Source organism: Asterias rubens, chromosome 2 (genome assembly GCF_902459465.1).
Source record: "Asterias rubens chromosome 2, eAstRub1.3, whole genome shotgun sequence".
NCBI classification, from domain to species: Eukaryota; Metazoa; Echinodermata; class Asteroidea; order Forcipulatida; family Asteriidae; genus Asterias; species Asterias rubens.
Window position 1 is genome coordinate 14,892,879 of NC_047063.1, and position 128,225 is coordinate 15,021,103.

Below are 128,225 nucleotides of genomic sequence, written 5' to 3' on the forward strand. Positions count from 1 at the left end.
AATGCAGCGTTTTCCAAAAACTTACTTCAACAAAAGTGTTGGGCTGCATGCTCTCTACTCCAAAAAAATCCACACAATTCCAAAAGTTTTTTTCCAAACAGTCTCTGTTGAGTTGCATGTTTTGTTTTATTTGTAATGCTTTTTCTTACCTGGCAAGAATTAAGAATTCAGCTCAGATCTGACATTAATGTTTTTGAAGATTTTTTTGTAATGAGTAGTCTAGTAGGCCTATAGTAGTTTTTATGCAAAAAATAACATGGTAAATAGCAAATGGTAAATAGAACTCGACTCTCTGTCATGAATAGGCCTATGAGGTATAGTAAAATAGGGTAGTACTAGTTTAGTTTTCAGTATAGTACAAGTAGATAAGTAGCAGTATGTAGAAGTAGGATAGTAGTAGGATAGTTTATCAGTAATCATCAGAAGTAGAAGTGTAGACTAGCTGCAGTATAGTTTTCAGTATAGTTCAAGTAGATAAGTAGCAGTATGTAGAAGTAGGATAGTAGCATAGTTTATCAGTAATCATCAGAAGTAGAAGTTTAGATTAGCTTCAGTATGAATAGTAGTAACAGTAGGATACTTTATAAGAATCTTCAAGAACATTTTTGTAAAATCTGATCTCTCCTTACCAGGTGAGAGAAAAAGCTAGAAAAGTAAAACAAAATAATGTCGCAACAATGTCACAACATAAACATGTCACAGATGTTTTCTAATCAGTTTTTTGAAAGCTACGGAACTAAACTCCAAAGCTGGCCCTTGTTTTTGTTCAGTATTCAGTTAACTAAACTCTAAACCTACATAAAAAACATGTTAAAACTAAAGTTGCATTTAAATTTGATTCCTAAACAGCTCATTCACTTCTTATCAGGAAATGCTACAGCAGTCATTTTCATGGCTGTACTAACTGAGAATTATGCGCTGAAGTCCCATAGATTTTTAAAATTGACACTTCTTTGTGATTAACAATTAACATTGACTTTGAAGAAAGCATTTTTAAATCTGTTTTCGATCCAGTTATAATTTAGTTAGAGTGTCTATTTGTTTGTTTGATTGTTTGATTGTTCATTTTGTTCGTTTGTTTGTTTGTTCTTTTGTGTGTTTGTTCGTTTGCTCGTTTGTTCGTTTGTTCGCTTGTTCGTTTGTTCGCTTGTTTGCTTGTTCGCTTGTTCGCTTGTTCGCTTGTTCGCTTGTTCGCTTGTTTGTTTATTCGTTTGATCGTTTGATCGTTTGATCGTTTGATCATTTGATCGTTTGATCGTTTGTTAGTTTGTTTGTTTGTTTGTTTGTTTGTTTTGTTGTGTGTTTGTTCGTTTGTTCATTTGTTCGCTTGTTCGTTTGTTCGCTTGTTTGCTTGTTCGCTTGTTCGCTTGTTCGCTTGTTCGCTTGTTCGTTTGTTTGTTTGATCGTTTGATCGTTGGATCGTTTGATCGTTTGATCGTTTGTTTGTTTGTTTGTTCGTTTGTTCGTTTGTTCGTTTGTTCGTTTGTTCGTTCGTTCGTTCGTTCGTTCGTTCGTTCGTTTGTCCGTTTGTTCGTTTGTCTGTTTGTCCGTTTGTCCGTTTGTCCGTTTGTCCGTTTGTCCGTTTGTCCGTTTGTCCGTTTGTTCGTTTGTTCGTTTGTTCGTTTGTTCGTTTGTTCGTTTGTTCGTTTGTTCGTTTGTTCGTTTGTTCGTTTGTTCGTTTGTTCGTTTGTTCGTTTGTTCGTTTGTTCGTTTGTTCGTTTGTTCGTTTGTTCGTTTGTTCGTTTGTTCGTTTGTGCGTTTGTTCGTTTGTTCGTTTGTTCGTTTGTTCGTTTGTTCGTTTGTTCGTTTGTTCGTTTGTTCGTTTGTTCGTTTGTTCGTTTGTTCGTTTGTTCGTTTGTTCGTTTGTTCGTTTGTTCGTTTGTTCGTTTGTTCGTTTGTTCGTTTGTTCGTTTGTTCGTTTGTTCGTTTGTTCGTTTTAGTGTCTGTTTTCAGTCTAGTTAGAGTTTGTTTGTTTGTTGTTGGAGTTTCTGTGAGCTTGTTTTAGTCTTTGTTTTCAGTCCGATTAGTTTTTGTATCTGTGTGCTTTGTTTTGTGTTCATTGTTTTGTGTTCATTGTCTAAAGTTTGTTTTTGTATAGGCCTAAAATGTGTGTGCTTGCTAAAGTATTTGTTTACAGGCTATAGTTAATAATACATGTCTGTTCTTGTACAATGTGTCTTTATGTTTTTGTTTTAAGTTTAGTAATTGTCTGAAGTTTAATTGAAAGTTGTTTAAATTTATCACAAATTACTTTGATTTGTTTATATCAATATAGTTTGTTACTGTAAAAGATTGTTTTTAGAGCTGTTTTAATTTTGTATGGAAAATAAATAAACATAAAGATACAAACTGTGTAACTGTGCTTTATTGACTGAGTCCATGGGTAGGGAACAATCATGCATCCATTTATTATAGGAATATGATGCTTAAATTTGTCAAAACATTTCCATCCATTTTCTTCTGAAAAGAAAACTGATTGATAGAGCTAACTAAACACTAATTCATAATTCTCAGTGGCTTTTTAAGGCTTGATGAACTTTCCTCACAATTGGGCGTCAATTGAATTAAATTAAACTACACTACTACACACTGCAATACACTGCACGCACTACACTAACCGCACTACACTGCACTAAACTTCAGTCACTAGTAAACTATTAAACTAACTACATTGCACTTAAAAACGTAATTAAATTAAATTATATTAAATTACATTAAACTCAACTAATTGAACTAAACTAAGCTAAAGTTAGCTAAGCTACTAAACTAAACTAAACTAAACTAAACTAAACTAAACTAAACTAAACTAAACTTAACTTAACTTATAATAATAATAATAATATCTAGTTGTTATTAATTATTACTAGTAATTAAACTTAACTTAACTAAACTAAACTAAACTAAACTAACAAGCTAAGTTAAATTGTGTTGTTTTAACTCAAAATGAGGGTAATAATTAATATTTTAGGGGGACACAATGGTTGCAAACATTTGTTTTTCCACAGGGGCACTCGTTTTTGCAATGGGAAAACTTATAGCTGTTCATTAATTGTGGTCTCATGAGTCTTATAAATTGTGACTACTATAGACTATTTATGCAACTTTTTTAATTCGACCACTGAGCTCGGTCATAGATAAGTTCTTGCAGAGTTGATAAAGCCATATAATTAAACAAATCATTAAATTTAGAAAGGAGGGGGACCATCAAGAGGGAGTCCATTTTGATGTGCACGTTTTGACACACTAAAATGGCGGACATGAGATGATTATGCGAGTTGTGCCTCTAGGGCCTATAGAGGGCGCTGCTGAAAAAATGTAGTTCCGATCCAGGCATGTGAAAAGTGTTTTTCTACATGTATAACGTATATTATGTGTTGAATACCGAACGAGTAACTAGTACTCGTTTGACATTCGAGTGTTGAAAACGAGAAACCTACTATATAATTTCAATGTTTTGTTTTGAATAAAACATTAATACTATCGCTATATTATATTACATCAAATTGCACTAAAATGGTACAAAAGTATAATCTGTTAGCTGAGGGATTTTACTGTTTAACATTACCCCCCCCCCTATAAAAATGACCTGTTGATATATATCATTCCGCCAGCGGATGTGTATCAATATGTGGGTGTTGCAGGGCACATCCGTTTCATATCCCACACACGGTCACAGGCAGTGGTCAGGAAAATTTTTATTTTTGATGAATTATGAGCTGATTGATAATATTTTGTTTCCAGGGGACGATGCTCTGTTGGATATATTAATTTTGTAACGTGTGCGTGCTATTTTTGTTTATGATTGTCATGTGTGTCTTCTGAAGCTGCAAGTCATTTTATTCAGCCACCCGCTAGCCAGGCAAGCACTAAGTACAGTACACGAATTCAGGCAGCTACCCATACAGGCAGGCTACACAAACCGGAAGTATTGCATTGCAGGTGGATGTATACGGTGTCGTGTATAAAAAGGTAAGACCTAAACAATACAATAACATTAACAATAATAATAATATATGCAGAATCGTTCATCACCTTCCTACATCTTCTTATCTTATTAATTTTAGACTGCGTGGTGGTGCAGAAACCTGCCTAGCCCATCTTGTGACCTTGTTGAGCTGTAAACAGCTCTCTTTATTATATTTTAAATGAACACGTTGCCTTGATCTGGATCGGTTGAGTTGGTCTATCGAAAAGCGTTTGAAATCGTTTGTTTTGATATGCAAGGTGGGCCAAAAACTGCATTGTTTTGTTCATTGCATTGGTTTAGGTGCACACAAGGGCAGCAGGTGCAGACTAAACTGGAAAAAGGATTCTCAGTATGTCACTGTGCAATATTAATAATTACTATTAGATAAATAAAAGCAGTTTGTGAATATTATTATTCATGGTTTATTTATTAGAACACTGCAATACATAGTTGCGATAAGTAACCCTCCTCCCGACCGGCCGTTAGGAGGAGGCTTACGTTATTGCAACTATGCAATACAGGGGCTAAAACGGGAATGTACAGTTTACAAAACAGTAATGAAAAACATCACTATTGTATAAAATAAAATAAAAAAGGAAATATCAAATCTATAAACACACAAACAAATTTGTGACAGAAAAACATTAGAGAAACACGCTGCCCCGGATCGGTCGAGCTGATCACCGAAAAGCGCCCGAAACCGTCCGCTATTTTAAACTGCATGAGGCTGGATAGATAATTCGAAAGTAGAGCAGAATAATCAACACAAACGCCCCCCGAAACTGCACGGTCCTCCCCCTATGTCGCGAACAAACGCGGTCGGCCATTCCGTGATTTTGACTCCACCAAATGGCAGACCACGCCAGCTCACGACGCATAAAGAAAAACCATACAACCCCGAGGCATGCCTGCACGGACCACCATAATCCACTTCCAAACTATCAACTGCAAACTGCAATGCATTCCATAGGCTAACAAACGGGTCTCAAACGCCCACCTAACTAAGACCAACCCGCTCGATCCAAGGCAATGCATCCCATTTAAAAGAGCACAAAAACCATTTTGATAAGAATGATTAAAAAACCAACCATTGCTCATTTAGAAAATATCAGAATTTGTGTCGGTGTATGTGTGTGAGTTTTTAAATTTCTCTATATATGTTTAACGCTTTATGTTATCACCAAGTGCCGTACCTGCTGGCACCAGCCTACTAGAGAGCCGAGCTGCATCCAAGTCGACTAAACTATTCTGTAAAAGGGTGTTACAAGGCTGTGCGGCAGTGCGTGTGCACTGTCCGTTTACAATGCCTATAGCAGACATTGTATAGCAGACGTGAACTGCCTTGTTGCACCCCTTTCACAGTTTAGTGCAACTCGGCCAGGGCTCCGCAGTTCATCAATCAAATAAAATAGAGCCACTTGTACCCACGGTTCAGCGCTTGGTGACCAAAACATAAAGCGTTGAACATATTGAGAAGTAAACAAACATACGATGCGACAGAAAAACTGAGTCGAAAATTGCATTTGAACTGCCCTAGGATTCGAACTATCTCTATAGCTACCAGGCAATCTCGGTGGTCTAGTTGGTAACACTGCTCTAGAATTGCATAGGTCCTTGGTTTGAATCCCACTTGGGTAATACGCCTGTGATTTTGTTTGCAGAACTCGCTTACTCATAAATAACATCGGTGTTTACCCCCCCCCCCCCCCTAAAAAAAAGGTTTTATTTCTTAATTGTCCAGTTGTTGTGACTATTGTTGTAGTAGGCCTAGTTGTGGCAGCACAAGAGTAGTCTAAAATGGTAGTCGCTTCTTTGAATAAGCAATCGTTAGTCCCGACTAAAACACAAGTCATCACATTAACTGTATGGCTTCTTTCCTTATTGAAATAGTTTAAAATAATTTGATTTCTCTCATGCTGTACAATGACATACCTCTTGAGGTGTTGATTTGTGATGCAATTAACATTTCCAATGCCTGAACTATATATTCATTCAATGTGTGCAGTATGCATTACTCTAAATGCAATGTAAGGCACTCTCCTGTTTGCAAACACTTTCATTTTTTTCCCTCTATTTGCTTTGGGGATTTTACCTCCACTAAACCATATACATGTACATATTTGCATTCAATATATTTTTAATGCGATGTACAAATCATCGCTTTAAAAATATAACAGCTAGTGGTGAACTTCAACCTTAACAATGTTCCTTGTTCCTTTTTCAGGGCATTTAACTTTGCAATGTTACCATTGCGGTTGCATTGAATGTTAAGGTTGAAGTGCAACACCAGCCATGAGTGAGATGTCAGCAAGTTTTCTACATTTTGGAGACATAGTGTCTCTGTATGCTGAGGGGAGTGTCAATGGATTCATCAGTACTTTGGGGTAAGTTGTTTGTTTGTTAATTGTTTTGCTAGGATGATTGTCCCGTCGAGGGAACTCGACAGACTGCCACAAGGGGATGTAAATGACACGAGATGTAAACATCAAGCTGGCAACAATTTATCTCTTTCATTCAAACATTGGTGTAACATCATTGATTATGAATTGCACAAATCAAAAATGTGTGATTCACTAACTAAAAATTTGTCATTTTTGATTTGTGCATTTCATAATCAATGATGTTACACCGTTGTTTGAATGAAAGAGATAAATTATGACAATACTTGTCATTGTAAAATCAGGCTCAGTACTTTAGTTTGGTAGAATTTGAACCCATTATTTTAAAATATAATGTAAGTACACATTGCTTAATCCAATCAAATGTCCCACAAGACCACAGGGTTTTGTAGAGCTTTTGTACTCTCAATGTTCACCAAACAATAATCAGTTCTTAATTTTTCTCTTTATTTGCCACTTGCAAGTCAATAAATCAAGTTTATAAAGCTTTGTTTTATAAAGAAAATCATTAAATCACTTAACTTGTTGGATTTTACGCAATTATTGACACAAGGCTAGACTTGTGGACAAGTCGTTAGTGGTTTGCTGCGGTGAGATAATCAAGTTGTGCAGTGCTCTTGCGAGATTACTGCTCTCGCGCAAACTGCTGGTTGCAGACTTCTACTCCACATTTAATGGGACCAAAGTCGTGGGAGCAGTAGTCTCGGGGGGCCAGCAGTCTCACAAGAATACCGTGGGAATTTGGTGAGATTTTAACAGAGTCGGAACGCTATCACCGCGACAGACATTTAACGACTTCTCCACAAGTCTATACACAATGCTTGATTGGACAAGGCCAAGTGGTTCAGTGAGCACTGGGCATGATTATCACACCGGACCCAACTTTAAGTTACGCTCATTTTATTTTTAATAATCAACTCGAAAAAATACCCATGCCCCGCATAGTTACTGTACTTGACTAGTATCATTTGTTGACCTATAGTCACTGTTCACCTCGGTACTTTATTGCGCAGCCATGACCCTGCAATTTTAAATGGTCTTTTGGTATTATTATAATCTTGTCGCCCCACTTTTGTTTCCTTAGTAAACTATCCAGGTTTTTTGACAATTAAAATGTTGATTTGAAGAATAGAATATTTGATAATTTACGAATGAAATGTCCATTTTCTTTCAGTTTGGTTGATGACAGATGTGTGGTCCAGCCTGATGTGGGGGACCTTAACAACCCACCAAAGAAGTTCAGAGGTCAGTCAACCATGCTATTAAATTTGTATTATACATAGTCTATCCGCAGGTCACTAAATTTCCTTTCCTTTTATCTGCAAATTATTAATTGTTTTTCGTGCGAGACCTCTGTGTGAATATTTAATTAGTCAAAAGGGCTTCTGGGATTCGGTCATTTTCAGCCTTTTCTGAAAAGTCTCAACCTAAATAATGTATCAGTAATTTGAAACGAAGAGCATATTTATTGTTTGTATGTAAAAATTGATGAACTGAAATTTTAAAAAGAGAAAATTGTACGTAAAAATTGGCTTAAAAAAGAAAAGAAAACAAGTCACAAAAACACAGCAAATTTTCCCGTTATGAATGTCGGCAACAGTCCCCAGTTAGTATATTGGATAGATTATTTCATACTCTTTCCAGAAATGTTAAAAGCAAGACCAGATTGTAGCTAGTCCAGTCAGGATACAGCGATTTCCACCAGTAGTCCAAAACTCCCGTTACAAAAAAATCAACCATTAGACACCATGGAAAAAATCAACCATTAGACATCATGGTTTTCCTGCACGGTGATTGGCCGACATCGATTGATATTGCAGCTTGCTGTTTTTCGTTGGTATGGTGCCCCGACCGCAATGACAGCGTTAGTCAATAACAAAAGAGCCTGTCTGGCATAAGCTGACCCCCCCTTGATTTAGCTCAAAGGAAAGGCCCTTTTTTTGTTTTGCTAGCTAATTCATGGGGTTCAGCTTATTACCGCATGGGCTGCTGACAGACTGAAACGAACGAGTAACACAGTTTCTCTCTGTATTTAAAGGATTGGGGTACTTTTTGTAACACAAAACACAATGTCCACAGCTTTACATTTAACTTAAAGTTTGAAGATAATGAAGTTCTCTGTTGTGTTGGTTGAGTTGGCTGGGTGCCTAAGGCACCCTTGCATGCCTGCTGCTCGAACACGTTGTACAGCCGTGTCCTTCCAAATTCATTTTCTCTACTAGAAGCATAAAGGATGAATAGCCTCCCAAATTATTACTATTATTATTATTACTATTGCCATTAAATGTTCTCTAGATTTTATGCCAGATGTGCACACTGTTTTGTATTTTGTGTGCAAATATTGTTTACTATGTAAATTGGAATAGCCCTCAATGTGCCTGTGCCTGTTTTTAGTCGGTCGTACCATAATTGTAAATTTGAAACGCTTGGTTTTATGCACTAGTGACTATGCAAAGAGTTATGTATTTATTTTCCAGATAATGACTAATTTCATCAGACCATGTCTAATGACTTGGGGAAATTAGATTAAGGCATCGTTTTAATACACTACATGAAGGCCTACCTGTACATGTACAAAATAGTACTTTATTTTACACTGTAAAGATTACCATATTAATACACCAAACACCTTCCACATCACAATAAAGAGACCACTAATTATAACAATACAAGATGTATATTTTAAAAAAACTAAAGGGGATTTGAACATTGCAGAGATGGCAGATCTAGAGGCCAGCTATGCGTGAGATCTTTCAAAGCTGAATCTACTGGCAGAGCAAAAGCGTGCGCAATCTGCAAATTTGCGCTCTGTACGGCAGCTAAAGTTTATAGTTATAAAAAACTGCCTGCAATCTAAAGACTACATGTATGCCAACTTTGTAGATTGCCTTTTTTTTGACATACGTGCGCATATATGGCAATGCATTGTCTTTACTTTTTTTTACCTTCTCTGTCTGGCCTCAATGTGTGAGAGAATGGTTGCGGTGCGTGAGAGCGTGAGACAGACCCCTAATGCGTGAGTCTCACGCCTAATGCGTGAGACTTAGTACATGTAATGTAGGTCTGAAGTTGTACATTGTTTGCATTACTGTAAAGTAGAGCCTGGCTTGTAGAGCAGAATGCACTACACATTGCATGTACTAAGCAGTTATGTTCTAGTACCCGGCTCAAGGGTACAATATTGTCATGAATGGGAATCGAACCCACACTCTGCTGCTGACAACACCAGAGTTTTGTTCTAGTGAACCACGACCTAATCAAATTTTGGCTGATATCCACAACATCAAAACTAACAACAACAACAACAACAACAACAACAACAACAACAACAACTTAACAACATCAAGAGAAATCTATAGAATGCTCCACATTTGGGGATTGAAAACCAAGTCCAAGTATAAAACCTGAAGACCTTTATTTAATTTAGCGTTCTTCTGCCAAACATAAACAAAAATTGGTTCCTTTGAGATGATAAACAATTTGCTGTTCTCTGTTTACATTTTTTTGCTCCCAGATGTAATTTGCTTTTCATAATTTTCTTGCAGACTGTCTTTTTAAGATTTGTCCGATGAATCGCTACACTGCCCAGAAGCAGTTTTGGAAGTCGGCCAAGCCAAACATCTCATCAGCTACTGATGCTGTCCTTCTCAAGAAGCTGCAGGTAAATACCCTGAATTCTTTCTTTGTTTTCACAGGGAAAAAACAAGTCATTTTTATAGAGTGATGAGGCATCTTTTCACAAATAAGAGACCTTATGCATAATATGTACTGTAGGCCTATCTCTGGGTATTGTTCATTGAACGTGTTTAAAGACGGTGGACGCTATTGTTAATTGTCAAAAACTAGCCTTCATAGTTGGTGCGTGCATAAAATGAAAAACCTGTGACAATTTGAGCTCGATCGGTCACCGTTGTGAGATATTAATGAAAGAAAAAACAACCTTGTCGCACCATGGTCACACTAATTTGTGTGCTTTCAGATGCTTGATTTTGAGACCTCAAATTCTAAACTTGAGGTCTCGAAATCAAATTTGTTGAAAATTACTTCTTTCTCGAAAACTATGTCACTTCAGAGGGAGCTGTTTCTCACAATGTTTTATACTATCAACCTCTCCACATTACTCGTAATCAAGAAAGGTTTTATGATAATAATTATTTTGAGTAATTACCAATAGTGTCCACTGCCTTTAAGCAGTTGGTATTTGATGATATCGGTCATGCAAAAAGCGTTATTAGTCGTATAATTCTAACTGCTAGAGGCCTGTTGTGTGTGTACATGTAGTGTTCTTATTGTGCAAAAAATAGTTACCGGCCTGTGTCCAGTTTCATAGAGCTGCTTGAGCACAAACAGTAACCAAGAAAAAACAAATTATGCTTACCAGAATAAGATTACCAGCTACATGTACACTACTATGTCAAATGTACAATTTTGGACTTGCTGGTATCCTGCTCATTTCTGCTTAGTAGACAATTGTTAAGCAATATTATCTGCTTAAGCAGCTATGAAATTGAGCCCTGGCGTTTCACGCTAGCAGAGTCTTTCTCAAAGGCTTTCTGGTGTTCTTATTGTGTACCAGGCATGCATTAATAACTGGTATTAACTGGCTACTTAGTGTTGCATTGTATTTCTTCTAGATTTAGGAAACATCATGACATAATAACTAGTCCTTTACAATTGTTAGTGCACAGTTCAATACAGACAAGAATCAACAAAAATGCACAACATGTTTATAATGTTTGTTTTGTACTTTGCACTGTAGTTGAGGTCAGTTGATCCCACAATTGTTCTCTCTGCATGAGAGGCTAGATTCTGATCTCGTTTCGGGACTCAGTGTGATTGACAGGTCGCTACAAGTAATTTCAGCTTGTTTCCTTGTTTTCTTTTGTTATTTGTGTTGCCCTTTTGTTGTTTTTATCCTGGGGAAATTTATTTGATAACCTTGCCAAAAAACATAAACCTGCTGTATGCGTGTCAAATTAGATATGAGGAAGTGTGAACAAATATAAAAGCATAGTCTCTAGGGAAAGAGGAACAAATCACTCAAGCTACCCCCCCCCCCCAAGATTCAGCGTCTTTTGAGACTGAGGTGACTGCAATTCTTGACAGTAGAAACAGGAAAACCAGAGTAGAGACAACCCACTGTACATGTATGAAGGAACAAAAAAGTGGCACCAAGCAATATTTGTTATTAAAAAATGTTAAACATTTTGATGTTTACAATGTAACTCTAGTAAACACTTCAAGAGAGAATAGGAATGTCAGTAAAAAATGGTCTGCTTTTATTTGACTGCATTTTATGCACTCAATGTTAACCCATTTTGCTTGGTGATAGATAAGTACACATATACCACCACTTTAGAAAGGTTATTGTGAAATTTGAATAGAATCAATTCTGAAGTAAAATCAAGATGAGTGGGGTTAGGCATATTATAGGGGCAAAGAGCTTGGCGACACAAGCGGATCTGTGTGAAGGTTCATGAAGTAGTATACGGTAGTCATGGTGCTTCTACATGTACATAATGTAGCATTAAGGTACTGTACAGTGTACATAGTGTACATAATACACGTGTACTGTACAGGTACATGATGGTGACGTTTCTTATGGTTAGCATACATTGTGTAGAGCAGAAAATTAAGAGCCATGTGTGCAAGTGAAGGATTTTCATTAATTTTAGCCACTGCATTCTGATGTCTTCTGAGTTCAAATTTAGAATGAAGCGATAGTTTCCAATAGAGTCTCTGGTTAAGGTACATGCACAGCAATATAATGTACATAAACTGTACAAAGAATACGGTGAGATTGAATCGGGGGGGTATATTTTTTAACCCCACACAATGACACTCACATAGAGTCTTGTTCCTACTATTAAAGCTAGATCATTTCTGTTAGGATTCTAGGGCAAATATGCTGGAATCTGATACTTGTTTTTGAATATTTGCTCCTTACTGGGCGGATTATTTTACTTGATGTTCAGCCAACGACGTACAATGACATTTAGGCTCATGGGATGTTCGGGACGTCTCATTTGTGCTTTGTTTTGTTACACTGCAACCTGAGAATATAGTAGGAAGCGCCACAGTTTTTTTTCCCGCCGATGTATACATGTCAATTGCTAGGCTTTTTTTACAGAAATTAGTTGTTGTTTAGTCCGCGCTTAGTCCATCAGATTATGGATAGGCCTATAACCTTAAAGGCATTGGACACTATTGGTAATTACTCAAAATAATTATTAGCATAAAACCTTTCTTGATGACGAGTATTGGGGACAGGTTGATGGTATAAAACATTGTGAGAAACGACTCCATCTGAAGTGCCATAGTTATCGAGGAAGAAGTAATTTTCCACGAATTTGATTTCGAGACCTCAGATTTAGAACTTGAAGTCTCGAAATCAACCATCTAAACGCACACAACTTCGTGTGACAAGGGCGTTTTTTTATTTCATTATTATCTCGCATGACCGATTGAGTTTGATGACCGATTGAGCTCAAATTTTTACAGGTTTGTTATTTTATGCATATGTTGAGGTACACCAACTGTGAAGACTTATCTTTGACAATTACCAATAGCGTCCACTGTCTTTAAAAAAAAAAATGTAACCAAAAATAGCACAAATAAAACCGCCCAGAAACAAACACACAGTGCATCATCGACATATTAACTCTTAGTCTTGTATTTTAAGAGCTTGTTTCCTCATTGCTAAGAACTGTGGATTTACACTGTGCTCAGTCTGCAAGAAAGCTTAGTGTGTTGTGTCATCGAGGATGGATCTCTCCATGTAATTCTGAATATAATTGATTGATTTTAGTCATAACAAGCATTGACATTGAATGTCGATGAACTTGATAATCGCTGTAATCCAAGGCTATGTGTGTATACTCAAATCATGTTAGTGTCATCTGCACCAGATTAAAATTTGATTAAGTGATTGGTTATTGTGGACATACATTGCACCATGCAGTATATTATGAATCAACTGGAGCTTGTACAAAGATAGTTATTTAACAGGTGTAAAAACAATAGTATACGTTACAAAAACTTACAAGAAACACAAAAGGCAAAAGATACATAAATAAACAGCAGTGTACATATTATATACATTTCAAATACAGGACAATGGAACACCTCCAAAGGATTGCAAAATCGTTAACTTTTATTTAGTCTAATTTTCATGTCTCGGTACAGTACATGTACATGTAGACATTCAAAAGATCCTTTATTTACACAAATGTAACTCAAAAAAGCTTTAAAGGCAGTGTACACTATTGGTAATTGTCAAAGACTAGCCTTCACAATTGGTGTTTCTCAACATTATATATGCATAAAATAACAAACCTGTGAAAATTTGAGCTCAAAGAAAAAACACCCTTGTCACACGAAGTTGTGTGCGTTTAGATGGTTGATTTCGAGACCTCAAGTTCTAAACTTGAGGTCTCAAAATCAAATTCGTGGAAAATTACTTCTTTCTCGAAAACTATGGCACTTCAGAGGGAGCTGTTTCTCACAATGTTTTATACCATCAACCTCTCCCCATTACTCGTCACCAAGAAAGGTTTTATGCTAATAATTATTTTTAGTAATTACCAATAGTGTCCACTGCCTTTAAAGCTTTAGACAGCCTACATGTACATGTATTGTATGTAGTGTGTCACAAAAGCAAAAAGCTGTATGCTGGTCAGGACTTGCCCTGGTGCCCCATAAAATATTTTATTTAAACAATTCCTCATTATCATAGAGATACCCAGCACCATACATGGTACACTAAATCATGGAGCCATGCTGACATTGTACATTAGGTGCTATAGAAATGCAGATTATTGATATTGTTATATTATGTTTATTATTAATATGCTCTGCCACGCTTTATTTTGTTTTTCAGTATTTATTTTATTGACGAATGTACCTGTAGGCTTTAGATGCTGTCTTATGTAGGGATTTTATTAGGTTTTGTTCAGTTATTGTATTTTGATGTACATTTTATTGTAATTTGCACCTTGGAATCTGGATAAGAGAGGTCACTCTACAGATATAACTATGGTTGTGATTATCAAATAATTTTGGGTTGAAACAAGCCATACTGACGAGAGCCTGATTTCAACCAATGACCTTGAGACCATGGGGATCTACCAACTGATCCATCTATCCCTTGTTGTGGTTTCCCTGTTGTCAATATCTTTGTGCCGATTTGCTGCCAAGAAGCCATTGATCACACCCAAATGTATGGTACTGCCTGTATATTAATACAACAATCTGTGAGGTTCAATTTGTTGTTGTTAGAGCGCTTGCACATCAAACTGGAGGTCATTGGTTCAAATCCCGCTCACATCAATTTTGCTCATGATCAGGCCCAAAGTTATTTTTATAATTTTCCCAGACAGTTTTCCTTGCTGTTTATAACTTTGTTATGAGCCAGCAGCTTGAACGCATTGTACATGTAGTTGTGTCCTTCCCAATTAAGCTCCTCAGCTGCAAGTTAGGATGATTAGTCGGCTAGGCGCCCTAATTATTACTATTATCATAATTTAATATCATAATTTGTATTATCTTTAAGGTACTGGGAAAGTGCAACATTAGTAGATTCACTTCCATCCTAGTAGTAGTAGATTCACTTCCATCCTAGTAGTAGTAGATTCACTTCCATCCTAGTAGTAGTAGATTCACTTCCATCCTAGTAGTAGTAGATTCACTTCCATCCTAGTAGTAGTAGATTCACTTCCATCCTAGTAGTAGTAGATTCACTTCCATCCTAGTAGTAGTAGATTCACTTCCATCCTAGTAGTAGTAGATTCACTTCCATCCTAGTAGTAGTAGATTCACTTCCATCCTAGTAGTAGTAGATTCACTTCCATCCTAGTAGTAGTAGATTCACTTCCATCCTAGTAGTAGTAGATTCACTTCCATCCTAGTAGTAGTAGATTCACTTCCATCCTAGTAGTAGTAGATTCACTTCCATCCTAGTAGTAGTAGATTCACTTCCATCCTAGTAGTAGTAGATTCACTTCCATCCTAGTAGTAGTAGATTCACTTCCATCCTAGTAGTAGTAGATTCACTTCCATCCTAGTAGTAGTAGATTCACTTCCATCCTAGTAGTAGTAGATTCACTTCCATCCTAGTAGTAGTAGATTCACTTCCATCCTAGTAGTAGTAGATTCACTTCCATCCTAGTAGTAGTAGATTCACTTCCATCCTAGTAGTAGTAGATTCACTTCCATCCTAGTAGTAGTAGATTCACTTCCATCCTATAGTATCCAATTATTTCACCATCAGACAAACACTCAAAGTGTCATTAAAAAACTATGTACAGGAGATACTGTACTTTGAACTATGTCATTCCAATAATACCTATATTGTATATTTTTCCTCAACGAAACAGGTAAAGTGTCTTCATTCAGTAACTTGATTTATTGTATTATAATTCCTTTTGTTTTTTTGTTGGCACACACAGCATGCAGCTGAGATGGAGAAGAAGCAGAATGAATCAGAGAATAAGAAGCTAGTGGGGAGTGTCATCGTCTACGGAAATGTCATTCAGGTAAACATAATAATAATTGGAGTAATAATAATATGAAAAGAACCAATCCAGTGCTCATGGAAACCAACCTATACACCTGTTCAGACCATGCAAAACAGAATTTGCCCCCCCCCCCCAACAAAGTTGTTTACCCACAAAAACCCCTTCTGCTTACACCCCGCCGTACCCCGTTACATTAGTCAATTTTTCACATGACAAAAGGCAGGCTATTGGATATGTTGAGGTAAGTTAATTCTCAAGTTTTCACTCACAGTTTTTTGGGAAAAAAGTAGATGAACTCAACAAATTCACAGTTTACCTTGTTTTTTTCACAGTTACTTCACATAAAGAGCAACAAATATCTGACAGTCAACAAGAGACTGCCAGCTCTACTGGAGAAGAATGCAATGAGAGTGACTTTAGATTCATCCGGTAATGAAGGCTCCTGGTTCTACATTGTACCATTCTATAAACTCAGATCTGCTGGAGATAATGTAAGTTGCTTTTAGTTGGAGTTCTAATAAATGTTCATCACTGCAATGTGTTTACATACGGTACATTTGCTGTACAGTATAGACTCATTGCAAAACGCTCATGGCGTATACTATGCACGTCTCTTGTCCGCCACTTTGGGGGTCAAAATATGCACAAAATCATAATAATAGACCGTTTTTATATAGCGCTTTTCACGCCTGAGGGGTGTCTCAAAGCGCTTCCGGTATTATTACCCCATGTCACTGGGCCTTAAATTATTCCATAAACCATCTCAGCTCCCTGGGGAGTGTACAGCCATGGGCAATGTATGCGCTACTCGGCTAAACCAATCACAAGAACCATCTCTGCCCTCACAGGTACCCATTCACCCCTGGGTGGAGAGAAGCAATTATAGTTAAGTGTCTTGCTCAGGGACACAAGTGTCATGACCAGGATTCGAACCCACACTATCTATGGTTCAGACCCTGTACCTGTTCATAGTGCCCCGGGCCCTATGGTTAGTGACATGGTATTTTGGCTGGTTAATCTATTTTGGTGAGCATATTTTTGTTGTGCTTTGTAGCTCTACCTTTAGCTCCATGAAATTTGGCTCTTCGTACAGTAGGGTACATTGAGGATTTTGACATGGCACTTGAACTGTCAAAAACACTCATTGGAGTTTATTTTAAGGTCATAACTGTTATCAACAAACTCTATTTCACAATGAAGCTTCATTGTTTTAAGACCACAGATAGTGACAAACATGATAACATAATCAATAACATATTTACAATTTAGCTATTGATTTGCTACGTATGGTCAAGTCCCTGTCAATACAGTGTGAACACAATGTCTGATATGATAAAATGGATTGTAGTGTGTACAATCGGAAAGGGCCAACAAGTTGATGTAGACCCTTTGCATATATGATTCATATGATCTCAACTGTGCACTGCATGTTTAACCATAGTTTTTGGTAATCTGACTACAAAAAGGGTGCAAGTTTTATCATGTGTCTGGTAAATTTGGTAATTCCATGAAAATAGGTTGTGAGGTACATGTGTACACATTGTGTTAATACTGACCCTACTTTTGACCTCTTGTGGGCGCTTTCAATCGCTGAGCCATTAATTGAGAGGATTGTGCCAACTTGCTATAAGAAGTCGTTTGGCTTCCAAAGTAAATGCACAGGCTAATTCAGGATATCAGACTAGTAAATGCACAGGCTAATTCAGGATATCAGACTAGACCACGCATTTTTGGTTGTGCAACATTTGGACTGAAAATGGCGTCCAGCAACCATGTGACATAAGAAAACCGGTCTCTCCATGTCGCAACTCTCTCAATACACATCTCTTCTAATTCCCTTGCATCACAATCACAGTTTTGTCTCAGTGTGTATTGACTGCCTACATCATTGTGTCAAATGCAAATATAGTAATAATAAAAATAGTGATGGTGGAAAAATCCAGTTTATTTTACTTGTTCTGCATCAGGTAAAGTAAATTCTGTTTGTAGACATCCTGAGCACATGTATGTTCAAACATACTGTGAACTGCATGCATTAATAAACATCCAGTAGCAGTTTTTTAAAAACAAAGTAAAATTCTTAAAGTTAATCACTTCAGAAGCTCATGACATTTTAATTTTTTGAATCTGCAGGTTGTAGTTGGTGATAAGGTTGTGCTGAACCCCGTCAATGCTGGTCAACCCCTGCATGCTAGTAACTATGAGCTTATTGATAACCCGGGCTGTAAAGAGGTAGGTTCATTTATATTATCCAAAATAATACACATTGTATGTAAAGATTGTAAACTAAACCCAGTTCGGTCCAGACATGCACACAATGAATAACCATGGTACAGTAGTAATTAATCAACAGACGTGTTTTATAGTACCACAAATGGCTGGCTGGGGACTAAATAAGGTCGTTAGTGCAGTTTAAATGGATTTATTCCAATTGCTTAATTGCATTTTTGGAGCTCCTGGTGAATTGAGCTTATAGATCACTTACCAAGCCAACGATATGGAAGTTTTTGCATAATTAAAACAAGCCAACGATATGGTAGTTTTTCTATACATTGTAATTCAAACAAGGCACCTGGTGTTTGTACATTAGCATTTTGAGTGTATAAACAAGTCTTACTAGAAAGAAAAAACTGCCTTGTTTAGAATTAGATCCATAAAAACATCTTGTGTACCTAAAACTCAAAACAACTTTATAATGCCCACAAAGTGTGCCTGGGAAGAAAAGCCAAGTGATAAAAAAAAGTAAATAAATAAACCAAAAGGAAAACTGATTGGGTAAATTTAAACTCAATTTTGGGTTGAATAAAGACAAATTTACTAGAGCAGGATTTGTATCTAGGTCCTGCCGTTTAAAGCCATTGGACCCTTTCGGTTCAGAAAAAAAAAAAATAATTCACAGATTTACAAATAACTTACAGGGTTTACAGAAGGCAATGGTGAAAGACTTCTCTTGAAATATTATTCCATGAAATGCTTTACTTTTTGAGAAACACATGTCATGACATGGCGAGACGCGCGGAAACAAGGGTGGGTTTTTCCGTTGTTTTCTCCCGACTCCGATGACCGATTGAGCCTAAATTTTCACAGGTTTGTTATTTGATATAGAAGTTGTGATACACGAAGTGTGGGCCTTGGACATTACAGTTTACCGAAAGGGTCCAATGGCTTTAACATGCTGGTGCTCTACCAACTGTCTGAGCTACACGTATCTACATAGCCCTAATTTGGGGGGGGGGGTTTCCCCTACATGCCTTGCACTTAAGTTTTTGTAAAGTAGCCCAACGGGCTTAAAAAACTGCATTTAACTTGCCCCATCAAGTTTTAGTAGCCCAGATGAAAAACATTTATTGTAATAAATTTAGGTTTTTGATGGAAGCGATAGCAACCAGTTACATGTAAATAGTCTAATAAATATTGCCCCCAAAAATTTGCACAATTTTAGAGAGATGTACTGTTCACATCTAAAAAGTAATATTTTTGAGCAATATAAAGTAGATATATGTATGAATATTCTCCACCATCCAGGTAATAAAATAGTGGTATTATTGGAATCAAGAGAATATAAAATGTAGGTTGCACAGTTGTAGGCAGCCTACTGGGCAGACTGAGAAATGGTGTTTACTAGCCCGTAGCAGTGGTTACTAGACGACATGTACGTATGAGCATTAAAGGGTCGATGTACTTTTTGTAGGACAAAAAACACAGTGTCCACAGATTTACACTAAGCTTACACAGTTTGAAGATAATGATAATAGAAAGCTTCCCTGAAAATATTACGTGCTGAGGTCCTGTATTTTTTGAGAAATTAGTAAAACAATGTCATACAAATAATGTTTGTCTCAGTGATCATGAGACGGAAATTATTTGAGCCTGTAAAAACTATTTACATTTATAAAAAACTACAGCACCTTAGCAACTATCATTTTAAGGTAAGCTTTTTACTATCATTATCTTCAAACGTTGTGAGTTTAATGTAAATCTGTGGACAATGTGTTTTGTGTTACAAAAAGTACCCAAATCCTTTATAAGGGTGAGCCCTGCCCTATTTTTTTTTCCATCTTTGTTCAGGGGTGACAGTCACAAGCCATTCAGGCATGATATTATTCCCACTTCGTTCTGACTTTTGGAATTTGTTTTTGCTCTTGGAAATTTGAAAAATGCCGAAATGTCTATTAAAGCCTACACAATGTGTACATGTAGGTCAGCCCATGTACTCAAACAATTTTCCTTATAAATTGACTCCTTGCACGCGCATCACATGCGGCGACTGATGCCACGCTCACCATTTTGGTGGTCAATAGGTTTACGTGTAAATGCTGTGTCGCCTAAACTGCGCACTTCACTGAAACACACGTTGACATTGACCACCAAAATGGTGCATCCAAGATTATTCTGATGATGATGATGTCAGGTGAATTGGGTTAATAGGATATTTTTGTCCGAGGACCAAATATCCTGCTTGAAACATTTACTGTTCAGTATACGTACTGTACAATTGTATACATACTGTACATATTTTGCCTGTTTGAAGCCGTTGTTGAAAGGGTATGAATACTCAATGGAGCCAAAGCTGTGGTTTCAATAAAAGCTGATTTCTCTTTGGCGTGTTTTAAGAGGAAGCAATTGAAAGCAATCTTCCATTATCCAATATAAGTTGTAAAGGAAGACAAATTGCTTCCATTAAACAACGCTCCTAAAGACTTTCTCTTCTGTGTGGAGAGTGTGCATTTGAACATCAGTGTTCTTGCTTGTCTGTCGTGCATGTTGTTTGATAAGTTTAAAGGGACTAGTAGATACTGATGTTTAGATGGTCTTGTGTTGGGTGGGTACTTGTTAATTGTAGGCAAGTACAGTTGGTACATTTAGTTTGTTGTTTTTAAACGTTATCAAATTTTATGAACAATGTTTGACCCAACCATAAACGGCTTCAGACTTCAAAAAAACAAAATATCAACAATCTTTTCCTAAAATTTAAAGGTGGGTGTGGAGCTGCCACAAACATGGCCATCTTCACTGATTGGCTAGAAATGTTATTTGCGTAGTGTCTGTCAATTTGAAATAAATAAAACCGTTTAATTTTTTCTAAAAAATTGCTTCCCACATATTCTGAAAAATGGTCAAAGTTTATGTGTCATAAGACTGAAAAGCCTTGTCAGTATTGCTTCTCAGGTTGTTTATTCCTATTTGGGATTATTCTTCCAGCATGGACATATGTGACCATCCACCACCAATAGGCTGTAAAGTCGCACTTGTACATTGCAGAGCCTATTAAATTGTTTGGGTTTTCAAGAAATCTTGGAGAAATCTGAATAAAAAAGTAGGTGGCTTTGAGAAATCATAACTTCGTCAAGAAAAGTCTGATTTAAATGTGGATGGTATCATTTTGAAGCTGATTACACACTCTCTCCAAAAATGCATTGAGCCCATAACAGTAAAAGTGTCAACTTTACAGCCCATTGGTGGTGGATGGTCACATATTTGTTCCAGATTTTGGGCGATATATTAAGATTTCACTTCACAAGGTGTCCATGTGTTTGAGATAATGTGCATGTACATTATCTCAAAAACATGGACACCTTGTGAAGTGAAATCTTCACATGTTAGTTTTATCGTCTACATTATATGGTTCAAACAATTGAAGGGTTATAAGAAGAAACTATAAATCACCAGTAAACTTGCGGGTTCAACCATGTGTAAATCTTTAGGGTGAGTGTTGGTTCTGAAAAGAGCCGGTTGGGTCTCGACGTTTCGAACAGTATACTCTGCTCGTCCATTCTCCTGAAGACGAGCAAAGTATACTGTTCGAAACGTTGAGACCCAACCGGCTCTTTTCCCACAAGTTTACTATTTATTTATAGTTTCTTCTTATGTCTCCACACCATGCAATGCAAAGCTTCAAACAATACTTAATTGAAGGGTTAACAAACAAAAAGTATTATTTTAAAGCCTTGATGTCACTGACAGCGAAACTGTGATGATATCAATATTGTGCTAGAGGTGTTACATTAGCTATCCCTACAGCGCAAATGAAAACAATCTCAACCATTGTACAATATCTACAATGGTATATTGTAGCTTGAAGACATTTTTGGTGGGGGAAAGATGTAATCCACAAATTTCCTTGGGCGTTTTGCTTCACCAATGACATTCACTGAGCTCTGGAATGACCTTGGAAGAAAAAAAAATCAAGAGTTGAATTAATGTTTTTTTAAAACTTTTATTTCCATTGTTTTATTTTTATATTTGTGTATTTAGGCCTATACTATTATCTTCATTACCTGATCATACTGTGGAGGAGTTGAGAAGCTTGTTTATTATGTTAGCTAAACCTGCATACAATTTTCTTCATACCACTTTTTTGTTGTCTCTGCCGTGAATGGCCAATCCACATTTCTGTTTTGTTTTTTTTACATCCAACAATGATCATCAAGCATATATCTTGATGACATTTTTGGTCAGGGGAAGATTTTATCTTCAACAGTCCTGTGAGACTTCTGCTTTTTTATTTTCCCATTTTGCGTTTTTTCTTACGGGGTCCACTTTTTTGTTGTCTCTGCCGTGAATGTCCAATCCACATTTCTGGTTTTTTTTTTACATCCAACAACGATCATCAAGCATGTATCTTGATGACATTTTTGGTCAGGGGAAGATTTTATCTTCAACAGTCCTGTGAGACTTCTGCTTTTTTATTTTCCCATTTTGCGTTTTTTCTTACGGGGTCCACTTTTTTGTTGTCTCTGCCGTGAATGGCCAGTCCACATTTCTGTTTTTTTACATCCAACAACGATCATCAAGCAGCAAGTACATGGCATCAGAAAGCAGTTTAATTGTGATATTGTATCACATGAGTCGGGATCTAGACCCGGTAGAATGCTTCGCGTTAGTCTTTAATTAAAGCCATTGTTGTTAATTTTTAGTTAAGAGCAATGTCCCATTATTTATGTCGTCGTCCTGTTCCACTAAAAGAGGGCGCTATATGAAAAGCTGTATTAAAAAGCCAACACATTGAGCCAAGACAAGGCGCATGCTGTCTTCTTTCACTAAACATTGTGTGTGGTCATTTGCAACAAGGAAACTAAATTGTTATGGCAGTCCAGGGCGCTTGTGACAACACCTGTTGATCAAAGCAAAAAAGTATCTAAAAAAAGACGAAGAACAACACATTGTCACTTTATACTTTACTTAAATCCATCGTTGCTTGTAGGGCGTGCCTGTTCATCGATCGAGGGGTAGTCATGTGCATCATTCTGTCAAATCATAGATTTGGTCATTTGAATTAGTCTGTTTATGCCATTTGTTGATCTCCTTCGGAGTCAAATAATGATGGTCCAGTCTGTTTTTGAAGGACTTTACAGATGGAGCAGAAACCACTTATTCTGGTAGCTCACTCCATGAATCTACCCTCTCTGTTAGAGAAGAAGAATTTCCTCACGTCCAGTTGTGCATACATCTTGTTTGCCTGTAGGTTTTTTTCATAGGACTCTGGAAAGTATGGAGTATGTTACTATTTCCTTGACGGGTAAAGACAAATTATATTCTTGATTCACAATGCCAAAGTATCATCTTGAAAAAGGTAACTCGTTATTGTTTGTTTAATTATTTTTTCCCAGGTAAACTCAGTTAATTGCAATACTTGCTGGAAAGTCTCGCTGTTTATGGAGCACAAGGAGAACCTGGATGAAGTTTTAAAAGGGGTAAGATTCCTACAATGCAGTACTAGTGAGATTTGTAATTCATGTTATTCAGTCCAACCTATCAGTCCAGATTTGAAACTCAGAAAGCAAACACACAAAATATGATACTGTACATGTGTATGATGTGTGACCTAGGGTCAATTTCGTAGTGCCGCTCAATGGCAAGCAAATTGCTGTGCTAACTATAGCAGAATAATTTGCTTACAAAGTTTAAGTGTATTTCACAGGTTAGCAGGAAAACCAAGTAGCCAGCTTGCGCATCCACCACCATAGATTTGCATTGTCATTCATTTTCATACATAAGCACTGCATGCTTACCTTCCAGTGCACTGGAAGGTAAGCATGTCTTTTTGGGTGCTTGCGGTTAGCAGCAATATGAAATGGCAGTTTGCTCAGTTGTACACTCTGCTTTAAGAAGCTCTAAGAAATGGGGACCTGCATGACCCTTTAAAAGGTGTGGACACTTTTTTTAGAAACACAAAACACAATGTCCACAGATTTACATTAAACTTACACAGTTGAAGATAATGATTGTAGAAAGCTTTCCTTGATAAAAATTACTTGCTGAGTTGCTGTAGTTTTTCGAAAAATGAGTAAAACAAATCACGAACATTAAGATTGGATTGATAGGCTTTCGAGTCACAGTGGTTAGATTCTCTTTTATTAATCCTGGCCATCTTAGAATGGGCTTGTCCTGTCTGTTTTTGTAATTGTCTTGCTTGATTGCCAGTGCTCTGTCTCATTCAATCATTGGTTTACAATTGTTCTAGGTGCCATAAGTTTACATTCATTGTTTCTTATACTGTTCTTTTGTACGGTAATACTGTATCTTGTACTGTTTGTTGAAATCTTGACCGAATAAATAATAATAATAATGATAATAATAATAGTAATAATAATAATAATAATAATTTTAGTATGTGAACGTATTTCCGTGACATTGTTTTACTCATTTCTCAAAAACTACAGCACCTCAGCAAGCAACATTTTAAGGGAAGCCTTCTTATATCATTATCTTCAAATTGTTTAAGTTTAATGTGAATCTAAAAGTACCCCAATCCTTAAAGCATAACAAGTAGCTCAGCACAACAAAATTATCCTTACCAAAATAAGGTTACCATCCAAAATAGCGTGTCACAATCTGTGACTGGTTTCCTGCTTATTTTTTGGCTAAACAGAACAATTTTGAGCACTATTTTCTGCTTTAAAGCAGCTCTATGAGATTTGGCCCTGGTGTTCCAGAAACCCCTCCGTTGACTTTCTGAATTTCTACGGCTAAACTGTTTTCTTTTCAGGGAGATGTTGTCAGACTCTTTCATGCTGAGCAAGAGAAGTTTCTGACATGTGATGAATACAAGAAGAAAAGCTATGTCTTCCTGCGGACAACGGGACGCGTTTCTGCAACTGCTGCTACGAGCTCCAAAGCACTATGGGAAAGCGAGGTCAGAGTTCACTTTCTTATTTTATATTACTAATATTAATAACAACAAAGAGATTTGTCAAAACAGCCTCAAAACACTGTGTACTTAGACAAAGCAAGATAAAAGTCAATAGCAGAAAAATTGTTACAAAAATACTGCATTACATATTACCAATTACAGGGGAATATACAGTAATAAGTGTCACAAACTCTTATTTATGTACAAGGGGTAAAATACTGGAAAGGAAGGCAACAGACAATAGCAAACAAAATTGTTTAAATTTAAAACCTCAACACAGAGACTAGAAAAATAAGCATCGCTCACTAGTCCTGCCCGCCTCTGGCAATTATACAAATTAAAAATATTAAAGAGCAACATCAATTACTGCATCTTGTACCACAGATCAAAACATGTAGCTTATGTTGCAGATCTTCTTCTACTCTGAACTTATGGCTCTTCATTTACCCGGCTTGATTTCACAAAGAGCTAACATTGATCGTAACTGTGAATCACTCTATGCAAAAGAAAAGTGTGATGTCACAATACAAATTGCTATGGTGATACTGACAACTCATCTTAAGATGAATCTTTGTGCATTGTGAATTGTGCCCCAGGGACCTATATTCCCCTTGGTCAATAGATAATATGCAGCAGCGCCTAGATATGATAAAAACCTACTCCATTTGATGGTCGAATCCTCTCCGTCTGTCACAATACTCCAAGGAACAAAATCACAATTGTACGAACAAGTTGTCTCACACAACCCAGTAGTGCAAGTCCTCCCTCTGTGCCATGAGCATGGATTTTAGGCAGATATGGTTGACTTTATTGGCTGCAGCCACCTTATGGAATTTATTCCCGTCTGATGTGCATCTTTTACTGTCTTAGCCTAGTTTCAGGAAAAGCTTAAAAACACTCTTTTTAAGGATGCTTTTGTACTGTTTTTATGAACTTGCACTCTGATTTGCTTTGCATTTTCGTTTTTCAATGCGGTTGCTAATTAGTAGAACACCCTGATCATTATTGAGCCGACGGCTACCGGGTTATGCAAAGTTACTCTTTTTTTAAAAGGATAATTATGACTAATATATAATTATTATTGTTCTTTTTATTTAGAATCACTACTGATTCTTGGTATGACTGTGATTAATAAATTTGATAACGAGCTTTGCTTACATGTCATGCATGTAATTGCTTCACGACAGCATTTCAGTCTGAATTGTATAGTCGGCCGGCAAAGCACCCTAATGGAAACATCAAACCAATTTTTTTGTAGAGAAGACAATGAAGAACTTTCAGTTTTAGAGTGGGAGGAAAACCCCATAGGGAAAACCCGCGCAGCCAGGTAGAAAAACCAAATCCACATTCAAGGCTCTGGTGCAAGCTCCATCTGGGGTCCACAGATGTAAACATGGTGAAAGGCATGGAGAGAAAGCACTGAGCCAACCTGACTAGTAAATTAGCATAATTTAGCCAATTAGCATAATTTAGCCAATTAGCATCATTAACATTATTACTGTAGAATGATTCATTAAATATAAACTCTGTACCATCCTGTAACGAGGTCAGATATGCAAATGATTTACTGATGAATCTACTCCAGCCATCCCGAGGAAGGATGGGAGAGGGAAATCAGCGTGTTGGATTGTTGAAGTCAAGGTTATTCCCCTCTGGTTTAATGCAATTATTGTTATTATTGGTTTATTAAAAACATTCAAACATCGCAGCCATGGCTGAATTGTGTTAAAATTACAGAGATTCAAACAAAATAGATTATTTAGAAATTACAGAAAGACATTTAGAAATACATTTAAAATTAATACATATTAAAAGTACATTCACATGGGCCAATGACCATAATAAATCAAACTACCGGTATTGCACGTACATACATGTACATGTAAAAGAACAAGGAATAGGGATGGGAACAAAAAGACTAGAACCAAATCAATTAACAAAATAATTAATTGATTTAAAGTGGTACAGTTTCAAGTGATTAAGCAATCATATAGTTACCAATGTGTAAGCATCGTTGAAGCTGCAAGAAACAATGATAATAATAATGAACATTTTGTAATAAGCGATATCTGTCAGAATGACACTCCTGGCGCGTAGAAAAAGAACTCTGCAAATGATGGAAAATAAGGCCTAGATTGAACAAGTGAGTTTTCAGGCTGGTTTTGAAGTTGGAGTGTCTACTAGTCTGAGGTTCAGTGGGAGAGCATTCCAATGAGATGGTCCAGCTTGTGAATAAGAACTGTCTCCCCAAGCATGTTTGGATCAGAGGGATGTTGAGGAGCATGGATAATGAATAAATTCCATGCTAATACCATGGATTTATAAAGTAGGATGATGTTAAGATAAACATACTAGTAGTTTCAGTCTGATACAGGAAGAGAGTTAGATATAATGCACATGGGCTTATTAAACCTTGGGGAAGACTGCTGAGGAGGTGATAAGAATAATACACATACATGTACATGTAGATTTGGCTTAAAGGGAAAGCACAAAAATAATTTCTCATTCAAATATAAATGGAAAATGCACCGTCACCTCGGATAACATTCTTACGTCACTCATTTGCTAACAGTAAATGCTAGAAGGTTGGTAAGCCTTTTCCCATGCTTGCAGTCAGCAACGATATGAAATGAAAATCTCACAGTAAGCACAAAATCCTCTGTAAAGCCGCTTAATACAACTAGCCCAGACTATCATCAGGGACCTCGCATAACCGATCTTGCAAATTATCTTTATTAATTAGCAGGACGACGAAATCAGAAGAGTATAGACATTAGGTTCACCTCATCCTTAGTAGAACCATAGAGTAAGGGTAGAACTATCCATTCTTCATCATACAAAACCTTAATCCCTTCATTCATATGTAGTCTTTCGTTTCAATCTATTTATCAACATGTCACAAATTACAAATGGAAATTATTATTAGGTTCAATCAAGGATTGGCACACAGCTGGGCCCAATTTCATGGCTCTGCTTACCGCCGAATTCTGCGCTTACGATCACGATTCCCTGCTTACGTGCAAGCGCCGAATTTCTGCGCTAGCCTCGTAAGCCTAGAATGCCTAGTAACGAGGAGTCATACGCGCAGAAGCCAAAATTCGCCGCTAACCCGTGAAATACGCTTGCCGTAAGCACAGAATTCCCTGCTTCCGTAAGCGCCGATTCCGTGCTTACGGTAAGCAGAGCCATGAAATTGGGCCCTGTACTGACCAGAAGATTAATCCGAGATTGTGTACTTGAATCGTGAAATAATTAAATTAGAAATCCGCCAGAAATTATACAAGCCGTGAGGTTTACTTGAAGGTAATTCGGTTTAGATTTCATGCCGCTGGTTAGACTCGCACTTTGGACTGAACATCTGTTTCTTGTTAGTTCGGTGGATTGTAAGACATATCATGGCTGGCTGATAGGAGCGTTTTTCTTTATTTGGTCATTGACAAAGACTAGTATTCTCACTTGGTGGTATCCAAACAAAGGTGTACAGTGTACGCACAAAATTAAATAACAAATCTGTAAAAGTTAGGACTCAATTGGTTATCAAAGTTGCAAAGGAAGAACGAAAGAAAAAACACCCTTGATGCACAAATTTGTATGCTTTCAGATGAATAATAAAAGGCTTTAGGCCTGACAGAATAAAATACAAAATTTGTTAGCCCTTTCGATACCATTCATTTCTGTATTTTTTCATCACAAAACACCCAGTTTCCCTAGTGATTATCCAATGAAGTAACATTTTTAAAAGTCTTTTAAAATGACTGAACCACGTAGTAGACCTAGTTGTCGTTATCAACTTCTCCCAGGAATGACAACTTGAATACAAAGTCTCCCCAAGGATTTGATAGACTTGTCTTGAAGATGGTGCCCTTTGATACAGAGAATTAGGCGTAAAGCCTGGTGCATGCTTCTTGCGAAAGCGAATGCGTAACAAAAATTTACGTCACAGCAGAGCTGCCATTTCTCCCTGATGCTACAGAAAGTTTCCTGAAAATGCACCAATCTTTTCTTGCTCTGATGAACAAATTTTACAATCTCCCTGATTATGGACACCTTTTTCCCTTTTTTTTTAAACGTAGTTCTTAATATAATAATAATAATAAACTACAGCATTTATAAGGCGCACTTTACTGAAAAGGAGAAACATTCAAAGGCGCCGGTCAAGTTTTGTCAAGATGTTGGAAAGCAAGCAAGAATAAGTGTGTTTTGAGTTTCTGCTGGAAGAGAGTGATGTTGTGTATTTGTCTGAGGTAATCCGGAAGTGAGTTCCAGAGTCTTGGTGCTATGTTGGAGTAAGCCCTGTCCCCATAACTGACCAGTCGAGTTCGAGGAACATGGAGCGTATTTCTGATAGATCTTAGACATGATGCAAATGTTGGCAACTCTGTCACACAGCCCTTTTTGCTGCGAATGTTTCACAGGAGTTGAGCACTTTTCAATTATTTGTTGCAAAATTTGTGATGTCAAAATTTGTATCGCATTCTCATTCAAGTATGAGCCAGGCGTTTGGCAGGCCATCAACACTAAGTAACTTTGCAGGACATTAACCTTTCTGCCTGGGTTTCCATGTAGGCCCTACAGTCAGTCCCTCGATCATTATCTCTCTCATCATTCGTAGAACCTGGATCCATTCCCATGTGTTTCCTTTCGATCTATGTTCAGTTTTTGCATTTCTTCCTGTGTGACATTACAACATGTTGGGAAACAAACGCTCCGTGGGGAATTAGGCAAAGCAAGAAACGATGCACATTGATGTGGTTTAAAGTAAAATGTATTTAAATGCGCTCCAAGGAACTTGCATTCTCCAGAGGTATACATAACATGAATTTTAATATCTGTGTTTTTTTTTTTTTTTAACATACACTGTAAAACACAAAGCAAGGATTTGTTGAAGGTTACACTGTACTTTGTGATTGTTGATATATAAGGACGATTTCTTTTTCTAAATCAAAAAGCGTAAAACCTTTTTAGATTAGGTGGAAATTAGTTGGATGCACCCACTTATGTACACTGGGATGATGCGATCTAATACTGGTTAGCAACATTTTGTTGTGCTTAGCCACTTTATGTGTTTCAGCAGCTGTATGCAATTGGTCCCAGGTCTCAATTTTGGAAAACTTGCAGGCTCGTACAGTCTTTTAGAATTAAGCTAGCTGTGTGTGGCTAGATAAGATGATGGTATCGCTGGCATGACTGGGCCCTGTGGGTAGAGAGTCCTCAGCACCCCCTACAGCATATCAGTCATTCACTGACTAACATTGGCATATCTCTCTTTGGTATCTTCCTACATTGTCTCCTCATTCTATATACGTGATGAGTGACTTATAATGAAAAAATTGTAGCAGTGCTACAGTGAAGGACATGTTGAGTACTCAGAATGTATCATATGTTTGGCACATGTAATGATTGGTGTTATGCTCTGATAACAAAAACACAGTTGGATGCATTAAAAGGAAGATATTCATTAGTTATCATGCTGCTTTACATGTTCACTAACTTGGTTTGATGAAAGTAATATTAAAGGCACTGGATCAACACGTTTGGGGATAGTCAAATACCAGTAGTCTCACTTGGTGTATCCCAACATGCATAAAATAACAAGCCTGTGAAACTTTTGACTTGATTGGTCATCAAAGTTGCAAGGGAAAGATGAAAGAAAAACACCCTCGTTGCACAATTGTGTGTGCTTTCATATGCATTGTAAAAGGCTTCAGCAGAAGTCTTTTGTTATTTGAGTGACAAATAACCTCTTTCTCAAAAGCTCTGTTACTTCAGAGGGGAGCCGTTTCTCACAATGTTTTATACTATCAACAGCTCTCCATCGCTCATGACTAAGTAAGTTTTTATGCGAACAATTATTTAGTGTCCAGTGTCTTTAAAGGCAGTGGACACTTTTGATAATTACTCAAAATAATTATTGGCATAAAACCTTACTTGGTAACGAGTAATGGGGAGAGGTTGATGATACAAAACATTGTGAGAAACAGCTCCCTCTGAAGTGCCATAGTTTTCGAGAAAGAAGTAATTTTCCGCGAATTTGATTTCGAGACCTCAGATTTAGAACTTGAGGTCTCGAAATCAACCAATTAAACGCACACATTTTCGTGTGACGAGGGTTGTTTTTCTTTCATTATTATCTTGCAACTTCGATGACCGATTGAGCTCAAATTTTCACAGGTTTGTTATTTAATGCATATGTTGAGATACACCAACTGTGACGGCTAGTCTTTGACAATTACCAATAGTGTCCACTGCCTTTAATAAGAATGCTTAGTTAATAATGTGCTAGTCAATGATCTAACATTTGATGTTGCCTGTACTGAACATCTGGCTGTGGAAAAGCAGCATTGCTCAGTCTCTATTTCTCACGGACTGTTTATTTTCATTAAAGTTCCTCTGGGGCAAGGATATTATCAGAATGAAATAAGTGTTGATGTCTGACATTTCCATTTTATGAAAGATGACATTATTAGAGAGAGCCATGTTTATACTTCTAAAATACGCAGAATTCCAGCCGAGTGTGGAAAACAAGATTCCTGTCTACGCTTTCAAGCACTTCATGTGGTCCCAAAATATCCACGGAAATGAACCCGCTACTGTCAGCTTCAAGACTTTTAGGATAATCAATAGTAGTTTCCTCCGATAAATCTCTCCGTTGAGACATAGCGCAACTCTCTCCTGTGCCAAAATGCTTGCTTGAAATGCCAGAGACTCTTGAATGACGTACATTGCTGTAGTAAACACTTGTGCTTTTAGCCTATAAAATAAGGGCTTGCTTCCTGTGTGCTGCTCTAGGTAGTTAGATACAACCCCTCGGGTTATAAAGTTTCACCTCATTTTGACGGGGTGGAAGAGTGCCCTGGAAGGGGGGGGGGGTTTAAGTACAGCCGCAGAATTTGGATACACTGCATGCAAGGAAGAGGAAGTTTCCTTCTGGGACATGATATCCAGTGCACAGTGAGAAAGATACAGAGAGAAAGATACAGGTGATATTTTCAGCTCACTTCTTTAAGCCCGGTTCCTACTTCCTGCGAATGCAAATTCGATACGAGTTTTGACGTCACAAATTTGCAACAAATATTTCGCAATTGTTGAACAGTGTTTGACTCCTGCGAAACATTTACTGAGAAAACAGCCATGTGACTGAAAAAATTGCTTTGCATTTGCAGGAAGTATGAACCAGGCTTTCGGCTTTGCTGTGGGGCCATGATTAGAAATTATCTTTAAGGTTTGGCAAATCCTAGGTGCCTAAAGAAAACTCTAATTGGCACATGTCCGCTAGCTGTTGGACTGCCAGAATGTTCCGCTAGGCTACATCAATGTGTCGAAGTACGGGGGCAAACACACCTGAGTGAATGTGCGCATTAGTATTTTGAACAAAGTGCATACGTGTACACAGCAGCCAATTTCACAAAACTATTTACACCAAGTCCACTTGGGCAACATTTATGGCGTAAGTTTTGCCACAAAGTTAGGAATAGATTTCAATAAAGTTTTACTACACTTCATAAAGTGGCGCAAGTCTGAAAGTTCTGCACTAGTAATAGGCCCTACGCACTAGACTTTGACATTAACCATTGTTGTTTTCAGGCTGTAAGTCATCAAGGAAGAAAAACAAATAGTATAGATACACCTTGATGACACATGAATTAATTCTCTTTGATAGAAACAGCTGACTTCTAATTAAGAAGCCCTCAGGCAAGTAGTCTGACAGCTTGATGGAGCAACTTGTTTATTATTATGAATAAAATGGACGTAGACCGGTGATGGATGTTAGGTGTAGAGAGATAATGATTCCCTCAAGGCAATCCAATGCCCCGAATCCATTTATTTGTTTACGTGTGCATACATGTCAGTGGTAGTTTATGTGAAGGCCCTTGGGTTAACAGACTTTATCTTATATTAAGTTAACTGTTTCATTTCCTGGAATATGCCAACCTGACTTTTGTTCTTGTTTTAAGTGTCTTGCTTAAGGACACAGGTTTCACGACCGGGACTCGAACCCAAGCTCTGCTAATCAGAAACAGAAACGCCAAAGCTTGAGTCCATATCTGTTCTTATCTGCTCAGCCATTACACATCAATAGAAACATGTATTAACATTCAATTAATTAAAGACAAGTTTGTGAGTATACAGGCACTTGCTAACACACGGTGTATACAGGTAAAAATCAAAATGAATATTCTTTATCCCCGATGCAAATTTAACATCTATTGCAATTAAAAAGTTAATTGCCTGACGTTTCGACCCCAGCATAGTCTTTCTCAAAGTCTAAAACGAAAGCAAAGTTTGTGTAACTATTTGTGTTTACTATTTTCAAAATCATTAAGACAATTTGTATGTGTGCGTTCACCAGTTTGGCATCATTGTGTCACTCGGAAAATGCTGGCAAGTTAGTGTGGCTTAACAGACTACTATGTACTGTGCACAGGGGTGAGTTTCACAAAGAGTTAGGACTAGTCTTATCTTGAGTTAGGACCAGTTACTCGTCCTAACTTAGGACTATCCATGCAATTTGTATATCTCCTAGGACTAGTCCTAACTTGGGTTAGGACTAGTCCTAACTCTTTGTGAAATTTACCCCAGATTATGCAGCATTATGACATTGAAACTAACTAAGAGCCACTTCAAAGCAGGAAATGCCTGCTTATACTTTACTGGTTTTATGAAATTGGCCCCAGCTTGCCACCGGCAGCTTGTACATGTAGGTACATGTACGATGTCAGGTGATGATGTCATCTGACAAAACATTGTATTTCAGAATCTTTGGTCAGAATGCCCTTTTCACTCTTTAAAATGTTGGTGTTAGTTCAGTCGATACTTCTGTTTTATGATGTATTTTTTTAGGACAAGGGATGCTTGCAGTACATTTTACTGGCCTTGCCATAAACTCTCATTCTTAACATTCTAGGATAAAAGATTGTTTTTTAATAATAAACTTTTCAATAATTTATTAGAGAGTTGATGTCTGTGGTGTGTCGCTGGGTAGTGTCACATCATTAGAACTAGAAAATACACTTCAGGATAAAGTATTTTCAAATAAGGGAATCAATGTGTGGTGAAGAGGTTTTAAAGCCATTGGAACCTTTTGGTACAGAAAAAACAAAAAAAGTTCACAGATTTACAAATAATTTACAGGGTTTACAGAAGGTAATAGTGAAATATTGAAATATTAGTCCATAAAATGCTTTACTTTTTGAGAAAACGGTAAAACAATATAAATTCTCGTTAGCCAGAATTACGGATTTATTTTAAACACATGTGATGACACAGCGAAACGCGCGGAAACAAGAGTGGGTTTTCCCGTTTTTTTCTCCCGACTCCGATGACCGATTGAGCCTAAACTTTCACAGGTTTGTTGTTTTATATATAAGTTGTGATACACGAAGTGTGGGACTTGGACAATACTGTTTACCGAAAGTGTATAATGGCTTTAAACTAGTGGTTTAAACCCACCGAAGCCTGGTTCTTGATAATTTTAACGAGACGAAGTCGAGGTAAATTATGGTGAAAACTCCTTATTAGGAAATTGAGGTGCGCGTCACGCGTATCGCGTGATGTGGCACAGGTGTTCCAGCAATTGCTCTCGACCAATAGGAATGAATAAACTGTCTTGTAAGCTCACGTGTCACGCCCATATTTAAACATTTTTTACTGGTGTTATATCATCCGTTTAAACACCCCCATGTGAGGCCCTCTCGACCAATTAGAATGGATAAAGTATTTTAGGTATTTATGAATAATAATTTTTCACTTCTAAGACTTAGACGTATACATGTATGCCGCAAAAAATTATCTTACCATTAAAACAAAATTGTGTATATAGAAAAGTTTGCGGTAACACCATGTAATAACAATCTCTCAATGAGTTGGGGTGGTTCTGAAAAGAACCGTTGGATTAACTCGACGTTTCGATCAGTATGCTCTGATCGTCTTCTGGAGAATGCTGGACTCTGATGCTGTATGCTGCTTAAGTACTGGGCGGTGGATCAGCGGTGATGCATGAAGGCGGGAAATAGAGGCGGGAAGTGAACTCGATGATGCGTGGTGAAACCTGTTGTGGAGCCTAGGGTGGTGTGTGGGGGGTGTGTGCTCACTGAACCGTGTCAGTAGGAACAAGCACAGGGGATAGTGAGGGTGTGGGGCCTAGGTGACTGAGGGTATAGATGACCCAAAGCAGTCTAATGGTTGGGGCCTAGGGGGGTGACCGTGGATATAGAAGATCCATTGGTCGGGAGAAGGGGGAGCCAGATGTCGCTGATGTGGAAGCCGATGTCTTGGGGTACGGTGTCATGCTTGTGGATCTCTATGGCCTCTCTGATGCGTCTAGGGTGCCACGCCTGGATTGGAGCGATGATTTCTGCTGCTTCCCAGTTCACTCGGTGGTCAGTGATGTGGGAATGCTTGACGATGGCGGATTTATCGAAGTCCCCCCTCCTTCCGTTTGCTCGGTGTTCCTTAAGTCTAGTGGGAAGGTTACGCGTATGTGTTAAGAGATGCTATTTACTGTCTGACTCTAATTAGCACCTGAGGTTTAGGGACTGAATGCCATTTCCACAGATTGATTTACTAAAATATAATGGGCAATTCTAACTCCTGTGACACAAACATGTTTTGTTTGACTTGGAGAGTAGTGGTGATGTGTAAATGACATGAACGCTACACGGACCCCTGGGAAAAAGCCTGGTTGCCTTCTACATGTATTGTTAATTGGAACTATCTGTCAACCTCCTTCCTTCATAAGGCCACATAAGTTAAAAATATTGTTGATCATCCTTTTTTTTTGGCGGATGGGGGAGGGAGGTTTTTATTTTTTATTTTTTATATTTTTTATAAAGTTTTGTTGACATGACAAATATGAAATCAAGAATAAAGAAATCATCACAATAACTGTATGTGTTTTTGATGTTTTCAAAAGTTTAGTAAAAAACAAATTTAACTCCTAGATGACATTTTCTGTACACTTTTTCAAACAACTAAGCACAGTGTAGCCCAAGTAAATATTTGAAGAATTGTTCTTGCTTTGCCAACATGAATAAAAACCTTATTTAAACATCTTTTCAAACCTGTACATTTAAAAAAAAATATCAGCTGAAAGGTTGTTTTTTATGATTTAAAAAAAAAAATAAATAAATAAAAATGGGGTCGGGGGGTTTTGAACGGTCGGCGGGGACGATCAACAATTTTAGAACTACTGCCTACGTGTAGCATGCACAAGCTAGCAGATCAGGCTGATACGTGCGAATTGCGTGCGGTTATGGTTTAATTTCGGCCGATATATGTATTTTTTTTCCTGTCATAAGTCACATCAAGAGAAAGCCATAAAGAATGCTAATGCACAGTAGAGGTTTTTAAACCAAGATGAACACAAAGTAGAAAACACTCTGAAGACCCTTTTGTCAGTTCAGTTAATCAATCATATCAGACCTATTGCTGTCATTGACAAGTCAATGAGTTCTGTAGTTGTTCTATTACATCACAAGGTTGTTATTATTAGCTGCCATCCTGTCAAGCAGGACTTTTGGTGATGTAATGTAATATTATGCTTCTCGGACCCTCTCTACAGATTCCCTTCTCTTACAAGCTAGCCGCTGATTTCACAATTGAGTTACTGAATCACAACTACTGTACATGTACCTGACTTATGCAATTCATAATCATAGAGATGTTAAATCAATGTTATTATTATTATTATTTATTTGACTAATACAAACGAACCAAAGTTACAATAGCACAAGAAAGAACATTGACGGAAAAACAGTTGCAAACATAGGGCCACTGATTTTCCGCGATCGCGGAAAACGGACGGAATTCGCGGAATCCGCCCTTTGAAACGGAAAACGGGATTTCAGAAAATTTGATTTTTTTTTTTTTTTTTTTTTTTTCTTGACGCCAAAACTATTGAAATTGCATTCTTTATTAAGATTCTTTTTGTTAAACTAAAAAGGCATCAAAAATCAGACCATTAAAAAGTACGAGATCGTAACCGTGGATCATTCTGTTCTACTTCACACCATCCTCAATGTTTACACACATGATGTACACACGTTGTTAACATGGTTAAGCGAAGGGCATTATTCGCGGCACGTTTTAAACATTTTTTGTTCACCCAAATTGCATTTTCTCCCTCTCTTTTACCAACAATAATACACAAACTAGCTTACCTATGATCTATAAGAACACATACAATGTTTTTTCATCTCGGAAAGGTCTAAAATAAAACCGTAAACTGTCAACATTCTGTCGCCAAAGCGAAAACAAAATGGCTGACATTTTGTTTGTGGATGGAGAATGGTCACGTCCATAGACTTGTTCCCAAGTCTTTGATCATGCTGAGACAGCGACCTCTTGTGGATACACTCCTGTCATTAGCCTACAATGTGGCTGATGCAGATAATCAACTGCAGTTTTAGACTTGGAATCAAGTCTATCACATCATGTGCATTGATACTGCAGTCACAGTGCAACCTTTTTAGAACAGCAGTATACAAAATAATCCACAAATATAAAAAAAAGAATTTTTTTGAAATTTGTCAGTTCAAATGAACATTTTACGAAGTGTGTCCCTGGGTATCAAACAACCTTTTATCTAATTAAAAAAACATGAAACGGAATTTTTTGTGCCTGAAACGGAATTCATGTTTTTGCCAAACGGAATTTGCACTTTTCTGAAACGGAAAATCAGTGGCCCTACAAACAAAACCAAGACATTAATAAATTAAATACAAAATTACATAAATTAATAAATTAAATTAAACAATTAAATTAACTGAATAAGAAAGCAAAAACAAGAAAAATAATAATAAATAAGAAAGGCTGAGGGCGGAGCATGCAGGAGGGGTATGTTTATCGGTCTGATATGTGGGAAGCGGGTTATTTATTATTTATTATTCATAAATACCTCGGACAGTTTCTCTACTCCTATTGGTGGAGAGCGCGTCACGTGGGGGTGTTTAAACCTTTGATAATGACCAGTGTTTATAATCGGCTGGCTTCCGCGTGTCAGGCGCGCAAGATTATCACGCGGAATGCAATTCATAGCTATTAGAAACGGCGCGTAGTCTACTTCTAAGCGCTCGCGCGTAATCTATTTTTTAAGCTCTTCACAAAGTTTTGAAAATAATATTTCAAACCTCGAATTTTCAACTGTCAAAATGTCTGTAATTGTGACCCTGCCGGCTTTAAACGTACGTTGAAAAACTCGTCTCTACCCTTTTATTCCCTTATTAATTAGCCTTTAAAAGTCTACTCATTCCTCCCTCAGCCGTCGATTTCACAAAACTCTTCCTAACTTAAGATTAATCTTAGGACTTAGGACGAGTCCCAACCCTGCGCTGTAGCATGCAGACCTTAAGAATAATCCTAAGTTAGGACGAGTTACTCGTCCTAACTTGAGATATGACGAGTCCTAACTGTTTGTGAAATCGACGTACTTTGTTCAAAGGGACCAAATATCATAAAGGCATTGTGTGATTTACAAATTTCAATCGACATGGGCCTGTACATAAACATTGCCTTTTGCCGGCATTCAAGCAATCAACCTCAGCAATCAATTCAAGTATTAATGGATGTCATATTTAATGGATTCTGTCACTTAAGTGTGTTTCATCTGTATATTGTCAATTTTGAACTTGGATATGGCATAAGTATTGTAGGTGCAATTGTGGCACAAACATTTACGCACACTGTTCATCCTTAAGAGACCATTCATTTCTATACTCCTTCATCATACATGTACATGTACTGTACGTCCAGACATTGCTCATCTTGTTCAAAAAAAATATCAGAAAAAATAATAAGAAACAGAAACACATCGTTTTGTTTTCCGAGTTGTACATTCTTTGTTAACATGCGAAACATTGGAAATGTAAATTTGGTCTAACACATGTATGTTTTCTTTTACCCTATAGTTCGAGCAAAAGTTTAGAAAATATTGCTGCCATTTTTCGGCCGCCCTGGGCATTGGTACAAGCGGCTTGCCGCCGATATGGTCTCTAAAGGGTTAAATGGCCAGTAAACTACATTAAACATGTACAGTGTATGATACAGGTCACCATGACAACTGAAGGGACCGATTGTGCACATTTAATTTGATTGAGTTCTCCCTTCTTTCACTGTTAGAGCCTGTCCAGTTCCTAATCCATTCAACTGAGGTTGATCAGACAACAATTACTTCAATTAAAAACAAGAAGATCAATGTGCTGTTTTCCTGTTTATAGATTGTGCAAGTCTCACATTCTCAAAAACAAATCGAATGAAGACTGTATTTTCATGTGAAATAATTGTTCTTATTTTGTGTTCTATTAATTCTTGGATATAAAAAGACCCAAAGAAATACAATTTCATATTATTTTTAATTTGTTGAAATTAGCAGTGAAACAAAGCATTAACTTGGGACATGAGTTTACAGGAAAAGCCGAACAGAAAAAGCACAGGGCACCACGGCAATTGCTGTGGGTGCCGTGGGTTATTTTGACCCCTGCTACTATTGGGTTGGAATTGTATAAAACCTAACTTTATGATGTGTTTGTTGTGATTGATATACCAGGTTGTACAACACGATCCCTGCCGTGGTGGCGCCGGTCACTGGAATAGCCTCTTCAGGTTCAAGCATCTTGCAACTGGACAATACCTGGCTGCAGAGGTAAACACTTATTGTTCAAAGTGAATATTTCATTTTAAATTCCAATTTGGAAAAGGGTCAGTAACGGTTCATGGTTATATAGACCGTATTGAATAACCCCCTTTGTTGCAATGAAAGTCGCCATCTTGTAGGTCAAACCGAATGCGCGTCCAAACGCGTACATCAATGAAGCACGTGTCACGCAGCATTCCCCGTTTGATTTCTACGGCATATGCACGCACACACCCACGCACACGCAAGCAGTCGCCATCTTGTAGGGCAGATATTTGAGCGGTCTATTGCAGTTACAGGTTGAATACTTTCTGACTGGCACCTTCAAACAAAGATTTTGTCAACATTTTATTTACAAGACTAGAATCAAAATGAGAAGAGACTAGAATCAAAATGAGAAGAGACTAGAATCAAAATGAGAAGAGACTAGAATCAAAATGAGAAGAGACTAGAATCAAAATGAGAAGAGACTAGAATCAAAATGAGAAGAGACTAGAATCAAAATGAGAAGAGACTAGAATCAAAATGAGAAGAGACTAGAATCAAAATGAGAACTGTTTTATTTTTAAACAAGGTTACTAAGAGAAGATTTATCTCTTCTATTTTATGGGTGAAACTCGGCAGGATTGAAACAAAGATGTTGAATTACGAAAGAAAAAACAAACAAGATCACCGGACTTGTCTTGTCTTGAGTTTACTGGCCCGACACCAAAATCACTGGCCTCGGGCGGGTGGTCCGGTGTGAAGATCAAGCCCTGTATTGTTCAAGATGTTTCTAAGGGCGTCCTATAAAATATACTTTATAGAGTGGTTTTATCTAAATCTCCCACAATGATTCTTTCCATATCTTAGGCTGACAATGATTCAGCTAAAGACACTACACGAGAGAAGCTTCGTGGACCCCATGGTGGCACTGTATACCAAGTGGTGCCCATTAACCATGGCAATGATATCGCTTCCATATTTGAGCTGGATCCAACGACTCTGCAGGGAGGTGACTCAATGGTGCCACGGTGTGTAGCATGATAAGATTCCTATCTTAAGCTGTCATGTATTTCACTGACATAAAGTGTGGTTTGCATGTGGTTTCCTGACAACATTGTCATCTGTCTGGCAATCGTAGTGTGGGCCTTTTGAGGCACTAGGTTGGTAGCAGACTTACTAGGTACAGCCATTGTTTTCATTAATGTGCGCATGCTCAGACCTACGTAAACAATGGAAAATCTGGTAAGTCTGCTGTCACCTAGCCCTCCAAAGTCACCCATGGGAACAATCACTGTTTTACATTACTAATGGGAAGCACTTCCACAGATTTATATATTTTTTAATTTTTTATTTCATTTCAATATCACCAACCATTAGGGGGAAACAGTTTTGAATGATAGATATAAATATGTAATATATACAAACATTAACAATTCACGAAACAGTTATAATTTTTATTTTATTTTAGTATGTACAAAAATGTTGTGCACAAAATAAGGTTTTTACAAATTTTGACTGTTCCTGAGGTGTTTTAAAGGCAATGGACACTATTGGTAATCACTCAAAATATTGACTAGCATAACGTGTAATGGGGAGAGGTTGATAGTATAAAACATTGTGAGAAACGGCTCCCTTTGAAGTGGAGTAGTTTTCACGAAAGAAGTAATTTTCCACAAATTTGATTTCGATACCTCAGATTTAGAATTTGAGGTCTCGAAATCAAGCACCTAAACGCACCTGGCAGACCACTGTTAAGGGAGAATGCCACACACCTTTTCCCCCTAATTCTTACATGTATTTCTTATGATGGGTCTACTGAATCAACTTATATCGTAGTCATTATTTGTCATGATTCTTAAAACTCTTTTCTTTTTGTACAGGAGTTCTTATGTTCGCCTGCGTCACCTTTGTACTAATACTTGGGTGCATAGTACATCCATTCCATTGGACAAGGGAGAGGATAAACCTGTTATGCTTAAGGTATGTTCTGCCTCTGATAAAGGCAGTTTGTGTGAGTACAAATGTAGGTATACACATTCAAACCGGGGACAATTAACAAAAGAGGACAATAGAGTCCACGGTTCGGGAAAGGTCCACAGTTGGAAAATATGTACAAAACCAATGGGAGCTGTTGCCAAAAAGTAAGATTTTAACTCAAGAGGGACAATATGAGGTCCACGGTTGCAGGCGCATATTGTGTGTGACAGACATTCAAAACCAGTAACATTAAAACAAAAAAATACATACAGGTGTTGCAAAAGTACCTGTGGTATAAAATGCAATAAATGGTTTGAGAAGAGTCTTGTTTGATGTGTAGACGGACCTTGTTCCACCATTTTTGGTGCAGGGAATTGAAAACTATGTTCACAATATGTTTTGGTTGCGATTAGGGATTACAGGGGTGTGTTTCTTTGGTGTATATTATTTGTTTTAGCACTCTTGAGTTTGTTTTCATTTATTTCAGCACTCTAAAAACTGTGTATTTTCTCAATTCTGATGTGATTGTTCTCCAGGTTGGTACTGCACAGATACGTGAAGATCGTGAGGCTTTTGCAATTATCCCTGTACCTCCTGCTGAAGTCAGGGATCTAGACTTTGCTAATGATGCAAACAAGGTGCTGTCAGCAATCGCTTCCAAGCTAGAGAAGAGCTCTATTACACAGAATGAAAGAAGGTTAGTTAGTCAGGCTTCTTGGAGGGCTTAAAAAAAGAAGAAGAGATTCTCGATAAACAGGGGCCAATTTCATAGTGCTGCTTCACGGTAAACAGATACTTGTGTTAACTACAGAATAATAATTTGCTTGAGTGTAAGCGTATTTCTCAGTTTAGCAAAAGAATTAGGCAGCCAGCATGCACATTCACGATAGATTTGCATTTTTCTGTCATTTTCATTCAGTAAGCACCAATTTCACAAAGCCTGCAGGCACAAAAAAACTTGCGCAGATATAGGTTACCAGTGAAAATACCATATATTTACCATTTCTGTGACTGGTACCCCACCCATTTCTTGTTTAGCAAAGGAATGTGCAAAGCAGAATTTTCTGCGAACCGGCTTTATGAAATTGGGCCAAAGTCTTGACCTACATTGGACCTGACCCGATTATCAGTTTGATGTAATTATTTTCTGATTGAGATTGACATTCCAATAGCTACATCCTGTTTAATAAGGCTTTAAGTACAGTGCTCGAAACGTATCCTTGATTCCTCTGCCAGACCTACTCTCTGACCTTCAACTCTGATATTTATGTTTCCATTAGTGTATCTGTATTTAAATCTTGAACTTGATTACAAATGAAATAAAGGGCACATGAAGTTTGGCTGAAGGTTGCTGGATTGCGACAACGTCTTCAGGATGTTTTTCTCTTGATGTTTTTTTTTTAAATAAAAAATAAATAACAAGTTAAAATATTTTGTGCACATCAGCACGCAAACTGCACATATTTGCCTAATACTCCAGCTTGTGAATGGGAGAACCCTAACATTACCTGTCAAACCTTTGTGTAAACAATGTTCTACATCCATACAGCCTAACACACTCTAGTCTATTCTCTTGATATGCCCTTTGATGTTCATCAATGAACTAAATTTCTGTTTTGTGGTTTTAAAATATCATTACAAACATTTGTGTTACCCTTTGACATTTTAGTTCATTATGGGCTTGTATTGACCTCATGATAGAAGCGTTTACTCAGAACAAGAAAATTATTTGTTTAAATCTGAAAGCTCAGTTATCGTACCAGTTCTCAAGACAAATATTTCAATCGGAAAGCTCACTGATTCTAAGTTCCTTACAAGAACCAAATTTCAAGAGAAATGTTTCCATCTGAAGGCTCACTGATTCTTAAGTTCATACCAGTACCAATCCTCAAAAGAAATATTTCCATTTGAAAGCTCTCTGATTCTAAATATCATACCTGTGACCAACCTCCAGAGAACAATGTCATCTCAAGTTCGGCAATTAGAAATTTCTAAACACTCAAATAACTGTTTGTTAATATTTTTGCAATTATTAGTCAAAATAATAAAATAAAAAAACTTAACATTTTTACTATTTTTTAAAAATGTTTAAACTGTTATTATACAGCGAATGACATATTCAGAGCTTAGCTCATTGAAATAACCAATGATATACCTTTAAAGGCACTGTTCACTTTTGGTACTTGTCAAAGACCATTGTTCTCACTTGGTGTATCCCATCATAAGCATAAATCAACAAGCCTGTACAAATCTGGGCCTAATTGGTCATCGAAGTTGCGAGAAAATTATGAAAGAAAAACACTTTTGGAGGACGAATTTGTGTGCTTTCAGATTGGAATAAAAGACTTCTAGCTAGAAGTCTTTTATTATTTTAGTGAGAAATTACCCCTTTCTCAAAAACTATGTTACTTCAGAGGGAGTCGTTTCCCACAATGTTTTATGCTATCAACAGCTCTCCAATGCTCGGTATTAAGTCGGTTTTTAAGTTAATATTTGTTTTGAGTAATTACCAAATGTGTACCTTCCCTTTAATTGATGTATTTCACTTCACCTTTTGTATAGGTTTGTGACTCAGCTGTTGACAGACTTGGTGTATTTTGTTTCCATGTTGCCTAATAATGGAGGTGATGCATTGTGTGTAGTGGTTCAGAACCCTGATAGAGACAGACAGAAACTCATGAGAGAACAAGATATCCTAAAACAGGTAAAGCAAATTCATTACTGCAGTAAGCTACCTCTGTCAAATTTTGACCCCTTGCACGCACGTCACACGCGGCGACTGCCACGCTCACCATTTTGGTTGGCAATTAGGTTTACGAGTACACGCCGCGTCGCCTAAAATGCTTACTTCACTGAATAACCCACAGTTACATTGCCCACCAGTATGGCGGTTCCAAGATATTTCTGATGATGATGCAGGTGAATTGGGTCAATAGGGGGAAAACTGCTGTTGCAGGAGTACATGCTATTTTGTGTTCTGGCCGAGCAGTCTTGTTCACCCGACTCGAGCTCTGGTGTTGTCAGCAGCAGAGTATGGGTTTGATTTCCCGCTCATGACACTTGAGCAAGGAACTTTACCATAATTGCTTCAAAGTTAGTGCTCTCCGCTCTACCAGCCAGGTTCCTAGTGGATGATACCAATGCCTACATCATTATGGGCTGTGAAGGAGGTAACCCTGTTACAGCCCCAGGAGTAGCTGGCAACGTGCCCTAGGTGGCAGTTGATTTGGGTTGATAGCCCAAATCAGTTAAATATAGCCCCTCACCTTGAACTGGCCATCTGTCCTTGTAATGTTAGGTGATCTCTCATATCAAACTTTTTACAAAAGTGTTGTATTATTGTAAACATTGTTAACCAAATAATGTTTAGTCCCTTGTCTTTTTATTTGGTGAATAAAACCAAAAAAGGAAAAGACAAAAGAAACATAAGCTGTTGCAGGTGTACATGTATGTTAACACCAATAACTTTTACTGTCAGTGTAATACAATTGTACAATGGTACAAAAATGAAATTACCTTTGAGTGATGTTTTACTTGTTTGCATTGTGTAGAAAATTAGAACTAATTATAATCAGTGAACTTGCTGGTACAACCATGTATTCATCTCTTTTAGAGCCACACTGTTGCCAACAGAGATTCACACATGGTTGTATCCGTAACTTTATTAGTAAGGGTTACTTCGTATGTACATGCTTTTTAGTTTCTTGTTATTTCTTTCGTCAGATCTTCAAGATTCTAAAAGCTCCCTTCACTGATAACGGAGATGGAGCGATGTTGAAGATGGAGGAGTTAGCCGATCCAAGACACGCTCCGTATCGTCACATCTGCCGTATCTCCTATCGCATCCTAAGATTGTCTCAGCAAGCCTACAGGAAGAATCAGGTTAAGATCAAGATCCTCTTTATTCACTAGACATAAGGGTGCACCCCAATTGTAGCCCTTAAAAATAATCTAGAATAATGAAAGAAAATCACCCTTGTTGAACAAATTTGTGTGCTTTCAGATGCCTACGAAAAGCTTCAGGCCTGTTATTATTAGATAAAGAAACAACCTCTTTTTCAAAAACTATGTTACTTCAGAGACAGACGTTTCTCAATTTGTTTTATAATAATAATAATGATAGTAAAGAGAAATTCACCTCAAGGCGCTGGAAAAGCACAACAATAAAAGTCTGGACCAGACAAAATTTATACAAACAAAGGATTACACAGTAAATTAATTTAAGGAAATCTAGATACATAAAGCTGGCAAAAAAATAGTTAAACAACCATTTTAAAAGATGAGATTTACACAAGTTAATAAAAACAATGTCAACGTCTTAAATACTGATCAATAATATACTATCAACAGCTCTCCATTGCTTGTTACCAAGTGAGTTATTATGCTAATAATTTTTTTTTAGTAACTACCAACAAAGTCCAGTGCCTTTAGTGTAACTACTTTTAAACCTCTCTACTCTCATCCCTGAACTAGAAGATAAACAACATAGTTTGTTTGTCTTGACAGGAATACATCGCTAAGCAGTTTGGCTTCATGCAGAAGCAGATTGGTTATGATGTTCTTGCTGAAGACACCATTACCGCTCTGCTACACAACAATCGTAAACTCCTTGAGAAGCACATCACAGCTACTGAGATTGAGACATTCGTCAATCTAGTACGCAAGAATGGAGAGTGCAGGTTAGTCTAACAGTTTGTGATGATTCAGGGATGTGATTTATCCATTTTTAACCGATAATTACCTTTTTTTGTAATCCCCCCCCCCCCAAAAAAAAAAAGAAAATAATAATAATAATAATAATAATTAGGTTAAACAAAATATTCAAAAACGTTTTAATATTCAAAAACATTTTTTTATATATAAATATTTTATCACTAAGATCAAATTACTAAGAAAATGCACAAACAAAATCTTGCGGCAAACCCCAGATTGCAGAGCAGGGCTTTTAAAACCAAAGATAAATGTACTTAAGCAGGCTTTGCACTCGGAAGCTTTCACGCTCACAAGCTTTCACTCTTTGCACTCATCACAGTTCAGGTTTTTCTTGACAGCTTATCACATCCCATCAAAAAAAGCCTGAAGACGGAGAGGATGAAAGCATACTGATCGAAATATTGAGTTGGCACTTTTCAGAACATGGTGTTACCGCACACCTCTCTGAGTTAGCCATAGAGTTATATATAAGAACTAAAGGGTGCACTGGCCAATACACGCGGCCCGACATGCGGCCATTTTCTAAGTTGACAAAACAGCATCGCGCAGCATTCAATAAACACAAACTCCACGAAAACTTCATATTGAACGCGCGTGCAGAATGGGGCGGAGCAGAATGGGGCGTGCAGAATGGAGTTAGCCTGTTCCAATTTATAAAACAATGATGTGGTTGTGGGTCAAAGTATATGGGTCTGACAAAGGAGGGATAGGTTGCTTAAAATTGATTAGCTTTTTCTTGAGTAATTATGAGTAGTGGTAGTTAGTTGCATTATTAGAATTATTATACATTTCTGGTGATTAACTTGCACGCCTGAGGAAACCTGTAAATAAGAATGCTCGCTATTTCTGGCAAAAACATAATGAAATATAGTTTAGTTTGTCATAAAAAATTATCGGAATCCAAAAAAAAGGCAAAAAGACTATAAAAAAAAATAAAAAATTTGCAATAAAACATATACTACAATAAAGTGCAGTTTTGCATGCAATAAAACAAATTAATTACAAAATTCAAAAGCAATAAAAAATTAATTAAGATAAACCAATAAAAGGCGATACAATGAGCAATTAAATTCAATGTACTGTCTGGCATGAAATACAATAAACTTAATAATAAATAAAAAGCAAATTAATTATAAACTGAACTAAACTACACTGAAATGGAATTAAATTCCTTAAAAATACATTACAAAAAAAAGTGCAGTGTTGCATTAAACAAAATCAGACTGGTGTATGTTTGAATAAATAAAACGTTAAGACTAAGTGTCTGTTTGATTAGGAATGAACTACACGTACCCTCTTCTGCAACTCTGGCGACCCTTCTAAATGGCAAATATACTGCTGTTTAAATAGTGGAAAATGTTTGGACATTCTTCTCACAAAATTATCCAAGGATGCTCCCTAATAATAAACAGGGAGAAAACAGAGAAAACAGAGGTTGCTAGATCTTCTCTCTGGAACCAACATTTCCAATGTTCACAAGTTAAAAAATTCCCACAAAACTCACCTTTTCAAGATGTAATTCTTAAATGCATAGGTTTGTTGCTTTCTATTGTTAATTTTTGTATGTTTTCCATAATTTATTGCATATTGATTTTTAATATTATGCTTTAGTGTGTGTCCGGTATCGCTTGGCTTGGCCTGCACGTTCTCGTTATAGTGAGATCGGCTTTGGTGGGTCTTTGATTTGCTCAATGCTGCAGGCCTGGGCGTGGTTTCCCTCATGTTTTTGTTCTAATTATCGTTCACTGGTTTTGTTCATATTCATTATTGTTTTGTTTACATTGTCTCTGCTGTGCCATGAACATCTTTTTAGATTGATTTGGCGCATTAAAAATACATAGTATTATTATTTATTTTATTATTATTGACATTTAACTTGATGTCCTGAAGATTTTCACATTTGCAGAGTGGTGTGGGCCATGTTTTCGAGAAATTTATTTCCCTGGGTCAACCGTGGAAAATAGAATAGTATGAAAAGGGCGTATGAAGATAAAACACAACCATCATCATACCCAGTGATATCCCAAATCTTATTTGATGGTTTTTGTTTTGTGTACTTTATTTCCTCAGGTTCTTGGAGTATCTTTCCGATCTTTGTGTATCGAATAACCAGGCTATTCCTGTCACTCAGGAACTCATCTGTAAATCAGTACTCAATGACAGAAACTCCGATATACTCATCGAAACAAAGTAAGATTTGTAGAAGTTTTTTTTTGTTCATCCAGTAGGCCTGACATGAACTATTGTGTTTGGTGACGAATTAATTGAAATATTGAAAGTCAACTTTAAAGGCATGGTACACGTTTGGTAATTGTCAAAGACCAGTGTTCTCACTTGGTGTATCCCATCATAAGCATAAAATAATAAGCCTGTGAAAATTTTGGCTCAATCGGTCATTTAAGTTGCGAGAAAATGATGAAAGAAAAAACACCCTTGTTGGATGAATTTGTGTGCATTCAGATAGGAATAAAAGACTTCTAGCTAGAAGTCTTTTGTTATTTTAGTGAGAAATTACTTCTTTCTCAAAAACTACTCTACTTCAGAGAGAGTCTTTTCCCACAATGTTTAATGTTATAACATCCCTTACCAATATTCTACCTTTTCATTGGTTTAGAGCGTGTCACATGATATGTCTTAATTTTGCTAGACCACGGCCGTGTGATAGTGCATCGGTTTGCCGTGCGCTAGTCCGAAAGACTAGCACACGGCGGGCAGTACCCAGACGTCCGTTGTGTGTACGAGGATGATAAATTAATAGTCTGTAATCATTTCGGATTACATGGCACTACATTAGTAAAAGTTTTCGCAGTCTGTATTCGCGCCGTCTGTGGATTGTAGCATTCAGGTCTGTAACTTAATAGTTCAGTATTTAGAAATGTTTGGGGTGTTATAAAACAAATATTGGCTGCTTTTACTCGTGCAGTGGTTTAAACTATGACTCCCTCGGTGATCCCCGGAGCGTTTTGTTTTCCCTCGGCTTCGCCTCGGGAAAATAGAACGATCCAGGGATCACCTCGGGAGTCATAGTTTTAACCATAGCACTCGAAGCAGTCAATATTTGTATACTATCAACAGCTCTCCAATGCTCGTGACCAAGTCAGTTTTTAAGTTATTATTGTTTTTGAGTAATTACCAAACGTGAACCTTCCCTTTAAGTTATTGACCCTCTTACTGTCTGACCATTCTATATCATCCACTGTGGTTATTGACCCTCTTACTGTCTGACCATTCTATATCATCCACTGTGGTTATTGACCCTCTTACTGTCTGACCATTCTATATCATCCACTGCGGTTATATCATGTGGAGAATGCATCTAACCTTATGCATGTAGTACTGTGAAAGTTCTGTATATGATTTTCCCAATGTTTGGGTATCTTACTGGCAAATGTTATGTAAAATAAAAATGGGTATGTATACACACTTCATTTGACCACTTAACTTAATAATAATAACAAATTCTTATATAGCGCATTTCACAATAAACCGTATCAAAGCGCTTTACATTAGTCCCCTGGTCATTGGGCCAATAAACATCCCTTTAATCTTTCTCAGCTCCCATTAGGGAGTATACAGCCCCGAGCTGCCGTGGCGCTCCGAAAGCTTGTCATTCACAATATCAACCTCTACCCTCGCAGGTACCCATTTATACCCCTGGGTGAAGAGAAGCAATTATAGTAAAGTATCTTGCTCAAGGACACAAGTGTCACGACCGGGATTCGAACCCACACTCCGGTGAATTAGCACCAGAACTTGAATTCGATGCTCTTAACCACTGGGCCGTGACACTCGGCCGTAACTTGATTGGATCAAACTCCATCTTAACTGTAGCTTTCTTATATTGCACTTAGACCAGTCAAAATGCTTAATATTCAACCACTTCATGGAAAACGTGTTACATGGAAAAATGTTTGTAGTACGTTTGGAAAGAAGAAATGGCAAAAATGTTTTTAAAGGATTATGTTGAGGTCTCGCTTTTTTTATGAGAAACCCCCTTCAATCATAAAGTGCTTACTTCCTGTCATCCAGGTTGGTAAGAACCCAGATGGAAGTTGAGATGGAGGTGGAAGCAGACGATGGTAGCACAGAGCCAGTCTATACCATAGAAGAGGAGGAGGAGGTTGTCTTATTCTGGAAGAATAACAGCAAGTCTAAGAGTATCCGAGAGTTAGCGATGGGAGCTGCTGAGAATGTCAAGGAGGATTCTAACATCTTGAAGTATTACAGGTTAGGAATTTAAACCATGGTGTTGTGACACATGGCTAAATTACCCTTTCAGCAAACTTTTTAAAATCCTTGTTAACTTTTAAATCTTAAGCCATAGTCGCATTGGACTACTAAAACTTGCAGATTTGTTTAGCTTCATGGAACACAAAAGGTCTTATTAGGTGAAGTGTTTTGGTGAAGTGTTTTACAACTGTCAACTATTAGAATCAAATCTTAATTTTTTTATTTTCACTGCAATTTGGTTAATTATTTGTTCACCCTCAGTTCAAAATACCATTTTATTCTTACATACATAAGTACATGTACTGAGTGAAGGAATTCACAGCCCCAGGAGCAGTGATATCTCCCTGTCACAGACAGGAAACATTTATTTCTTACAGACTCGGCAAAAAGAAATACATACATTGTAGAAAAGGCAAATACAAAGCAGATGGCAACGTGCCCCTGGTGACAGTTGATTTGGGTCAAAAGCCCAAATCAGTTAAATGAAGCCCAAATCGTAAAATGGCCATCCGGCCTTGTGATGTTACACGATTTGTCATATAAAAAAACAGTTTAGAAATAAAAAAAACTCCTTCATGTGTTATTTATTACAGATACCAGTTAGATCTATTCTCCCAGATGTGTTTAGATCGTCAGTACCTGGCTATCAATCAGATTGGTCCGCAGTTAGACATAGATCTGATCCTGCGCTGTATGTCTGATGAGACATTACCCTATGACCTCCGAGCTTCATTCACGAGACTCATGCTTCATATGCACGTCGATCGAGACCCACAAGAACAGGTTACACCCGTCAAATATGCAAGACTGTGGTCTGAGATCCCTACACAGATTACTATAGATGAGTAAGTGAATCTGCATGAATATTCATTCAATAACAGGAATATTCATTTCAAGCTAGAGTGGTTTTGAGATCCCTACACAGATTACTATAGATGAGTAAGTGATGCTATATGAATGTTCATTCAATAACAGGAATATTCATTTCAAGCTAGAGTGGTTTTGAGATCCCTACACAGGTTACTATAGATGAGTAAGTCAATCTACATGATTATTCATTCAAAACATAAATATTAATTGAAAACATGAATATTCATTTCGGGCAAGAATGTGGTTTGAGATCCCTACACAGATCACTGTAAATGAGTGAGTGAATGTATAGTGTATGCATGTTAGGATTTGAGGCACTGTTTGGTGAGGTATCAACATATTATTTGGTTTGCGGTAACACCATGTGTGTATCTACCTGCAAGGTAGAGTTCTTTAAGAGAACTGTCTTTCTTTATTCTTCTACCGCGGAGTAGATTTATCGGATTTTCGGGAGACTTCTCAGTTCTGAAAAGAACTGTCCTGCTTTTAACTACTACCCGGGCGGAAGGTGTAGGAAATTGGCATGGACTGCTACTTTAGTTTATAGAATCATAATTAACTGCACTAACGCGGAGTCGGTTCTTGAATTGATCTCAACATTTCGACTATAGCTTGCTTTAGTCATTGTTGCTCTGATGTAGATACCTAATGTAATTGATAACATTGATTTTGATGTAACACAGTTACGACAGTTCCAACAACATCAGCCACACTGGTAAGGAGGACACCCAGCATAAGTTTGCTCAGACCATCAAGTTTGTTGAGGACTATCTGTGCAACGTAGTGTCCGCTTCATGGTCTTTCACTGATAAGGAGCAGAATAAACTCACCTTTGAGGTAGGTTGGCTAATCTAGTGCCAATGTTAAAGAGCTGTAGAATAGAAAATGTGGCAAAGGAAATTTTTCTGCTAATCAAATTCAAGCAGGGCACCAGTCACAAACAATGTAGGCATACATGACGGTGCATTTTGGCTGGTAACCTTATTCTGCTAAGTGTGCTTAGCCATATATTATTTGCTTCTGGTTATAACGTTACATTCATAATTAAGCACTGATCAAGCCCAAGTTCATGGCACTGCTTACTTCAAAATTCTGCGTTGAGAAATGTGAATATTTTACAAAGCACAGCAAGTATAGAATTCTGCTGCTATAAACAGATCCATGAAATTGAACCCAAGCATAGTTTGTCCCAATACGATTCAGTAATTAACAAAGGTAAGAATAATATCAAAGTCTATATAGCGCACTTATCTACCAACAAGGTACTCAAGGCGCTTAATACATTTTTACAGAAGGATAGGTTAGTGAAGTTATGAATTCTGAGACCCAAATATATATAGCACCTATACACGGTGCTACGGCACATTCAGCAGCCAAAGCCAGGAACACCGGGGCGACCACCTTCTCTTAGCGATAAGTGCACTGGGTTCTTTTACGTGCTATATACTTTAATATTTTTGATCTCTGCATTTGAGGGAAGCCCAATGAATTTTTGGTTAACAGTTAAACAGGCTATAATTGTCGCAGTAAACTGTGTGTTCTGATTCTAAGAATGAATTTACGCATTACAACAAATGCTGATGTATTGAACAATTGAACATCTTCAGGTGGTGAACCTTGCCAAGCACCTGATCTACTTTGGTTTCTACAGCTTCAGCGAGCTCCTTCGACTGACCAAGACGTTATTGTCCATTCTAGACTGTACTCCAGCCACTGGACTGCCTCTGGGTAAACTGGACCCGAAGGCAGATATAGGTCAGTATTATGCTCAAACTTTTGTTTCACACACTGCATTTTGTTTGTGTTACATTGTGTATAATGCAGCAAGTATTTTGAAGGTAGGATGAGAGACATTTACACAGCTCATAAAAATAACAAGTAAATGATGTTTGACATGAAAAGAAAAATATTAAGTTTGTATTTTACCCATGACACCGATGTGTTGTTAGCACTGTATACATGACTTTGAAGACTTTTCAATGAAATGTATACAGTTGGAGAACAGAGCTCAATTTTATAAAGCTGTTAAGCAGAAAATACTGTTTCACAAATTTCTTTGCTGAGCAGAAAATGAATGGGGCACCACACTGCAAAAACTGGGGTGTTAAATTGATTCTTCCTGGTATCTATATGTGACAACACCGACATGGTGTTGTTTATCCACATTACTATATCGTTGGTGAAATTAACACCGTGTCGATGTTGTCATATTAGAATACCAAAAGAATCAATTTAACATCCCAGTTGTTTGCAGTGCAGCCACAACAATGCAAGTTTCGGCTAGTAACCTGTTTCCTCTAAGCAATGCTATTTTGTGCTTAGCAAATTTTGTGGTTACAGGCTTTATGAAATTGGGTCCAGCTGTTGCTTCTATGGTGGATATCTGATTGGATAATCGGAGCAGTTTACTGTCTTACCCCGACCCTAAAAATACCTGCTGCACTTAACACTGATTTTGAAGGGTACTTTCTTTTGTTATGTGAGATGCAAAGTTGTGTGATGTGTAAAAGTGTTTTATCCACACCGTTTTTTCAGGTTAGAAATCAGAAGTTGAATATGAAAGTACAACATGTGTTTTGGTTTTTTTTCCTTCTCAAAAACTGAATGGAATTAAAGTTTGAGGTGTTTGCATGGTGAAGATATAGTTTGTTCTTTCTTCTTGGTAAAAGATGTAATACTCTCTATTTGAAAAAACTTGTGGTTTTCAAATTGCAAACTCAGAAAACGAACCAACATATTCAATTATATCTTTCAAGAAAAGAGTCATAGCTGCTAATTGGGTTCTTGTTAAAATTAATAAAAACACAAATCTGATAGATCCCTTGTCTTTGGAATTTATTCACCTATGAGTAATAGGTATGCATGTATTGGATAAAGTAAGTTACATTAATTTGCATAAAACGTATTCTCTCAAAACTGTCCCAATTTTCAAAAGAGTTCATTCTATAAAAAAAACACATTGTTGTACCTTCTGTTGGCAGAGACTAGTTCACCATGCACTGTTTGTGGTTTTGGATAGATTAAATTATAATGGAAATCCCTCTCATGCAATACAAACCGCTAATTAATTGTAAATAATCTTCCTTTTGTTAATAAAACACTTTTGGTTGTTGGTTCAAAATACTACCGCTACATTTAAAATAATCAGATCAGTTGCATGTAAACAAGGTGAAATAATAATTATTGTTTGCTGGCAGTGCTCCATGATTTGTTCAAAATGCATGAAAGCAAACTGAGCAAGCCTGAAAACTAGTATCATTAAATCAAATTTGCATGTTGCTGATGAAATCTTATACATTTGCTTTCTTGGTAAAAAAAAAACCAAAACTGCTTCATGACTAGTTTCCATGCTCCGTTCATGCGTTTAAAACTGTTTCATTGATCATCGAAAAATGTGAAAATAGAACTAGCTGTTCCAAACTGCTTACCAACCCAAAGGACCTGTGGTCTAAATGCAAAACATAGGTAGTGACCTGAAGTTTCTACCTTAGCAGAGTCTTTCTCGAAGGCTAAATGACAACACAACAAACATGAACAGGTTATAGTTTAGTTACCCGTTCATGTTTGTTGTGTTATTTAGCCCTGTAGAAAGACTCTGCTAGGATAGAAACAACAGGCCACTAACTGTTTTTTGCAAATAATTCTCACAAAAGATGTTCAAATGTCGTGCACATTAAGATCCAATGTTTTATTCATGTGTGACTGTGTATGTAAATGAATGCAGTTAGAATCATCTTTACAGCAATGAATTTTTGAAGCCATTAGATTGAATCAAAACATTTGTTTCAATGCAATATTTATAGCTCACATGATGAAATGCCGATAGATGTTAGAGTGATGTCATTGTGATGTCATTGTGATGTCATTACCGATAATAGCAATATGATACAATAGAGCTGCCTTTGTGATGGAATTTGACAAATCCAGGCATGTCTAGAAGCTTTTGAAGCACAATAATATTTGACTTTTCTGTTTATAAACTAACACCAAAAAGAGTTTAAAACTGGAATTGGGTTAATCGTCTCAAATTTAAAAGCTGGTGATTGATTTATTAATCTTTAATCTGGGAACCCCCCCCCCACCCCCCTCCACTCTTATTCTTGCAGATATGTTAATCACAAAATGTAAAATACCTTGAATTAAAAGTAAATACGATGAAAACATGAAAATAATGACAAAATGAATCCAGTGAAAGAAAAAGATAGAGCTCACTACTGGAGAATTCGACATGGTTCTACATTTTCTAAGTACATTATCAATCTGTCCTTTTTATTTGGTGAAGTGTTCATCAAGTTAAATTGGGGATGAGGTTGAGTTTGGGAACCTTAATAAGCAAAGCTGGTTTTAAATTAGATCAAAAGCCTTTGTTCTCTCCTAATTTGGTTTTTTAAAATGAATATCTTTGCTGTTTAATGACAAACAGTTATTGAACTGTAATATATTCTTGTGTAACTGGTTGTTACTAACGGAACTGCATTTTTGAAGAAATTAAAAAAAGTATTAAATCCTACATGTAGATGGATGACTATGTGTTGTGACCAAAGTGCATCCAACAAAACCAAATCTTCCTTTTTAACTTTGTCGAAATAAAGACAACAACAATGTTCATAATAAATTACTAATATTCACCGTAAGCGGCATACTGTTTTATATCTAAAACAAAATCCAGTCTTTAAGGTTCAAGATTTGTCCCGGTGGTTGTCAAATTCCTTCACAATGGCCCCCACCCCCGTACCTCTCCTTAACTATTGAATAAATAAACTGCCTTCTAACCAGCACCCTAATATTCCATTCTCATTCTCACTTCACTCTTCTATCCGACAGAGCCTCCTAAACAAGGTATGAAACACGGTTCGCATCCCCCTACTACCTCTCCTTCTATTGTTGGTCTATTTGTTTGCCCTCACCCTAATAGAGTCATTGCATGCTACCCCCATACTGCATGGTTGTTGTGGTAGAGTTGACCGCTGCCATCGTGTTGCAGTCTGTTGTATATAACCAGGTTGGTATTGCAGGTAATATATAGATGCTCTCACCAAAGTTAACTTGCCATTTTCATTTTTACCATGCTGGTTTTTGTTTTTCTGATTGTAAAATTGTCAAGGGTATCCAGTACCTTGGATGAGTGAAGGACTAAATGTTTTAAGAAAGATATTTGTTTGAAAAAACTTGGGGGGTTGAACAATAAAAGTTGACTAGAGTGGGATTTGGACCTGCGACCTCTGGATTAATACACCAATTCACTAAGCTCCGCCCCATAGCGTATTGACCAATCACAACTCAACGAAGGTCCAACAAATAAGGTCCGACATGCGTGCGCGTATCTTGGCGCGCGCAGCAGAGTTGTGCAGAAAGGTATTGGAGAGCCCCATGTGTTCTTGCTCACACATGCGTCGTGGGCGGAGCCTACTGGATCGGTCTATTGGGGGGCTATTTAGCCCTAATGTTGGTGGTCTCCTTTTGTTGTCATTATCCTTGTTCACTGGTGTGTTTGAAAAGCATATGAATAGGAAACAAAAGTGTGAAACTTGAGCTCATAAATATGGGATCTATTGCACACACTATTTTTACTCGAGGAGTGGACAATCCTCGAGTGTGTCTTGATACACACTAAATGCCCCGTCCTCTCGGTCAGCAGACTGTGCAAGTCTAACTCAAACATACTTAAGTGTATGGTTTTGTTTTCTACACATGTTAAAGTAAATGTTTTTGAATAAGAATTGCATTGTCTATGGATAACCCCTCATTGCCAACAGATTAACTATAATAACTCATGAGCAACCATCATGTGTTTTTCCGACTATACCATGTAGCACATAACTAAACAGAATCAATATTGTGTTTGACTAAGCCCCAAGGTGTCTAAACTTCAATTAATCTTACTCAAAACTTGTGTGGTAATATAACTGTAACTTTATTTCCCATCAATAATCACCATTTACTAACAATCTTATTTGTTATCGCTGAATGAATATTTTGTGTGTATGGTGGTAGTGGTAATTATCAACTGATTTTTATGCGATGTTGAATAGGTTTTCTCGGCCAACTTTAATTCCATCAGTTTAGCATTGGTCAGATGAGATCATGTGTTCAATTTCATTAGGCTGCAGTGGGCGGTGATTAATATATTGATAGCTAAAAAGAAACACTAGTTTCAGGGGAAAATGTGTGAATTTGAATTTGTTAAAACAAAATCAAATTATTATTTTTGCTGAAATTGGCCGTGAAAACTTACGTAGAAGTACTCCAGGCATGTACTGTAGCTGATGTATACAATCTTTGATTGCCGTTCCACTATTTTCATTGTTTCTATTTCTCTACTTTCCTGTCATGTTTCTTACTTTTCTACTTTTCTTTCGCTATTTCTCTATCAATATTTCATCATTCTGATTTGAAAAAATTGTGAAATGTTATGATGGTGTAAATTAAGAATTTCTTTGAATGGGTATTGAACTTATCAGTTTATTGATAAGTGTCTTTATGTAACCTGATAAACACCCAAGAGATTGGTTCTAATTAACCAAGTTTTAATTCCAAGATAACACTGTTTTTCTCGTAAATTATATTTTGGTTAGCCTCACTTAAAGCCATTGGACACTTTCGGTAAACAGTATTGTCCAAGGCCCACACTTTGTGTATCACAACTTCTATATAAAATAACAAACCTGTGAAAATTTTGGCTCAATCGGTCATCGGAGTCGGGAGAAAATAACGGGAAAACCCACCCTTGTTTCCGCACGTTTCCTCGTGTCATGACATGTGTTCAAAATAAATTTGTAATTCTCGCTATCGAGAATTGATATTGTTTTAATGTTTTCTCAAAAAGTGAAGCATTTCATGGAATAATATTTCAAGAGAAGTCTTTCACCATTACCTTCTGTAAACCCTGTAAGTTATTTGTAAATCTGTGATTTTTTTTAATTTTATTGTACCGAAAGTGTATAATGGCTTTAAAGCCACTGGACCCTTTCGGTAAACAGTATTGTCAAAGGCCCACATTTCGTGTATCACAACTTATATATCAAATAACAAACCTGTGAAAATGTTGGCTCAATCGGTCATTGGAGTCGGGAGAAAATAACGGGAAAACCCATCCTTGTATCAGCGCGTTTCGCCATGTCATGACATGTGTTTAAAATAAATCCGTAATTCTCGCTATCGAGAATTTATATTGTTTTACTGTTTTCTCAAAAAGTAAAGCATTTCATGGAAATATATTTCAAGAGAAGTCTTTCACCACTACCTTCTGTAAACCCTGTAAGTTATTTGTAAATCTGTGAACTTTTATTTATTTTTCTGTACCGAAAGGGTCCAATGGCTTTAAGTTTTGTTTTTCGCGATTGTTGAGGAAGAAACATATTGTTTGTCTTGCTTTTGAGAACGTTTTAGACTTAGGGATTCATTGTTTCCTCTCTCAAATGACTTTCCATATACTATTCAAAGCAAAAATTATATTAAATTTTGCAGAGTCCATGTTGCCCCTGGTCTTGGCCTTGGTGCCTCTTGAAAAGTTACCGATAGACTCTAAAACTTTGCTATGGAAGTGCCCTTTGCAAATGAGAGTGGCCGTGCCCTCTTAAAGTAAGGACAACTGGGGGGGGGATAGAAAAAAAACTTTTTTTATTCACTTTTTTTTTTTTTTTAATAGTGTTGACATTTTTGTGGGCTTGCTTTTTGTTTTTATGATATTTGGGTGTGACGATGATTTGAATAATAACAAATATCACTTTCATCTTATTGTTTTACCCTCTAATATATTATTTATACGCAGAAGTTAAATCAGTTCTTGGTAAGAAATTTATTTGTTATCAAGCAGTTTGTTTGGTGGAATGCCAGTAGCTTTGTGTCAATCTGCAAGCATGTGAGCGGGATATTTTTGTTGGAGAAAATGATTTTGTGGTTCAACATGCGCTAAGCATGAATGAATGGCACGATCTGTGTATGTGTGGAGTAGAGTTGTCTGCAACATTTTTAAAAACGACATTTGTACCTCATTTTGTCAGATTGTGTATTTCTATAAGGGATTATTCTTCTTGCGTGGACATATTCACTCAAAATGTTTGAATGGAGCACCTTTTGAAATGCAATTTTCAGATCATTGTAAACATCTACATGTTTATAGGATTAAAACAATCGAACGGTTCCACATACCAAAGGTATACGTTGCCGTTAAAGACTAACTGGCATGGTTGGCTTGTACGTAAAGCGCTCCCCCCTCACCAAGGTGACCCCGGTTCGATTCCAGGCCAGGGCCATTTGTGAATTTGAGTTGTGCGTTGGTTCTCTGCTGTGCTACGAGGGTTTTCCAGACCATCCGGTTTTCCTCCCTCGTGAAAAATCAAACACTTTTGATCTTGGCTGTGCTCCGTGGTCATATTGGGTTGATGTGGCTGGCAGTCAAAGGCGCCCTTGCAGGCCTGCTTCTCAAACACGTCATAGCCGCGTCCTTCGCAATTCAGCTCTTAGCTGGGTGATTAGCATGAGGGAAAGTGTTGCAAGTTCGGACTGTTACAATCCCCTGCAGTTGTATGTCGTATTAGGTCCAAAGATGTCTAAAAGAATGCATGGCCAAACTGCTGACCGTATTGGATTTTATTGCTGTTTGCAAAACAGTATAAATGTCTGCTCAAGTGAAATGTTGTTTCATGTGAACTGCCAATCAAAGCACATTATGCATCAATTTAGACTAACAAGATTTGTGGAATTTAATGTAATAAGAAGCAGTAAAAAGTAAGCTGGATTTACTTTTTTGTTTGTTGGCATGTGTGTGTGTGTTGATGAAATAGATGTGTAATTTCAATGCGAGAGGAAGTCGTGTCTTGCTTTATGAAAAAAGAAGTCGATCAGAGCATATCGATCAAAACATTGAGTCGTCAACCACCTTTTCTTTTTAGAAACAACACTTATCAAAAGAAATTTACATATGGTGCTACCTCAAACCTTCACCCAATGATACCCCAACGATGCAAATGTTCAAATCCTACCCCCAAAAAAACTTGTTTCTGGTTTGTGCATTCGGTACCTGAGACTCGGATTTATAAAAAGTATGACTTACATCCGGTATATTATACCCGAAAGTCATCACATTGTTGTGTGCCGGAAGAGGATTGTAAGGCTCTACGCCCTTCTTCCAGGCAACAGAGGGTTGTCAGCAGTAAAATGGCTGCTGACAAATAAAAATATGATATTACTTTTACATTTTGTTGCTAGAATTACCCCCACAAAGATGTTTGGCCATTCCCCTGCAGATCTTTATACACCTTCCCATGATGACTAATGAATGACTGAAAAAACATTCAAACTTTCACATTTGGTTGTTTTGAAAAAACAATTTTGCACATTAATTGCCTAGGCTCATTCTCTGGTAACTCTTCCTTAATGTCCTGTTTTCACACAAATGACGACATAAATTATTAGGTGACTGAATTATAGACTCTTTTGAATAACATACATTCTTCCAAGTTTAAACTTCATAAAAACAAATGTAACTGTTGGGGTTGTAATGGCATCAGACAGATCCACTATTCAGACCTTTTTTTCCAGTGAAAACAAACTCTCACCCCTGTCAGATAAAATTAAGCAGCAGAGCTTTTTCAAACATTCTGTTTGCTGTATGTAACAAAATTTGTCTGCCAGAATGAGGTTACCAGCCAAACTGCCATTCCAGATGTACAACCTGTGGCTGGGATTCTGCTTATTTTTGCTTGGCAGAAAACTGTTAAGCAACATTTACTTTTGAAGCAATCCTATGAAATTGGTCCCAGAACTTTTGATTTGATAATAGGAATGGTTGAGCAAAAAACAGTGTGTAAAGGCTTAGGAATTATAAGCATGTATCATGTACACAAGTATGGGTTATTTTGTTGGTGTCAGTGTTAAGGATTTTTGTTTAGATACATTTATCTTGTCATAAGTAATAGTGTTTGTTATTTGCATAATTAATCATTGGAGATTGGGTTTTTTAAACTTTCAGAAGTGTAACTTTTTTTATTTTATTGCAACACAAATTGTTGATATTTGAACCAAGTAAGTATTTGAGTATAATTTGTTTTGTTTCTTGACTCTCCTCCTATCGGTACATGTAGGGAAGGGCGGTGTGTTCCGTTCTATTCATGGAGTAGGTGCAGTGATGACCAACATGGTCCTAGGTAGTGGTTTACCTCATTCACCGCTCACTCACCATACCCAGGGAGCTAGTGCAGCGAGTACTGCAGGAGGACTGGACAACCAGAACAAGGAAGACGAGCTTGTCATGGAGACCAAACTGAAAATCATACAAATCCTGCAGGTTAATCTCTCTTCTTCTCTTTCTTTTAATTTACTCATGAGATATCACCTAACTCACAAGGCCGGACGGCCATTTTAAGGTGAGGGCTACACTCACCTGATTTGGACCAAGTATCATGCCTGAAATCAATAAAAGGCATATAGTCCTTTCATGTTTAATTTGTTTGTAAATGGCGACCCTCCCCTCCCCCCCCCCCCCCCCAAAAAAGGTAAAAGAAGCACCCTCACGAGTCCTCTTTCCAATTCTGAAAACTGTGTGGTGTTAAAATGTTTTCTTTCCGAAGAGTGTTAAACTTGGTCCCTAGTGACTGGTCTTCACCTGAAAGAGTTAAACAAACTAAAACCATGACGAAGGCCAAGACATTGATCTACATGTATTCTTACTTTTGAAAACCTTTTTTCCTTTTTGTCTCCTTATCAAACATCTTTCAAAATCGAAAGAACTCCGTGGACTTTTATTTAAAAAACCCCCAGATAATTCCAAGCTGCTTTTCATCCTTTTCTTATTCTCAGTTTATTCTGAATGTTCGTCTTGACTACCGCATCTCCTGCCTCCTCTCCATCTTCAAGAGGGACTTTGATGAGACTAAAGATGTGCCCGACCTACCTCCATCTCGACAGAGTGTAGATGTCAATGAGAGCCCTGGCATCAATCTAGAAGCCATAGGTTTGTAACCTTGAAATATTTAGAGAGGTCTCACAAGTCTACTGATACACATACAATATACATGTACCTTGTTGGTGTTTCCCTGGTCTGTTTGATGTGGGTTTCGGTGTACTATTTTTGTCTACTTGTAATAATGTTTTTATCAGTATTGTGTAATTTTTAGTGTTACATATTGTTATATTTATATTCATATTTATATTTATAGATAGTTTTTTAACGATTCCTGTAAGTGGCGGCTTTCCGCTGTTGGATGTCAATAAACAAAAATTAAAAAATACTGATACCGATAGATTGACACTTTGTGTATTCATGTGACGCATATCCGCGATTAGCATATTTTTCACACACGATAGCTACGGATACAGGAGCCCATTCACGTTGTAGAAAAGCTGATTCTGTTTTGCAGACTTTTAGTTGTCTGTTTGTCCCAGATCAAAAACATTTCCCACTGAATTGCTTTCATTGGTATCGTGCATTTGCAAGCAAAACAATGAGAAAATGCAGTCAAGTGACAAATACCTATATTTTGCGAAACAAAATCCAACACGCTGCTGTGGTGACGGATATGTTTATCATATCTGTATCTGTCTTTGTTTACAAATTATTTGTATACATGTACACATTTCAGTTAACAATTTCATTTAGTTTTTCAAGACCTAGTTTGTAATGGTTTCGTAATTCCTTTTACTTCGCGAACTAACATAGTCAGCCATTTTATGGAGTCAAAATTTTGACTCCACAAAATGGTCAACCATGTTTCTTCTCGACGTAAAAGGATAATCGTGCAATTTCGCGGCATGTTTGTGGAGATCATTATATTCTACTTTTAAATTATCTGCATAATCATTTGCATCTTATAACGCACGGTTTCAAAGGTTTTTCAAAGACGAACTCGACCGATCCAATGGCAACACATTTCCTAATCATTGACAGACCTTTGCAGATAGCGTAGTCAGCTTTATTTTCGTCATAAAGAAATGAATTAAAAATAGTCACCAGACTCTGATGAACAGAAACACTAGAGCTTGAGTCTGGTGCTCTTATGTATTATTTGATTGAGATTTCCTTACTTGTCTATTTACAGGTGATCAAGCAGAGGGTATATTTGAAGGTCAGACAGATGGCATTGATCTTGATCTTGATTCTCAAGGAGGTCGGACGTTCCTACGTGTTCTGCTTCATCTGACTATGCATGACTATCCACCGTTGGTATCAGGGGCCTTACAGCTTCTCTTTAGACACTTCAGTCAGAGACAGGAGGTGCTTCAAGCATTCAAACAGGTACAGTAGGACTGTATGGACCTCTTGAGGGCCTACTTTCATGGCTCTGCTTACCACCAAATTCTGCACTTCGATTACCATGTGCTGCTTACTGTGCAAGCGCAGAATTTCTGCACTAGCTGTGAAGTATGCATGGAGTATGCATGCTAACGCTAAGTACGCTTGACCTAAACACAGAATTCCCTGCTTCCGTAAGCGCCAATTCTTTGCTTGCAGTAAGCAGAGCCATGAAATTGGGCCCAGTTCTGTTTACTCAGTTTGTTGGTCTAGGTTGTTTTCATGATATTTCTGATTTTTATATTCAATTTAAAGAGAAACTACTGAGTTCTACTAAGATGTTTTGACATTATTCAGTCATGCTTTCTTGAGGTTAATGTAATACAATTGATGCATTAATACTTAATGCTGCATTGGTTAAAGGGAAGGTACACGTTTGGTAATTACTCAAAACAAATATTTACTTAAAAACCGACTTGGTAATGAGCATTGGAGAGCTGTAGATAGTATAACACATTGTGGGAAACGGCTCCCTCTGAAGTAACGTAGTTTTTGAGGAGGAGGTCTTTTCTCACTAAAACAATAAAAGACTTCTATCTGAAAGCACACAAATTCGTCCAACAAGGGTGTTTTTTCTTTCATCATTTTCTCGCAACTTCGATGACCGATTGAGCCCAAATTTTCACAGGCTTGCTATTTTATGCTTATGATGGGATACACCAAGTGAGAACACGGGTCTTTGACAATTCCCAAACGTGTACCTTCCCTTTAAGACATTGCCATTAATGGTATCAATTGACATGATTTATATCTTGTTACTGTATTTAATTTGATGAAAAACTTTCCACAAAATGTGTCAATAAACGTACAAATTAGGAGCTATAACAAAACTTGTGCGTGGCTGTGTGTTTAATTAAAAATGTAAAAAAAACAGTAAAGATAAAATTACATTGATATTTTTCTCATTAATTTTTGTCAAGGTCCAACTTCTTGTGACAACCAGCGATGTTGATAACTACAAACAGATCAAGACAGATCTGGATGCTTTAAGACTCTTGGTAGAGAAGTCTGAACTGTGGGTCTATAAGAGCAAGTATGATGCAAAGTGTAAAGATGGAGAAAAGTCCAAGAGCAAAGGCAAAGGAAAAGGATCAAAGAAAGTAAGTTGATCACATCCTACAGACAGTCAATACGAAAATAATAAGCTTGACATAAGTGCAGATTCTTTACAAATATTGTGTACTACGAATTTTCTCTTTATTTAGTTGTACCCAATCTATGCAGTCATACCATTGGCTTTGCAATGGATTTCATGTGTTGTTTATATAATGTAACTTGTGGTTTATTATTTGTTGAAATCTTTTTAACCGCTACACTAACATACATTTCTTAATCCTGACTGGTTCCCAACCTACCAGTTACATTTATACCCAACAAGGACAGGAATATCAACACTGAGTAACATACACCTGGGTACAATCTTTGAGTACACTAACTCCCAGCAGGTTGGTTACCAGCTTTGATTCGCTCACCCTAGAAATCTATGGTTCAGATCATTGTTATTTTGGGAATTCCTTTCTTTCACTGGCACTGGTGATGAAATATTCAAGTTGATAGTTTTAGTCCTCTGTCTGATGAGCATACAGAGAAGTTGAATTGGTGTCCTTTGAAGTAGCTCAAATATTCAACTAGATTTCTATGGTGACTGGTTGGTATTTGGTGAAATGATTGGTATTATTTATTTATTTTTTTTTAAATACCTTTCCTCGACGGGTGATATATTCCTCGATAGATATATTATGGGTGCGTTCGATTAGCTTCCCTGGGTCGACCCCGGTGTGGGGCGTTTTCTTTTTCCAGGACGAATGTGTGCAGATAATTACCCACGTTCGTCCTGGCAAAAAAAACCACCACACACCGGGGTCGACCCAGGGAAGCTAAACGAACGCACCCACTGTAAATAGTTTAAGTCTACTGAATGATGAAAATATGGAGAAGTTGAATTGGTGTCCTTTGAAGTAGTTCAGTATTCAACTAGGTTTCTTTGGTGACTGGTTGTTATTTGGTAAAATGATTTGTATTTGGTTAAATGATTGGTATTATTCATTGTTATTTGGGGAATTTCTTTTTGGGACTGGTGATGGATTTATCCAAGCTGGAAGTTTCAGTTCACTGTGTAATGAACATACGGAGAAGTTGAATTGGTGTCCTTCGTAGTAGTTCAATATTTATGCAGTGTTGGCGTCTGACCAGTTTATCTAGATTTCTATTGTTATTTGGTGAAATGATTGGTTTTTAGTGACATGATTGATATTTGGTGAAATGATCAGTCATTGGTGAAAGGGTCTTTACGCTTTGATTCTAATAAGCTTAGGTATTCTGCAAGAGAGTTTGTTTCTGGGCTGACGGGGAAGGTGCATACATGTCTATCTCATTCAATGCAGATTGTGTACACTTTTTTCTTTCAGACACTTATCATTAGTTTTTTTATGAAAAATGTCTGTTTCTGAGGTTTAAAACAAGGGGTCAATTTCATAAAACATGTCGTTTCTATTTCATAAAGCTGTTTACCAAAAGCAAGGATAAATGCTCGCTAACCCGCGGTTAGCGCACAAGTGACATAACAATGCAATTTCATGGTGAATGTGCATGCACGTCGATTTTTCTGTTAACGTGTGAATTCATGGTGCTACAGTTAGCACTAAAATTTGCTTACTGGTAAACAGATTAATAAAGTTGGACCTTGTTCACCATCTATAAATGATGTGTTCGTCAACAGTCATAACTCTCATTTGGTTACTTGCAATGACAGCAGTTTTGATGGAAATAATGCTTACTTGTTTTATTGGCCCATTGGCCATAAAGACTGAACTATTCAGTTGTCAAGGGAGTGTACAATTGCAGTGGCTACAGCTGTGGCGATTGGCTGCAGAAGTGTCAGATTTGTTAAGGATTGATTATGACTGATGTGGATTATGTAAAATGCTGATAAGGAATAGGCCTGATTTGTATTTGTCCATTTTATCATCTCCACAGTTCCAAAGCTCCTTGAGTGCTGCTGAAGGTTCCTCTATTGATCTTGACCTTGGACCTCCATTAGATCCACCCAGTGCTAACAACTACAAAAATATCCAACTGGTAAGGACACCATCTCATTCTCAACCCTATCAATGTGGTTCCAATAGTACAGAGGCAAAGCCCTTCTCTTAACGCTAAGTGCACTGGGTTCTTTTATGTGCATGTGGGTTGGAATCCCGGTCATGTCACTTGTGTCATTGATGCTTTACTATAGTTTTCACCAAGGGGTATAAATTGGAGCCTGCGAGGGTAGAGGTTAAGATTGTGTATGAAAAAGCTTTTGCAACGTCGCAACAACCTGGAGCTGTATACTCCCCAGGGAGACGAGAAAGATTACTTGAATGTTATTAGCCCAATGACCAGGGTGTAGCTAGTTTGCTTAGCTGCCTATTGCACCATAGCACATTTTGAACCATTTCATGGTGCTATAAGCGAATAGGTCTCATACTTTGAAAACATATTCATAAATACCCCAGACAGTTTCTCTACTCCTATTGGTGGAGAGCATGTCACGTGGGTGTGCATAAACCTTTTGTTAATGACCGGTAAAAAGTGTTAATTCATGGATGTGACACGCGACCTTGCACCTGTTCTTATAAGACAGTTTCTTCATTCCTATTGGTCGAGAGCAACGGCTGAAACAGTTGTGCCACAGCACCCGATACGCACGACGCCCACAGCATTCCCTTATAAGGAGTTGTTTACGCGAGGGCAGCGGAGGGCTCTACCATTTCATAGCTGGAGGGGTGTTGTGTTGAAAGAAATCATTTAACAATTATTTTGTTTGCATTTATTTTACTTTTTGACCAACAAGTGATGATGTTTTTGACCGAAAAGGTATTTATGAATGGGAATCAAAGTGTGTTGAATCGGTTTTCAACTAGTGGTTAAAACCCACTGAGGCCTGGTTCCTTATAATTTACGGCAACTACATCTCGATAAAATTATCAAGAACCAGGCCTCGTTGGGATTAAACCACTAGTTGAAAACCTCTTCACCACACAATGATTCCCTTAGCTACACATATCTTGCAAGAGTGATAAAGCTATATTACAACCAAGTATTATTATGTTTGTCGTTTAACCCTTGTGGCTTTGTTCTACTTTTACTTATCCAGATCTTAATTCGTTTGAGTAAGCTGTGTGTATCTGATGGTAACGGCGGTCGCAAGAATCGTAAACATGAGCAAAGACTCCTTAGGAATATGGGTGCTCATGCAGTGGTCTTGGAATTACTACAAATCCCATATGAGAAGGTATGACACAGAAGCAATCTTATAGATTGTACATTGGTATTTATTTATCCTAGTATAGCAAATAAGACTCATCTTCATGGTTAATACAATGTTGGTAAGTGTTCAGCTTAAACCCTGTCACTCTTTTTAACATTTACAGGCATGCTATTTTTCGTACTTAACTCTGATTTTTATGCCCTAAGAAAATGAAGAAGAACTAGCAAAGTACATTTATATCCAGTCAGCTGTGGATTTCGTCAATTTTATCATGTATTTTGTAATTTTTGTTATTCTTTACTCTTCCACAGAGCACTGATACGCGTATGAATGAGCTGATGCGATTGGCTCACGAGTTCTTGCAGAACTTCTGCTGGGGAAATCCATCCAATCAGGTCTTACTTCACAAACACATTGACCTGTTCCTCACACCAGGAGTAAGTACATGTACTTAAACAACCAGAGAAGTTAACAAATTCTTTTTGGAAGGAAACAATCAATCTAAGACACGTTTTTTTAAAGAAAATCTCGTTTTTTAATTGCATCAGGGATAGAGAATGTTCATTTTGGTTTATACACATCGGTGTATATGGGTCAAACCAAAATAAACATTTTATTATTGTTGAACACCATTTCTTGTATATTTAAGCATGTATAAGTTGGTGCAATGCATAAATAGAATGATTCTTCTGAGTGATCTGGGCTCTATTTCATAAAGCTGTTGAGCAGAAAATACTGCTTGACAAATTTCTTTTCTAGGCGGAATGACATCAAGATTATTTCTGAAGTGAATGTCCAATACATGCCTGAATAAAGTTATAGTTGTCCTCTTTCTTCAAACTTTGGCTGCACTTTTCTTTTAAATCCAAATGTAGATTCAATGAAATGACAAACTGGGCATAAATGAAGCCTTATTGGTGATTTATCCTAGTTTTAGTATATATCCTAACTTTGATACTTTTTTATGTTTTAGTGTACCGGTAACTGTCTGTAATAACATTTGGACTGTATATGTTGTTTCATGGATGGACGCTATATAAATTGTCATTATTATTTATGGTTATTTACTTCTCTATGCACAGTTGTTGGAAGCACAGACAATGTGTCACATCTACATGGACAATGTACAGCTATGCAGTGAAGTCAATGAGCAGGTGGCACAGCATTTTGTGCATTGTATAGCCACCCATGGAAGACATGTACAGTACTTGAAGTTCCTACAAACCATCGTTAAGGCTGATGGGCAATACATCAGGAAAACACAGGATATGGTCATGGCTGAGGTAGATTGATCAGAGCTGCTCACCTTTTCAATTCTGGAGGCACTCGCAATTTTATAATTCTCTTTCTCTCATTTATTATTTTCCAATAGGAAATGGTTTTCCTTTAAGATAATTTCATGGCTCTGTTTGGTGCGTAACTCTGCGTTTACTGTGGCGATTCTCTGCTTTCAAGGTTTTCCGTAAGGTTTACACTGCATGTACATGTAGCTATGTAAAGCAAGCAAAGTTTAGTAAGGTAAAAATACCAATCGCTCAAGCAATGCATAATGTTAAGCAAGAGTTGATCTGCTACTCTAAACACCATTTTGGGGCTCTGGATAATCACCACCAACATTTCCTAGTATATGTTTCTACAACAAAACCCAAATGTGTGTTTCATATTATTTTCCACACAGTTGTGTCAAAAACTCAACAATGTAGCCAATGGTGATGATTATACATAACACCACTGGTCTCTAAAGAGTTAATTATAATGTCACATATTTATTGTTCTGTGCCTCCACAGCTTGTGAATGCAGGAGAAGATGTCCTCCTATTCTACACCGATAAGTCGTCCTTCCAGTCGTTTATTGAGATGATGCGGACTGAGAGAGAGAGGATCGATGCTTCCAGTCCCTCTCAATATCATATTAATCTTGTCCATCTACTTGCATGCTGTACTGAAGGCAAGAACGTCTACACAGAGATCAAATGTCATTCATTACTACCATTGGATGATATAGTTAGAGTTGCTACACATGAGGATTGCTTACCAGAGGTAGGTCATCATTCAGGTTGGCTCAGTAGTTTCCGTCCCTGCCTTTCACATGGACCCTGGGGCCAATTTCATAGAGCTGCTTAAGCAAAAAAAATTGCTTAAGCACAAAAATAGCTCGCTTATTTTACACATGTTACTGGCCCAAATTTCATGCCATTATACTATGCTTGTATTTAGCTGTTGTTTGCTTAGCATAACAACTGAGTGGAGTCTTGGCCGGTAATCTGATTTTACTAAGCAACTAAGCAAGGATTCTTTTGCTTAAGCAAAATTGTGTGCGTAAGCAGCTCTATGCAATTGGGCCCTGGTTTGAATCCCGGACCCTGGCATGTGGAGTGGGTGTTCAGTCACTACCTGATTGCATGGGTTTTCCCTGTCTGGGGTTTATCTCCCACATCTAAAACTGAACATATCTTCACCATACAAACCTTTAGAAGGTGCTTCACAAATGGGTTTCATAATTCATAAAAACTTCAAAAACCTGTCCAAAGAGTTGTTACTGGTGTAAGCGTTTATACGCTTTCAAATGTTAACAATTCATTGGAGGATTGGTACTGGTATGAACTTAAGAATCGGAAAGCTTTCAGATGGAAATATTTCTTTAGAGAATTGGTACTGGTATGAACTTAAGAATCGGAAAGCTTTCAGATGGAAATATTTCTTTGTAGGAATGGTTCTGGTATGAACTTTAGAATCTGTGAGCTTTCAAATGGAAATATTTTTCTGGAGAATTAGCTCCGGTATGAACTTTATAATCAGCTAGCTTTCATGTTGAACTACTTCTTAGGAGGATTGGTATTGGTACAAACTTTATAATCAATGATATTTTGATTTAAACTTGTTATTGAATAATGTAAGTATTTATTAATAAGATCTTGTGATTGTCTAATGATTCATTTATAATGTTCCTATCCACAGGTGAAGAATGCTTACATTAACTTCTTGAATCACTGCTACGTTGATACTGAGGTGGAAATGAAGGAAATCTACACCAGCAACCACGTCTGGAATCTCTTTGAGAACTTCCTCATTGATATGGCCATGGTAAGTTTAATTCATGCTTAGGATTTGAAACTTTGCATGTTGGGAGTACAATCAGGTGAGGTTTGTGTTGACATCACGTTTAAATCTCTTTAGGAGTATTGGCTGTTCTGAGAAGAGTCATGAAAAGTCTTCAAACCACAAGTTCTTCCCAGAGTCGTCAAACCACTGGTTCTTCGCAGAGTCATCAGACCACCCCTTTTTCTCAGAACCACGTCTACTCAACGAGATCTTACGAATGATGTCATTGCTAACCTCATCTGAATTTATGACTAGTTTAGTGTCTTTTACACTAGAAACTACATGTAACATCTGAATAAAGTCCTCTGAGAATGAACAGCTCAAGATTTTGTTAATGTGCAACGGATGGAAGAATGTGTACACAAGATTATAGAGCGCCAAAAGTGGAAGATGTGGAACTGGGGCTCTTTTTATTGTTAGAACACGAACTTTTAACCCTTTCAGCAATTTGTTTGCATCTGTATCATTGACTGCATTGGTTATTGTCTGCACTTATCTATTGTTGATCTAGTTCAATGAGTTTTTTCCCCAATCACCCGTCGTTGAATCGCAAAGATGTCAAAGCAAAGAAATTCTATAAAACTGTTCATCAAATCATGAGTACATACACATGAAAAAAGTTGCTGACGAAAATAAAATTGAGGGCAGAAATTGGGCAGCATGTCCAACATGCAATTTTGCTAACTTTGCTGTGGTGTTTTGTTTTGTTTCCGATGCGTTATCAATTTTGTGTCCACATGCATTGTGACCTAGTGAACAAATTAAATATCTTGCCAAGATTGGAGATTGCCAAGAGCTGTTTGCCCGAAATTGCTCCCTATTACACACACATGTACATGGACATCTCCTGTTGTTTCTCTATGTAGGTGTGTAATGCTACACATGATCGGAAGCATGCAGACCACATGCTAGAGAAGTATGTTACTGAGACTATTATGAACATCATAACAACCTTCTTCAGTTCTCCGTTTGCGGAACAGAGTACCACCGTCCAGGTAAGTTTTAACCCATCGCTAAGGGGAAAGTACATTAGTGGGGTTTTTTTTGGAAGAGAGAAATAGATTCTATCCTTGATTTTTCAATGAGTTTATTATCCCACTAGCCTGTAAAACTGTTGTCAATTCATTGGTTCATGATACAATCTACTGCCTCACATGTTGTCTTGTAAACTTAAGTGTGATCACGGCACTTACATGTAATGCCACCCCGAACAAAGATATGGGCAAATTAGGGAGACCACCAACATAGGGCTAGCCCAGTTGGTAGAGTGCCAGTTATCCAGAGGCGGTTGGATCAAATCCCTCTCTATTTCTTTTTGTTCAACATCCAAATCATTTTATTTATGAATATATGTAAATGGCATTTTGATGCAACTTATCTCATTGGTTAGCTTTACCATTTAAAGGCAGTGGACACTATTGGTAAGTGTCAAAGACTAGCCTTCACACTTAAACTTATGCATAAAATAAACCTGTGAAAATTTGACCGCAATTCGGTCATCGAACTTGTGAGATAATAATGAAAGAAAAAAAAAAACCCTTGTCACACGAAGTTGTGTGCGTTTAGAGGGTTGATTTCGAGACCTCAAGTTCTAAATCTGAGGTCTCAAAATCAAATTTGTGGAAAATTACTTCTTTCTCGAAAACTATGGCACTTCAGAGGGAGCTGTTTCGCACAATGTTTTATACCATCAACCTCTCCCCATTACTTGTCATCAAGAAAGGTTTTATGTTAATAATGATTTTGAGTAATTACCAATAGTGTCCACTGCCTTTAAAGTCATTTAATTAATAGAAAAACAAAATCCACTAAAGGATAGAAAATATGGAGTATATGGGCAAGAAGTAGAAATTATCGCTGTTCCAACGTAAATGTATTTTAGTATATTTTCTTTTGTGGTAGACCCGTCAGCCAGTGTTTGTGAGGCTTCTTCAGGGAGCATTCCGTGTGTCTCAGTGTGATTGGCTGTCTGGACAGCAGAAGTACCATGTGGAAAATTGTATCAAAACACTCACCGATATCGGTAAGTAATTTTTTTTTTTTTTTTTGAAGAACAAGTCGCCAGACACACAAGGCCTGAAGGTCACTTCAGGGAGTGGGCTACAACTATTTTTTTCCATAGGCCAATGCCACCTACTCCTAGGGCTGAAACAGGGTTACCCCTTTTACAGTCATTATGGATGTAGGCTTGGGTATCATCAATCCGAAGTAATATCAATATTCATTAAGATTGAAATCATACTAGTTGTTCCATATAATGTTTGAATGCTTGAAATATAGTTACATGTATGTCCTTTTCCCATCAGGAAGTGTATAGTCACCCAAAAGTGTCTTTATAGTTGATAACCTTCTTGCTTATAACATACATGGTTAGCCTGTAGACATTTATTTTACATTCCTTATAGGCAAAGTTTGGCTTTGGCTTTTGGAACTGATGTGGGAAATTTTCATTTCGTGTTTTTGAGGTACCAAGGAAAATCCGGAGCGAGTATGTCCGCGTAGGAAGAATAATCCCACATAAATTAGGGGGCATAAAAACAGATAATTCTTTAAATAACAATTTTTTTTTAAGTGAATCGATTTCAAATTAATTTTAAGAGTGATTATTAAATGAATACGTTTCCTTTAACCATGACGGCATTTGATGTTGTTTTACAGCCAAGAATCGAGGCATTGCTATTCCAGTGGATCTGGATAGTCAAGTCAATACACTCTTCTCCAAGTCACAGATGGTAATGAAGCACACACGGTTCTGGCTCAGTCATAATCCCAATAGAAGACGAGACTCAATGGTGGCCATATCCAGGGATTATCGGAGTATCATTGAAGGATTACAGGTGAGAAAACATTTGACCGGCAGTAACTTATGAATTTATTATTATGCTAAAGGTTCATGTTCTTGTTTTGTTTTTATACATGTTTGTCTTGTCTCTAATTTGTAGTGTGTCTATCTAGGCTGTCTTCGACAATCTTGGCTTAATTTGACAGCCTCATTCTCTCTTTATGTTGGTACACACAGATTAAATAGTGTCCTCCATCCTCTGTGCTTATTATTTTACTTTTATATTTGTGAAATTGTCTATATATATGTTTTATCTTTGGAAGAGTAGTAGGAGATAAGTGTTGACTTTTATTTTATTACTCGTTTGATTACTTGTCTTACAACCAGATGTGGGGAGGCAGGTCTATGGACCACAGTAATTATTTTGCTTTTGTTTCTCCTAGCCCATCTGGAAGTATTTTTTGTATTGCCATGTATTGTTGAAATGGCTGAATAAATAAAAATAATAATAATAATAATAATAATAATAATAATAATAATAATAATAATAATAATAATAATAATAATAATAATAATAATAATAATAATAATAATAATAATAATAATAATAATAATAATAATAATAATAATAATAATAATAATAATAATAATAATAATAATAATAATAATAATAATAATAATAATAATAATAATAATAATAACTTGATTTGCATTGAATTTGAAGAAATGTAGACTAAATGGGTGGTTTAAGTCTAAGTATATACATTTATATTTAGAATAATTTTATTTCTCAGGCAGCCATAAACAAAGTACCTTCACAATACATTTATTTTGGTAATATTAGAGGATGACTTTGGTGGTTGGTGAACCACATGTAGTGTCTCCAAGCTCTATTTTCTTGACTTGTACCATATTCCAGATTGAAGTATTAATTTACTTGTCTTTAAACTTGGTTCTTTTGGCACACCAAATAAAGGGTAAAGCCATCCATTGCCAACAAAACATTTGGTAATAAAGTAAGGTTTGCAGTGACACCGTGTACAATCTCATTGTGAGTAGAAGAGCCGGTCTGTACTGCTCAATATTCAGTCACTAACAAATATTTGGTGTTGTTATTATAAAGATGAATGGGCGTTGAAAGATAAACTTTTTCTTTTGAAATTTTTTGATTATTTAAGGACATAGTGTCGTTATTGGAGGACCAACTGAGGCCATTAGTACAAGCTGAACTGTCTGTCCTAGTCGATGTACTCCACAGACCAGAGCTTCTTTTCCCTCCAGGCACTGAGGCAAGACAGAAATGTGAGAGTGGTGGCTTCATCAGCAAGTAAGATTTTTATTCAATAATTGTAATATAGGATTTGCTGTCGCAGCGTTTAATATCCTGCTAGAAAAGTTAAAAATTTAGAGATGCATGTGGGACTGCACGTCAACAGCCACAACCTCGGTAGTCTATAGTTGGTAAGACACTGCTCTAGAATTGTAAGGGTCGTGGGTTTAAATCCCACCCGAGTTACATGCCTGTGATATTTTTTCACAGGTCTCGGGAAAGTACTGAGTATACAGTGCTAACACACATCGGTGTATGGGTACAAACCAAAATTAATACTCTTTATCCCTGATTCAAATTTAACATCTCTTAAACTCGCCAGGTTGATCAAGCACACAGAGAAGCTTCTTGAGGAGAAAGAGGAGAAGCTTTGCATTAAAGTGTTGCAGACTCTGAAGGAGATGATGACAGTGGATATAGACTACTCTGAGAAGGTAATAATAAACCAGTGTAAACTGCTGTGTCCTCCGTAGCATGAGTCTAGATGACTGTCCCTTAGCTCTCAACCCATTAATAACATCTATCTAGAGTTGATGAGAAGAGGGAGGGTTAACTAAGAGAGACCAAATAACTAGGGAAAAGAATTAAACTGATGAACTAAATAACACTAACTCCACAGTCAGTTATTTCTTTTTCATTTTCTATTAAAAAACAATGCAAATATCATTTTTATTAAATTAAGTTGGATTCTACTCAATTTTTTGCTCAAAACAAAAATTACCTGAAGAAAGAGAGTGAACAAAAAAATTGCCAATATGTAACAAAACATCAAATGCAACATTTTGATGTTTATATCGGCAAATGCTGGCAGAAAACAGTTCATGTACAACACAAACCCATATTCGCACTTCGTTCAACGGTTCAAATTTCAAAGATAACTACAATCGTAAGACCATTTATACATCATCTTGAAGAATTCAAAAACTTATTCTTGTGACGGCAATTTTTCTAATTTTGCAAAAATCTCTCTTTAGATTCACCTGCATATAAAAACTGAAGAAAAAGAAACAACCAAAGTTCACTTCTTTGTATAATGTTTTGGGGTATTTTTTATTTATTTGTCTATTTTGTTGTTGACAAACAGTTCAAAAAGGTTTAATTGCCTTCTATCTAAAGCTTATTGTTGGTTTTGGGTTATTATTATTTTAACCTTGATCTCTTGCATCGACATCACACACATTTCTATTGTCAGCCATTTCGGGACATCTATTGCATGTAAAGATATGGTCCGACAACCATACTCAAGTTGCCTGTTATGCTCACTGCAGAGTAACGCAGGCAATTTCAATCTCAAGAAGGCGAACCAATATTGGATGGTGATGTCGGGTGTACTGGGTCAATAAGGGATACTAACTTCTTCACGTGACACTTTCCACACTAAACCTAGGCCCAGTTAATTTCCTTTAATACCCAGTTGAATCCCTGCAAGGTTCTGTACAATATTGGTTGTGATATGAGTTCAGAATTATTGGAGTATCATTATAAAAGCTTTCTTAGTGATAGAGTTATTATATGCGCCAATCATTCCAACCAAAACATGCATTGACCTCATTGCAGACGTGGAACGCACCTACAGAATGCGCACAATTTCCACCATTTTGGGACTCTATTCCTCTATACATTTTGATTCATAAAATCGTGGGCAATATAGGCGTGGTGTTAGTGCGCTGCCCATCCTGCAAAGGGTCAATTCACATTTTATAAGAACATGCTGGCTGGCTGTTTGATTTTCAAACCATTCATAAAAAAAAGTAGTTTTTGCCAAGGTGGTCAAATACACGTATTAAGTATTAGAGATGAAAACTACTATTGTACTCAACCTTCAATGTAATGAACTTCATGCTTGCTATCATATTAATCCCATTTACCCTTTGGATGAGGGGGGTTTAAATTCTTTATAATCATGGCTGGATAGTTGGGCTCAATGGAAGAGCAAGTTGCAAGTGAAGCTTTGGAAAGCAATGATCTAGTGTGTAAAAACACTGTTTACTCTGAACTCCAACCTTGGCTTGGCACGCACACACGACGACTGTGCCACGTTCACCATTTTGGTGGGCAACAGGTTTACGTGTAAACGCTGCGCCACCTAAAATGCCCACTTTACTTTATTACGCACTCACAGTGACATTGCCCATCAAATGGCGCATCCAAGATTATTATGATGATGACGTCAGGTGCAATATGTGATTCCGTCAATGAGATATCAGTTAATGATTTGGTCAAGGGGTCTATGGCATTCAAACCACTTGATATCTAACAAGCAAAAAGAATGACGTTTTGTTATTATTATCACCAGTGGTTTAACTGTTCAGCCGATCAGAATGTCAAAGCTAATTTACTGAGCTCTCTATCCAGTCAGTATTATATAATAGAGTTGAGTTTATCGGTGCTTATAGGTATCCTTGTTATTACCATTTCCTTCTACTCTTTAACAACACTGCATGCCTACTTGCTTCTCCATCTACCCCCTACCATTGATTCATTCATTAATTCATCCGCCCACCTCCCTCCCCCTCCCCCCCTTCCTCCTTACATCAATCTTGCCTGCTCATCACCATCTTCATCAGGCCAAGGAGATCAACCTGCAGAACATGACAAAGAAACAAATGGAGGATTCTAATAGGGTAAGATTAGCCGTCCCCAAGCATGCAGTTGGTGGTTCCCAGCATGCTAAGGGAACAGTTTTCATGCAACTACTACCAAGCACTATCTCTCGCTTCTCTAGTTTATTGCACTGTGTGGTTGAAGTATTTTTATGGCAAGTTGTACGGTATGGTATGAAGCATTTGTAAAATTGTAGTAATAATATTGGTGGTTTCTTTTATAGCGCTTAAATTTGTCACTCAGTGGCGCCGGGCCATTTTATTCATTCCTCAAACCACCTTCCCTCCCTGGGGAATATGCAGCCGGTGCTGCCAAATAAGTAGTGCACAAAGCTATTTCAACCTCACTGGAAACAGTGAAGAATCAAATGTCGTGTTGTTGACCAGTTGATGGTACATGGATGTGTGTGGTCTTGAACTCTGAAGACAACTTCTGCCTTCTAGGCTGATGTATTTGTTGGCAGATGGAAACTAATTTGATTACCAATGCTGTATCATACCCACTACGTCTTTTAATCCTCTGTGGCTAACCGCTTTGTCAAGTTTTGCTTTCCCTTAATACTATCTCATTGAGTTGAACTGTTTTTCATCAAGATTTGTATAAAGAAACTGTTTTGAAAAGGGGTGGGGTTGCGATCTTTGAAAATTAGTAAACATTACTTTGATGTGAATTAATGAGCACTGAAAGCGGCTTGCTAACTTGCTGAACATTATCACTAACTTACATACGATGGAGCAGAAACTGTGGCGAAAGTGCATGCGCTACAACAATTGTCAAAGCCCATTAATTATGATCATTTCATCTTTTTAAGAAAGGAACAACTCTGCTTTTGAATAAGAAATCTTAAAGGGAGGCTATACCTTTGATAATTGTTTAAAAAAATCTTATGACTGAAAATACATACTTGGTAAGAAGCGCTGTAAACATGTGCAGCATTTTGATTACGTTCTAAGGGATAAATCATAAAGCAGGACTTTGCTTTCTTTGTGCAAATACGGAGGGTTGTTTCATATACTCGTTAAATAACTGGAACAATGGCTGGGGAGGGAGGAGTAATTAAAATTGGAGAAGTGGTTTTTGTGATCGTCTGGAGGCTACAATCAAGTGCAAAAGTTATTAAATTGACCAAGGATAGTTGCTAAATCCATGTCAATTGATGTGTCAGTATGTTTTTGTTTTTTGTCCTTTTGGCATATTTTGCTGATGTTCTGTCTGTGCTTTTCATGGAATACATATATACATTTATTTGTTTTTTTTGTGTTGTTTTTTTCATTTTGTGAGGCAGGTATGTGTACAGATTTGCTTGTTCTGTTTCTTTTCACTATTCTTTGCTGTCAAAGACAAAGTACCTACATGTAAAAGGCAATTTTGTATTATTAGTGGTGTTTTTTTTAGCTGAAAGCTCAATTCTTGTTATTGTGTGTATACATAGTAATTAACAAGACGGGTAGTATTATTAGTTTTTTTATAGTTGGTATAATTTGAATTACTGTGCATCCCTTAATGTAAAATTGATTGCCAACTTCCACATTGCAGAGGTTACTGGTATAAAAGTGCAGCATTTGGGAAGAGGGCTGATAGATTGTCTTTTAAGTAACCCAATCCAGGTTTTTCGATGTGAATTGTGATTGTTAATGGTTTGGTTATTTACTGAGTATGTGAAGTACTTATGTAAACATGCACCTGTTTATGCACACCTGTTTTAAACACATGGAATTGTATGATTGACTTTAAGAGTATTTTGTTAATTTGGTGTCCAGTGATGTGGCATGACACAAGTTTATTGTTGAACCTTCATAACTCATTGACTACAAGGTTCAAACGGAATAGTCTTCAGTCCAACACCATTCAGTAACTCAACACCCAAACTGTTAAAGGCAGTGGACACTATTGGTAATTACTCAAAATTATTTTTAGCATAAAACCTTTCTTTGTGATGAGTAATGGGGAGAGGATGATTGTATAAAACATTGTGAGAAACGGCTCCCTCTGAAGTGCCATAGTTTTCGAGAAAGAAGTATTTTTCCACAAATTTGATTTCGAGACCTCAGATTTAGAACTTGAGGTCTCGAAATCAACCATCTAAACGCACACAACTTCGTGTGACCATGGTGCGACAAGGGTGTTTTTTTCTTTCATTATTATCGCGCAAGTTCGATGACCGATTGAGCTCAAATTTTCACAGGTTTGTTATTTTATGCATATAATGAGATACACCAACTGTGAAGGCTAGTCTTTGACAATTACCAATAGTGTCCACTGCCTTTAAACTCTGATTTTGGTGTTGCATTTATGTATCATCAGCCCATGTAAAGCATAGTCACTTACTAGTGTACATGTAGTCCTCAGTCCAACACCATTCAATAGCGTAGTCAATGAACTACATGTAGTAACCTCCTTAATCATACAAAAGTTAAGTGATTGCATTTTGAGTGGTCATTAGTGATTAGTATGAGCGCTTTTTTAAACACTGAAATTTACCATTGGTGTCTCAATTACTTGGTCATCAGTCTCATGCATTCTTCATAACTTATCACTTACCAATAGGCTCCATATGTATGCACATCAGGGTTGCAGGGGAAAGCTGTTGTACTCAGTGACACACTACGTAATTTGGCCAACAGACCTCAAATTGAAATAGAAACTAACTTAATGTTTTTGTACAATATTTAGAATAATGGTAAAAGGTATTCTTTCCATTTACCACCTGTACGTCATTTTGTTTCCACTGTTGTATGCCATGTCAGTGAAAAACACACATCAAAAGAAGTTCATTGATTATGTGTTAATGTCTCAGTCGATTTTAGCTTAGGTCTCCCCCCCAAAAAGGACAATTTTAGCTTAGGTCCCCCCCAAAAAGGTTTTAATAACTATGTTTCTATCGCTCGCTTGTGCTCTATTTTTCTTCTCTATTTTGGCTGTTGTTGATGGACTGTGCTTGAGTATGCTGTATTTGTGTCGGTCTTTGAACAATACAAAAAAATGTTCTAAAAAACCCAGTCGATTGACTGGAGGATTAGCATTTGCTGATGCTTTGCGGGAAAGTCAGGAGAAAATAATTGAAAAGAACTGTAAAAATGGTTTCCATTCATCACCAAATGATCTCATTTAAAGGCACTGTACACGTTTGGTAATTGTCAAAGACCAGTGTTCTCACTTGGTGTATCCCATCATAGCATAAAATTACAAGCCTGTGAAAATTTGGTCTCAATTGGTCATCGAAGTTGCGAGCAAATGATCAAAGAAAAAAATACCCTTGTTGGACGAATTTGTGTGCTTTCAGATAGGAATAAAAGACTTCTAGCTCGAAGTCTTTTATTATTTTAGTGAGAAATTACCTCTTTCTCAAAAACTACGTTACTTCAGAGGGAGTTGTTTCCCACAATGTTTAATACTATCAACAGCTCTCCAATGCTCGTTACCAAGTCAGTTTTTAAGTTAATATTTGTTTGGAGTAATAACCAAACGTGTACCTTCCCTTTAAGAGGGTGTTGTTGTAGAGAGTAAGAAACCTGCTCATTATTACTATGAAGAGACTTTCTATTCACCAATCACTTCAATCAGTGAGAACTAAATGTGCGTTGAACTCTGGTGGAATCTGAACAACATTGTAAAGAGATTTTGAAATTCTTTCACAATCTACTCATAGCTCAGAGACTTGATGTTAAAATGGTTTCAATATATCGCCAAATGATCTCATTTGTGATGAGTTACCGGTAATGTGTTAGTGTGAGAGTAAGAAACCTGCTCATTATTACTATGAAGAGACTTTCTATTCACCAATCACTTCAATCAGTGAGAACTAAATGTGCGTTGAACTCTGGCGGAATCTGAACAACATTGTAAAGAGATTTTGAAATTCTTTCACAATCTACTCATAGCTCAGAGACTTGATGTTAAAATGGTTTCAATATATCGCCAAATGATCTCATTTTGTGACGAGTTAATGTGTTAGTGTGAGAGTAAGAAACCTGCTCATTGTTACTATGAAGAGACTTTCTATTCACCAATCACTTCAATCAGTGAGAACTAAATGTGCGTTGAACTCTGGTGGAATCTGAACAACATTGTAAAGAGATTTTGAAATTCTTTCACAATCTACTCATAGTTCAGAGACTTGATGTTAAAATGGTTTCAATATATCGCCAAATGATCTCATTTGTGACGAGTCAATGTGTTAGTGTGAGAGTAAGAAACCTGCTCATTGTTACTATGAAGAGACTTTATCAATGAGAAATAAATGTTCATTCGTTGAATTCTGATGATTTTTGAACACTACGTAGTAACTGATTTATTTGTTTGTGTGTGTGTTAGGGAGAGGAGCTGCGCCAAGGGTTGTTGCTGCGCTACTATGGCAAGTCCTATCTTCGTCTGAAGCATGAAGTAACATCTCATCAAGGCTCAAGAAACCAAGCAAGCATGACCATCTCTGGACCAGGCTCAGTGGTGCTAAGTAGAGCAGAGATGACTCTATCAGAGGTAAGATCCTTGAATTATCTTCAGCCAGGGTCTCGTCCGACCCCGGTAGGCGTAGCGCACACATAATAATTTTCATATGTGGCATTTTTGTCTATGTTGGCAAATTCTACATGTGTCTTATCACCTGCATCCGGTCCACATAGAAAATGCACTCTAGGATGCTCTTGTGGAATCGCCATCTCTTCTCCAGAAATAAAACAGACTGATGAAATCCTGTTCTGTAGCTTACATACCCAAGTATTACCCAAGTATTACCCAAGTACCCACACATGCCCACCAACGCACCAGCCTTGCAGTAGCCACGACAAGTCACCGCAGACCAAAAATTGTGCATGTTCATTTTTGTTTCCACTTAGGAAAATGAAGGCTATGGGAGGTTAGTTAGCTTTTATGACATGTTTGGCATCACGCCCTGGTTCAGCAGTCACCTGTGAGAACTTAAAACCGGATGTCATTGTTTTTATCTTGTCCACGCAGCATGCTTAAAGATAAAACTGAATTGGCTTAGTCTTAAACCACTCTCGTCGACCGATTTGACTAATTATATTTCAACTCGATTCATTCAAGTTTTAAGAGCGTTTGAACATACAAAGTTCAAGAGGAATAGTTCAAACTGCTTGAAACCGACTTTAGATGTGTCTGAACAACCCCTAAGACCCTCTCTTTAAAGGCAGTGGACACTATTGGTAATTACTCAAAATAATTATTATCATAAAATCTTTCTTAATTGCCAGTAATGGGGAGAGGTTGATAATATAAAACATTGTGAGAAACGGCTCCCTCTAAAGTGACGTATTTCGAAAAAGAATTAATTTTCCACGAATTTGATTTCGAGACCTCATATTTAGAATTTGGGGTCTCGAAATCAAGCATCTGAAAGCACACAACTTTGTGTGACCATGGTGCGACAAGGGTGTTTTTTTCTTTCATTAATATCTTGCAACTTTGATGACCGATTGAGCTCAAATTTTCACAGGTTTGTTATTTTATACATATGTTGAGATACACTAACTGTGAAGACTAGTCTTTGACCATTACCAACAGTGTCCACTGTCTTATAATGAAATTATATGATAATGGAATTGAGCATGTTATTTCTCTTGATACGCAGGTTCAATGTCAGTTGGATAAGGAAGGAGCATCCTCTTTGGTGATTGATCTTGTCATTAAGAATAGCAGTAACCGTGTATTCCTGGAGAGTGTGGAACTTGGTATTGCTCTACTAGAAGGAGGAAATACTAACATACAAGTGAGTATTGTTTATGGTTGGGACAGACAATTGCGGATAGCTGCATCAGACCTTCATACACAACTGCCTCAATCCTTCAAACACTCTTTCAGTATTCAGGCTTTTTTTGCATTTTGAACCTAAAATTTCCAGCTTTTTGAGATTTTTTGAAATTTGTATTAAGAAAAGTGGCTGACTGGATTTTTTTAGGCTTACCAAGTTCAATAAAAAATGATTTTGTTTGTTTGTCTGTTTGTTTACTTTTATGTTGAGATGATCTTCCTGTCAAGGCAAACTCCCACATGGGGACCCAAGCTGGCACCAGCCAATCTCTATCATTCTATCATACAAAAATTTGTTTAACGTTTATGATTATGAAATGTACAAGTAAAGAAATTGTTATTCAATATCTGGATGACAATACTTATTCTAGTCATTGTGAAATCATCGGTTAGCTTTGGAGATTCAAATCTGCAACCTTGACCAACTTGATCAATGTAGTCCTCTTCCACAACATTTTTGGGATACGCAGTTCATTGATAATCTTAATGTCTCAAACTATTTCAGAGATCAATCATCAGTTGTCTGATGTCGGACAAGAATTCTGAGAAATTTTTCAAGGTGTTCTTTGATCGGATGAGGGAAGCTCAAGCAGAGATCAAGGCTACAGTGACTGTGAATACTGGTGAAGGTATGAGTAACAAAGCAGCAGAAGAAGGAGTGACACCAGCTAAAGATATCACCAATGTCGGCCGTACAAGGAGAGGTGTGTTTTTTAGACATAAGAAATGTGAAACTGAATGAATTTTTTACGTTTTAATTAGGGAATTAAAGGGTAGCGACGAGTTCTTAAACGTCTGTTAAAAGCCAGCAGGGTCATTCCTATTCATAAATGCCCTTTTGAAAATTTGAGGTTGAAGTATTTTTTTCAAAAACTTTGTCAAGTGTGTTTTTGATGCGCGTGGGTTGTGTGTTTGGGCGCGCGCTTAGAAATAGATTACGCCTGCGCGCTTAGAAATAGATTACGCGCCGTTACTGATAGCTATGAATTGTGCGTTCCGCGTGATAATATTGGCATACGCGCGCACCCGACTCGCGGAAGCCAGCCGATTATAACCAGCTCCAGCTGGTCATTATCATCGTTTAGCGACCCCCACGTGACGCGCTTTCCACCAATAGGAGTAGCGAAACTGTCTGGGGCATTTCAAATTGCATTGGGGATAAAGAATACTATTTGTTTTTAACCTTACACCAATGTGTGTAAGCACTGTATACTCAGTACTTTCCCGAGATCTGTGAAAAGACATCTGCTCTAGATTTGCATAAGTCATGGGTTCAGATCACAGCTGAGTAGTATGTCTTTGATTTACAGTTGTAGGATGACTGTAAACTTTTCAAAACAGATTTTACTTGTGAAATCTGGATGTTATCTCAATGACTGTTGACATCTTAGATCACCAACATTCTGGTAAGGTTATAGCTTATGTCAACACCAAGTGTGCTTTTCTTATTGTAGTTGGACAAGTCCCGAATGGTTCCATCAGTGATGATCTTAAGGACCAACTAGCCGATGCAGCCTTACACACCAGCAAGGCCTTTGCAGCTGTGCGTAAAGGCCGCGATGATGACCCATCTGCCATCCTACCAGGGTTTGATGTTCTCGGTGGAGGAGAGAAGTCCAAAGAGGAGGAGAAAGCGATGAGTCCGGAGATTGCCATCATGCAACCTATCCTCCGCTTCTTACAGTTGCTGTGTGAGAATCACAATAGAGAGTTACAGGTGGGTGTTAGTCACATGTACATCACATGTCTAGCTTGTGGCTCTGCTCAGACGCGGGCCCAATTTCATGGCTCTGCCTCCCGCCGAATTATGTGATTACAATCACCATTCTCCGCTTGCACAGCAAGCGCCGAATTTCTGCGCCAGTCTTGTACAAGTAAGCGTAGAATGCTTAGCGCTGTGGAGCACCCAAGAGCTCTGATTCGTAAGCGCTGATTATTTGCTTATAGAAATTGGGCCCTGATCACATATGCATCACATCTCTAGCTTGTTCAGATATGATCATATGCATGTCACATGCCTGGCATGAAGTCAAGTTCACATGTTTACATTTTGTTCGAAACTGCCGTCATCTGTCAGGTGTACTGTTGTGAATGATATGAATCCCATTTAAGACAGGTTGTTGTTTTCGTTTGTGGTTTTGTATTCTAGAAGCCAATATTCTTTTCTAGAATATATATCAGCCAATGAAATAAAGACTCAGAAGTGTAAACATGTAGTACCCGTGACAAACAAAGATAATCCAGTGTGTTTTAAATGTTGAACAATCTTTTTGATGACATGTTTAGGTGTGGACAGTTAGGATGATTTTTTAGCTGCCTTCATGTCTAGTTTACTTTCCAATAATTCCCGCTCCTGTGAGTAGTGTGTTATCACAAATGTCAGTTTATGGCTCCAGATTTCCAGTTATAATGACATCCGTTATCAAGCACCCAGACCCCTTATAAACCAAGTACAAAATTAAAGGGCGAGCTGGTCTATAAAAAAGTGTTTGAAACAGTTTGTTATGAAATCGATATGGTCAGAACGATGTAGTACATACACACCTCTCAGTGTTAGGGTAAAACCAAACGATATGGTCCCTAAATATCTAAAATATGCGTGAGACCCTGCTAAGTCTTTTAAATTAAAGTGTAGGAATGAACGTACTTTGCCCACAGCAAGGTGGTACTAATAGCTTGAATGTAGCAGCCACTCTTAGGCTTGAATAGGAATCAGCAATGTTTCATCTCGCGAGTCAATCAATTGTTTCAACTCTTATTAAAGGAACACGTTGCCTTGGAAGGGACGAGTTGGTCTATAAAAAGCGTTTGAAACCGTTCGTTATGAAATGCATATGGTTAGAAAGATGTTTTAAAAGTAGAATATAATGATCCACACAAGTATCACTCAAAACTGCACGGTTTTCCTTTTACGTCGCGAACTAACACGGTCGGCCATTTATGGGAGTCAAAAATTTGACTCCCATAAATGGCCGACCGTGTTGGTCGATAAGGTAAAACGAAAACCACGCAATTTCGAGGCATATTTGTGTAGATCATTGTATTCTACTTTTACAAAATCTTTCTACCCATATGCATTTTATACCAAACGGTTACAGAACGCTTTTCAAAGACCAACTCGACCGATCCAAGGCAACGTGTTCCTTTAACAGCCTTGTTACCAGCAGTTTACATCCGCATGTTACCCGTAAGTTATTTGGCTATGAATTACCAAGTAGTAAACTCAAATTTCCTGGAATGCGCCATGAAGTGTAATTCATGTACATGTATACATGATACAGTACTACATGTACATATTGTTCTAGACTAACATGTAGCTGTACTGCCAAAATGATTTGAAAGGTAGGTTAAAAAGTTGATGTAGCGTCTGTGCTATGGTTTATAACTGCCTGCAAAAACAACTTGATGGTAGATATAGATTGGTAGCCATTAGTTATTGATAAAACTATTGATACAATACCTAGGAATGGACCTCTATTCAGATTGACATAGCCTAGGTTTTAGACAGGGTCTGGCAGTCTGGTGTGTAAGATGAAAATGTGTACTACTCGGCTCATTTTAGATACCTTACGGAGACCAAGGACAAAATGAAAAACGAGGGTGGGGGGGGGGGGGGATTCTACTTGGAAATTCTTAAGACCTGGGTGCCCGAGCCTCCTGTGTGATGAGATGATGATGTGTAGACCTGCAACTGAATGCACTGTTGAGTGTGTGAAGTTACAATGTCTACTGTGCACAGATCATTGGTACATGTAAAATAACCCTTCCCACACATTGCCCTCATTGTGTACCCTTACAGAATTGGTTACGTCAGCAACAACACGTGGTTGTCAAGACATCAGGCAGTTCGGTTTGTTAAATAACTTATCATTCTATATTCCCCCCCACCTTCTTCCTTTACCATGCTCTGTATATATAGCTTTAGATTTACCCATGCTCCTTTGATGTATACCCACGACCTATGACCCCCTTCATTCATCAGTGCACGTAGTTTATTAATGTCAATCTCTCAAAGGTTCTTTCATTTAGCACAGTTGTGTCAAAAGCACAGACATGGAGCGGGTGATACCTCATATTTCAATTGCAGGTACATGTATGGAAGATTGCATCTGTACATATACACATGTACATCTACATGAAAGATTATTTCTGATTTGGTCAAATCATTTTCCCCCAAGGTATTCATGTTATATGACAGGTCTGGCCACAATTATTGAAGTACTGTTGAATAATGACACCGACTATAGAAACTTTAGCTAAAACATGATTCAGGACTGCAATGTTTTCCCCCGTCTTACATGTCGGTTTTATTTGCACTTTGTGAAGATAGGCGTGGTGATAAGTTGACCTTCCTTGTCATGAATGTCTCTAAGAATTATAGGATGATGAAAACATACCCACTAAGAACCAAGCTTTGATTTGATAATGATTAATCAGCAGTTCTGATTAATCATCTGGGCCCAATTTCATAGCGCTGCTAACCCAAAAAAATTTGCTTAGCATGAAATTTCTCCCTTGATAAAAACAGAATTGCCAACCAAATGTCCACGTGATTTTCAGGACAAGCAAACAACAGCTGAATACCAGTAAGAAGCAACCTGCAACAAATGGGGTTTGTTTGGTAATCCTGTTTTTATCAAGGATGAAATTTCATGTTAAGGAAAACTAATGTGCTTAGCAGCGCTATGAAATGTGGCCCAGTTCTGGCAACGATGCAGTTGAATAAAGAGAAATATACATTACAAAAAATAAAAAATAAAAACTCAGAAGTACTCAAAGGGGTTGAACCTTGACATGATTTATGAAACTATCCCATTGGCATTCCTTTTCCAAATTTCTCACTGTTAGTATATTTGTTCATGATGATACTTAGTGATTCTGTTGAAGCAGTTACTAATTCAGCCTAACATTGGTCTGTTTCTCAAGAATTATTACTATGTGTTACTATTTGTAAACCATTGTACCTTTTCACGTACAACAGTTTAGGTCCTACACATTTTCCAAGTCATCGTTCAAGTACTATAATTAGTCATTAGAATTAAACCATTTATTTATATCTGGCATCGTCATTGATATTAGACTAACAAATTCAATATCCAATTGTACTTAACACATTAAAAAATCCACTTCAGTGTTGTCTTGTGTTAAATGCCCAGTTGGAGTCTATCGGTGAAATGTTTCTTTTACTTTTAGTTTGTAGTGGTGTCTTGTTTATTGTACACCCTTTGTGCGTAGCTGGCCGTGTCTTTGTATCAATGGTGCAACCTCCAAAAAAGTTGTCAATTGTTGTATGCAGTCTTGTTGGATGTTATTGTACATTTATTGTGTAACTACATGTAACAGTTAGATTCGTTAATACTTAAAACATTTTCACACTATTTTACCAATAATCAGGGTTTTGGAACCTGTGACAATTTAGTTTCTGGGTGTCTCGTCACCCAGTCATAAAAAGTTTCCCTCTGTGCGCACTCACAAGGTTGGAATCACTTGGTTAAATGAGAATTGAAGGTTTGCACGGTGAAAAGACAATATACATAAGAACAATTGTGGTGACACCATGTAGATAGATCTCTTTCCAGTGATTGGCGATTCTGAGAAGAATGGAGGAGAACTCAACATTTCTGTCTCCTTAAGAAGGACAGAACAAATTTTTACAAAAACGATGAGCCCTCGTTGCCTCTCAGAACCACCACCACTCAAAAGAGATCCATCTACATGGTGTCACCACAAAGTTTCTGATGTACAGTGCACGTATTTCTCGGTTATCTGACATAGCAGTTTGATACGGTTATCGGATATGGATACCTTATACGGATGGATAGACGCTTCTTAACTAGTAACCTAGCACAGAAAGTACGGTATCACAGAAAGCACAACACAACTTGGGTAGGCAGGCTACGAGTATGTTCCTTTAATAATTTCCCACACAGTTGCCCTTTAAAGTAAGTACTTGTCAGGATGTTCCGTGATTTTTCGTTGATCTCCCTATATCACGAAATTGGAAAAATAGCAGAGATGAAGGACTCTGCCCATGTCAAAACAAAATCTTCAAATGTCTAGATGACATTATGTAGAGTACATAAACCTCTAAAATGTTACCACCTTGGCCTGTGAGCTCAAAAACTTGCTTAGCACAAAATAATCTTGCTTAGCTAAAGTGTACATTGATGCCGCTGGTGTATTTTTGCTTTAATAGCAAAAACTTGTGCTAAGCAGCATTTTCTTTCAAATGGCTCATTGAAATTGGTCTGTCCCAGGCATTTTATCTCCACACCAAGAGAAACGGTTTTCTCCATTTTCCAGGATTTTTCATGAATAAACAATGACACCCCTGTGAGTGGTGAGGACAGTTCGGAGAGTGAAAATTACATCCTTTGCATCTACACCAGTAGTATGGTTAAATAAGGGAGCTACACGTATTACTCAGTTTTTTAATAACTTGTTCACTTTAACCCAACCGCATTCATGGTGAAAACAAGTGTTTTAGAATACACATTAAATACAAAGGGAAAGAGTTATGAAAAAATACAAAACATCCGATAAAACACTCTTCGGCACACCTGAAAAATAAGCGTCACAACAACATGTACATGAAATATTTATGCCATATAGACCCCCCCCCCACCCCCCCCCCAAAAAAAATAATAAACAACCAAAAACAGTCCAAAAACCACAAAATATGTTTTGACATTAACCACAATGCTTTGTTTTTGTAGGTACTTTGTTGGCTGTGTTGAAGGAGGGATGTAAATTCAATGTTGCAACAATACTTTCAAATAATGTTCTTGTAATGTAAACTCACTGTATTGATGATAAAATTATGAATTTTCTCATTTCAGCGTGATCTTTGCGTGATCTTTGATTCTAAATGTTTTCACCTCATGTTCCAATGTGCTTATAATGCCATCACTGTCTTTCTGCCATACTACCCTACATGTAGAAAAGTAAAATTCTTTCAGCTTATCATAGTGTGCCAAAGTTTCAAACAGAGGTCAAAGAAAGACCTATCCATGGCTGAGAGTTGTGTGCTGCACGTAGATACATGCTTCTGACGTTGACCTCAGTGATTGTGTACCCTATGAAAGGGGTTATAAACTGAACTGATTTAAGACTGTTTTGACTTCAACTAATTTTTAGGATCAGGGCTTGATTTCACAAAGCACACAGATTCTGTCTCCTGACGATGACTAGAGCAAGCTCGTCGAAACGTTGAGACCAACCCAAGAACTGACTCCGCGGTAGTCCAGTTAATTACGATCCCATAGGCTAAAGTAGTAGTCCCAGCCTATTTCTTTACCATCTGCCCAGGTAATAGTTAATAAGCAGGACAGTTCTTTTCAGAACTGAGAAGTCTCCCGAACACCCGAACAATCTACTCCGCGGTAGTAGAATTAAGCAAGATAGTTTTCTAAGAACAAACTCTACCTGGCAAGTAGATACACACATGGTGTTACCGCAAACGATTCATCTTATGATGAGTTGTCAGAGTTCACCTGAGTGCATTGAGAAATATTGTTATATATTGTTCAATGGTTGCTCGATTCGGCCAGGGACCTCCATGGTTTAATTAATATTATTTTTTTTACTCTCAATTTATGTTATGGGCAACCATTGCCTTCAAGCTTTGCTTCTTAAATGGATCCATATACTGTGGAATTACTGTGGCATTTTGAAATAAAACAATTATTCAAAAGTTGTGACTTAAGATCAACCTTGTGAAAACGAACCCTGAGCTGCTTTTATCAAGTAACGATATCTTCTGTATTTTTATCTCTCATTTTCTCAACAATCATTATTGTTATTTCAAACTGTATCTTTTTCTATTGTGGAACCATCACACGGCCAAGAAGGATTTGGGACTTAATCCACTACTCTTTATTCCATTACTCTTTGCTTCTATCCCAAATTGTTGTATCTCCTTTATTCCTGTGTTTGAACCGCAGACAAAAGTAGTGATCATTTTGATGTACTGTACACCCTGTGAAGCCTTTGCTAGTTAAAGTGTGTCTAACCCTTTGCAACTCATTTCTATTTATATGTGATTTATCATCTAAATTACCCTAATTGTGGGTGATTTCTCTTAAACATAACAGTTTTCTCAGTGATATACTTGTCAATGTCAGTGAATATTTGACATCAAGTAGGTCAAGGAATATCATATATCATTCTTGGTGACACTAGCATCTTTGACTTTGAATATCTCTTGTCAATTAAAATAATCGGAAAATAGGATTTCTTGACTAAAAGGTATCGGAACTAAACAAAAATTAATAAAGAAGTGCATCAAGAACACAATGTGGGCTGTTAATGCTTCATCCGTCACAGGATTCTTCTTCAGAATTGATAAAGAAGCTGTGAAATAGAAACCAGCCCTGCATCTTGAAGATCGTGTTTATTGTTGTTTAGATGATCCTCCGGTCAATGGAACTAATGGCCAATCCCTCTCATACAAACAATGGTGTAGAGTCTATGATTATGAATTGCACACATTCTGATTCAGTAACTAGACAGCAATACTTATTCTAGTCATTGTGAAATCAGCGGTTAGTTTGGTAGGATACGAACCCACAACCTTGTGATTGCAAGTCATGCAGTGGTTGCAAGTCATGCTGTCTAACCACTGGACCACGATGACATCATCCGTCGTCATTCTAACCTTATCCCAATGTCATTCTTTACATCCAGAGCTACCTGAGACATCAGAACAATAAGACAAACTACAACCTGGTGTGTGAGACACTACAGTTCCTGGACTGCATCTGTGGTAGCACTACCGGCGGGCTCGGCTTACTTGGCTTGTACATCCATGAGACTAACGTACTGCTGATTAATCAGACGCTGGAGAGTTTGACTGAATACTGCCAGGGACCTTGCCATGAGAACCAGGTTAGAACCATTTATTCAGTCATTTATGTATTGATCAAAGGCAGGTTATACTTTGGGTAAATGTCAAAGACCAGACCCCAATTTCATAGAGCTTCGTAAGCACAAAAATAAGCTAATAAGCAAAACAAAATTATGTTTACCAGAATAAGGTTACCAACCAAAATACCATGTCATATGTACAATCTGTGACTGGTATCCTGCACATTAATGATAATCAGGGATTTTAAGCATTATTTTCTGCTTAAGCAGCTCTATGAAATTGGGCCACGTATCCTGACAGAAAACAGCCTCCTTGCATAGAATTGTTTGCTTTCAGATTTTAAGATTCAAACTGTCAAGTGAAAATATACCTCCTTCTCTAAAGCTAATGTATAATACTTCGAAGAGGGTTGTTTCTAATAACATTGTTTTATAGTTTTATAAAACTTGGTAAGGTGGGCTAAAACCATCAATGAAATGTACTTATTATATCAATTGAAACTCATTTTTATTGTTGATGTTCTTCTAGAATTCTATAGCCAACCATGAATCGAACGGATTAGACATCATCACAGCATTGATACTCAATGACATTAATCCACTTGGTAAGAACAGAATGGACCTGGTGCTAGAACTCAAGGTGAGTGTCACAAATGAGTTATAATAATCAATGTGGCGGGTGTCGATCAAAGTTTTTTTTGCAGAAAGCCTGTTTTGTACTTTTTGATAGTGACTGAATTTCCAACTTTGTATTATATTCTTTTGTACTATAAGTCTAAAAGTATTTGTTAATTGCATGTCTTATTGTTCCCCGTTTATACTCTTTTTTATTTAAATCTGCGCTTGGGTCCTTGCAATGTTTTTATTTATTTTTATAGTCACAGGCCCACTTGTAATGGCTCGGTTATTTTTTATATCTTTTTCATTGTTCTTTTTTATCTATTTTTATGTAACTCTTGTTGGTTTTTAAAATTCAAATTAGCCTTTAGCTGCGATGTTTGAATGTTTTTATTAAACAAGTAATAATGATGTTGAAGAATGGGATTGGTCAAAACTGTCAATTTGGGGACAGCCTTTGATTCTAATACCTCAACAATGACACTGCTATTTCATTGTTTGCTATTCATTAGAACAATGCATCCAAGTTACTACTAGCCATAATGGAGAGCAGACATGACAGCGAGAATGCAGAGAGAATCTTACTCAACATGAGCCCAAAGCAACTGGTAGGAACACTCTTAACGTGTTTTGCTCTTCTCAAAACAATGATCTTCTTTTCTCCCTCAAGCATTCATGTCGGTCATTTTGTACAAACATTTGATGCAAATCTGTGCATTGTCGCAGAATATTTTCTGAACATTGGAATGTGAATGGATTCACTTCTTGGAGATTGCCTGAAACTGGTTGCCTGTAAATTGACTCTAAGAACACTGAGCCTATGAAGGCTGCCCTGAGACATCAGTGGGAAGACTATTCCAGATGTTAACAGCAACTACAGTCAACTCTTGTTGATACGAGGTCTGCTGGACTGGCCGGTTTTCCTCCTTATTTAACCCTCATCTTAAACAAAGTACACTTATAATGAAAATATCGTCATAAGTGCATGCATGCACTCAGAGAGCAGAGCAGTTTTAAAACCTTGTACAAACCGTTGACTCAAATCTGTCGAGCTCCTATTAACGAGAGTCAACTGTAATAGGAAACTCCTATCATAATCCAGCATTGTCTGGGTTGTTTCTGAACTCTTGTATGATTGTCTTCTGTAGGTTGATGTTATCAAGCAGGCTTATCAACAAGAGGATGTAGAACGAGAAGATGATGATGAGCTCCTTGGTGATGAGGAGGATGAAGCAATCTCTCCAAGAGAGGTCGGACATAACATCTATATCCTCGGTCATCAGGTAAGGACCAATCCCTAACCTTCATTCCCCCACCACACCCCTATTAACCAACCCCACCCCTAACCAACCCCACCACACCCCTAGCCCAACCCCTCCAACCTTAGGTCGGACATAACATCTATATCCTCGGTCATCAGGTTAGTACCAACCCCTAACCCTCATTCCCCCACCACACCCCTAACCAACCCCACCACACCCCTAGCCCAACCCCATTAACCTTAGGTCGGACATAACATCTATATCCTCGGTGCTCAGGTAAGTACCAACCCCTAACCCTCATTCCCCCACCACACCCCTAACCAACCCCACCACACCCCTAGCCCAACCCCATTAACCTTAGGTCGGACATAACATCTATATCCTCGGTGCTCAGGTAAGTACCAACCCCTAACCCTCATTCCCCCACCACACCCCTAACCAACCCCACCACACCCTTACGCCACCCGTCCAACCCTGAGGTGGGATGTAACATCTATATCCTCGGTCATCAGATAAGTACCACTTTGTTTAGGATTTCAGATTTGTTTAGCCTTTTGAAACAAATCTGAAATACTATGAATTAATTGCCTGAAAAGCCAATTAAATCCATTACCACATGTACATGTAGGTCAGACCTTGTACGGGACACAACCGCCTACTTTTCCCAAGGACCAAATTTCATGGCTGCACTTAGCAAGGGACTGATTTCATGTATGGTGGACGTGATAGGAGTATACTGTTTGGTTTGGGTGTGTACAGACAAATTTACCCAAACCTTTATAGTGTTGCAGCATTGTGTCTGCCATATCTCAAAAAGGCTTATCATTTGGCTAGTGGACCACTGTCAAGGGAGAACATTGCATGATACCCAAACACCCACCTCCCTTAGGTCGAATTCAACATATTTAATTTTTTGTCTACAGTTCTGATAATGTTAAGCTTGTCCCATCATGCATTCTATTGTGAGAGTGATTTTGCTCTTACGTTATTTTTGTCTTGGTGTCTGTCCTAGCTTGCCCATCACAACAAGGAGCTAGCATCCCTCTTGAAGCCGACAGGACCCAACTCTGAGTATACTGAAAGAGCCTTAGAGTACTACTCTAAACACACTGCACAGATAGAGGTAAGTGACCATGGATAAATTAAGAACGCGGCCGCCCGCGGTCAGACTCGTTCTAGAACGAGTCCGTCCCAAAATTGTCACGCGCCCGTCCCAAGATTGATTAAGCGCTTCACTGATTTTTAAGGTCCCTCATTATCGAACTCTATTGTTGGTGCCTTTTGTTGTTCAGATTACATGGACAAGGCAGCTTGCAAGTAAGCCACGAAGGGGTGAAGGATTAGTGTTTGCGGTCTAGCTCAGGTATACACCAGACAATGGGTTGGAGATGTCCATGTACATGTACAGCCAACCCTCAAGTTTGCCAAAGCCAATACAATAATATGCTACTGCCATAACAAGTTGAAGTGGTGACTATTATTCTTAAATTTGAAATCACCACCAACTTATTTTGTATCTACATCTAATTGTTACATTAGGACCCGTGTTTACAGAGATGATTACACTTACAAGATTCGTTCGTAAAGGTACCGCGAAATCATGCTGACCGGCTCGCAATCACACAAAACACAACGCAAAATTACATCGTAGTACACAAACACTCCATCTAGCTACACACTCACACACAGTGTTTTCAATATTCAGGCCTAGTAGTCTTGTTATTTTGCGTGCAACAAACTATAATGCAAGAAACATTGAACGCTAGAGGGCTTTCCTAAACAATGTGATAGCGGGAGAGCCGTCCTCCGTTGGAAAAATTGCGCAACAGCTTACGAAATTAGTTTCAACCGCCTTGAGATTAAGACTTTCGGGAGAATCTGGTGTCCGAAAATAGCAATACTAACCAGCGTTGGTGCCCGAGCTAAACTCATACAACATTGGCGCCGTCGCTGGTACCTTGGGCAACGTGGTGAATTTTCAGCAGTTCCTTGGGAAATATTAAGCGTGTTTAAGAAAAACTTCATAACGTGTTGGCTTCATTGTTCAAACATGAAACATTTTGGACACCTTGGATGTACAAAAAAAGGGTATAGTTTGACTGTTTAATGTTAGATGTTTTTCCTATTGACTTTGTTTTACTTTGGGGGATTATTTTGCATGGCGGTCGTGCAAAGACGTAGTATTTTTTATTTTTTAATCTGCGGTTGTGTTTTGACTTATTGTGTGAAAAGGGCTACAACTTGGGTTTATCTACCCAGATAAGCCGATTATAACTACACAGTGGTTTTCGGCCTACACCATTGTTCCTTTGTTATACAGTGGCTCTTCCTCGAGACCCGGTTGTTGAGGAGAACGCGTTCCACTCCATAGTTTTTCTTTTGTTCGTTTTGTCACGCGAAGGAACGCGTCGCGACGCGGTCGTTCCCGTGACATAATTTATCCATGGTCCCTAAGGCGGAAGCCAGACTCCAATTTCATACAGCCTTTAAGCACAAAAAACTTGCTAAACACAAAATAGTATTTCTTAGCAGTATAAGGTTACCGGCCTCGATTACATTAAGTTTGCATTGTTGTGGCTGCTGCTTAGCAAAGAAATTGGTCAAGCAGTATTTTCTTCTTTTAAAACAGCTTTATGAAGTTGGGCCCTGGACTCATGATGCTTCAAGGGTCACTGTGTGATTTTCTGGTAGCAACCTCCAGGGCCAATTTCATAACACTGTTTTAAAAGAAGAAAATAGTACTTGGCAAATGGTTAGCTTTTTTTGGTCTAACTATAGCAGAAAATTTTGCTCAAGCATTTGCAAATTTCACATGTTAGCAAGAAAAATAGGCTGCCAGCTTGAGCGTTCACTATGGACTTGCATTTTGACATCACTCATTTTCGTTTTAATCGGTCAGAAGGTTAAAGAGATTGGAACATTATTGATTTTGTCTTGTTGCTAAAAGCCGTACTAGATTACAAATGATTGTAATTCTTCTCCATCTTAGATTGTTAGACAAGATCGTACCATGGAGCAGATAGTCTTCCCAGTGCCTCAGATCTGTGAGTATCTGACTGCAGAGACCAAGATCAAGGTATTCCAGACGGCAGAGAGGGACGACCAGGGCAGCAAGGTGGCTGACTTCTTTGAGAAGACAGAAGATATGTTCATGGAGATGAAATGGCAGAAGAAACTCAGAGGTGTGTTTGTGGATCTCAGACAAAATGTTGTCGCAAATGCTGTTTTGGGGCACCTGGGATAAAGAATATTATTTGGTTCTACCCTTATTCAGATGTGTGTAAATGAATAACCCCCTTTTTGCTATGAAAGTCGCCATCTTGTAGGTCAAACCGTATGCGTGTCCAAACGCGTACATCAACGTGTCACGCAGCATTCCCGGTTTGATTTCTATGGTACATACACGCGCACAGACGCCATCTTGTAGGGTAGATATTTTAACAGTGATGTCATATTCAATTATGGTAAAACACACATATTATTCAGTGTAATATGCTTTGTTAAACTTCAGGGAACTTTTCTACTGCCTAGGTATGTTTCCGTTTTTTTCAGTGAGTTGAATTTTGTTTGCAAACAAAATGGTGTGGAACTTTAACATAAAATTGATGTTGTTTTCTACTTGTTGTTTGTGTGCAGCTCAACCGATCCTGTTTTTGGCCAGTAGTAATATGAGTAAATGGAGCATTGTGTGTTTTAACCTGGCTGTCTTCATCAACATGCTGGTTGCCTTCTTCTATCCATTCAATGTGGGTACCAAAGGTTAGTAATCTGTGAGGTTGCACTCTGTGCCAATTTTATTTTGGTTTTGGGTTTTTTTTTAGTCCATGGTTTTTTATTTTTTATTGTTGTCCCTTCCTCTTATCGCTGCGGTGTTTTGTTGTGGGTGTAGTCTTTTTGTTTTCAATAGTCTGGTTTTGCTTGTGTTTTAATGTTTTCTTTTGTGTGATTTTTAAATTATTCAGTGCAATCACCTTTTTATATAGTATAATTATATTTTTATCGTTGGCAGGGGTCTGGTTTTACACATCTTTTGATGACAGTTTTATACTTTTGTTTTAACCTTGACAGCCCCTGTACAACTTGTAACTATTGTGTATGTCTAAAGATTTAAAATAAATAAATAAATAATACATCAGTATTAACAAAAAATTGTTGTAGTTTTCACAAAGTGTCATATTGGACCAAACAGGTAAAACCACTTTTTCAAGATATTTTGAATTACGGTTGGTTAAGTTTTAAACTAACAATTTAAATTGTATTCATTGTTGAAAATCAAAAATGTTTACATTTACATTGAAATTGATGATAAAACTGCAATTAATAGATGTTAACTGCAATTGTAATGCAGAGAAATTAGCCCTCATGAGGTCAAACATTCTCTTAGCAGCTGTTAAATGTCAATTATACACAATGTAGATACTGATTGAGGAATGAGGGGTTTCATCAATTACAAGGAAGTGTCCCTGCATACATGATAATTACAAACAAACATACTGTTTGAGGACTATACTGTTATGATTTTCATCTTTACATTTCAGAGCTGGACCATGGGTTGTCCATGCTGGTGTGGTTTCTGATGTTAGCATCTCTGGTTGCCATAGTGACGTTACGGAGGCCCTCTGGAATCAGACCTCTGGTAGTCTCCACCATTCTCAGAATGATATTCTCTGTTGGTGTGGAGCCGACGTTACTATTTCTCGCTGTAACTAATGTGAGTTATACTTCTTCATTACAAGGTTTCTACTTATGGGGTTTAAAACTGCATGGTGGAAGTAGTACTAAGAGAGGCTTGCGGTAATACCATGTGAATATCTCTTTCGAGAACTGTTGGCTCTGAAACGAGAAACGGTGTCTAACAACTCCTGGTTAACCACCGATTCATTGGAACCCACACTGCTCAAAAGAGACATTCACATCGGGTTATCGCAAACCTGTCTTAGTCAAGTTTTCTATTGTGTAACTAAAATGTTATTGCCTTTGAAAAAGACTCTGCCAGGGTGGAACTGAGTGTCGGGCCATTACAAAAGTTTTTGGCATGAAATGTTATTGCTCATCTTTCCGACTCTGAACCAATTATTTTGTCCCCATTTTTGTACTTGTATTTGAATGTATTTTATATGTTTACTGTATTGCCTGATAAATATTTTCCAATAAAAAAAAAAAGGTAAGGAAATGAATAAAATATTCTCTCCTTTTTGACCAACTGTTTCTATTTTTTTCTTTCCTCCCTGGCAGATTTTAACCAAATGCATTTTCATAGTCAGCTTCCTTGGTAACTGTGGTCTGTTGTATAAAGGACTCCGGGGTATCATACTTAACGTTGAAGTCTTATATCACATCTCGTACCTAGTCATCTGTCTGCTGGGAGTGTTTGTTCATGAGTTCTTCTACAGTTTATTGGTGAGTCGTTCATGACATTCTATGAAAACACCCCAAATCTGTCGAGTGTAGCTCTCACCATTAAGTGTCTATCTGCCTTGTGTTATAAGGCGGCATCGCATTGGAAAATATTTCTGAACATAAAATCTTAACATGCTCAGCAGGAATATACCCGCCATCTTTGAGGTAAAAGTGGGCCTCTAGCTGTGGGCGCCCTGCTCATTCGACAGCATGTGTACAAGGTCTATTGTGAATTGTTATTTTATATCAATCAATCTACTTAAGAAATTACGAAAAGGTCATTTAGGGGGTTGGGATGGGGGTTTTCAAAACGTTTTTTTCTCTTTTCATTATAGTAGTTTGCATGTCAATCAATACGATCATACATCTAGGTCCATGTCACACAGAGCAATTTACAGGCAACCAGTTCCAGGCAATCTCAACGATGATAATCTATTCACATTTGAATATTCTACAACTTTCTCTGGAATCAAAGATTTTTTTCGCAAAATTACGCATGTGCTACAAAAATGGTCCTGTAGCATGCACTGCAGTTGGTTGGCTCCAAGTTGCATGTAAAAGTTGCCTCGTGTGACAAGGCCCATAAACTAGGCAATAATAGATTTCATACTGACTGCTTCTTAATGATGTTGACTTGATGACACAGTTGGTGGACGTAGTATACCAGGAGGACACCTTACTCAATGTGAGTCGGTCAGTAACCCGTAACTGGCGATCCATAGCCTTAACGGCTCTACTGGCTCTCATCTTAGTATATCTCTTCTCCATCGTGGGATACCTCTTCCTTCAAGATGACTTTGTGTATGATGTCAACCCACTCAGACCATCAATTAATAGGACAGGTGAGCAAAGTTTCTCCAACAGCAGCAACAGTTTTGTTTGATTCGTTATTTATTATGTATTATTTATTTATTTATTTATTTGTTTATTTCTTCCTCACCCTGGAGAAACCTCTCAGTAAAAACACTGTTTTCTAGAGGTGCCAAGCAACTAGCATCAAATGTTAAAAATTACTCCATACACCCCGCCTATACAAATCTCATATTAGTGTGTTGTGTTTTAAATCTTTACAGTTTGGGGCAAGTGCAAGTTCATTATATAAGTTACCCCACAAGCAGCAAATTTATGTTCAACTGCACTTGATTTTGGCAGTGTGGGAATGAAATAATTTCTTGGCAATTTGATGGAGCTTTTCTTATTTCATATTTTCAAAATCATATTATGCATGGATAGGAAAATTACATATCCTAGCTACACCTCTCTTACAATTTCAGGTCGTTTTTACGGCAAAGCTGCTTATCTTTGTGTTTACTTTTCTCAAAATTTAATTTTTGAGTTTCGAGTCATGGAGAGCCAAATACATAGTATAAAAACAACAACATACTTACGTTGTACAAACATGGGAGTTCTGAAAACCCCAAATAATTGAATTTAGGGAGCAATAAAAAGTCCCAGTGGTAGGAATGTTTTAATTGGACTGGATAAGTGTTCTAGTATGTGTTTATGGACGTTCTGTTGGACCACTAGTTTGTTTCATTGGAATGGTTAAAGTACTAGTTGCTCTTGTACTGCGACAACAATGATGCGGTCTAGCAGAACATTCTGGCAGTCAGACAAATTGCAGGCTTTTGAGACACTCTCTAGAACCTCTAGTTTTCAACACGTTCTATAAATTTATCATTTTAGGAAATTTAATCAAGTTTTGTTGTTAAATTTGATGTGAAAATGAACAAAAAAACATGCCAGTGACTTTACATCATGAGCAAGTCCTTGTTTTTGTTTGCGTTAATGAGGAGTATTATGTAAAATAAAATACATCGGAAACAACAAAAAATTAATGGGAAAAAGTATATCTTGTTATTTGTTATTTATAGAAAACACACTTTTAAATGGCCTGCAGAAAAGTTATCATTTCTTTGGTTGATGTTAAGATTTGATTGTATTCTGTTTCTTTATTTGTGTTTTAATTCCTGTTTATTAATTCTTATTAATCCAGGTTCCTTGCCACTAAACACTTGTTCAGCTGATGCTATGACAGAAGAGTGCTTGAAAAACAACGGCACAGACCCACAAGGTAACAATTACTCCATGGTTTGTTTCAAAGTAAATGACTCACACTACTCATTGCAGATTGTTGTTTTAGCTGTAGAGAATGTTAAAATGTGCAGTAAGTTTGATGGTGATTAAATGTTAAAGGTATACCATCCTGGATGACCTTGCCTTTGCTCTGGTTCAGACTATTTTGTGTGCGTAGCACACTCATGGCGGAGCATTTCCGTGCAAGATACAAGGCTCTTGTGCACTGAGACACACATTTTTGGCGCTGATACGATTCATGGCACAAAACTGACAATTCACCAGTCTTCACTTGTGTCACTATAAAGAAAAACCTTTGTAAAGAAAGAAGATGAAATGGTTTCATTATTGAAATGAATAATTATTTGATTTGGTTGTTTTTGTAGGCATGTACTCTTCCATCTCCAATGGCTTTAGTGTAGATGATGTAGTGACTGGTCCTGAGCAAGAGAGAGCTTGTGATACTTTAATCATGTGTATCATTACCACTCTGAACTTTGGAGTACGGAGCGGAGGAGGTATCGGTGATTTCTTGAGGAGTCCTTCAGCAAAGGTAATCTACTAGATCACCACTAGTATAGTTCGAATAATACTGAGTTCTTGTATAACACTTCATCACCCAATGGGGGTCTCAAAGCACTCAGTATTTTTGTCCTGCAAAGTTTGTGGAGCTATGTTGTGAAGTATGATACCTATTCCTTGACATAGCCCCATGTAATAGTTTACAAGGCGCTGTGGCGCAATATGCTGCCAATAAATACACTGGGTCGAACCCCTTTTCTTTACAATAAGGACACTGGGTTCTGATACTTGCATTACACAACACACCAGCCACAGCAGTGCAAGTTGCATAGTATTGTGGCTGGGCCAAATGTCATTGTGTTTATTTTCGTTGTGCCTTCACGGCAGTGGTACAATAACTGTTTGGTTATTGTTTTTCTTTTTATAACATTTTTCCAGTAATTCAGAGACAAATTCTCAAATTCAGAAAGGAACAACAAGTAAAGAATGCCGACTGTAAATTTAATAATACTGTTATCAAAAGGTGAAATTTGCCAACAATAATAAATGAGTTTAATTTGCCTTGAGTATATATTAGTATATGATTTGCGCACACTCGTTTGAATCTGTTTTGATGATTTTTGTTTGTTACCCAGGAACCCCTTTACATGGCGAGGGTTGTTTACGATCTCCTGTTCTTCTTTGTTGTGATCATCATCGTTCTGAACCTCATCTTTGGCGTCATCATTGATACATTTGCCGATCTGAGGAGTGAGAAACAACAGAAAGAGGAAATACTTAAAAACACTTGCTTCATTTGTGGTAAGGTTATCTCAAGCTTTCCTTGCACTAAACATACCCTGAATACTGCTAAACACTTCCTTCGTGCGTGGTCATTAACTATTCAGCTTCATTAAAGGTATTGTATGGGATTGGTAAGGATAAAAAACACTGTTGTTTAAAGACACTGGACACTATTCATAATTGTCAAGTACCAGTCTTCTCGCTTGGTGTATCTCAACATATACATAAAATAACAAACTTGTGAAAATTTGAGCTCAATCGGTCGTCAAAGTTTCGAGAAAATGATGAAAGAAAAAACACCCTTTTCACACGAAGTTGTGTGCTTTTAGAAGCATGATTTCGAGACCTCAAATTCTAAATCTGAGGTCTCGAAATCAAAATCGAGGAAAATTACTTCTTTCTCGAAAAATACATTACTTCAGAGGGAGCCGTTTCTCACAATGTTTTATACTATCAATCTCTTCCCATTACTCGTTACCAAGTAAGGTTTTATGCTTAAATTATTTTGAAAATTTACCAATAGTGTCCACTGCCTTTGAGAAGTTTTGAGAAGTTCATACTGGAACCATAACTTTCTGTTAAATATTTCCCTCTGAAGTGAAGCCATTTTAAGAAAACTGTATCTGAAAATGTTTTTAAAAAAGGGATGTCGGTCGTTACAACCAAAATTAAGAACAATGTGACATGCTGAAAATTGTGCATGGCTTTTCCTGACTCACACAATGTATTAAGCCCAAATTTTCACAGGTTTTTTTTATTTTCATGTACATGTACACGATTGATCACACAAAACATGAATACCTTTAAAGTGAGCAACTTTGATCTTTTATTCTCTCAAAGATTAAAGCAATTTTCTCGAGAACCCAAGATACTTTTTTTGCATATTACGTATGTGAGATTTCCACTGAATATTGTCACTCCCTTTAAAGCCCTGCAAGTCAAGGATACAGGTTTTATTGGTCTACGTGTCCCTGCACATTCATCGCCCAAAGAGCTCTGTCTTAAGACTCTTTACCCAATACATTAACCAACCATACATTCATGTTACGTTATTAATATTATAATGACAGAGGGCCCGGGGGGGGGGGCAAAGTTGGCATCCCTTGGTGTCGTTACCTGATATATAGATTGAATAAATAGAGTTGTGTTGACAGAGAGGCATGGACCAAAGTGGCTCTTCCGTCTCTCAATATTACTCCCCTCGTGGGATGTTGATGCACTACAGGCAGTATATATCATTCCCATATTGCTGTTTCTTTTAAAGGGTCTGTATACGTTTGGGAATGACTCTGGATATTATAATGCACATGGAAAAACTTTTCACTTTAAAATGCTGCGATTATTTAAAAAGATAGCACTTTTGATCCCCTTAAGTTTGCATCTGAGAAGTGTTACTTTAGTAATGACAGAGGGCCCCATATTAACCAAAAAAAAACGTTGTGGGAACTTTTGTTCCATTCTGTTAGAGTCCTCACAGCCGTTGCTACCCACAATGACAGGCAGAAGCTTACAGGTCAAAGGTCACACGCTACTAAAGCTTACAGGTCAAAGGTCATACGCTACTAATATCCGACTGTGTTTGTTTGTTTGTTACAGGTCTGAACCGGTCGTCATTCGATAACAAATCTGTGTCATTCGAAGAGCATTTTAAGGATGAGCACAACATGTGGCATTACCTGTACTTTATCGTCTTGGTGAAAGTCAAAGATCCTACGGAGTTCACAGGGCCAGAGAGTTATGTTTATAATATGATCAAGGTAGGCATTGCGCTGTTTCTTTTTTACATCATAACTTCTTAAATCATTTGAGGTTATTAATTTTGGTTTTTACCCATACACTGATGTGTGTTTGCACTGTATACTCAGTACTTTCCCCGAGTCCTGTGAACAAAATATCACAGGCATATTATTCGGGTGTGATTCGAGCCCACAACCCTTGCAATTCTAGAGCAGTGTCTGACCAACTAGACTACCGAGGTTGCCCAGTAGCTAGGGGCAGTTTGAATCCTATGTTTTGGCAGCGGGTACCGCAACGATATAATAAATGTTAAATTTGCATCAGGGATAACGATTGAGGTTTGAGGTTGAACAAAGGCTAATTTTCTAGAACGGGATTTGAACCTCCGGTTTAACCAAGCATGATATTCTTCCTACTTTAGTCTGACTTCTGATTTTTCTGCCCTCGGAAAAACTCATAAAATTGTAATTACTTAGCATGAGAAGTCTATTTTAAAGCCTACGCCATGAACATGTAGGTTGGGCAGCCCTTGTGCTCTGAAAGATTTCCCACTTTTTTTCAAAGGGTGAAATATCATACCTGTTTAACGTGCTGACACTAACTAGGAAACTGAGCAAATTTTTAGTCCTGTGTTGGTGGTCTCTCTATTTTGATGGTCTCCCTATGTTTGTTGTCTCTCTCTTGTCAAAATCTTTGTACGGGGGTGCCAGCTAGAAGCTATTGAAGCTGATAACCGTTGTTTAGCTTGGGGTTTATTCATTGGAGACTTTGGAACACTAGCTGACTTATCAAGTCCATTTCCATTATTTAAGTCATTCTCTGAGAACAATTGATTTTACCTGGTACAATTCTCTGAGAACAATTGATTTTACCTGGTAAGTCTGCTGCCACCTAGTGTCCCAAAAGTCCCCCATAACTGTTCGGTTGATTTGGCATTATTTTGGTTAATCACTAGCCAAGGACTGGAAACAATTACCGGGTACAGCTGCCAAAACCCACCCCAAATTTTATTCGAATTCAAACATGTGTAAGACGGACTTTTAAGCACTGAATTGCTGTCGTACAAAGTAGGTTATTCCTTGTCCTGGATTCATAAAATTATTCATACTCAAATGAAATTGTTCTGCTTTTCATGTCCAGGCAACAATAGTTTCCTCATTGAATTAAAAAAGAATTATACTGCCTTCAAAGAAACCATTATTTAATCAGACTTATTTTGAAAGGGTAGACAATTTTTATTTATAATGAAATAAGAGAAATACATGCTGCTAGCGAAAGTTACGAATTAAATCGACCAGAAGGCTACTGGTATTAATATAAGACTAAATTAAATTATGATTTTTTCTTGCTGTTGGGGACGATACTAAACAATTATTTCCACATAATAGAATGAATAAGATTAGTGCTTGAAGGACAGGGAGGGAAGTACTGGATGTTCGGATCGCTGAGGGGGGCATTTCGGATAATACTTGCTAATTGTCTATAGCTTAGAGGGGATAAATAGAGTGTAAAACGCTGTCCGCTGATGTGTAATAAATGACTGTGCCTGAGGGTTAGTAGTAGATGAAGAGAGAAGAAAAAGCTTAGGGTTCCTCATAAGATTGTCTGCTCATACTAGATGAGCATCTTTTAAAGGAAGTGGACACTATTGGTAAATACTGAAAATAATTATTAGCATAAAACCTTACGTGGTCAAGCAATGGAGAGCTGTTGATGGTATAAAACATTGTGAGAAATGGCTCCCTCTAAAAAGTAACATAGTTTTCGAGAAAGAAGTAACTTTCCACGAATTTGATTTTGAGACCTCAGATTTAGAATTTGAGGTCTCGAAATCAAGCACCTGAAAGCACACAACTTCGTGTGACAATGATGATTTTTCTTTCATTATTATCTCGCAACTTCGACCACCAATTGAGCTCAAATTTTCACAGGTTTGTTATTTTATGCATATGTTGAGAAGACTGGTCTTTGACAATTACCAAAGGTGACCAGTGTCTTTAAGAATGAAGGGCCACCAATCCGTCTAGAATACAGTCACATTGGGATTTCATAGTGTGTGTGTGTTATTACATGTATTCAAGGCAAAGTGTGTTAACCTTAGGTTTTGGAAACGTTTGATTGTTTCAATCCTATATAAATGTTGATGTACAGAGTAATATTAACACCTGCAAATTTTATTGCAAATGGTTGCGTTTTTGAGATTTGGACGAAAACCTGCAGCGAATATGTCCATGGAGGAAGAATATTCTCTCATTAGGTTTCATACACAATCTGAAAACTATTACGGTATCATGGTTACACTTCTCAGATTCAGATTTTGGTGCATTAAAACGCTGTCTTTTTTACATAACTACTTTACTTTGAAGGAAAAAACACACTTGTCACTCGAAGTTGTTTGCTTTCAGATGCTTGATTTCGAGACCTTAAGATCTAAATCTGAGGTTTCAAAATCAAATTCGTTTAAAAATACTTCTTTCTCGAAAACTATGGCACTTCAGAGGGAACTGTTCTCACAATGTTTCATACCATCAACCTCTCCCCATTACTCGCACCAAGAAAGGTTTTATGCCAACAATTATTTTGAGTAATTATCAATAGAATTATTCCCTCTAATCATTTGTAAAGAGTATTTAAATTTGGAGTAAAGAAAATGCTCAATTATCAGGAATGTGTTTGGATTTGGAACAAATCTTTTTCCTATAATACAGATCTTATTGGAGTTGTATTGTGTTAAAACATTGTCCACTACACTTATATCGTGTGGACATTATCATCTGTAAGTGTTATTTTGTTGAAATATTGTAGCAATAATGGCTTCTTATGTCTCGGAGGTCTTTAAACATGTATAAACAAACTGGAGTTTGATAAAAAACAGAAAAGGACCAGCAAAAATTATTAGATGTTTTTTTCGCTCTAGTACAATAATAACTATAGAAATAAACAGTTTTTATATAGCACTTTATCACACCTGAAGGTTTTCCCAAAGCGCTCGTTATAAAAAAAGAAATTCTGCAGGTACATAGAGCTATATTGCAATTATAAAACCATTTTTACATGATATAATACAGCTACAGGGTATACATGTATAACACCTTGTAATGGTTTTACAAAGTGATGGGTGTGATCTCAATACACAGATATAGAAGCAAAGTTTGTGAAGTTTTGTATTTTCTTAAGTTGTACAGGGTATATAACACCTTGTAATGGTTTTACAAAGTGATGGGTGTGAACTCAATACACAGATATAGAAGCAAAGTTTGTGAAGTTTTGTATTTTCTTAAGTTGTACAGGGTATATAACACCTTGTAATTGTTCACAAAGTGATGGGTGTGAACTCAATACACAGATATAGAAGCAAGGTTTGTGAAGTTTTGTATTTTCTTAAGTTGTACAGGGTATATAACACCTTGTAATTGTTCACAAAGTGATGGGTGTGAACTCAATACACAGATATAGAAGCAAGGTTTGTGAAGTTTTGTATTTTCTTAAGTTGTACAGGGTATATAACACCTTGTAATTGTTCACAAAGTGATGGGTGTGAACTACATGTAAATACACAGATATAGAAGCAAGGTTTGTGAAGTTTTGTATTTTCTTAAGTTGTACAGGGTATATAACACCTTGTAATGGTTTTACAGTGCTGGGTGTGATCTCAATACACAGATATAGAAGCAAGGTTTGTGAAGTTTTGTATTTTCTTAAGTTGAACAGGGTATATAACACCTTGTAATTGTTCACAAAGTGATGGGTGTGAACTACATGTAAATACACAGATATAGAAGCAAAGTTTGTGAAGTTTTGTATTTTCTTAAGTTGTACAGGGTATATAACACCTTGTAATTGTTCACAAAGTGATGGGTGTGAACTACATGTAAATACACAGATATAGAAGCAAAGTTTGTGAAGTTTTGTATTTTCTTAAGTTGTACAGGGTATATAACACCTTGTAATAGTTTTACAGTGCTGGGTGTGATCTCAATACACAGATATAGAAGCAAGGTTTGTGAAGTTTCGTATTTTCTTAAGTTGAACAGGGTATATAACACCTTGTAATGGTTTTACAAAGTGATGGGTGTGAACTCAATACACAGATATAGAAGCAAAGTTTGTGAAGTTTTGTATTTTCTTAAGTTGTACAGGGTATATAACACCTTGTAATGGTTTTACAAAGTGATGGGTGTGAACTCAATACACAGATATAGAAGCAAAGTTTGTGAAGTTTTGTATTTTCTTAAGTTGTACAGGGTATATAACACCTTGTAATTGTTCACAAAGTGATGGGTGTGAACTCAATACACAGATATAGAAGCAAAGTTTGTGAAGTTTCGTATTTTCTTAAGTTGAACAGGGTATATAACACCTTGTAATGGTTTTACAAAGTGATGGGTGTGAACTCAATACACAGATATAGAAGCAAAGTTTGTGAAGTTTTGTATTTTCTTAAGTTGTACTAAATGAGGATGCACATAAGACATATATTTAAATAACAATATCAGCTGTTGCTGCACCATTTTAGGAGTCTAGTGTTCTCAACGCACTGTACACAAATGGCATGCAGTTTTCCAGAATGTGTTGATTAACCTTTAGTTGTTGGGACCATTGCATTGCTTTAAAGGCAGTGGACACTATTGGTAATTACTCAAAATATTTATTCGCATAAAACCTTTCTTGGTGACGAGTTATGGGGAGAGGTTGATGGTATAAAACATTGTGAGAAACAGCTCCCTCTGAAGTGCCATAGTTTTCAAGAAAGAAGTAATTTTCCACGAATTTGATTTTGAGACCTCAGGTTTAGAATTTGGGGTCTCGAAATCATGCTTCTTAAAGCACACAACTTCGTGTGACAAGGGTGTTTTGTTCTTTCATTATTATCTCGCAAGTTCGATGACCGATTGAGCTCAAATTTTCACAGGTTTGTTATTTTATGCATATGTTGAGATACACCAACTGTGAAGGCTAGTCTTTGACAATTACCAATAGTGTCCACTGCCTTTAATTCTATAAAAGTGTAGATGTACATGTACATGTATACAACAAAACTAACATGTGAAAATTTGAATTTAAAATGTTGCCTTTTTGAGATAACACCAAAAATCTGGATCGAAATTAGTACATGCATGGAGGAAGGAAGAGAAGGAGCTCGAACGAAGGGACTTCAAAAGTCGAACCTGTGGTACCGCAGTCGTTTAACAACACCTCGTAATCACCCACATACCTTATACAAACAATGGGCGACCTGGCGTATGTGAGTTTGCGCGTGCGCATTTGGTTCTTCACTCAACTATGGTGTCGTATTTCGTATATGGATATAATACAAAAAAACACTGATTAAAATTGTGTACACTTTCGCCCACCAAATCAAAAAACACAATTGAATACCAACCACCCTTGTGTGTTAATACCCAAATTTTGAACCACCACTAGTGACAGGAAAATGACGGTAAATGAAAACGTGTATATTCACAATTCTTGTCTCCAATGATTCAACTTTACACGAAGGCAACGGTGCAGAGCGGCAGTACCACACCTTCTGTACAAAGAGATCTAATCCTGCTCGTTAATCGGCCGTCCAGCTGGAGGTCTCCTATCTTTTTCCATTGGTCAGACAGGGGCATTGTCAGAGTGTTCTTTTTTTACTCTACGGTTTTGCGGGTCGTTCGAGCTCCGTCTCTTCCTTCCTCCATGGTACATGTATGTCCATGAAGGAAGAATAATCCCTAGTAGGTGTACGCACTCTGAGAGGTATATATGTAACCACGTTACTTCAAAGTGAAATGTATCTCAAAATGCTTTTAGTATCATAAGCTGTTGTAGGCTTCTAACAAATTCAATTCATACACCATGCTGTCAATGTGATTCCCTTTTGTACACAAATAGGATATCAATCAAACCACACAGTAACTTTTGATGCAAGTAAGAACTGAACTTTTAAACATTTCTCTCTCTCTCTCTAGGAGAAGAACTTGGACTGGTTTCCGAGGATGCGAGCGATGTCTCTGGACTCCGATGAGGGTGAGAGTGAACAGAATGAGATGCGTATCTTGCAGACACAGTTGGAGAATACTAACTCTCTGGTCAAAACATTGTCCAGTCAGCTGAGAGAACTCAAAGATCAGGTGAGTTTAGTGGTTCTTCCTCCATGGTTGCACCCACAGCAATTGCCAACAAGCCCTGTGTTCCTGCCAGGGTGCCCTTTGCAAAGTACCAGTATACAAAATTATCTTCGTCATAGAAGTGCCCCATAACAGAGCAAAATTGCTGTGCCCCTTAGAACGAAGTTCAAGGCCTGGTTGCACTAAGACGATTACACTGACTCCATAAAGCCCAACAAATCGAGTTCCACACACGGGTTCATACCAAGAAATCATTCAATCACAGTACTCCAGACTATATCTCTCTTCATTTTTTGAAATCCATGACTGCCCATACTCCCATCAAAACTACGGTGCCATCTCCCTTAGGTGAACAAGTTACGCATCTCCCTTAGGTGAACAAGTTACACAAACTAGCGTGTGAGAGATTTTTTTCCACTGCTGGCGCTCGCCCATGGATTGGTCTTCCTGTCCCCATTAAAAAGGCTTTGACTGTTCTGTCCGTCAAAAAGGGTCTCAAGACTCACCGGTTCTCCAATCTGTAGCTGGTTGTCACCATCGTTTTGGTCTTTCTTTTCTTCTTATATGCTCCTTGCATCCTTTGGTAATTTGGCACTATATAAATCCAGTAGTTTTTATTGAATGTCAGTGTCATTGACCCGAGCGCAAAACATTGGCCAATCAGCTGAGAGAACTCAAGGACCAGGTGGGGTTGGAGTTTGCCGGTTGCATTGACATTGAATGGCAGTGTCATTCGCCGAGTGGTCTTTTTCCTATGTCACTCGAGTTCAGATGTCGCTAGGGTGGGGGTTTGGAACCTGGTATCGGCACTTGTGTCCTTCAGCAAGACACTTCACCATAATTGCTTTGCCTGTTTGATTGGACATTTAGGTGTAGGTTCCCTAATAACAGAAGACATGACACTAACAACATTTATCACTGCAAGGACAAAATGGTTTGCCCTGTGTTTCTTGCAGTGCCAGCAAATTGCACCACAATGCCTCTTAACACTTAAAAGGCGCTGTGTAAAATGGATGTCATTCAGTATTAACTACTTCAGATCTAATCCTCACTTATAGCTGTAGAAGTTGTTATTAATTAATATTATATAACACCCAAGCAGATCCTTGCCATTTGATTGGAGGATTGTCCGTCACGTGATAGCAAATAAAAGTACCATTGCACGCTGAGTCACTCACCGTGCTTTTTCATTCCATCCGAAAAGTACCATTGCACGCTGCCAGCGTGCAATGGTACTTTTCGGATGGAACAAAAAAGCTGAGTAAAAACATCACTGCGTGCGCGTTGTCTTCGGTAACGCAGCAAGGCATATTAGTAAAATTACTAGCATTCGTCTTCTACAATTAAAAATTGGAGGCCTACGCTTTGTTTGTTTTGAAAGTTGTATCTTTCAATCAAAATGACAAAGATCTACTTGGATGTTATATAACACAAATAATGAATGTTTTTCATTCGTGCAATGGTGCGAATATGTTCATTTGTTGAAAGCTGGAATGTTCCATTCAACTCGGCTCCGCCTCGTTGAATAGAACATTCCATCTTTCAACTCATGAACATATTTGCACCATTGCACTCATAAACATTCATTATGTGTATACTATTATGAGTGGGTTGTGACTACATGACTGATTTATTGCTTCATCACTGTCAAAATATTGTATCTCCTTTTTTCACAAATTGATGCTTGTTAGGCTTCAAGGTTAAGTGATGAATAACAATGTAATTGGTTGATAATGACTGAAAGACTTGACTGCCGACAAATTAGTAGTGAATTTTATAAAAGCAATTGTTATTTTAAGACAGCGTCGGGAAATGTTGAAAGTTTCACAGCCTTATCCTTTATGTAGAACTGGATGAAAGAGATTGACTATTATCCGGTTCATATGTCCTTTCATGTACATTTATAACATTATATTGAAGTAACTTGTTAAAGGCCTTTTCACACGACAGCAACTTAGCAGGGGTCCCTTGCTTTATTTGATCATGGTTGTGAAATTTTACAAGCTACAAGGAAAACAATGTTTGGACTGTCCATGATCCCTGGTGGAATTTTCTGAAATTTGCCGCCCTCTATGGACAGTATAGACCATTATTGTCCTTTCACACTATATTGCAATTGGTAAAGTTTTGCAACCATGCTAAAGGTAAGCAAGGGACCCTTGTTTAATTGTCGATGTGTGATAGAGCTTCAACTTGTTTGGTAGCCAGTAGCCCCAGTCAATCAGCATACTTACAAAATACAATTGTAAGAAAGTGAAAGTCAACTTATTCTTGGCCTGCAGGATATTGTTTGGATGAATCTCTACTGGTTGACTGTTCCTAAACCTCTTACCGCTATCTGTGTCTGATTCTAGATTAACCTGATTCCATCTCCGTCCATCTTGACTTATCCTTCCTTAGTTCCTCTACTCATTTCCGTCAACCCCGCTCCTTTCAATTATTATCCGGATTGCAACTTCATCAATCTTGTCTTCTTTGTGTTGAATTTACCCTTTTAGATTGTTTGAAGTCCCCTAAGGCGCTGTTATGTCTGTAGTTCATTTTTCAATCTTAACTACATAGCGTCTACTGTTACTGATACATCATTTATCATTTATCTACCTGGCAAGACCTGGGCAACGTATTTTGTTTTTGAGAGAGTTATTTTGGTACCTGCTGCTAAAGTAATGGTTTCAAACTGCCTCTAGCTACCGGTCAATCTCTGTGATCTAGTGGTAGGACATCAACCCTAGAATGGCAAAGGTCGTGGGTTCCAATCCCACCCGAGTAATATGTTTGTCGATTTCTTCTTCGACAGGACTTGAGAAAGTAGTCAGTTCAGAGTTTACATGAGTGGATGTTGAATTCTAGTTTTTAAAGGGACAAAGGTGACGAAATCAATGAGGAACTTGCTGTTTGAATGGAAAAATCTTCATTCCTACAAATAATCTTTGATATAATTTGTTCATCTATGTCCCTCTAAAAGCTCTGAAAAAATGTGTGTTCACCATTGATAACTGTTTGGTTGAAACAATTCTAAAATATCTTGTACCTGCTATTTTGTTATGTATTTATTGATTTTATTTAAAAAATATTAATACATGCTAGTTTTACTTTAAGTGTTGATAAAACAAACTAGGCTTAAGCATAATAACAGTCTTTTTCCTAAGTTGTTTTTCTTTTCTTTTTTGGTAAAAAAATAAGGTCAAACTCTTTCAGTACAAAAAAGGGAGATTGATTGAAGGGTAATTTTGGTGCTAAATTTCTTTCTGCAAAGACGTTTCGACCTCAAGTGTCTTTCTCAAAAACTAATCTTCTTTTTCTAACACGAGTTATATATATTGTTTCTTTCCCCATCATCTAGATGACTGAGCAGCGCAAACAAAAACAGCGCATCAACCTGCTCAGTTCTCCTAGTATCCCTCAGATGGGCGGACCCTGATGTCGCCCCCCCCCTGGCAACCGTTACCAAGACAACAGTCTTCTCAAGATAAGATCCTTAATATTTGTACTTTTTCAATAGTGTTAAGACTGGTGCTGCATCTTATATATTTTTCCTACAGCCAAACCGTCCAAGAAGCAAACACAAAACTTGTGAATCAGTCTTTATAAAGCCATACTGCTACCATAACTTTCAAACAAATATTTTTTACAAAGTCTTTTTTGAACATAATATTTTAATGAGAGTTTGAAAAGTTTGTGAGAATCATGTCTTCAGAGTAGCATCAACTTGAATTATGAAAGCTAAATTATTAATATATTGTAGAGTCTTATTTTATGACATTTCTATAAATCACTCCTTGGTAATTTTAATATAGACCATATTTTCTAGAATTATTTACGGTCCCTGTTGAACTTACATTTTAGAGTAGGGCATCCAGTTCTATTCTTATAAATTATTACAAGGTAAAAGTTCATGTACTGGCTGGTAGAATTATTGTATTTATCAACTACAAGATGTAAACAAGGTTTGGTATACCACATTAATGACGTTTTTGTACAAATTTGTTTCACATCATATGGGGGTCAAATTTTTAAGACTCTGACCCGTATCTGACATCTGTAAGAACATTTTGGAGGGTGCAGAACTGTTAAAGCAACTTTTTATGTCATGAATGGTTTAACTTTCGAAATCTCTAAAGACTCCATTGGATTCATGAGGCATTAAAATAAAATTAAGGATCGTGGCCCAATTTCATGGCCCTACTTTCCGTAAGCAAGGAATCTGCGCCTTTGTAAGCAGGGAATTCTGCGCTTATGTCAAGCGTATTTCATGAGTTAACAGGGATATTTGCTTGACGCATGCGTACTCCATGTTGCTAGGCATTCTGCGCTAACAACACATCTAGTGCAGAAATTTGGTGCTTGCCCTGTATGCAAAGAAAGGCGATCCTAAGCACATATATCGGCAGTAAGCAGCGTCATGAAACTGGGCTGCTTTGATGATGAACTGTCTTGTCTCCCCCCCCCCCACCCCACTTAACCTTGTTTGTTTCTCTAATTCAAAAAAGTGATTGCTCATTACTTGGTTCAGCTCCCAATTAAATCTGGTCCTTTTGTCTTGGGAAGGAAGGTGTTAAATGTTACAGTGGTTTTATCCATGTGGCCTTTAAGTGCAACGAAGGGTTTAACTTACTATGCCCCTTGATAATGCCATGGATTGATTGAAGAGGGGGGTGGGGGGGAATGTGTTCATGGTGGGAATTCATCCATAGTGATAAACCTATCAAGGAATACCAATGGTTCACAACCTCATCCCCAGGGTGTTGCCAACTGATGTGTCAATGTGTCAAATCAAATTTGCAAAAGCTCTCTTAAGACTTCTAAACCACTAGGATGGTGTGGTGTTAAGACAATCAGAAGTATGATCATACGTCAGCTCTGGACTGATCTGGCACAATTTTAGGTCTCGATGGACCTTGTTCCAAGGATTTTTAGTTCAAAGAAAAGTGACGTTACTTTCCGCCCTCCAAGATGTGAGTTGAAGTTAATTATTAGGCATGGGTTAGATTGTATAATGGGAGGTTTGAATTGAGTTTAATCCTTGACAATCTACGTCAATAGAGGGTGACATTAAATATTCTTACTGTAGATGTACTGTGTGCACCATAATAAATAAACTCATATAGCAACAATGCTGAATATAATAGAAGAAAAAAATTAAAAATACTTTGGAAAAAAAAAAAAAACTGTTTTCAGACAGTTCAACTTCAAATGTTTTTTTTAATTGTTGGCAGGTCAGCCATTTGTATTTTTTTTTTACTACCCCAGAAAAACCCCAGACCCCAGAAATTCCCCAAAAAGACTTGCTGCCTGTTTTCATGAAACACTCCTTCACTTTCGAAGCCAAATACGTCCAAACTATAAAGCCTACTTATGTATCAAGTTTCCTCAAATGTTGAAACACAGCACCCCCCCCCCACTCACCCACTCACCCCCCCCCCCCCCCCCCAAGGCTGTGATACAAATTTGCCCCATTTTAGTGCACCTTTCTGGATTGCATAAAAATAATACAGCATCAACATTTAAAGCCATTATACACTTTCGGTAAACAGCATTGTCCAAGTCCCACACCTGGTGTATCACAACTTATATATAAAATAACAAACCTGTGAAAATTTAGGCCCAATCGGTCATCGGAGTCGAGTCGGGAGAAAATAACGGGAAAACCCACCCTTGTTTCCGCACGTTTCGCCGTGTCATGACATGTGTTTACTATAAATCCGTAATTCTCGTTGTTGAGAATTGATAATTGTTCCAATGTTTTCTCGAAAAGTGCAGCATTTTATGGAATAATATTTCAAGAGAATTCTTTTACCTTTACCTTCTGTAAACCCTGTAAGTTATTTGTTAATCTGTGAACTTTTTTTTCTTTTTCTGTTCCTTGTTTCAAAGATTGTAAAACCATGTTTCAAACTGCATTGTTCAGTATTGATTCAAATTGTATGCTGATATATACATACAGTGTACATATTAAAAAGAATGAGCATCCACCTATGTGACTTTAACAGACTTCAATTTAATTGGACATTACTTCTGCTCAACATACTTCCAATACCCATGTGGTTACAAATATTTGATGTTTTTTTTAATGATAGAAAACAAAGTATAGAAATACTTTGCCGGTGACGTTTCCAATTTGCTCTTATCTTTGGATAGTGTGAGTCGTTCAAACCCAACTGTGAAAATTGACAGGCATCAGTACTCTGACCATCTGGCAGGCTTCAAGTCACATTAATGTGATTGTTTAGAAGAACATTCCAAGTATGACACTATAATGAGTCTGTACCTTTAGTTCAGTATTCTGCATTGGCTTCATTGAAACACTAGACATCGTGTAGGAACAGGCAGCAGGGCCTAGTGCCATTTGGCTGGTGTTGTATTTCAAACCCTACCCATCCCCCATGAGACTGTCTGTGTGTGTCAAGTGGCACATATCTTTTCAGTGATAATTTTTACAAATTGCATTCTGTTGTTGCCCAGTAGGGATTCACTTGGGGAATAACAGATAATCAATCCTTGTTTCTGTTTTGTCTTTTGATTGCCCATTCCTAGAAAAAGTGAACAGAAGTGCAATCTGCTAGTGCTCCAAATTATATTTACAAATGCAAGGTTGTTAAATAATAATTTCATATGCAGTAGGGTTTGCAGAAAGAGGTAGACAGAAACAGGAAAAACAGCAAATGGAACAAAGCGTTTGTTTACTTAAAGATTGCATTGCAATTACATGAGGTCAACTAGCATTTACAGTTGTTTCTCACTCACTTTTATCTCCTACAAAAGACATGATAGGCTCTTGAAACATATTCTCTAGTTTTAAATTTTTACTTACACTTGTTTTATTTTATGAGGGTGTGAATGATTTTTGCCCTTGATTTTGTTGTGCATTACCGGTACATGTTTTGGTCAACCTTTGTTAGTTTGTTTGTTAAATACAAGCCAGAACAATATTGTTTCTTCAGTTTAGCGTTGTTTTGTTTTTGTTTGTCTTTTTTGACCAATCAGTCTTTCTTAAATAGAATGGAATTTAAAGATGCAACAGAGTCTAAGTCAGAGTCTCGTTCATCCATTGACAATGCAGTCCCTGGATTCCCAGGAATGAGGGAAGGGAAGTGGGATGTCAAACAAGCCTCATCACCATTCAAGGACTCGGTGGTTAAGTCGCCCACTCAAGTATCTGTTTCTCATCTTCAGAAATTTGTTCTAGCATACATTTATTTCTCTTTTTGTTTTTGGGTGATTTCTTTTAGGGTACAATCATATGAAGATGAGTAGAGCAAGCTAGTCGAAATGTTGAGACCAATTAATAACTCACTCTGCTGCTATCAAGTTAATAATGAGAAGTCCCCTTGATCCACTGAGTGAGAGTAGTAGTCCCGGCTCATTTGCTACCTTCTGTCCAGTGAGTAGTTAATAACCAGAACAGTTCTTTTCGGAAGTGAGAAGTGTCACCCGAATTCTGAAAAATCTACTTTGTGGCAGTAGAGAAGTCTCCCGAATTCTGAACAAATCTACTCCGCGGAAGTAGAATATAAAGCAAGACAAGTCTAATCCGCCCACCAAGCAGATACACACATGGTGTTACCACAAACCAAATTATACATACAATCGTAGAATATAAAGCAAGACTAGTCTAATCCGCCCTCCGAGCAGATACACACATGGTGTTACCACAAACCAAATTATACATACATGTTCATATTGTACATTCACAACAATTCCTCAAGTCACAAAGTATTGTAGATCTAGGACAAGTAATTTGAGTAGGAGCCAAAGGACCAAGAAGCAATCACGGCACTTTTTTGTTGAGTAAGACAGATTGGAAACCTTGGAAGGAAATTGGACAAGCTGATGGGAATTTTCGCAAGGTTGGATAGTTGGGGCTGGGAAATTGCATGTGGCATCATTGAATGTGATGCCAGAAATCAACTATCCTGCGTGATGTATAACATCGAGGACAAGATTGTAGATCTAGGTATGTGAAGAATTCCCTTGAAGGATTTCTGAATGGAAAGCTAATATTTGATGAGTTGAGATGCTAACTTGTAGAAGCAGTTTCTTATGAATGTCAATGATGAAACCCTGGGTTTTCTTGGAATTCCGATCAGCATTGATGGATACAGCAGAGGGGTTCCTCTTCAAGTGGCGCAAAGAAACTAGCAACATTAAGAAGCAAATTAATGAAATTGAGTTCATGATTTGTGGCCCATTTTCCAGGGACCTGATTGGAAATTATTCCCACTTGTAGCTTTTGATGTTAAGCTTCAAAGTGCAATATCTTGGCTCTTATTACTAACGACCTTTTTTTTCCATAATTGATGTCACTTCTTATAATTGGAAAGCAAGACCCAAAGAATGTTGTGTGTGTGTGTCTTTATCTGTGGGTATTTGCTTTGAGGCAACTCATGTCCAGTGCTATTTCAGCTGTACGGAAAATTTCAGCTTTGCCATTGGTGGATCTTGTTAGTCATTACATGCATGTCACATCGATTATTCTTCGAAGATACACGTAGAGGGCTTTTACAGCTTGCATTGAGCGCAACATTTTCCATTTTGTCTTTCTACGTATCACTGTCAGTTTGAGAGGAATATAAACTATAAGAGACGTTAATTTTGCATCAGGGATAACGAAAACTAATTTTTGATTTTTACCCCCCCCCCCCCCCCCAAAAAAAAGAGAGAAATTCACAGGCACTTTATTCAGGTGGGATTCGAACCCACGACTCTTGCAATTCTAGAGCAGTGTCTTACCAACTAAATATAAACATTGAATGGTTGCTTGACCTCAAATACTTTCTTTTTAAGTTTCTCCACTCCAGAACCTTGTACAATAAAGGCTGAAACCAAACTCTGTGAAAGTCAACATAACTCTTACTAATTCTTCACTCATGCTTTTGTTAGGCTAATTTGCTATTAAACGCCTAATGTTATAGTTCAAATGTGAGCTCTTGGCTGTGTGGCTGTGACTGTTGCTAAGTGAAGCCAACACTTAAGTGCCTTTTAACTTGGCTATCTCCACCCAGGTCAAAATTCCAGTTGAACCTAGTTAACTGGTGTCAACTGGTTCAACTGGATAGTGACCAAACTCGTCCATTATCCATATTAACCAACTGGTTTGGACTAGTTTTAACTGTGTTCAACTAGGTTGAAATTATAAACCAGTTGGTTTCTGTCCATTTTCCATATTAAAGCAACTGGTTTTAACTGTGTTTAACTAGTTTATCAACTGGTTTCAACTAGTTCCAGTTTAACTAGGTTCAACTGGAATTTTGACCTGGGCAGCCGCAGCCAATACTTTCGGAACAGCCTAATACATTAAAACAACCCTCCATCACCGTACAGCTATTTTATGTTTTGATTTTACCGCAGTAATATTTGAACAGGTATTGTTAGAGAGTAAAATATGTTACCTCAACAGTTGTACTGTCCCTTTCTATTGATTAGTCAAAATTAGGATGATTAAGGAGTTTCTAAGACACATGGTTTTTTCAGCTGCCCATTGATCACTGTGATAAGAAAATAAGAGGACAAACACTTTAGACTACGGCAAATGTGTTGATCTGTCAGGTCATCCTACTGCTGTTTCATGTCTGAAATGCAGTTGACTCATTGAGAGATTCCCTTCCAAAGTTATATGGTTTGGGTAATACGTCACCATAACACATTCAAATATGACAAATTATTTATGCATGAATTTGTTCTCAGATGAATGAGGGTTGCGTTCATATGCGAATGCTCTTACCAGAGATGCAGTTGGTACCGGCTGTCACCTCGCTAAATGTGGATGGAATGGATTATACTTTCCTTTGAAAATACTGTCATAGTTGTGTTTTTTTTAGTAGAGACTGTATTTGGCAGAAACTTTCATTGTATCTTGCTTTGTAACTTTGCCTATAAATCAGCATTACGCTGGAAAAAAAATCTATGACTTAACCTTTAAGAAATGAGAGACCAACCCAAGGACCTTCTCAATCCATCACAAGTCAACTTGGTTTATTATTTAAACAGGCTGGGTACTGATTGCTTAACACTAGTCCTTCTTCATCATGTAATGTTCACTACACCATCATCACAAGTGGAGATAGAGGATCTAGTCTGAAAAACATGTCACGCTACTCGCTGAGCATTGTTCAAATACCGGCTTGAGTGCATGGTATGCCTCATGGATCCAGCCAACAGTGTTGTCATTGTGATTAGACATGTGACAAACACTTCATTACGATGGAACGAAGCGTAGAAAACCAATCCTTGCTCTATGGAGAACCCAAGTCATCTTTTGGTTTACTTTGGAGTTCTGATATCCTCTAATTAACTTGGTGATCTGATACCTGTAATTGGTTTTCTCAAGAAATAAACCACTAGGGAAACTGACTGGGTCAATTTTAATTAATGTTGAGTTGAACAATCAAAGTTCAGTTGACTAGAGTGGGATTCGAACCTGTGGCCTCGATCCGGTTTAACATGCTGTCTATCAATGTTGTCTAAGAGTGTTTTCAAATGTGTGTTTTTCATCTTGGTTTGTGAACTACATAATCGGTGCATATGTTGCTCAGTAAGCAACAGTGAGAAAGGCCATTGTTGTATGGTTGTATTCTAGAAAAACCTGTTTCCATAGAAATATATACAGTTAACTTCATCTCTAAATGATGTACAACTGAATGGAAACTCTACTTAAGTTTATGATACCTCAAGGATTGTTCCAAAAGATTGTTCCATCATTAGTAATTGGTGTTTGACTTTGGATCTATGAGCTGTAAGCCTCCCCTCACCTCACTTCTAAAGCTACCCCAGCCTCTAACTGGTAGGTTAAAAAGAAACCCTTGCACAGAAGAAAACCTTTCCAAGTCAGTAAGTGACATTCCTGACACAAACTTGTTGCAATTCCACAAACATGCAGAGGTTTGAAATACTTTTGTCTATTTCCAAACCTCTATCTTAGTGAACATTTAGTCTTGATGGGCGAGGTTCATTCTGTTAACGTAGCTGTGGGTATCACAACACAAATTACTGCCCGCAACACAAATTACTGGAGAAGAAATAGTATCACACAAACATATGGCTCAAAATAAGCTGTTTTAGATCCAGGTTTTTAGACTTGCCAAGTCCCTCTTAGTCTGCCTCCCAAGCAGTCGAGCGTCGCCATTCGAGACTAGTGAGCACTAAAACTTACCATTCATGTGGTATGCCAAAGCACCTGGAGCGTCATCTGTCATGATATTACTATCAGGTTATATTTGATGGTTTTATACATAAACAGAACTGATAAGTGTTTCTGTTACCATGTTTTGTAAGAGCTAATTGCTGATAACAAGCATTCTTTAAAAAAATTCTTAAGATTATCAGGTAAGTTCAAACTGCTTGATAAAGATGTCAAATTTGCACTACCAATCTTAGAGTTATGAAAACAATCATGGTGTACAGGTTAACCATGGTGGTATGGGGGGAACATTACCAACATGCCAATATTGTCACAAATTACAAAAATGTCCTCCACTTGCCCAACTTGTTTAACCTCAACTTCGGACAATGGTAATTGATTAATCTTGGAAAAAACTCAACTATTTACTCAAACATTGTGTTGATTATGTAGAAATAAATATCCTCTGAAGGTTTAAGTAAAGAGTAAGAATATTTTGCTCTGCTAATATTGGGTCAAATCAACTACTACATGTACACTTTTCAGTTGGATCACAATTTACAGATAAATGAACCAATAGCACAAAGATAATTGTGTGACATTAAGTTCCAGGATAAGAGTAAGTTTATTTTTGAATTGATGTTGGAACACAATCTGTCCATGTTGGATTGGCATTTGGGACGCATTGACTCCCAACAGGTTCGATTGATGTTTGGAAACGATTACTCCTATTGGAACAAATATTATAAAATTGTAACTATTAACATAATGGGTTGACATTGGTACACACAAGGGCACAACTCCCTATGTTACGTTGGAGTGCTATTGAGAAATTACTCCTAATATGTTGGATAAATCTAGGGAAAGAATAACTCCAAACATGTTGCATTGAGATACACTCCATATATGTTGGATTGATTTTGGGACACAACAACTCCCAACATGTTTGATTCTTGTGAACGTTATTGTCTTGTATCTTGGCCGAAAAAAAAAAAAAATAATAATAATAATAACATTCTTTAAGTTGTGTGTGAGATCCATGAGGCGTGATGGGGGAGTCACAGACATTCTAAGTTTCTAAGTTATGAACCCCCCCCCCGTCTGGATTTTGTTCTCAATTGAAATGCACACTTTGTGCGGGATTTTGGAATGGTATATTCAATGAAATGTGTTAGAAATATTTGTGTAGGTTTTGTACTTTCACCCTGTAAAGGTTTGTCTCTAGATTTCATAATTTTTTTTAATTTTTTTTTATTATTTATAGTAAGTAATCTCTTAAAGAATATAGCCCACCTGCGTGTGCTTACACATTGTCATTGCCAGCAATTATGAATATTTACGTATGTAAATTATTGTATTGAATACTTAATTTGCATGATCTGCAAATTTACCAACAATGTATATGTTTCAAACAAAAATGATCATGTGAACGAATAATTCTAACTTTGATAAGTATTTAAATTTGATACTCTTATTCTTGAAGATGAATGAAGTTTATTTTGGGTGTCTAGTATTCTAATTAATGTTGATATTTAATACCTTAAATGAAAACATACCTTATATATACATACAAACAAAATAAGATCAGATATTACTAGTTTTGGGGTTTATACAAATCAAATCATGAATAACTGATGTATTTTTGGTAGGTTAAACGTGCCTTTTTAGGGCTTTTGGGTAAGGTTGGGGCTCAAATTAAGCCACTTTGGTTGTAATTGACAGAAAAAGAAACATTGCCTTGGGTTTATCATAAATACATTAATAATACCCATTATATTGGACTGTTAAATTGATATACTCAAACTAACATGAAATAGATGGATATTTGTTATACACATATATTTTATAAAAGTAAAACTTTCACTTTTTGGCAAGGTTTATAACAAAGATCCCAATTTGAATATGAGGCTGAATGAGTTGATGCTTATGCATTGAATTTGTACAATGCCTTGCAACTTCCAATTCTCAATGACCAATTCTCCTCTCATCTTTATGTTTTGTTATTCTTGTTTGATTCCTTTTATGTAGAATTATGTGCACTTTTTAATAATACTTAGTATACTCAGTTTGAATATCATTTGACTCACATCATTAATTGTATATGTCTAGATGTATTCAGTAACTCTTGTTTTCTTTTCTTTTTTGTAAAAGCCAAACTTGAAACTTGAGGGCAGGGTGTTTTGAATATTGTGCCATTGCCAGCATGTTATGATGATCTTTACTTTTGTTGAAGAACCAGCGTTAAAGGCACTGGACACTATTGGTAATTACACAAAATAATTGTTAGCATAAAAACTTACTTGGTAACAAGCAATGGAGAGCTGTTGAGAGTATAAAACATTGTGAGAAACGGCTGCCTCTGAAGTAATGTAGTTTTTGATAAAGAGGTAATATTCTACGAATTTGAGTTCGAGACCTCAGAATTAGATTTTGAGGTCCCGAAATCAAGCATCTGAAAGAATACAACTTCGTGTGACAATGGTGTTTTTTATTCAATTATTATCTCGCAACTTCGACGACCAATTGAGCTCAATTTTTAACAGGTTTGTTATTTTGTGCATATGTTGAGATACACCAAATGAGAAGAATGGTCTTTGACAATTACCAGTAGTGTCCGGTGTCTTTAAGTGTTGGAGTCTTAACATCTATCGTGGTAAACTAGGAATTTCTTTACATCATTTAAAGCTTTAAAAAAAAGATCTTCAGAAGAATACTGTACATAGACGAGCTGTAATGTTTGACATTGGATCTAGTGATTTTTTTTATATACACCCCAATACAATTGAAGTATAACTTTCAATTGGATGCCTTGAACCATGTTCCACATTGTGAATTGATTACGAGGATTGTGGACCAGCTCGCCAAAAGGTCATTTGTAATACATGTCGTATAATTTTGAGGATTAAATGTGGTGTATTTGTATATATTCTTCCATTAAAAACTTACCTTTTTGTGTGTGTGTTATTTTAAGTAATCGCAAAAGTATATCAACATACTTTGACGGGTAACTGTTAAACCTGCTAACCACAGTTTGATTAGCATAGTGACAAACTTGCCCCCCCCCCCCCCCACACACACACACAATTTCTCAAACAAAGACGGCACTTGAATGATGAAGTTTTTTAAAACTCACAAATTTGAAACCACGATACTATTTATGGACAACAAGTTATGGATGAGTATTTTGCAAAACTAAATGTCAATGTTATCATTTGGTTGAACATCTCCCGCACCTGCGATACATTCTAGTTAATGGTTGTGTAGACCAGACATGATTTGACCTTATTAAAGGCAGTGGACACTATTGGTAATTGTCAAAGACTAGTCTTCACAGTTTGTGTATCTCAACATATGCATAACATAACAAACCTGTGAAAGTTTGAGCTCAATCGGTCATCGAACTTGCGAGATAATAATGAAAGAACAAAAGTTGTATGCGTTTAGATGGTTGATTTCGAGACCTCAAGTTCTAAATCTGAGGTCTCGAAATCAAATTCGTGGAAAATTACTTCTTTCTCGAAAACTATGGCACTTCAGAGGGAGCCATTTCTCACAATGTTGTATACCATCAACCTCTCCCCATTACTCTTCACCAAGAAAGGTTTTATGCTAATAATTATTTCGAGCAATTACCAATAGTGTCCACTGCCTTTAAGTCTTTATAAAGTAACTTATGAAAAATGTTCAAAATGGCACAGCTGTGGGTTTTTTAATGTGTGGCATTTTAGTCATTAATTACACGGCACACCTGATCCCACAGTTAAACCATTGCAGCGTCGTGTAAATTAACAAAGCACCTGGGAGCCGCTTCATTTTGAAATATGTGTCAAAGTAAATTACCATGAAGTCATTTCGCTTCACTCGGAGAGACAGAAACCCCTCGGTTTTTCTCTTAACCTTTGTGGCTTAATCAGGGCACCTCTTGGACACCGGCCAATCTTTCACGTATTTCTATCCGAGCTGCGTTATTAAAGGCACTGGACACCTTTGGTAGTTGTCAAAGACCATGTGTTCTCACTATCATGTATCTCAATATCATGCATAAAACAATAAATATGTGAACATTTGGACCCAATTGGTCATCCAACTTGCAAAAGAATAATGAAAGGAAAAAAACACCCTTGTTGCACTAAATAATTGTTGTGCTTTCAGATACTTAAAAAAGACTTCAGGCTCAAGTCTTGTAATATTTGAGTGGGAAAATAATAACCTCATTAAAAAAAATAAAAATACATTACATCATAGGGAGCCTTTCACCAGCTATGCATTGCTCGTTACAAGTAGGTTTTTATGCTAACAATTATTTTGATTAATTACCAATAGTGTTGAGTGCCTTTAATCAGGACACCTTTTGGACGCCAGCCAATCATCCAGGTACACGATTCTAATACGAGCTGCATTAAACGTTGCAAGGTCCTTGGCCTTGAGCTGTTTGCGATCTATAATAAAACAGTTTACACTCTTCGTGCACTTACCAAGTACAAAGCGTGCTTTGAAATGAAAGGTAGCATACAATTCTATTAAGGAAAGTAAAGTTGTATTGAGCCGTTTTCTTTGATCTCACTGAAGACCGTGTTCATGTTGAACTAAAAATGCAGCAGAAAATGTAGATATGTTACGTAACATACTCATTCCTAATTCAAGATACTTCTTGTAATTTTTGGGTAGTTTGTTTGGTTCATCAGTTTCAGCTATCGGTTCTGAAACTACATAGTTAATCGTGAACTTTCATCAAAACATCACAATCACGAGTTTGGAGAAAACAATGGATAGCTGGGATCCAATTATTTCATAAATCAAACTGAATTTGTGTTTGGTGTTTTCGCAAAACAGCAAGCGTTGAAAGAGTTTATTTTTCTATTTTGGTTAATAGTTGCCTTTAAAACAAACAAATAGAACAAAACTCTTTGTTCTTTTTACAAAGGGGCATGCAAGTTTGTATGATCCCTTTAAAGTTTCCATCAGATTACATGTTCAGACTTGTCTCCTTTTGTTGCATCCCTTCAAAATGACCAACTCCCTTTTCCCTCTTTTTTCTTCTTAAATCTTTATGACAGCATCACGAGGGACAAGATGAGAGCTTCATGTCCTAAGATTTGTGGATATCAATTACATATTTTTTAAGCGAGACACTTTGCTGTGGACGGTCACTTCTGGCATCAGTTCGTTCTCGTTACCACTTTGAGATCATTTTGCACTGTATGCCAAACTGTGTGATTATGCGCTCCATTTATCACAGGTTTTTGTTTCTGTTTAATTGTCCGGGGTTTTGGCCATTGACCGTCGAGGAAGGAAGTACAGACCTATGGACTTGCTAGGGTTAGGGTCAAGGGGGGGGGGGGTAAGGACGAGGGTACACGAGTGGTTCTAGACATGCAGGCGCTCGTGGTAGTAAGATGCGCAACCTACTTGTACATACTGCCCCCTCCCCCTCCCAATGTTTTAAAAGTCAATTTTGGCTAAAATGCTTCAATTCTTTTATGATTCTAAACTTTGTGCGTCGAGTATATTTTCTGGTAACTTTTATTCTTAGCCCGTTTCACACGAACTTTCTAAACCATGGTCATTGGGAACGAATTCGCATCCCCGTTATAAAACGACGTTTACACTCTCAAAACTCCCTGGTCAAAATTTACCCGGATTTGGGTCCCAGGGGGCCAGACCCATTTCTAGGTCATTTTGACCCGGAATCCGTGTCAATGTGACCTGGAATCCGAGTTAAAATCCCCGCTTTTAACAACATTTCTGGTCACAATGAAACGGATTCCTGGTCACATTGATACAAACGGGTCAAACCGTGGACCCTGGGACACAAGTCCGGGTCAATTTTGACCCGGGAGTTTTTAGAGTGCATCGGAACATTATGTTCGAACATAGATTACTTGCACCTTGGGTGTGAACAAATTGCACATGAAGGAAGTCTTAGCATGGTCTAAGTTAAAACAAAAAAATCTAAACAGTCCGGAGACAACACAGAAAATGGCAGCAAGGCGCCATTTAGAAAAATGAACACAGATTTTATTTGAAGGCACTGGACACAATTGACGATCCCTCAAAATAAATGTAAAGATAAAATGGAGAGCTGTTGATAATATTGAACATTGTGAGAAACGGCTCCCTCTGAAGTAACATATAGTTTTGAGGAAGAGGTAATTTCTCCTCACTCAAATAACACAAGGCTTTAGGT

At 37.4% G+C, this 128,225-nt stretch overlaps 2 protein-coding genes across 2 annotated transcripts; one reads left to right on the plus strand and one right to left on the minus strand.

The window, feature by feature from the left end:
• Positions 1–1,307: 1,307 nt before the first annotated feature.
• On the minus strand, positions 1,308–1,778 carry LOC117303505 (Y' element ATP-dependent helicase YEL077C-like; the record flags this gene model as incomplete). Its single annotated transcript, XM_033787732.1, has 1 exon — positions 1,308–1,778. A coding segment is annotated over one exon (471 nt), but the record flags the coding sequence as incomplete, so codon positions are not given.
• Positions 1,779–3,582: 1,804 nt separating this feature from the next.
• LOC117303095 (inositol 1,4,5-trisphosphate receptor-like) lies at positions 3,583–116,310 on the plus strand. Its single transcript, XM_033787178.1, has 59 exons — positions 3,583–3,969; positions 6,192–6,351; positions 7,541–7,611; positions 9,912–10,027; positions 15,813–15,899; positions 16,214–16,372; positions 18,015–18,113; positions 23,492–23,575; positions 24,871–25,017; positions 39,557–39,652; positions 40,496–40,656; positions 41,509–41,608; positions 42,142–42,302; positions 44,168–44,309; positions 45,329–45,487; positions 46,112–46,284; positions 48,389–48,508; positions 50,348–50,545; positions 51,142–51,393; positions 52,102–52,255; positions 53,026–53,173; positions 56,243–56,257; positions 59,190–59,207; positions 61,504–61,706; positions 62,219–62,372; positions 63,457–63,653; positions 64,631–64,810; positions 66,687–66,788; positions 67,846–67,983; positions 68,271–68,396; positions 69,042–69,242; positions 69,748–69,999; positions 70,918–71,043; positions 71,928–72,056; positions 72,964–73,084; positions 73,720–73,898; positions 75,022–75,170; positions 75,496–75,607; positions 77,741–77,797; positions 82,092–82,256; positions 83,368–83,505; positions 84,052–84,250; positions 85,001–85,263; positions 92,232–92,432; positions 92,941–93,051; positions 93,542–93,637; positions 94,178–94,312; positions 95,304–95,414; positions 97,281–97,473; positions 97,928–98,050; positions 98,830–99,002; positions 99,527–99,691; positions 100,338–100,533; positions 101,688–101,765; positions 102,154–102,320; positions 102,925–103,090; positions 104,669–104,829; positions 110,764–110,925; positions 114,266–116,310. The coding sequence occupies exons 2-59, from the start codon at positions 6,260–6,262 to the stop codon at positions 114,341–114,343; spliced, it is 8,259 nt and encodes a 2,752-aa protein (XP_033643069.1). The 5' UTR covers positions 3,583–3,969; positions 6,192–6,259; the 3' UTR covers positions 114,344–116,310.
• The last annotated feature ends 11,915 nt before the right edge of the window (positions 116,311–128,225 follow it).

Excerpts from the sequence above, each read along its gene's own strand:
- LOC117303095 (XM_033787178.1), top strand. The coding sequence starts at position 6,260 with ATGAGTGAGATGTCAGCAAGTTTTCTACATTTTGGAGACATAGTGTCT. Across the intron at positions 39,653-40,495 it reads GACAATACCTGGCTGCAGAG|GCTGACAATGATTCAGCTAA; the intron begins GTAAACACTTAT and ends TCCATATCTTAG. Across the intron at positions 41,609-42,141 it reads ATAAACCTGTTATGCTTAAG|GTTGGTACTGCACAGATACG; the intron begins GTATGTTCTGCC and ends ATTGTTCTCCAG.